The following is a 100963-nucleotide window of genomic DNA, read 5'->3' on the forward strand; positions in this document are numbered from 1 at the left end:
AAACTATTAGGCTGTTATCATTTCTGGCCTCAGTCAGAAACCATTAATAAGTTGCATACAATTAGACTGTATAGATGTTTGCATTGTGTATTATATTGCACAAGCTGAAAGGAACAGAAAAGCTGGTTAGAGATTAACTGGTTAGCTGGTTAATTTAAAGTAAACAAAATAGCTACAAAGGGAGAGCCAAGAGTTTCACTGTTTAATTTTGAATAATATCCTATTGAAGGATAGAGTTGTCTACCTAACAGTGCAGACTCCTGATACAAAAATTGGTGTTTGTGTACCTGTGGAAGTTGTTGTTTTTTAATTAGGAAGACTAAGATCATTAGAAGGAATTTTCTTGATGCAACCTTAGCATAAAGAAATGAATTGTTGCTGTGGATTCTACAGCTTTGTCTATCATATGTGTGATATTTCTAACTGTTCTGATTTTTTTAATATTTTATGGACAATTACTAAAATTAGCCTGCTTTGATTAGTGGGTTAAATGAACTAAAAGACAACACAATGCTCCTCATCTAAGGATGTGGTGAGGCTATAAAAAAGGCACTGAAATATTCCATCTCCTCAACACAATCGCCGCACTCTAGGCAAAGGATCTCAGTCACCTCTTAGAGCTGCATGGGCCGTGGGAGAGTGGGCATCACCAGGATCAATGGAGATGTGTTTCAGCAGTGACTGTTGATGACAATGAAGGTTCTCTGCATGCAATAAAATACTGGGATATAACTCTAAGCCTGTAGGCACGCAAAAGATGTGTCACATTTGGGAAGAAGAGATTTTCCAGCTCTTGTATAACTTATGAATGATGAGGAAGAAAAAAAAACAGTATCTTGAAATAAAGCATGAAAATTGGTCTCCTGATCAAACAGAAACTGCCTGATGATACTATCAATTTTGATGTCAAGCTCCTATACTAATCAAATTCCATTGATTTCATTAAACTTTCAGTCACATGCCTGTGGTGTTTTAGAATATAAAAATATCCTCCATGCTCATGTGGACTATGACACAAATGGTTTCTTTGTGATGATAGACACAGCAAACTGCTGAACCAAATCTGAGATGCTGTTCTGAAACCAGTGTAAAGCCTTGCCTTTGAAAGGTACTCTTACTCTTACTTCAATTGGCTGCCCCTATAGTTTAGCAGGTAGTTTCTCAAATGTTTAAATGGAACCAGCCATTTTCTGCTGCCAGAGAAAACATCGCATGCCTGAAACTGTGGATTTCTTACAAGGGCCAAGAAGCTGGTAACACAGGTTCTGAAGTCTCCTGCAGGGCCATCAGCACAGGTCTGTCAAAGACAAGGACCCACACAGAAAGGGTGATTTGGAGACACTCAAGGGAAGGAGGGTTTAAATAATTTCTATAATCTTGACTTTTTTTTTCCTCTACATCACTTCCAGATACTTCAGGAGTACTTCAACTGCAGCTGACCTTAAAATTAATAATTCAGAAGTTTGATCATATATGTATCAATTTATGTTTCTGTCATGTGTTATGTTATAATTATAATGTATATTGTGTTATATTGTGTTAATTATAATGATATTGTGTTATAATATATATGCATTGTAAATAGTAAAAGCATGGCATAGAATCACTGAAAAAGTCTGCCTGTGAATGTTTTATTCCATTTCTATGGAAAAAGAGTTTATACAGCTCCTGTAGGAACAGAGAGAAGGTTATTTTCAGACATTCCTGAAACCAAAATAACTCCAGTCTTTGTACAAACAGTATGAAACAAATGCATAGAGTCTTCTCCCCGCAGATGTGTTTGGGTTCTTTTCTCATTAATTCTCCTAGTGTAATTATAGTAGCTTGCAAAACATTGGCAACAAGTGTGAGCCAGTTGTCAGCATATTTTTTGTGTTACATTATGAAGCTGGAATATGTGCTAGGAAGATAGAATTTGGTTGAGTGTGGGAGCTGTGGTTCTAGAATCTGCTACATCTTCATAGTGGAATGACTTCTACTTTCAGTCAAAACCCAAGGAAAAGAAAGGCAATTAATGGTACTTCTTCTTGAGGTGGTGAACTTCCTAACTTCATTACTATTTTTTTTTTTCAGTTATTCTGAAATACCTGTTTGTATGGTCATTAGTTAAGTCCATAAGAAAAATGCAAGTGGAAATCATTATACAAAAAAATTGTAAAGAGTGAATTCACTCAAAGCAAGATATTTCCTAAAATATCCCATAACCTGTCATTTGTGGAATCTATGATGATGTTAGGAATGCTCACTAATGCAGGGAGCAGCTCATCATTCAATTCACCACACACTGAAAAAAATCTATGCATTGTTATTTATTATTCTTCTTGATGTGTACTGATTGCTTCAGAGATGACATGGGAAAATGTGCCACTTATTAATGGGCTTTCCAGTGTCTGCTTCAGCTGCACCACAGTAATAGTGACAAAATAGAGGCTGCAGTGGATATATCCCAGAGTAAACAAGGACACGTGTGATTCTTCATGGTGGTATTGAGGAATTCTGTCAGCCCCTTCATGCTGGAGTTTCTGATCAAAAACACATTTTATCTCCAAACCACCAGTTGCATAATCCTTGATAGTATCTTTTGGATTCACATAATGTGTATGCGACACCAATGTGGAGACAGATGTTGGTTCATGCTAGATAACCATTAATGTATTGACAATTTTGTTTCCATTTTGCATTATCTGTGGGTGCAAATGTGTGTTTGGATTTTGTGCCAAGCCAGATTTGCAGGAATGGAAAGGCCACAGTTGTGTTTCAGACAGATTTGATGAGGTTATACTGTGTGCGGCACATGCAGAGATCGGATCCTCCATGCAGAGGTGAACCTGGTTGATGTGCACGTGCCAAATTTACTCACAGTATTTTGTGTCACTTCTTTAAGGTCTTCAATAGGTACATTTCATCTTAAGATAAAATGTGATCCTGAGTAATGTCCACTGAAATTGTGGAAATAAAACAAGGGTTTATGTCAAGACAGAGATGGAGCAGCTGAGCAGTGTTTGCCCATTGGATCTTTTAATACCTGATGGCATACCAAGGTTATGGCAAGGTTGCTCAGTTTCCCATCCACAGGTCCTAGGCTCCATTCTGTTGGAGTAACCAGTATGGGAGCTTTTTAAAGATACCCACTACTGAGATACCTCTGTAGCAGCTGATCATATTCTAAGAGTTGATCAGCAAGCAGTTTTCCTTCCTACTTCATGATTAACATTTACACTATGTCAGTTATCTCAAATTTTTAATAAGACTTCAACGCATCTAGGTCTGGAGAGTGCATCAAGGAAGTATATAAATATTTTAAAGACTGGCATGTATAAAGCATTATGTGCCCTTGGAGAATATAATGAAAGTTTATCAATTCTGGTAATGTTCTGAGTTGAACATTCTAAGATCAGCAACCTGCAGTATGAAATTCTTTGGTTCATGGAATTTAAGTACAGTAAATTCACGAATACAAGCCGCACTGAGTATAAGCCGCATCTCTGGGTGTTGGCAAATATTTCGGTTTTTGTCCATAGATAAGCCGCACACGAATATAAGCCGCTCTGTCGTTCGCAGCGAGGACCCGCGTGCAATTAGTAACAGAACCGCGGGAGGGCGGAGTTTACTGGCTGAGCTAAGGCTGTGCAGGCTCGGCCCGCTAGGGGCCGCTGACGGGGCCAGGTGGCCCAGCCCGGTGCTGCCACTCGGGGCCACCCGCCGCTGCCACTGGGCTCGGTCACCCCGGGTTGGCGCTGCCCCGCGGTGGCAGGCAGGGACGGAGCTTCCCCCGCTCCTACGGCAGCGGCGGCGGGCGGGGACGGAGCTTTCCCGCGCCCGTGGCGCTGGCGGCGGGCGCGGACAAAGCACCCCGCCTCCTCCCCGAGCCGCGGCAATGGCGGCGCGCACTTCCCGCCCCCCCCGGGCTGCGGCAATGGCTGCGCGGGGCTCCCGTCGGCTCCCGGAGCCGCGGCAATGGCGGCGCCCCCCCCCCCCGTCGGCTCTCCGGGCCGCGGCAATGGCGGCGCGGCCCCCCCGAGCCGCGGTAATGGCGGCCACCCCCCCCCCGTCGGCTCCCCGGGCCGCGGCAATGGCGGCGCGGCCCCCCCGCGTCCTCCCCGAGCCGCGGCAATGGCGGCGCTTCCCCCCCGTCGGCTCCCCGGGCCGCGGCAATGGCGGCGCGGCCCCCCCGCGTCCTCCCCGGGCCGCGGCAATGGCGGCGCCCCCCCCCCCCCCCCCCCTCCCCTGGGCTGCAGCAGAGGAGGAAAGAGAGCTCTCCCGCCTCTCTCCCCGCCCCCCGTGCTGCCTGCAGGGAACCAGGGCAACACGGTAACACTGTAACAATTGCGAAATGCCGGCTTTTACTGGCAGGTGCTTGGCTCGGCACTCTGGCTGGCACGTCTGGGGTTGTAAATGTCAGAAAATTATTAATATATTAGCCGCACCCGACTATTAGCCGCACTTCCGGGTTTCCACCAAAATTTTTGTCAAATTGCTGCGGCTTGTATTCGTGAAATTACTGTACTGAAACCCATCAAAACATTTTAAATTTCTGGTTTTTAACTCCTAGCCAAGTCAGATGCAAGTACATGCAAATATATTAATATGGTTTATATGGATGCAGGCAACTGCCAAAACCCATTGTAAAATCAAAACCTTCTTTAGAAAATAAATGAAAAAATAGCTTTTGCATTGATATCCTCACACTTTTTTTGCTAAACCTACTCTAAAAAACAAGTCATTTGTGGAGAAGTATGGAATGTAGTGATATCATAGAAACAGAGAAAGGTCAGGAAACATACAATGAAATTGAGACTTTCAGTCTTATCTTTCTGTTTTTGCTGAAGCTACACCAATATCATGTAAGTCTAAACTTACATGTTCACATGTATACTTTCATTGACCAAGCAGGACGACTTTTTAATCCGATTTAAGTAGGCATATGGGAACAACACTGTTAATGTTTTACATCAGTAGAGAATGATGTCTGTACTATGCAGCAGCCATGCTAAGAGAAAAAAAGCCAGGGTTTTCTTCAACTCACTACCTTCCTTGCCCCAGCAGGAAGCAGAAATGTGGAGTACATCTGCTTTAACACAGTCATAGCTGGAAGTGTGGTGTGCAAGGAAATACTTGAAACAGATGTGGTTGGGGCCTTTCAATATCCAATATTTGTAAGGGTTCATTGGCACCTGCTCTTCACCTATCAAGTATTATCATGGTTCCATGATGGAATTAAGCTGACAGCATTCTAGCAGCACTCCCAGGGGCTTGTGTTTTTACTTTACACAGTAATAAATGAAAAACAAGCACAGCTAACTGTTGGTGTAGTTACCCAAAGTTCATTTTCTCTCTCTCTTTATTGTCCTGCAATAATTTCTTCATCTCTTTCTATTGATCTAGAGAGGGAAAGCTTAGTACTGTGCCACCTGTTCCTTGGGGAAAGAATAAACAATCCCAGAAAAAGAAGGGGGGGGGGGGGGGGGGGGGTGGGGGGCGGGAAAGCCCTGAAGATTGACTGGGGGCCCTGGTGTATTCCTTCTTACACCAGAGCATCATTTAAGTGTATGTTCCTCCATCTACCTTGTTTGCAGTAAATAGCTGCCCATTATGTCGGGTCAGGCGAGCGCTGTGGCGTCACAGCCCAGCAGCTGTGCTCAGCTTGCCGAGCTGCAGGACAGCCCCCGGGGAGTAGCTGCATGTGTCAGGCTCTTGAGCTGTCAAGGCTCAAAGCGACAGTTTATCTCGAGCCTTTAAAACATCCTCGCAAAGTTTCCCCTCCTTCTTGTCCCCCCGCCCCTCGCTGACAATCTGCTTGAAAGAAGACAGATGCTGGAGGAGTTTTCTTTAGACTTGTGTAATTCCACAAGGCCCAGTGCACCAAATACAATTCCACCCATCTTTTAAGAGGCCAGGTTGAGGAGGCAGGCATGTCGTTGTGGGAGGATAAGGGGTCCTTTACGCTAACACAAATATTTCCAGATGAATTTGATGCCGTCAGTGTGCCTTCCTTATGTTCTTTGCCCACAAAAAACAGACTACTTTACAGGTTCCTAGAGAAACCAAGGAAGTGTGTCTGGGGTCACATTTTTCAAGGCACTTTTCAACTGTATTTAGCTGAATATTTCATAGTCTTTTAAAAGAGCACAGACTTACCAATATGACACATATTTTCCCCTTGCATCACTTCAGCCTTACAACACAATAGGGTTCTCTGTAGATTTGTTTGCATGAAAATAAGATTTATCTTGTAAACAGAACTCAATGACTTATGAGAACGTATCTTAAAATGCCAGTTTTATGTCACTGCCACCTTTGCAGGCTGATTCTATTCATGGTGCAAATCCAGAGCCATTTGTCATAGATATTATGTCCAATAGAGTACATTTTAAAAATATAGCCTCTAAAAAACCCATAAATTGTGATGTACTCTCCATGTACTTTATCATCCTGTAATCACAAGGAAGCACATTTTCACTCAGGGCCAACCTTTTTTTGATCCTGACTACCTTTTGTCACAAATGACAGATAATTTCTGTATTTGCTTCCCAAATTGCACCTGTACCAGGAGAAAGGAAGCATACCCTTTAAAGATATCTTCTCTCTTCCTGCTGTTCTTACTTTCTGTCTTTTACAAACATAGCCCAGGCACTCAATATTAGAAAATCTTCCTTTGAGATTATCCTACCCTTGTCCCTTTCCATAGTAAACAAAAAAGGTGATAAAAGCAGTGAAGAAACACTGAAACCTTCCTCCCTCACCACCACTTTTGCCATGGTCGATCTCCTCAAATAGTTGCTTTTCTTCAACAGAAGTTACAGAATTTAGATTGGGGAGAGGCACATTTAAAACCACTGAGTTGACAGGAGAGGGAATCTAATTTATTCTTATGCTTTCTTCATTTTTCAGACCAGTCAGGGAGGGTCTTGAGCTGTCTGCACATACAAGTAATCAAACGCTTTGGGATTCACATGTATATCCTCAAGCTGGCCTGTTTGTTACCGCCAGTAGGCTACACTGAATCTTACCCAGTTACATCACAGAATGATTTACAGGAACACTAAACACACATGTGACCTGCACCCCACTGAACTCAGCATGCACAGCTAGGAATGAAGAAAAGGAAACTCTGTCACTGTGGTACAAGTGATTTTTCTTTTCCCATGCTATCAGCAAACTGTTAAAGTTATTTTTGACCTTAAAATTGTCATGGCTTATTTACTTATTTATTGCTCTTCAAATCAAATCGTTCTGAGTCCCTCTACTTTGCCTGGCTGCATACCATCCAGTGGATGAACACTATGGGATCTTTCAGATCTGTAAACCAAGCCCGGATATTATGATACAGAGATACCACAATATAAGGTCACCGAGTTAATTTCCACAATTTAAAAAAGAGTGAGCTTCCCCATCAGTAAAATGTTATTAGCAGTACAAATACATACTGTAACTTTTAGACTCCTCAAGCCTATGCTTAGCACAGCACAGGCTCAGGGGAGTACCAAGTCACGAAGTGAAGATTCAAAATTAGATGTGGGTGTGGGATATCCAGATTGTGCTGCTTGGGCAAACTAATTCCTCTGAGGGACTACTTCACAAGAACAACACAAGCTGGCTTTCCAGAACTAAGCCTACACTATTTTCAGCCCCAACCACAGCCTCTCTTATCTGTGCTGCTGCATAAGGAAGTGTCAATGGTTGGTGTTCTTCCTGTTGGTTGAATCCAGCATCCTTAATATTTTCTTCGGCTGAGTGACTGCACACTGTGTGACGAAGGCTGAAGTAAATGGAATAAATACAAGTTAGAGTTTCTTCACAACCTTTGCATAAGCTGGTAAATGACACACAAATGTTCATGAGGCAATTAACAGCTTGTAATGCAATAGAGGGTGTAAGAAATGTATCCTAGGCACAGGGCTATGCTCTGAATAAGAAAAAGAAATATTGAACATGCTTTGTTTCTCTGCACTGAACAATAAAATGAACCTATGAAAAATATGTGATCATAATGTATATGAATGGTTGCACAACCTTGCAGTTGGTGTAACTAGACTTTTGAAAGCATGGTGCATGAAAACAAATGTGTAACTTCAACAAAGTTGAAAGTCTGTGAATTCTTCAATACAGAAACTGACCAGATGGTTAATAGAGATTATATTTTTTCCTCAAATGGCTTTCACATATGTCTCCATGGGAAGCAAAATTTGTTCATACCATTCAGGAAAGCATAAATTAGATTATAAAAAAGTACTACAGTGGTTTATGAATGTATATTTTAAAATTATTTTTCCTATTACATTGAAATCAATAGTCACAATATATCAGGACTAATATGATTCCAAAATCACAGTTTTTCTGTCTCTTCTATGTCCTTCAATGAACTGAAAAAGTAATGAGTTTAACTATTTTATGTGGCATTTGGATTTGGTTTTGACAGTGGACTACAAACACTGACCTTGTTGACAGCAGCCCCTATCATGCCTTTTGAAAGAACTCTTCTATGCTGCTTTGTGACCACTTTGAAAAATATAATACCATCAACAAAAAGCCTTCCTGAACTTTGAAGAATATTTTTTAAAGATGTACTTGAGCTTAAGTATCAGAACTTATGAGTTTGACTTTTTCCACTAAAATTCAAGATTTCAGAGATGGTAAGAGAATCCAGGATACCACTGTTAGGATTCTGCTAGTGTTCTGCTGATTATACAGTGCAGTGGAAACTTGCTAAGCTATCCTTTAGGAAACCAAGTCTCTATCCACTTCAGGAATGCTCAGAATTATAAAAAAGGAATGCTTCAGTTCATAAAAATCTGCTGGATTGCTCAGAATGAAGTCTTTCAGTGCTTTTTTCTCCTGCTAAAATGCATCAAACTGAATAACTGAGCTGTATTATTGCTATTCAAAGAAAAATCTACCTAGTGATTAGAAAATGTCATTAAAAGCAAAATGATTGTCTGTAAAAGTCTTTCCCTGATAAAATGTGTTGACCTAAATGATATTCCTCAAAGGTAAGTCAGAGTGTTATGTGATGTTCTCTTATCGATTGTTGATTCTATGTGTACCTCTGGGAATATAAACCACAAAGAAATGTTTTGAAAGGAAAAAGAGTGACCTTTTATATGTAGGCATTTTAATACTGTGTGATGCTGAAATAAGTATAACAAAGGGAGGGAAAAATCTTTGTGAAAAAGTGGGCATTTTTGTTTATTCAGGATGAAATCAGAGTTGCAATACAGCACCTGACATCTACACTGAAAGCTATAACTTCAAGCCAGCCCTTTATATTCATGCAATTAATATTGGAGAGGAAAAGTAGCAATTTTTTGCACAGAAAGCATAGGAGTCCCATCTGGGATGATAAATAGTGTTGTGCCATTGTTAAGAAATATAATTTCTACAGTGAATTTTTTTGCAATCCTTCCATATATATATTTAAAAAGGAAAAAATTCTAGGTATTTTTTTTGTGTAATAAAACAGTGGTATTGTTTATTAGTCAAATCAACTCTCACATTCTTACAAGAGGAGGTTTTGTAGATGCTGTAACAGTAGAAGGAAATTGAATTACTTTTATGCAACTGAAATAACTTGAAGATCATGATTACTTTAAGTGCAATATTTGAGTCATGTTACTGGAAAGCTTATTTCTAGCCATCTGTCAGACTGACTTATATAATGCTCAATTATATACAAGCCTTACAGGGAGCACCATGTGACTTATTCCTCATCAGTTTCTTTATGGTCTAAAGAGAACTAAACAATCCATCCTAAGACTAATGTATTCCAAATCCCAAGAGGAGGAAGGAGGGTAAGTGTGGATCTATAGAGGGTTATGACCTTTAAGAGAACTTCAATTACAGGTATGGTAGGTAATTTCTCTTGGATCTTTACAGTCCTCAAGACTAAGTGGTCACTGTTCCTGTGTTCAAGATATGGCTATATAAACTAACATATATCATGAAAGTGTACCTAAATATTTTAGATGGAATATATTTTGAACATGGTATTAATGAATCATAGAAACAATTTAACACTGAAAAATCAAACACAGCAAAGTGGAAATAACAAGGCATTTATATTAGAAGGACTTTTTGTAACATAGTACAAATATCAATATATTTTGTTTAGACAGAATATTCCATCTGTGTTTTGTATCTTGTTACGGCTAAATTATAATAGTCATAAAACTGAATAAACTGAGATGAGTAACTAGTGTTAAATCTAATGACTGGATACAAAGTCTTGACAAGGGTATTGAGTAGAGACTTAAATCTTCACCTTTCCTTTCAACAAAAAATAACTTTTTCCTTAGGAATAAAAATACTTGGTTCTTTCCAAGTAGCTAAGTTTTTCTGCATTTTTAAAATCCTAGCTGGAATTAGCATGAAAGCACAGAAAAAATACAGCACACAATATTGCCCCTTAACAGCACTAGCAGGCAGGGGAAATATGCCACTCTATGACCTGGAACAATGTCTTTTTTTGTTTGGGGCAAAGTATTTCCAAACTCAGAAGCTACATGTTGATATTTTATGTGATTCTGTTTAGTGACAAAATATAATTATTTCCCTGTGACTGAAGATTTGAATGTGTAGAGGTTGGAACTAAGTAAATACTGCACAACAGTATGTTGCAGCCCAGCAGCAGAAGAGGAGGGAAGGCCAAGAATGCCCAGGGCAGAAGCTGGGGTGTGTCTTCAGTCTGTCTGTCTGTCCAGAAGATCTTTTTGGCCCACAAGTTGAGAGCAAACTAAAACTCAGCAAAGCAGGTGCTTCAACAGAGAAAGAGGTGGGGCAAGAGATGTTCTCCTGGTCTGTTGGAGAAGATGTCTGGAAGGAAGGAGGAATTAAAAAATGGCCAGCATGGGAGAGCGCTGCAGAGAAAAGCAGTGTTTTGATAATAGTCAAAAATTCTCTCAGCATCTCCAGGGTGTTATTTTATTGAATAGATGGATCATGTCAGCAATATGACACATAGCCAGCTTTCCTCCTTCTATCTCACCAGCTGTATGCTGCTCTGTTGCAAGTGTCCCCTCCAGATGGCTAATCCAGGCTGATTTTTCATTTAGGCACTCACTTAGCTCCAGCATCTGCCTGTTCTGTGCAGAGCAGGAACACCTGCATGTCTCCCACCCTTTGTCACATCCCAGTAGCCAGAGCTTCCTGAGCGAGAAGTCATTTGAGGCTGTCTCTCTGTCTGCTGTGGAGGCTGCAGTACAACCAGCCTGCCTTCCAGGTGAGAGGAAAAAGGACTGGGATAGCACTAAGATATCCAGAGAGCTTTTTGACTTCCATACACAGTGACATTGAAAGAGAGAAGGTGGAGGAGCGAAAAATGGCTAAAGAATAAGAGCAAATGGGAGATGGTTCTGTGGGAAACACTGACAGAAAGAAAGATCTACAAACTTAGAAAACAGGAGATGCCAAACATTTCATGTTCCATACAAAACAGCGATTTAGAATTTTGTTGTTCTCATAAGTAGCAAAAAAAGAAAAATTTATCCTATCATTCCCCTTTGAGTGGATAATCCCACCTCCATTTGTAAAAAATAGCAAAAAAATTCTTTCCTTGACTGAGTCAGCAATTGAATGTAATCCAAAAATGTTTCTGTCCTTCCTTTTACTTGTTTTGTACATGCAAATAATTGTGTAGATGGTGAAGGGTTTGGAGGGAGAAGCCATTCAAGGAGTGTCTGAGGTCACTTGGTCTGTTCAGCCTGGAGAAGGGAAGACTGAAGGGAGACCTCACTGCAATTACAACTTCCTTCTTGTTGAGGGGAAGAGGAGGGGCAGGCACTGAGCTCTGATCTGTGGTGACTAAGTGATAGGATCTGATAGAACAGCCTGAAGTAACATCAGGAGAGGTTTATGTTGGGGATCAGGATTCTTCACCCAGAGCGTGTTTGGACACTGAACAGGCTCCCCAGGGAAGTGGTCACAGCTGCAGCCTTATAGAGATCAAGAAGTTTCTGGACAATGCTCTCACGCACATGGTGTGATTTTCAGGACTATTCTGTGTAGGGCTAGGAGTTGGACTTTGATGATTCTTGTGGGATCCTTCTAACTCTAAATATTCTGTGATTCTATGACTTTATTTTGTTTTGCAATTATTGTAATTGCCCCTTTCCTCTTCTCTCCTATTCTGTCCTATTACAGTTGTTTATCTCAACTGATGAGTTTTACCTTTTCTCAGCTCTCTCCCCCATCCCTACAGAACTGCTCTGTAGCACTAACCTAAATTACATAGACACACAGCACCTCTCGTGGCTGGAGCCCAGTGCAGCCCACAGGAGAGCAGACAGAAATTAACATCCAATCGCTACCTCTGGTGCTTTCTGTAGAGAGCATGCATGCAGGATTCCTTGCTTTGGTACCTGCATCACATCAAGCCTGTGAATTTCATACAAGCAATGCATTCTCGCAGGTTACTGTGAGGACTGATGACCTTGCTACTCCAAACAGGTCGGGAGGAAAGCTGGAGCTGTCAGAAGCAGTTGACAAAAGACTAGGACAGCTTGTTTTTCCTTGCAGGTAAGGGAAGGGTGTATTCACTCACTGGTGCAATAGACAAAGGCCAAGCTCAGAAGAAAGCCCAGGGAATACTGTCTCTCTGCCTGTAAACACGAACACATTTTCATGATCCTCTCCACTTTGTTGCCTGCTGAAGGTGGTGATGCTTGCAATTCACTGGCAGCAGCGTTGTGAGCAGAATACAAATACAGACTGAGAAAAAAAATGATCAAATAACTCCCTAGAGAGCAAATAGGCTCCAAGCATGCCAGAGTAGACGGCTGTGAGCAAGGGGCTACATCAACCAGATGCTTTCTTGGGGAATGTTCAACAATGGCTCAAAAACTACAATGTACTTCTTCTAATTTCACAGAACCACAGAATGGTTTGGATGGAAGGTAGCTCTAGAGATCATCTTGTCCAATTCTCTTGCTGAAGCAGGTTCACCTAGAGCAGGTTTCTGTGTCCAGGTGGCTTCTGAAAATCTCCAGAGAAGGAGACTCCATCACCTTTCCTCACAGCCTGTTCCAGTGCTCTCCCACCCCCACTAAGTAAAGTTTAACCTCATATTCAGATGAAACTTCCTTTATTCTGGTTTGTTCATGTTGACCCTTGTGCTGTCACTGGGCACCAGAGAGAAAAATCTTGCTCTATCCTCTTGAAATCCTCCTTTAAACTATCTGTAATAAATATTTAGGTAATGTTAATTATGTGTTTACAGTAGGTAACACAAACTAATAATTTAGAGGGAGTAAATATCTTCCAATGGGCTAAGAATTCTGTCAAGTAATAATCAAGACTTGGCAACTTTGTGTGACTGCTGTACAGTATGTGCATTCACACAAGATACTGCCACTGGAGCAATTTGATGACTTTTTACAAACCAGTACAATAGGTTTGTGCTCAGACTTAGCTAGAAAGCCACAGTGAACTAAGTTGCTGTGTTCAGAATTTGTACATAAAGAATTCAAAAATCTCTTGGTAAACATGATTCCATCCAACGTTTTTCCCAAGTTCACCTTTTGCTTTTTCTAAGTTCCCTGCATTTGTATAACTCAATTTTTAAACTAAAATAAAATTGTTAGCATGGGTTAAAAGCTAATTTACCCATTCTTGATCTCTAAGTAATAACATTCCAAAGGTAATGGACTAAAATATTACACTTACCAGATATACTGAGCCATAGGATAGTTTCTAGATAAAGCGACTATTTAAAAAAATATTTTACAAGTATACTGGTCGTCTTTTTTCTTTCACATTGTGTAGCCTGGATATTTTGAAAATTCTTTCTTCACTTATCTACTGGAATTTCATACATTTTAAAATTTAGTATTTTCCTATGAGGCTGTTGAGCATTTCTAACAATAGATGATCCATTAGGCTCCCCTTTTGACCTTTGTGCTAATGTAAGAAGCAAGTTTCAGAGTTACCTTACACTAAATTAAGCTGAGTCTCTATACTGAAGTGAGTGGAGTTACAGAGATATTTAATCCAAAGGAATCTGGCTGCAGGTGGCTGTAATTTTTTTTTTAAGTTAATATATTAATTAGATTGTTTTCACACCAAAAAAAACCTAAAGTAGGGGGAGAGCAGGCCAGTGGAAACCTACTTGTGTACCAAATTTTTCAGTCACATCAGAGAACACAATCTCAGGTTGGGTAATATTCTTTAAGCCTATAAGCCAGGCAATGGTCTAGAGTCCATGCCTTGAAGAAGATAAACACAGTTTAGTGTTGTCATACAGATCTCTCATGCTCTCCCCCCTCTACCTTTTGATTGTAACTAATGTTTGGATACATTCTGATAACATCTCTTCTATGTAAGTTCTAGATTGCACAAGATCAGGGTATTTTTCAGAGTCACATTTTTGCCTTACAGCAAAATGTTGATACAATCAAGACCGGCTAGATTACAAGCAATCACAATTTTTTAAAGTCATGTTTCGTATTAACACAATAAATCTATCACCTGAGCAGATAAAATTATACAACGGATAAAATCTTATAGTTTATTTGTTTACAAAACTGCCAGGATGATTTTTAGGATCTTATTTCATGGTGTCCATGTAGACACAGCTGATATAAGCACTGGATAAGATTACGGTTTTGTTCTGCCTCCAAGAAAACATGAAGTATTCCTCCTTTGTTGGAGAAAGTTGCCATGCCTTAGCTTTTCTGTTGAGGTCTCCAGACTGGTGACTGGACACTCTTTTAGGGCACTGGAAGCAGTGTTTAAATGTTGTGCCCCTTCTTTTCAAAGTGTAGGTACCCAGCCCATGGGTACAGAGGTGTGTGGGTGGTGGGTGGGTGACAATTTTACCTGTGGACAGCCAAAACTGTGGTATGAACTAGGCAGTATGTACAAACACATCCCAGGCTGTGTTTGCTTTCACAGTGGCCGACAGTGGCTGGATAAGTAGGGTTTCTAGTTGCATTGCCACTCAGGGAGGGAAGTCCAGGTCCTACTCTCCAGTTACAGCAGCCCCAGGCAGCTCCACAGGCCAGGGCAGAGGGTCTGTAAAGCTGCCCAGAGGAAAAACACTCAGGGAATTACAGAGGCTGAATATGAGCCAGCTGTGCCCAGGTGGCCAAGAAGGCCAATGGCATCAGCAACAGCGTGGCCAGCAGGACAAGGGCAGAGATCCTTCTGAGATCCTTCTGAGATCCTTCTGTTGTTCTTGTAAATAGATATTTATTTACCATTTGCTTTCATTGTAGATCTACATGAAATACGTCTTTGGGATTTTTAATTGAAAGTGCTACCAGGTGATCTGTTTTGCAGTTGTTCATTACAATACTGAAAAGAAAAGACTTCGTGATTGGATTTGTACTCTTCTGTCCTTAGTGTGTTTACATTCCTATTGATTCAGTTAATGCATCCATCAGGGAAATAAAAATGTTAGGCCTCATTTAATTAAACTAAATTACTTCTGTGGCTTTTACATAGTTTTGTTTTTTTTTTTTTTTTTCTCCTATGGGAGCCCCATTAACATGTGTTGAGCTTTGCATTTTGTTTATAACCAAAAAATAAGTGCAGGACATAATTTCTGTGAGTTAGAGTTCTACGAAACTTATCAGACAATACAAATCGAAGAGCACTTAGTGAACATCCTTTCCAGTAATATTTAACTTTAGAAAAGAATCAGAAAGATGGAGGAGCTAAAATTACTTGGATTAAATATCTGCTACTGTATTTCTTTTTGTACCAACCTCTTTGTACATTTAGAAATTCATCTGACTGCAAAGTAAGTTCCAGGTATAAGAAGGAACATATAGGAATTGTAGACATGGGCCAGATAAATATCTATAGGTAAATATCTACACAATATAGCTATCAGTAGTAGAATAATCTCACATTATATACAATGTGCAGGGTAGAAGAAGGTTTTCTGGAACATGGATTCCAGAAGTCCCACGCTTGCCCTTTGTAAAAGTACAGTAATTTCACGAATACAAGCCGCAGTAATTAGACAAAAATTTTGGTGGAAACCCGGAAGTGCGGCTAATATTTGGGTGCGGCTAATCTATGAACAAAAATGTGATATCTGCCCTTACCTAGTATCATACCAGTCCAGTCCCGAGCCGAAACAGTTTGAAATCCATGGTTTCCCATTGTTCCGACGATGAACCAACCAGAGAACAGCTTATTGCCTGCCTGTGGATGGCGGCGTTACTGAGGGGCGGGGGTTGTTATCGGGGTGAGTTACCTCGGCAGTTCGATAAAAGTGTGTGATATTTCTCTGTACTTTTTAAAGTGTTTTCAGTCTTGTGCGGCTACGGGGCTGGCTGGGCTCACAGGGAGAGGGCTGGGGGAGCCTCTCTCCCCGCAGGGAGAGGGATGAAGTGGGCGATCGGCTCGCAGGGAGAGGGCTAGGGGAGCCGCTCAGCCCGCAGGGAGGGGGGTAGAACAGCCACTCGGCTCGCAGGGAGAGGGCTACAACGACCACTCGCCCCGCGGGGCCGCGAGGGCTACAGCGGCCGCTCGGCCACGGGCTGCGAGGGCCAGAGCGGCCGCTCGCCCCGCGGGGCTGCGAGGGCTAAAACGGCTGCTCGCCCCGCGGGCCGCGAGGGCTACAACGGCCGCTCGCCCCGCGGGGCTGCGAGGGCTACAACGGGGCCGCTTGCCCCGCGGGCCACGAGGGCTACAACAGCCGCCCGCCCCACGGGCTGCGAGGGCCAGAGCGGCTCTCGCCTCGCGGGGCCGTGAGGGCTACAACGACCGCTCGCCCCGCAGGGCCGCGAGGGCTAAAACGGCCACTCCCCCTGCGGGGCTGCGAGGGCTAAAACGACCACTCGCCCCGCGGGGCTGCGAGGGCCAGAGCGGCCGCTCCTGTGCCAGCACGGAGATGTGGCCCGCTCGGAGCTCAGCTGCCTGCCCACGTGGCTGAGCGGCTGTTTAAAGGCAACGCGGATCCATTGGGAATGCTCGCAAAATGACCACGCTATTGTTCCTGTCTTTTTCGGCTTGTAAATAAAGGGTGTGTCTTTTTTCACTTGGAAACAATGTTTCCGAGGTCGGCAGTAAGCCAGTAAGCCCCGGAGATCCCGCGATTGTGTTACTAAATGACGACTTTGTGAAAGTTCGCGGCGAACTAAAGTGTGGCTAATATTCCAGGTGCGGCTTATTTATTGACAAAGACATCAATGTTGCCAGCACACCGGATATGCGGCTTATACTCCGTGCGGCTTGTATTCGTGAATTTACTGTAATCTTAGTTCATAAAATTATGTAAGTTCCTTGTGCATCCTTGACCTAGAGTTTTTGCAAATCCATTAAAGATTTTGTGAAAAGCATTTCCTTTAATATGCACTTCTGTATGTACCTCTATGTTTATAAAATAGATGAAAGTAAGCAGCAAACCTTCATATTTCTTGGTTATTCCCATTCTACCATAGTCTCAGCATTTCTGTGCGCTAGACTTGCCCAGAATTGTCACAAACCATTTTAGAACCCTCTCTAAATGAACATTCATGTTAAAGAAAATAAGTTCTTCACTATATTGAATAGTTTTTATCATGGCAATGGATTCTCAGCTAAGATTAACTTTCACAATTCCAGTATAAATTAGAGCTTTCTTTCTTCTAGAAATCTTCCAAACTATGCAAAAGGAGCAGCCTGCTTTTCCTGAGAATCTATCCTGAAACACAGTTTTCCAAAGGGAAAAAAATTAAAAGGGATTCTGAAATATACAAGAAGTGAAAAATTTGTAGTAGTGGGCAACCCTCTAATTTCTTCTTGTTTTTATTTTCATAGCAATTTACAATGGAAATGTCAGTAACTCAGCACTAGTAACCTCAAAGCACCAATTTGTTTTCAGTAAGAAGGTATCTGTAAGTAGTTAGATGAGTACAGAGTGAAAATTTTACCAGGAGTCATTATGCAGCAACTTCCTGAGTATCCTGGGAACACTGTAGTCTCTTTCTGGTTATAGAGGGCTTTTGTTTTCTTACTTGTAAATTTAGTATCACACAGAATTTCTGAACTAAGTAGAGAGATTTTTACACTCTTAGCTGCATGATATAACACTGGAAAACAAGCTGGATCCCTGGACCTAAAAAGACAGGATCATTCACCCAATTGTCTTTTTTCCCCCCATATGCAATATGTATGCAGTCAAAATACTTGTTCACGGGCATTACTATGTTTAACTAACTAAGCTAAGTGAACAAAAAGTAGTACAGTAATTTCACAAATACAAGCCGCACGGACTATAAGCCGCATCTCTGGGTGTTGGTAAACATTTCGTTTTTTGTCCATAAATAAGCCGCACCCGAGTATAAGCCGCTCTGTCGTTTGCAGCAAGGACCCGCTTGCAACAAAGTTGCCAAATAGTAACAGAACCGCGGCAGGGCGGGGTTTACTGGCTCGGCTTAGGCTGTGCAGGCTCGGCCCGCTCGGGGCTGCCGACAGGGCCAGGTGGCCCAGCTCGGTGGGGCCGCTCGGGGCTGCCGATGGGGCCAGGTGGCCCAGCACGGCGCTGCCGCTCGACGGGGCCGCTCGGGGCTGGCCGCCACTGCCACTGGGCTCGGTCACCCTGGCCTGGCGCTGCCCTGCGGTGGCAGGCAGGGACGGAGCCCCCCCCCACCTCCCACGGCAGTGGCGGCGGGCGGGCCAGGACAGAACCTACCTGCTCCTGCCACGGCAGGCGGGGACAGGAGCCCCCCGCTTACCCCACGGGCCATGGGGATGGCAGCACGTAGCCCCTGCCTTCCCCCCAGGCCGCAGGGATGGCAGCACGGGCCCCCCCATCTCTCCCTCGGGCTGTGGCAGAGGAGGGAAGGAGAGAGCTCTCACTCCTCTCTCCCCATCCCCCATGCTGCCTCCAGGGAGCCAGGCTCCACCCGCGGCACAACAGAGTAACAATTTGTAACAATCGCGAAATGCCGGCTTTTACTGGCAAGTTGCTCGACTCGGCACCTCGGTTTCCACTTCTGGGGGTGGAAATGTCAGAAAATTATTCACATATTAGCCGCTCCTGAGTATTAGCCACATTTCTGGTTTGGGAGCACAATTTTAGTCAAAATGATGCAGCTTGTATTCGTGAAACTACTGTAATAGAGGCTTTAACAACTGAAGTATATTCTGAGAAACTGTCCACTATTGACATTATAAGAACAGGAATTCTGTCCCCATAGAGGATAAAAACAGTAGATCTATCTCTGACCATTGGAGAGAAACCTGTGTTTCCTGTAATGATTAATGCTCCTCATGAGTGAGAAAGCTCTTTCTTTCTGCCCAAATACCTGTTAAGATTTTCTCAACCCTTAGCACTTTTAGAGTATCAAGAGCTGTAAGCAAACAGGATAGACTGAGACACCCATGCAAGTCACAGGAGAGCGTGACAGAAAAAGAAAAGTGGTTCAGCCACCTCTCTTAGGAGTGTGCCAGGTCCACAGCTAACCCAAAGAGATTGCAGCCCCGATTAGGCTTAGTGCAGTGATGGAAAACCATCAGATTCATTCAGTATTCAAGGTAAGCAGCTGTATAACAATTTGTTTCACAACAAAAAGTTGACAGAACAAATCCAAAACAACTCTGTGTGCATGTTTACATGGGAAGCTATTGGCATCAGCAGTGCATTTGAAGGTGTGCTTCAAGTCCCTTATGCTTTTTGTAACATTTTCAAATTCATTGCTGTCTTCAAGATGACAGGAAATCCAGGTCTGCCTTCCTCCAGGGAGATCTTTATTCACAGACAAGTCAAAAACCCCTGACAAAAGGCAACCAAGGGAACTTGCTGACCTTTTAGCTGCCTGTCTAACATCAGTGCAAGTATTGCTTCCTGATAAAATGAGAAATTCAATTTAAGGGGAAACATAGCAGGTATTTGAGTAGGCTCTCATTTTATTTTATTTCTTGGGCTGTCTCTCAAGCAGAAAACAAATGTAAATAAACAGGATTTCGTTCTTCATTCCTGTGCAGTTACCAGAGCTAACAATCCTACACACCAGGGTAACATCATTCTTGCACCATGGTGCACCCTTCTGTCTGCTCTCTTGTTCACTAATTGATGTTTAATCTCCCCAAAATAAAACTGTCATTTAGGAGTCCTAGCTTTGTAGAATCCCATTATTTTTGTCCTTTCATTGAAAACTGATGATAATACTACAGCTCTTTGGAATTGGAGCTGATTCCTCCATCATGGTTAACCATAGTAAATTCCATTGTTTGGATGTCAGATAAAATGCCAGCATTCATGAAGCTTGCAGAGTCATTGAAGGTAACCTAGTTTAGTTCCCAACAGAGCAAGTACCTTTCCAGTATGAATCTCTTTTTATCTTCCATACTTGTCCCAACAGAACCATTTGCTTCTCACATCAAGTCTGAAAGTCTTGAGCCTTCACGTTGAAAGCCTGGATTGAAGAATGCACCAAGGACTGGAGCACCTCTCCTATGAGGAGGGGCTGAGAGACTGTTCAACCTGGAGAAAGGAAGGCAGCTCTGGGGAGTTTTATTAATGTATATAAGCATTTGAAGGGAGAGAGCAAAGATGATGGAGCTAGGTTCTTTCTGGTGGTACCCAGTGACAAACCGTGACTATGGGCACAAACTGAAACACAGGAAATTTCCTCTGACAGTGAGAAAACTTACTGCTGGGGATGACCAAGTGCTAGCACAGATTTCATGGGGAGGAGATATTCCAAACCTGGTTAACTGGCTCTGAGTGGCCCTACTTGAGCAAGCAAGCTGGAGCAGATGACCTCTGGAGGTCTCTTCTAACTTCAGTTCTGTGATTATGTAATGCATGAAGGTCATTTGGAGCCAGTAGATAGCCTGGCTTCCTCCAAGGAGAAGAGGTGTCATTTTATATGCAGGAAGAAAGTTGTTAGAGAATGGATCTCCAGTTTTGAGAAAGACTGAGAATAACATTAAAGATGCTTGGATTCACAGACAGTAATTTAGAAATATCTCCCTGCTGTGTTCTGCTGGGTTTTGGGGTTTTTTGGGTTTTTTTTGGTTGCTTGGTTCAGTTTGTTTGTCTTTTTGGGTTTTTTTTTTGGTTTTATGGGGTTTCTTTGGCTTTAGTGTACTAAAAATTAAAACCATTCCAGAAAAGTTACCTTGTCTGCTTTGGTGTGTACATAAGAATGTACCATTTTATGTATATGTGGGACACAAACTACACAGAAGTTTCAAAACTAAATTCTCAGGTGATTGTAGAGAATAACATATGGATATAATTTAATCATGGTCTGCTTTGAAAACACCAAAATGGGGAAATGTTCAAGTACAAAAGTTAGAGATTTACATATCAGACTTGATTTGTACATATTTATTGCATATCTAACAATTTAGTACTGTTTTTTCAAGCTTTTTTAAAAGGGACTGTTTCAGTATACTGCAGACACCCTAAGGACATGAACCATTCAGATCTTACCAGGTATTTCATAATCAGGCCACACATCCTACAAGGAATGAAACCTGCCCTCTCAGAAAGGCTTAGCTTCTGTGTGAACTAAGAAAAGGCAAAAAATTGTCCTAAAAGACAAAAATGAGCCAACCGCCTTTCCAAGGAAAGTTACCTCTTCCATCTACATTTGTTTAAATGGTCCACTCTGCACACTGCTGGACATCCTCCTTCACTCACTCATATATTCTGGTACCACCCACAACTCTGCTTAAACTCTACTGCAGTTCTGTGTGCAGGGACTTTGCCAGTGAGAGGCTGGAATGATATGCAGATAGGTTATTTATTCAGATGCGCATATAATCTTTCGGTAAATTCATATGTGCAGGTTAATGTCTTAAGTACTCAGTACCAAGATTACTGCATGACTTTGCTTTGGCTGCCTGTGCTTATGCTGTTTATCTGAATCTGAATCATCTGAAGGAATTTTTGTCTTTCCCAAGTATGAACTGAAGGAATTCTCCTCAAAGTTGGAATGGTTGCTGTCACTGCAGAGTTCTTGATTTCTGAATCAATGGCATGGGGACAGTTCAGTGGCCATTGAAAGGAAAGCATTTTGTACTCTCTGGGGTTGCAACAGGTCATAGCAGTGCCTGTGGGTCCATGAAAAGCATAATTATTGCTCTATACCTAAGGAACATAGACATTTCCATGTGAAGTAAAGATGTACTCTATAGCAAAGTTCCCTAGATGCTGCAAATCTTAATCTTGCCATGTCTCATTCTGCAAAAATTTCAAATTCTGAGGTACGGTAACAGTGTCATTGCAAAATCTAAATTAAATCAATAAACTGTTTTCTAAACCTGACTATGGTATTCACCATCTGTGAGTTCAGAGGTAAAATGTGGCCTCAGAAAAAAGATGTCATGATGTCACACAGCAGTTTCTTCATTACGCTAACCTCCAAGGGTTCTAAAGCATGGATGCATGACATGACCTGGAAAGCCATATAGGACAGTATAGTAAGGACTGAGAAAAAAGGGAAGAACTAGGGGCTGCACAACACATTCTGAATTTACAGGAGTGGGCAAGACACACTTAATCGTAGTGAATGGTGGCAAGCTGACGTTCACCTATATGTTGCACCTTTGTTGCTGGACACAGAAGATGCTACCTTATTCTGCATTTTAAAACAAGGCTTATTTTGGGCTCCTTTGTCTTTCCTCTTGACTACAGGTGCCACAATGCCACTTTGGTCCTAGCTGACTGCCAGGTGTCCAACCAATACAATCACCCCAAAGACAGGTTCTCTTTTTTTCATATTTGTTCACCTTGAGGGAATTGCAAAGACACTGATGAGAGTAGAGCAAGTTACACTAGGAGGAGACTTGGAGTAAAACTGCAAAACGAGATTTTCAGCACAATCTATCTGAAGTGAGTTGCCAGATCCATCAGAGGTGTCACCTTTGTTTAGAAGTTGACCTCTATAAGGTATGAAATACATAAGCATGGCAATGTATTTCTTAGGTGAGAAGGAACATAAGCAAATGTGCCTGTTTGTTATGGCTTTAGAAAAGAAACTTTGCTTGTGTCTTGCTACTACCACCAAGGGATGAGTAGTAATAGGTCAGGAGAGATGTAGGGCCTTTTAAGCAAAGACCACTGTTCTGTAGCATCAGAAGAAAAATAAAATGTAATTCCCAGTTTCCTGTCCCACACAGTTCCCATGTCCTGCTAGTGTTTGTACCAAGGGGCAGGACCTGCTTCCATGCTGCTACAAGGAATGCCTGACTTTGTGGAGAAAAAAAGTTATTTTCAGTAGATTCATGCCAGCAGATGCAATGCATCTGACAACTCTCCTGCTGTAAAGGGTGTGTTGGGTTGGGTTTAGGATTGAAATGAAAGTATGTTCAGGTAGCTTTCAGCTGGCACCTGATCCAGAAACCACTTTGTTTTCAGTCTGGGGCAATGCTGATTGTACTGTGTCTTGAGACCAGGGAGGCAAAGCAGATCACCCAGGCTTCAGTTCTTTCCCCAGCCCTGCCTTTCTCTGCTCTTTAAGGGAAATAATAAGGGAATACTCTGGAGGCAATTTACAGTCCAGTCGTCTATGCAACCCTACAGGATTCAAACTAAATTTAGAGATAAATCAAGGGTAATCCAGTTGGTTTTTCAGTTTATCCCTGCAAAGCTTGTCATTTCCTCAGTATATTTATTGCTCCTGAGTCTGCTTCTGACAATGGATATCAATAAAATGGACAGATTTATTATTTAAGTTTAATTCACATTTGATAGAATGCAGTGGTTAATATTTTATTTTGTACTAACAGTTCATCTAGAAACACTACTTTTTCCTAATTTTTCCTTATGCTTTAAAAATCTCTGCATCCAGCATGGAGAAAATGAACTATCTGTGTGCCTGCATGAAACTCTCTCTCTGGCAGTTTCCCTGGCTAAAGAGAAGGTTCTCTGTGGAGGAGACCCAGACAGCTAGAGAGTATTGATCAGAGATGAACAGTCTACAGTAACAAATCCTAGGGATAGCTCACCATTTTTTTCCTGAAGACCTTTTCAAACCTTTCTCTAATCACTGGATAGAAAGCTGTAAATTAAATCAGCCAGTTCAGGCTTTGGAAATGCTTAGCAGGCAGGGTGCAGCAGGAGAACATATATGAGTTTGAATTATTGCATGCTGCAACCATCCACATTTACATTCAAGTCATCATTTCTGGAAGTAAGCATAAATAAGAATTAAATATCTGCTAAGTCTTTTTTCTTCTGTCCTTTGATTACAGTTCTATTTTATTTATGACTCCCAAAAGAGAGACAAACTTCTATTATGTGGCATTCCTTCTGTAAATTGTTAAAGAATCACAGAAATGAAATACTTCACAGCAGGTTTTTCCTCTATTGCTACCTGCCTGTGGCATTAGCTTGGTCCCTTTCCCAAACCACTCTTTAGTAGGTGATTTTTTTTTCTGGTAGGGAAGCATCTTATTATAGTTTGTCTGTCTCTTTCTGTGATTTTCTCTGAAGACAGGTGATTTAGCTGTACTCGATATTTGATGCTTCTGCCACTTTCTATGTTGCAACAGTTTCATTGTTACTACGTGAAATATATTAAAAGAAACTAAACTATTTATTAAAAAAACACACCCAAACTTTGCATGAGCATATGGCAAGTTGCGTATTGAATAGTGTTAAAGGCTACATAGGATTTTGTGTTATTGGTCAAAGCATCATTTTCTTACCCCCATTATACATCTGAACCTTTTTTCCAGACCTCTCAGCTCTGACAGAAATGTTTCTCTGAATTCCAGTCTCTGTTTATTTTTTGTCAGGTCATATTTATTTTTCCTTGTAACAACACTCTGCTTAGATAGCTGGTCTCACTCAGAAGGTGTTTATACCTTGCTGTATTTACAGAAGAGTCTTTTGTAACCTTGGCTTTAGTTTTGGTAAACAATCCTAAATATATAAGAAATTGTAAGAAATGGTGCCATGGAGGGCATAAATCTGAGAGTATGATATCTAAAACTTTATAGGCCACTTACAGAGTCTTATCCAGTCTTTATAATTATTTATTTAATTCTTCCCCAAGATGAGCACCCCTTTAAATGCTGCAAGCTTGACTACACGTCCAGCCTATTTTCCTTCTTTCTGTTATTTTGCCTCTTGCACTAGTAATGGTTGTTCTTGCAGCATGTTATGTAAGTGTCTTGCACAGGTATAAAAACATTTAAGTAATTTCTCTTCAGACACATTCAAATTATTCAATGAATTATATCCATCACTTTAGTTGGTGTTTTATCTGCAAGACTTTTGCTACTATCCATGGAATTCTTAAATTTCCTTATCATTCTTCTTTCTCTTCTTTTTCATCTGCTGTTCTGTGCTTTTATTCCTGGGGGCTTTTTTCATAAAAAATAGGGTTGGAGAATATAGTACTGTTTCACATTCTTTTAAAGGTCCTATCAGTCATGGTAGCATCCATTCTGAAAAGACTTAGGGCCTAAGGACAGCCTATCTGCCAAATAAGGGCACTTCCCTAGAAAGCAATTGTGCAGTTGACTTCCTTCCTCATCTTGTCATTTTTTCCTTGAGAAAATGTAATCTTGAGTACAGTAATTTCACGATTACAAGCCGCACTGATTATAAGCTGCACTTCCGGGTTGTCAGCAACGTTTCGTTTTTACTCCATAAATAAGTTGCACCGGATTGTAAGCCGCATTTCCGTTCGCAGCGAGGATCCGCATGCAACTTTCACAAAGTTACCAAATAGTAACAGAATCGCGGGATCATGGAGTTTACTGGCTCAGCCCTGCTCGGGGCAGTCGCCAGGGAGCGACCCCGGTCCCGTTCGCCGCTGCCGATGGGAGGCAGGGGAGCAGCGTGCCCGGTCGGTGTAGTCGGGAAGAGGGAGAGGGGCGTGCCCAGCCATTGCTGCCAGGAGGAGGGAGACGGGCGTGCCTGGCCAGTGCTGCCGCCATGCCCCCCGGAGCCAGGCAGCACTGCCACTGCGCCGCCACTGCCCCGCCACCCGGGGCCGGGCGGGCTCCGGCTCGGGGCTGCTGCAGGCTCGGACTTCTGGGTTGGGAAATTTCCGAAATTTGTTCATATATAAGCCACTCCTGAATGTAAGCCGCACTTCCAGCTTGGCAGCAAAATTTTAGTCATAATGGTGTGGCTTATAATCGTGAAATTACCGTATCTTTTCTTTCCATCCTGGATCTCTTTGTGAGGAATCTTGTGCTGTCATTGGTGGGAAAGCTAACATTAGATCAGGATTATCTCCTGGTTTTATCTGTGCTCCTACATCCCATCCATGCTCCTGGTGGTCAGTGACTCTTCCCTGGCACTTTTCAGGTGCCAGTCCAACCCTTCCAAGGAGACAGTGCCAGCTGGTGCCAGGTTGGCATTTCTATTCCATCCTGGCAAAGCTTGTCACAGCCCAGAGACCAAAGCTCCTCACTGTCGCCGTGTCCAACCCTTTGGCCATCGCTGTTGTCCCGCATCCCCCAGGTACAACAAAGGGTTGCTGCAGTTCAGAGCTGGCTGCCCCAGGGTATGAACCGGGCACTTGTCAGACATTTCCTGCAAAGGCAGAAAGAGCATAGCAAAATCTGTACGGGAGCACTGTGTGTTTCACCCCCAGAACAAGCCTCAGATTTACAGCAGAGCGACTGGGCTGGGTTTTATTTTTTAAGAATTCCTTAAAAAATGTCTCTGCTCAAAACACTATTCACTCTTCTCACAGCTATGACTCTGGTGAACATCTGAGGAGAAACATCAAACTTTTTGCAATTCTATCTGGTTAGTTCAGAGAGATAAAAATAGCGACTCAATGACCAGCTTTAGTAATTTTTTTTTTTATTTTTTAATAGCTCACATAAAAATTTAATTTTATCGTTTGCATATTTATTGTTTCCATATTATTTTGAGAAGAAATGTATCCAATAATTAGAGAAAAAACATTCCTAGGCAATATTCCCAAAACCCAAATAAAAAGTAACTTTTTTAAATCTTGAAAACACAAAACACCAACCAACCACTGAACTATACAAAAAAACCCCTAACAAACAAACAAACAAAACACCAAACAAAAACCCACCAGAAAGGAATTTAATAAAGCTTCTATTTTACTATTTCCTACTTCTTGCCTATTCCTGACATAATTTCATTCTTACCTGTGTTATAACTGTCATAAGTCTGTTATAACAAACTATTAATAACCAGGATGAGATTAACTTTTGCACTGGCTTATTTTGAAGATCTGGCCAGGCTGCAATGTCATAAGGCAAATTTCTGCCTGAGCTTTTAATTGCATCTATTAATTCCTCTTTTTTTTGTGGTAAATCTTGTATATACTGTTGCATACAAAACACTATTTAGTAATGGACACCTATGTAGACAATACATTTTGCTAAGCAATGCTGTCCTCAGTGTATGGCACTGGCAGGAGATGGCAGAGAAGGTAAGCTGCCCTCCAACACCTTATATCCTTACTCAGAGTCCATTACTCCAAATGCTGGAAAAGTCCAAACTGAGACCTCTTTGCCGCATGGCTGTGTTTCAATGCTTTCTCCTACAAAACCTATTTCCGTTCTATTTACGGATTGAAGGGCATGTATGGAGCTTGCTCATCACTCCACAAACCTTTCTTGTATCTGTGGAAATAGCAGCCTATGATCATAGACTCTGTGTCATTGCAACAAAAGTAACCCTAGCAATACACTTAATATATATTTGCAAAGAAAAGTGAAATCCAGAGAGATTCCCTTCAATCTAGGGTGCTAGATTGTTGTTCACATATTCAGAAAAGTATCTGCAGCAGAAAATAATTCAAGGATGAGACCAAACAGTAAAGACAAAAAATATGCTAGTGATTAGACACTGATCAACCTAAACTGCATACAACAGAGTTATTTCTACTTTTATTTTCCATTAGTAGTATGCCTTCAATAAATCCACAAATAAAAGTATACCAGATTGTCTTCAGCCTTTTCTTAACTCACTTTGAAAACATTCATCATCTAAATCTGTTTCTTGCTCAAGCCCAGCTCTGGAAGTGATTCAAAAAGATTAGAAAGAGTTCTCCCAGCTCAGGCATTATCACAGCAGACTGGCAGTGACACTCCCTGTTCTTCCTGTCTCTTGCTCTTAAATGTTTTCATAAATGAATTTACTGTTTTAAGTTCTCATTAGCCCTGCCAATTTGGGGAAGCACATTGCGTCTAATAAGGTGCAGGCTGCACACATGTTCCTTTTGGGGACTGGTGTAACAGCTTTTCATAAGGATTGTATCAGCAAAAGGAAAAGAGTATTAACATTACTCTTTTTTAGCCAAGAGATTTCCTCAAGATTTCTTCAGTGTTCTGTTTGCAAAAAATGGCTCTAATGCAGCTGTTGCATCAGCCAAACATTGTCTTCTTCCAACTCTGTGTCTAGATATTCTGTGCTTCTATCTTGAACCAGTCTAATCCCACATCACACAAATCCCACCCAGTCTTCCAAGTGTCTAAAGTCTACAGGTTTTCTCTGTTTGTCTTCTTTGTGCAGTTTCAGTGCTGAAGCACTGAACTGCTGCATAAAACTCCTTCATGTTGCCTGCATAACATATTGCTTTGCCTCTATTTTACAGAATAAAGCAGTGTGTTAGGGTCAAAACCTATCACCTTCAAATTACTAACACTTTTTTGCTTTCAACCACTTCCCGTCTTCTTCTCAGAAAGATAACTTTTGAACAATTTTACTTTACAGTGGTTTTTACCATTCTCAACATCTGTGTTTTCTGGCATTGTGTCATGTAAACTTCCCAGTATTACTGCAAAACACTGTCCTCTGACAGAATCCTAGTTCTTTCTGTCACTCGTAAAGTAAGCTGATAATCCAAAGCCGCACTTTTCCTTTACAGAGTTTTTCTATTTTTTTTAAAAATTGTTTCATATGCAGCATTCAGAAATTACAGTAATTTCATGATTATAAGCCGCACTGAGTATAGGCCGCACTTCTGGGTGCCAGCAACTTTTCTTTCTTTGTCCATACATAAGCTGCACCTGATTATAAGCTGCACATTACAATACAGAATGTGATAAAAGGTATCTATTCTATCACCATCTGTTGAGGGTGGGGGCAGTGATCCTTATCTCTGCGGGAGATATTCTGCTAATGGGCCATCCATTGAAACCAGGCGGGGCATTGTTCTTTGTCTTTTCACAACCCATCCTTCCTCCAGCCAGTCATTTTCTGCTAATGGCCCATTGAGTCCTACTGTGTGATTGATAAAATTACTACATCCCATTGGAAGTTGCTCCAGCCAGGGGGAAGAGTCCAGCATTTCTTACCAACATAAAAAACAGAGGTTTTGGGACACTAAGGGAGCCCCTTTCTCCACTGGAATCCAGAGGAAAACCGGATTTCTCCACATCACCACAGGACCTCTGGAGGGAAACTGCACCTTCTGCAGGAGCACTGCTTCAACTGAATCACATCTGTCACTGCAGGAGGATGCAGCCACCACTTAATGGGACTGCTACCAACACCCTACCTGACGGGGTGTCAGGTTTGGAGTTTGTCAGAGTTTGGAGTTTGTTTCTTTATAGTACTGTATTTCTATTTTAATTTCCTAGTAAAGAACTGTTATTCCTAATTCCCATATCTTTACCTGAGAGCCATTTGATTTCAAAATTATTATAATTTGGAGGGAGGGGGTTTACATTCTCCATTTCAAAGAGAAGTTCCTGCCTTTCTCAGCAGACACCTGTCCTCCAAACTAAAACAGCAACTTTTTGTTCTTTGTCCATATATAAGCCGCACCTGATTATAAGCCGCACTTTGGGTTCGGACCAAAATTTTAGTCAAAATGATGTGGCTTATAATCGTAAAATTACTGTAATTCAGTTTCTTAAATTGAAGGAAGTTCTAACACAAAGCCATCATTTGCAAATTAAAGTTTTCTTATTTTATTGGATAAGTGGGTCATTAAATACCAAAAAAAAAAGGAAAAGAAAAAAGAAAAAGAAAAAGAAAAAGAAAAAGAAAAAGAAAAAGAAAAAGAAAAAGAAAAAGAAAAAGAAAAAGAAAAAGAAAAAGAAAAAGAAAAAGAAAAAGAAAAAGAAAAAGAAAAAGAAAAAGAAAAAGAAAATTTCATCTCTTCAAAGGAATATTCTAAACCAGGACTTTAAAAAATCATCTGAGGTGAATGAATCCTATTGGGAAAATAAAGGGATTTTCAAAGTACTTTTTTAAAGGCATGTGAGATACTTTTAGCAATAATTGGACACAATTATATGACAAGAAAAATTATTATTACTTTACTCCTTTTTAGTGTTTAAACTAGGCAATGTTTTACATTAGAAGTTCTTTGCTTTACTCACAGCAGAGAGCACATAATTCTGGATAAACATTCAATCCTTGCAAACAAGAAAATTCGGTCTTGGGATGGGAACCAAAGCAGCTTCCCTCTGGTCCCTGTATTGGCACTGGCCAATTTTCCACAGACTCTCCAACATCAGTGAATGGCTGGGTTACAGACAGGAGTGGGTTGGACCCCTTTGGCACGGAAGTGAGAGGCAGCTGGTGTAGCCCGGATACAAAGAGGTCACCACAATTCACTCAGGAGATTAAGGCAGGTAGAGGCAAGCCTGTATGTCCTGTGAATGGCAAACAAACAGATTGGAGGGCAAACCAGCAGCATCCAGTGCTACCTGTTTATAAATGCAGAAGATGTATTTTCTTGCTCATGGAGTCGGGGACCTCCCAAATCCCCTGTTACAACATTGGCATTTCCTAGTGAAACAAACTGGTAATGAATGTGATCAGCTAGCACTTTTGGGAAAGTCTCATCACTGTGATTTAATTCCTTGTATGTACAATGCTAGTACCATCTTTTGACCTCAAAAATGTTTTTTTCAGGACTGTGTTTCAAAAAGCTCTGATTTAAGTAGTTTCAGTTTTCCTTACCAACCAAATCAGGAATCCCATAGGGGCATCTATGAAAAGAATGAGCTTCTATGCTGAAAATGAAAGCAAATTATCAATTATTATAATGTTATTACTTATATTACTTTTACTTATATTACTTATATTACTTATACTACTTATATAATATTGTATTATATTATATTACATATTACAATTTGGCAGCCATGAAAAATTGGGCTAATCCCTCTCCATTTCACTTATGAAATTTCACCAGCACTCTCAAAATATAAAATGCTACCTGACTTTTTTTCACAGTACACAGGTAAAGACTAACCCATTGAAAACCAAGTGACTTTTATGCTGTGTATGCCCACTTGAGAACTGACACTCAACTTCCCTTGCAGTCACACCCGGCTGCTGAAATACCTCACTGCCAGTCATGGGGAGTAAAAGCATTTCTTTTCCATTTTACACTGTTTTGTAATTACCCCTGACTTTTGTTTCAGCTGTCCTTCCCTTTCCCTTTTCCTTGTCTGGAAATCAAAAAAGATATTTAGTTACCAAACCATCTTCCTGCTTTCATGCGATCTAAGAGCTGCCCCTCTAAGGATTTAGACCATACTCATAGTTCCTGACTCAAGCAGACAGTACCAAGTTGAATCTGAAATCTGAAAAGTCCCTTCTCAGGTTTTCTTGCTGTTTGAGCAGTATCAAGAACTTTTCATTTTTTTCTCTCTGTTGAGTAGTGTGAATGCCTGGGGAGCAAATTACTCCATCTTCAGTGCTTCAATAAAACTCGCTTGAAGAGACAGATACTGTAATATCAGCTCATGGAGGCAATGAGAAGGCTGGCACATCCTCAGTGCTTTTAGCATCCCTGCTCTGACACCAGGCAAGGCAAGCTCTTGGCTGCTGGGGGGAAATGTGCAGATGTCCTGAGAGATTAGATATGTCCATCTGAGCCTCAAAGAAATGGAAACTAAATGTGATTGAAACATGTCAAAATCCTCAGCTTCTGTCCCTTTCCAGGGGACCCAGTCCTATCATTTCAGCCAGCTCAGGACACAGGGCTGGGAGCAGAGGGAGCAGCCCCCAGTTCTCCTTCTCCTTCCGACCTGGAGCATGGGCAGGGTGGGAGGCAGTGCTGGGCCCACGGGGAGATAAGGGCTGATGGATGGCATGGATGGCCTGGGGATGAGATAAAGCTGGGACCTACCCAACAAGTATGCAGTGGGAGGAGATGTTCCCTGCTACTACCACAGCCCTGTCTCCTGCTGCTGCTTGGGAAGAGGTGACTGCCTGACCCTGTGGTTTTTAGGTTTTTACAATAAAGTTTCCACCCTCTTGAAAAGAAAATCTTACCTGGGAAAGAGTTGGAAGGTGAGTTCATGCCTTCAAAGACCTTCCTGACCCACACACATACACCTTTGTAACACTCCTCCAATTCCTTTTCTTTCCGCTTGCTCAAGCACAAGGTCCCCAGTGACCATGAGTGTTTGGTAGGTTATTTCCCTGCCTCAGTGCCCCTTCACACACCTCTAATTTTATCTTTACTTGGCAATATGAAAATCTGCCATCCCTGGACTGATGTTCTGACATCTTCAAGAGAAGACATAGGCTCTCAGTATTTTGTAGTCACTGCTGCAACTGTGAAATTCGGTATAATCCAGCAGAGGACAAGATGCTCTGTACTTTTGTGAAAAAAACCCAAAGCCAAAACCAACCAAACAAAAAAAAACCAAACAAAAGGAGATTTTCAAAGTTGTATTTTCACCCTTTCTCCTCTGGTGAGTAATCCTTTGGATCTTACTAACGTAGCATTGATAGTGCTGCTGTCACAAACATATCTGCCAAGATGAGTGTCTTTGGGGTTTTTTTTTTACATGAAGTCAAAAAAGAAAGCATTTTTTAAAAATATGAGGGCATGGAATGTGAGAAACAACAGCAGACAAAATTTATTGTCCTTTAAAAAATTTTGTAACATCATCAAGTAAAGCTTGTTGGTGATGTCTTTTTGGGAGTGAAGTCTCTTCAGCAAATGAGTGTTTAATAATCCCCATGCTCTCATTTTTGTAATAATTTCAGTCTGATATTAAATATTACTTGTTCAGATGTTTCTCTGATACAAGGTAGGTATGTCAGTGTTTAGACAGAGAAAAATTGGATTCATATCTCTGTTATGCTTTCAAATTGCTAGGTCAGATTTGGGTCTCTGGCTATAAATTTTTCAATTCTATTCTAAGTCAAAGGAATGTGACAGATTTAATACCTAGTATAAGTTATTAACTGCAATGAAGCATAAACCAGTGGCACTTTCCAAAAAAGTAGTCTATACTGCTTCTGTTTTCTAAAGAAAAATTATAATATAATCCTGTTTCCTTGTTTCTTACAGTTCTTGCAAAAATTTTCTTGATTAATCCATCAAGAACTTGAAACTGATGTGCCCATAAATATAATCCTCTGAGTTTTTTTATTGCAGTAATATTTCTGTAGGGATTAGTTACCCTTTCAAAATTCAAAAAGCAAGGGGAATTCATACATGCACAAAGCATTGAAGAATCACTAGCTATAAACAGAAAGTGCCTGTATCTGCCACAAACTGTTTATAGAAGACTAGTATAGAATTACGGGCTGCGTGGAAAGGAATCAAGAAAGATTGGGCGAGTAGGGAACTTTGCCAACCTGGGCATGTGCTCAGCTGAAAAACAGATAGAGTGACCTGTTGACTTTATGAGACTGAAAACACTTGGATTTGCTTCTCCTGCAGACCATTAAATTATGGTGGGCTCCATGCATTCCACATCACTCTGGTCTACCCCTGCTGTTGTGGGGACACTTGTGTGGATCATCAAGGCAGAAGCCACAGTTCCTACACACAGTTTTGCACTTGAGGGATATATTTTTTAAATTCTTCTAACTAACTGGCGCTGTTCACCAGGAGATGCTATTACATTTCCCTCTTTAGGTATTGAATCATGATTTTTGGTAATTACTAAGGACTTTGAGAAGGCAACCTTCTACGCTTGTCAATACTTAAGTTTTGCTTTTAAGGTATTAGAGAATTTGTCCCTGGGCAACAGTCTAAAGAATCACTGGACTACTGTGAACGCCTGTACTTGGAGAAAGGTCTGTGGGAAAAACATATTGCTTTTTATTACAAAAGCTGAACTAATAAGTGGAAAAAAACCCCAACAAAACAAAAAAAACCCAACAAAAAACCCCCAACCCAACCATATAGGGTAGAATTCCAGCACACAGACCAGATTTGGGAATTCTGGTATGTGAAATGGAGCCATATCTCTCCACACTTGGTATTAGCCTAATGTAAGCTAAAAGACAACTGCCATACATCCTCACATTTTACTTCCTGGTATCCTCAGTAATTGGCTAGAGCATTGTGCATATTACTGCAGTTATTTGCATGAGTAACAGGAAAAGAGCATGGTTTTAACTTTTTAATGAATAATAAATTTTTTCAACTATTACATTACTTTCATTTGTTGTTAAAAGGGTAGAACTGTGCTCCTAAGTTACTGCAAGAGAAATACAGTAATTTCACGACTATAAGGTGCACCCTTTTGACTAAAATTTTCCCCCAAACCCAGAAGTGCGCCTTATAGTCCGATGCGCCTTATCTGATGGACAAAGTTGCGAAATTTGCCAAACTGGAAACGGCCGTCAGGAGCCACGAGGGGAGGGAGGGAGCTGCTGCTGGCCCCAGCCTGGGCACAGGCGGAACAAGAAGCCAGGGGACGCCACCCCGGGCGTGGGGGTGGAGGGAATGAGAAGCCGGGTTGTGCCAGCCCCGGCCCGGGCGCTGGGGAAACGAGAACCTGGGCGGCCCTGGCCTGGGTGCAGGGGGAACGAGAAGTGTGAGCCCGCAACAGCCCTGAGCAAAGCCCGCCCGGCGACGGCATCGGAGCAGCGGTGGCGCAGCCCCTGTGGCCACGGCAAAGCGGCAACAAGTGACACAGCCACGGGGAAGCGGGGACAAGCAGAGCGGCTGCCGCCACCACTACGGGAAATCGGCGAGAAGCGGCGACGCCACCACCAGCCATGTGGAAGAGGCGACAAGCACCGCCGGTGCCGGCCAGGGGGAAGCCACGACGCAGCGTGGCCGCGCGGTGGGAGCCTGGAGCCGTGAGCCGTGCCAGCTGGCGCCGGGGGCGGGAGGGAGTGCCGAGGCCCGCTGCATAGGGAGGGTGCCTGAGGCTGCGTTTAAAAGCTACACCAATCTTTGAAAAATGTTTACAAATTGATCACCTGTCAGTAATTCCTTACTTTGTTGCTTGCCGCGCAGCTCCTCGCTGCAAAAAAAATGTGCGCCTTATAGTCCGGTGCGCCTTATAGTCGTGAAATTACTGTAAATCAGTGTGGACTTGAACTGAGGACTCCTATGTCCAGAAAAGACACAGAGTTTCAGAGTTTTATCTCTCAGTTTGGTTGTAAGATTTATCCTAAGTCTGAAAAAGAAATCATGTTTTTGTTAAAAGGCTGCATCTCAGTATTTACTCGCAGAAAAAAACTTACACTGAAAAGTTGTCGTTTAGCCCTAAGTAGATACAGGTTGTGGTATATAGCATTGAGCAATCTGACAAGAAATTAACAAGTGTTATATCCTTTCTGCTACATCTGTGGTGTTTTGGGAAAACTACCTGTCCTAGTTTGGAGGACAGATACCTGCAAAGAAAGGCAGGAGCGTCTCTTTGAAATGGTGAATGTAAACCCCCTCCCTCCAAATTATAATAATTTTGAAATCAAACAGCTCTCAGGCAAAGATATGGGAATTAGGAATAACAGTTCTTTTCTAGGGAAATTAAAATAGAAATACAGTACTACAAAGAAATAAGCTACAAACCCTGACAAAGTCAGAGTACAACCTGACACCCTGTCAGGCAGGGTGTTGGTAGCAGTTTGATTAAATGGTGGCTGCATCCTCCTGCAGTGACAGATGTGATTCAGTTGAAGCAGTGCTCCTGTAGAAGGTGCAGTTTCCCTCCAGAGGTCCTGTGGTGATGTGGAGAAATTCCAGTTTCCCTCTGGAGTCCAGTGGAGAAAGGGCTGCCTTAGTGTCCCAAAACCTCTGTTTTGTCTTGGTGAGAAATGTTGGGCCCTTCCCCCTGGCTGGAGCAACTTCCAATGGGATGCAGTAATTTTATCAGTCACACAGTGGGACTCAATGGGCCATTAGCAGAAGATACCTCCTTGGAGGTAGGATGCATTGTGAAAAGATAAAGAGCAATGCCCTGCCTGGTTTCAATGGCCCATTAGCAGAATATCACTCACGGGGATAAGGATCACTGCCCCCACCCTCAACAGATGCTGATAGACCTTTTATCACACCCTGTACTGTAACCCAAGACATTACCTAATAGACCAGAGCCAAGAGAGTTTAAAAAGCTCTCATGAAAACCTATGAGAATGAGCCTGGCTTACCTGCAAGGGACAATTTTGGGTTTTAAGCAGAAGAATAATCACAGGACAGGGTTTTAATGCATTGTCCTCTTAAGAGTCCTCTCATGATAATCTTCACTGTGCCCATTCAGAAGCCATGTTTAGTAAGCACTAAATATGTACCCTGAGCTAGTACTGTAAAATCTGACAGGTCTTAGCTGCTACTAAGTGGTAGTGATGAAGGCAAATGATTGAAAGATACTACTTTAATATTTTGATTATCATCTTAATAAATTTATGACATTTTAAACTTCTTGCTTTATGGGGTTTTTTTTCAATATTATGCAAAGAATTTATATCTATATATATGTATATAACTAGATCACAGCTAAGTGCTTGGGCCACAGTGATAAATTATAGGAAATGTAGGAAATGTTGAAACTGAGACTGCTGTGCTACCTTTAATTCACCATGTTGTGTCTAGTAGGAGCTGGGATCCCAAATCGGTGGGGAGCATTCTGTACCATAAATCACTCCCAGTCATGTGCACATTTACGTCATCACTCTTATTCTGTTATGAGAATAATTTTCTGTTTTCTTAGGTACCCTTGGCATTTCTGATATTTTATGAATAGTTACTCTTATACTGAATTATATGTTGTGCTGTGACAGAGGGATCAGGCACATTTTGTCTTTCACACTTTATACCATTGTACAGGGCAACTCTTATTACTGGTGTTAACAGCAGCCAGCACAAAAGTAGGAAATACACAGGGTGATGGAAATAATTGCAAAGGTGTTTATAAGAACTGCTTAAATGTTTTGCACAACCAGAAACTGTAACTGCTGTAGGGTGGACTGAGATTTGCAGGGTGTGATGTAGATCTATCAGGGAGTTGATTTAGATGTAAAAGTCTACAGAATCCAAGAGTGAAAATCACCATCCTGCTCATGGCACTTGGGTTGGAACTAGATCATCTTCCAGATGCCTTTGAGCCCGCGCCATTCTGTGATTATATGCTGTAAAAGGGAGTGCACAGTTCAGAAAACTGCTGCTCAGATCCTTCAACTGCTATTTCACACTGTGTACAAAGCTACTGTGATAAACTTGATCATTTGAAAGCTGTGGTTAGTATTTTAAAGAGTAGGGAGAAATCTAATTATTTGGGAAGTAGGGCCAACTGAATTGCAATCAATTCTGTAAATGCTGAGGTTCCAAATTCTGTTTTTTAGACAAAATGCAGCATAACACGTATCTTTGAAAAAAAATCGGCTTTAATTTAATACTTTTTTTGATGTATTGAAGGTACTTTTCATGATGTCATCCAGATAGTTTAAATAAACAGTTTGCATATAAGGTTAACAAGCTGCAGTGGTAGCAAGGTCTGTGTGGGATTATATTAGAATTAATTTGATCAATTACTTTTAGTTCCAGAGGTCTCCAGATGAGCCAGAAGCCAGCATTTGCAGTTTGGCAGATGAAGAATCAGTGCAGTCAACACATGCCGTGAAGGTAATGAACATTCTTTCAAACTTCATTTTTCATCCTGAGCAGAGAAGACAAGTAAGCCAAGACACTGCTGCTCAGAGCAGCCAAAATGATAACCATAAATAATCATAATAGAAAACCCATGGTTTAAATGAAATAGGGTAGGATAAAATAAGTATTTTGCCATTAAAATGATGTTTCTAAACCTCAAATTTTCATTATGATTTGCCCTGGAGTACATGAAGTTTCCTCAACCTTGAGATGCAGCTTTTGAATTAAAAGATTGCTGAACATTTTCTTTTGATAAACTGCTCACAAGAAGAGGCTGGTATAAACAACATTTAGTCAAATCAGGGGAAATCTTTATAATAATGTATTTCATTTCCACTGCTGATCTGAAACTCAGGAGGACTAATCCTGTTGGCCACCTTTCACCGAAGAGAGTGGGAGGCACACCTGTGAAAGGATTCCATGGGCTCAGTGCAGCCTGAATTCATATTCCCATATACACAAAACTTCTGATGACTTATTAGACACTTTCAACCAGGCTAGGGACATAAAATAGGACCACAGATTTGAAACATCCAACAAGAGCAAGCTCCTTGCAGTACATGTCCCTAATCTGTTTCTTGCTGCTGAGAGAAATTTGATATTGGCTTGAAATTTGCTGTTATCCAAGCATAATTAAAATGACACTTCAGTGGAAATTGAAAAATTTGACAAGTGCAAAAAGAGTAATCTGTCATGCATTTCATTCTGTGTATACACTCTTCTTTCTATCAGCTATGTTTTCTTTCTTTTCCTGTCTCTTACTAATAGCTTCTGTGTATGAGCAAACTTGATGTACTTAAAACAAATTATCAATAGGCCCATGGATACTAACATTTTTATTTTTTATTTACAAATATAATAATTTTGCTCTTTTAAAAGAAGAGTGTTTTATATTTAAATGTCTAAGTGTGGATTTAGAATGTTATGTTTTATCAATACGGTAACCTGCTATAAATTTTCATTTAACTGTAGGTGCACAGTTTCATGTTAAGTTGAAATTGTGAGGTGGTTTGTATGTATTAAAAATATAAGTGTTAGGATTTATGTTTCATATTCTGCAAGATTAAGACAGAAGCTAATACAGTTTAAAAAAACTGTCCTCGTTACAAATCTGACACATCTGTTGGAAAGAATAATTTTTTTTTACTATTTCCATGCAACTTTTTAAAATGACAACTTTTAAAAGTAAAGTGATGCCAAAATGAAGCAGATTACTTCTGCTTAATAATATTTTAATCAGGATTGCTTGTACCTTCAACTTCTTCTTTCAAAAAATCTGTGATAGCAGTGTTTGCAACTCAGTAATTTAACAGTACTTTGATAACTTTTCCTCTTATCGAAATAACAAACATAGTTAAATTCACTGCAAGTCATCCTGTTTTAATATTTAAATTTTGAGATTCACAGTGTTACCACATTTTCAATTGGTATGTGTGAAAGCAAATTTCAATCAACCAAGTCCTGATGGCCAGACATCTGGTTTCTCTCACTTCTCAGAACAGTCTGTTATCCATATGCAGCTACTGCCAAGTGATTTGCTTCAGGTTCCTACCTTGGCATTTCTCAGTCATGCAACCATTGTGCTTCATTACCTCTGAGCAGAAATTCTGGGCTGAAGTCCTGTAGTTCACTTGGCACGTGAGTTGTTGTCATGTAGGTTTTAATCTGCGCTGTAAGAGTAAAGATGGCACCTATTAGAGACTGCATTGCCCCTGTCTTCTTTCTTCACGTCTCCCACTGCTTTTCAGTAGCTCAGATAAATGCTCTTTCAGACTTTTCCATTTGCAGCTCCTGAAAGAAGCAAGCTGTACATAGTGCAGACACAGCCAGCAGCGGGTGGCCGTCAGGGCTACAGCAAACCAGGTCATTAAGACCTGCAGTTTGCAGGGAAAGAAGGAAATTTGGCATGTGCAATCAACACCCACGGTTCATTAAATACCTCTCTGTTGTCATAGGTGATGTTGCCTGACCGGGGAGCAACCTACTGCAGTCAATTCTGATAACATTATTTCACTACCAAAAATTTGGCTACCAGAGCTATAAAGAAATGTTGACAGTAAGTGATTTTAAGTGTTCTTAGCGTTCAGGTACTGGATCATACTGCTCACAAGACACAGTTGCTTTCACCATAGTTTCTGCTAGATAGGAAACTCTACCTTCACCTCGTGTCTGTAGCATTATTGGCTGTCAGGGCATGTTCCTTCAGGCTGTCTTGCTTGCTCTGTTCTATCTGGATACGTAACAATGCACATCTGAAGAAATGTTTATTGACTTCACTGAGATTTAGAGTTTATATGTCTGGGAACACTCAAGAAAACTAATACAAATTACCTAAAGGTGTGAATTTAAAGTTGTGATTACTTTAACTGCATTATGTGCACATTCTCATTCAAAATTAAAGTGGCCCTAATTCAATCTAACTACATTTACTTCCAAAGTAAATTAATACATTCTAAATGAGAGTTGGCTACCCAGAAACTTAAAGTGGTTTAGCCAATCTATTTTAAAAGTTAATTCAGATTGATTTTTCTGCATGCTCTAGACAAAAACATCAAGTCTCAAATGGAATGTGAAATCCTATTTCATTTAGGTGTGTAGTATAAACTGCTACTTGCTAGTTCCTCTAAGAAATATTCTGCATGTCTGCAGCCTGTGTCTTAGAGATATTTTTTAAAGATCAAAATACTGCTTTTGTCATTATTTTCTACATTACTATTCCTTTGCAAGAGAGGCTTCCTACAGGTATGTCAACCTCTCTGGACCTTAGATCAGCAGTATTGGAGTGTTTTTAAAATAAATGGTTTTATGTCAGGGTTTGAAAGCTATTGCAAGTCTTCTGACGGAAGAGAAATTAACATACTATTATTATATCTTGAACCAGCACAAAACAGAACTCAGGGCCATAAAGAATATGTAAGTAAAAGAAGGCATGCAGGGCTGGTTTAGAGAAGTTATTATGAGATTAATATAATATACATGCATACATACAGACCCAAGCTCCCCTTAGATTAAAAAATAACAGCTATGGACTATAATGTGTAAGAGATTCACACTAACTGCTAGACTGCTGTTGATGCCACACACTTATTTACTGGCTCTTACAGCAGCAGAATAAAATGCAACAAGAAAAATGATTGCAGATGATTCCTGTTAATAACCACCCCTATCAATACAGAAGTAGTTAATGTTATTTTCTTGCAGCATGATATCATGTAGTATGTTTTACCTACTTATCACATTCAAAGCAAGAGAGGAGCAATTATTGTTACTAAGCTGAAGCATGCTGCATCCTTCCAGAGAGAACCATTAGTATATCATTAGCTCACCATTAGCTCAAACAACCTCATTTGCTGATTGATTGATAGATGGACGGAGGAATAATATTTATGATACGTATAACTGTGAAGATAAGTTAGAAGAAGACTTATGAAGTACCTCAATGAGTTAGTATAACAAATTTTACTAGTGGTCAATAAAGATTTGTGCTCCTAACCTTCTTGGTTTTGATGAGAAAGGAAAGATATGACTGCCTATTAAAGTGCCGCTGTACCATATCCTACTATACCGCTTTTAATTTAACTAAGGGTCCCTGGAGAGCTTCTTTTCTGATAGCACACACTAAGACTAGCCTGATGCCATGACTGTTACTGTTATCAGTGCTTGTTCTTTGAGGTTGGTGTAGAAAAACTACCACATATTTTAGTTATACCTTCATTTCATTATGTAGTTGTACCTGAATAGAACAGAGTCTTTGAGAAATAGATTACTATTTAAATCACAGTAAAAAACCATTTTGGGTTGTGAAAGACAGGGGTAGGAAGAACTTTAGGATTTTTAAAATTTGAGTTATTAATGATGAGATAAGAATTCCTGGATTAACTTGCAATTGGAATAATTTAAATGCCTAAATTCAGAGTAAAGGTATGAATTTATTCATCCTTAATATGTCAAAATTTCAATATCTGGCCTTAAAATCTTGTAATTTTCTTTTGGATCAGTTGATATTTCAAAGAGCTCAATGTACTAAACCTTACAAAATTAAATACAGAATACCAAGCAAAGTGTCACATGTTTAGATCTAAAGCAAGCTAAATCTTATCTTTCAACACAAGCCTGTCTAGAAGCTACAAAAATTTAAGCTCTCAGTGCCTTCAAGCTACATTTTGAATCCAAAGCCAGTTCTTGTAGCACCTTCAGAACTGCTTTTTTTAATGCTTATTTGTCGCTATTTATGGAAAGGATATTCAATATTTAAGGAACTTCCTAGAACCTTTTTCAAAGTTTTGTGAGAGTAAAAAAAAAAGGAAATGATTTTTGGAAAAATATACAGACAACAAACCTGTTATTCACATTCATGTCCTGTTGTGAGCTAGCCCAGAGCACTTCATGTTATATGTGCTAACTCAGAATTTATATTTATTTTGATGAGGATAATTTGATACACAATAAAACACACTGAAAAAATTCAATCAACGATGGAGTGAATTGATTCCACTTTCTGTTTGGTGAAGTCTGCATCTCCCTGAATGTAAAAAGATTTCTCTGGGACTGCTGAATTGAAATAGTAATAAGAAGGGCATATTCACTGAAAATTTTAAATAGCAGTACCATGACATAGGGAGTTTATTTAAAGTAATGTTGGTTACTTAATCTGCTAAGGCTACAACTGATCCAAAAAACATGGTCTGGTATTTAACATAAAATGCATGCGTGCAAGCTGTAGTTAAGCTGTAATAAAGCTGTCCAAAAAGAGGCTAAGATCAGAGCTGTTTGTGAAACCGAGCCTACAGCTCTGACTGTGAGAGTGCAAACAGGTTGGGGCTGCAGCTCCAGCAGGTTGCAATCCTTTGCACAGGCACCCAGCAGCTCAGCAGTGGCAGAAAGGCCTCCCCAGCTCCCCCTGAACAGTGCCTTACTGTCTTAGTGTCAGGACCCTTCTCCAGTGCAAGGGTCTCAGTTTAAACCACCACCAAATACAGTGATTTATCAGCTCAGCATATCTCAGGGGACTGTGCTTGAGCCTGTGGTGCAGCTGCACAGCTGGTGCTGTCCTTGGGGGACAGGAATGAATGCTACCTCCACTGCATAAAGCAGCATTATATGATGCCACATGTGAAGTCCAGCAGAGCAAGTCACTAAAATCAGCAAAATTATGAATGAGGAACACCTTCTGATGAGGACCAATGGAAAACCAGTAAAGCGACTGAACTCTGAAATTCTAGATTTTGGTTTTCCTGCTATAGGAAGGGAAAAAAAGATTGTTTTAAAGGAAACAAGATATTTTAATTCTTCCTATCTCTGTTATCTATGAATAAAACTTAGGCCTAATTGCTATTCTTCTATTACAAGAATTAGTGACATAGCAATTCCTTACATCAATAGTATCTGAGGAATCACTTGCTCCATTTGTGGCATCTTTAACACTGAATTTCCTACTTGAGTGAGTTTTGTTATTTTTCAATCATAAACAGACTTGGTGAGAACTCCTTGGAACAAACAATTCTTTTAAGGTCACTCAGTCGTCTGGGAGGCATGCATGTGCATTGCACCACCAAGGAGTGTGTCCTTGTTTTGGCTGGGATTGACTTAATTTTCTTCCTAGCAGTTGGTACAGTGCTATGCCTTGGATTTAGTATGAGAATAGTGTCAATGATGTTTTAGTCATTAGTAAGTGGTGTCTACCCTAAATTAACGAGTTTTTAATGTCGCCTGTTTTGAGCATAAGAACTGATTTGAGCTGGCCAGAAGGATATTCCATACCATAGAATGTTTTGTCCAGTGTTTAAACTGGTGGGAGTTGACCAGGAGCTCCTGATCTTCAGCTCAGCAGTATATTATCTTCCATATGGGTCACAGCAAATCTTCCATATAGGTATCTTTGCACTTTGGGTGCCCAGTCACAGGGAAAAACTCACAGCTCTTTTGGCCCTTGATGACTGCAACACAGAAGGACACCCACTGCCTTTAGACATTTACAGTTCAGGACAAGAAGAAGCAGGCAAGATAAACAAATTGAAGAGGTCAACCAAATGGTATAGTAGGCCTGGTAGGCATGAAAAATTAAAACAGTAATGGAAACATTAAAAATCTGTTTTTCCAAAGGATTTTGTGACATCAAAGAACAACTGCATGGTGTCAAGGGGCCAGTGCTGCAGTATACAGAATTCCTGGCCAAAAAAAGCATAAAGGCAGAAAGGTTAAGGGAGAAAGGTAAAGGGAGAAAAAACAGACTTTATTAAAATTGCATCTTTGTTTCAGGTATTGTAGCACCACTCTCCATCTTCCATTCTGCTAAATATCCTGATTTATACTTTACATCCCTTCATTCATTCAAACACAAGTAAGAATCTGTGAAAAAGCAAGAACACATTGACAAGCAAAACTTCCCTGTATTGATTTTAATGATTCAAAACTCATTCAATGTATCTATACAAACAAGCACCACTAGGAAAACAGAATTAATAATAGTCTCTAGTAGCTGTGTTTCACATATACACAGAATTGTTTAATGTGATAACCTTATTGATCAAAATAGAACCTCATCTGAGCATTAAAAACTATTACTGGAATTTCAATTCCTAATCCAGATATACATTTTCTGCATTTTTTCAGTATTAAAGATGGTAAGCAAGAACACTCCAGTGTTTTTCTTTTTAATTTAGCAGCAGACATACAATTTTATTTTATTCTCCTTTAAAAGTTTAAATACCTTGATTTTGTTCCAATTTTAAAGAAAAACTGACTTCTCCTGAAAGGACAGCATATTCCAGCCTAAAAGGTAAGAATTTGATATTGTTGCAGGGAAAACACCTCTCAAATTAATGGCTGATAATTTGTTTGACCTAGAAGAATTCCTGCTTCAAGATGTTCGCAGGCAAGGGAATAGAAATTTGCATCTGCTATGCACAGAACAGCCTTGGAAGGTTATCCATATTATTTCAAGGACTAGATATTCAGTTCTAAATCCTCAGCTCTGTCTGAAGAACACCTTTCTGCTTCAAAGAAACTGGGTAGTCTCATTTTGGAGTTTTGGATCAGGCACTTAACTGTCTTCCCTTCTGATATCTTTTGAGGCTGACTCAGCTTTTAGCATATCTAAGGGATGGAGATGTCAGCCAAAGATTGTGGGCACAAACAGTGTGCATCCTTGTGTGCATCAGCTGCTGCCAGATGCTTCTTATACCGGGACACTCTGTCTGTGCCTTTAGGAAGCTGCCTGCATGGGGGTGAAGCAGTAAAGACTGTATAGGACACATGTTCTCTCAGGCCTAGTCTTGCTCACTTGATCTTTTAGATGGATCCATAACAAATGGTGTTTACACATGACCTAACCCAGTGGGCTCCCAGTGGATGACACAGGCTCGTATTTTCTATTGCGTTACAAAATATTAAGAAGTTGTTGCGCTATGTCATTATTATTCAGTGCATGCCAGAAAATGCAAATTGTGTTTTTGAAAAGCCTCCAGTAAAAGTTAATCTAGCTCTGTAGTTTTGCAGTGTAATGAATAGTCACTTTCCAGCCAGTCAGAATTCTAATTACAGCTCACTGCAAAGAGACAAATGGATTTATCTGCAGTCTCAGTTTGCAGTGCAGGCACACACATGCACAATGAAGTGCATGATGAATGATGATGAATCCATGACCCCTTCTATATTCCTTTCTCAAAGCATGGGATTTGATATCTCTTCAAAGCACAAAAGAAAGGATAAACAATCATCAGTCATTTTTAACAAGGGAAATTTAGTAAAGGGAAGCAAACAAAATCTGTCTTCAGTTTATACTACCCATAAAAGAAACAAATTCAAGTATTGAGCTTTTGAGGGAATGCAATGAGAAAAATCAACCCTTAGGTACAAAAAACCTAAACCAAAACAGAACAAAAAATCATCCCCCTATGAAAGAAAAAAGCAAACCCAAAATCAGAAAAAAAGAGAAAATGAAAACAAATGAAAAGAAACCCCTCCACACCTGGATGGAGTCATTTTGAAATGGGAAAAATGGAAAAATAAATAAAGGAGACAATCACTTGGCTGTATTCTCCATAAACCAGAGACCTAGACAAAATAATCTGTTAGTTCCTAAACCACCACTCTCTGTGTTTGAGAAGGAGGTCCTAAAGATATCAGAATGACCCCTGTGAGTATGGGTGGAAGCAACCTCTCTGCCCAGCCACATCACCACTGTGAGTATTCTAGCAGTGTCTGCCTTACACCAGGCTTACCCCTCACTTAGTAGCAGTCCGTGAGTTCAGACTGAAGTATTTTGACAGGTAGGAGGATACCATGGCACAAAGCCATAGTACCAGTGCTGAAGAGAGAGGGGAGAGGCTTTGCCAAAATATACTCCCTCAAAGGTAGCTGCTTACTGTAATCACACATCATTTATTGAGTATGAAAGACAGTCTGATACAGGCAGGGTGCAATGACCTTGCAATTCATTTCACTTTTCTTTGTCACAGACAAGACACAGCTGGGTCAGACTGAGGTTCTCACCCACTATCTGACCAATATGTGCTTTTTTCCCCCGTGCCTAGCATTAGTTTTCTTCATAGAGACCAATTAGGAGAAATTCCTCTTCAAAAGTTAGAAGGTCAGATAGAGTGCAGGTGTTTACACTGACCCAACTAACTGCTCCCTATTGAATCTGTCCAGAGCACTACCCAGCATGTCGGTGGTCTCCAGACATCATAAGGACCTTGCTGACCTTTCCTGTGCTTGCCAGAGTGGAAAGGGAGACCACCAGAACATCTCCCAGAGCTGCTCCAAACACTGTTTGTCCTTGAGTGATGCATAATGGCATTTATCAGCCTGGTCTGGCCGAAAAATAGTTTTGAGGTTTTTTTTCAGATGACATTTTGGGAACATCTTAGTCCATCAGAGTTTCTTATTACTGGAATGTACAGGCTTTATTAAATATGTCTGTGCAGTTTCATGTATCACATGGTTTTCCTGAGATTTAACAGGTTCATTAGTTTTGTGACAAACAATATTACGATATTAAGATGTTTATACGAAGTAAGACAGAGAACATATAAAAAATATTAACCTTGTTAGGCAGCTCCATGTTTTAGATGCTACCCAGTGTCTGAGTTCTTCTCTTATCTGCTGTTCCTTTTGTTTAAGCAATTAGGGTATTTTGTTGACATTAAAAGTCTGAAGGCTTGAATGTCCTAGAAAGTTGTGAAGTATACATTCACCTCCTTTCACTGCACCCAAATTCCCTTTCAGTCGTCTCATAGCATACAAACTGTGCTGTAGTCCCTAGAAACTTGACTGATTTCGTTGAACTCTGGGCAACTGGGATAAGTGTATTGTTGACGCATAAGCAGATAAGAGGATGTGGGCAAATTTTGGCAGGTGACCATCTAGTGACATGACAAATGTGCTGCTTTCAAGCCATGTGCCATAAACCATTATGTATGCACTGCCTTTCTTTTTAATCCATAGCACACATTGCATAGATGGGACAGTTAAGAGATCTTCTTATGAAATAGATAGGCTATAGGTAGTAAACATGGATTTATTTTGTTAATGGGTTTACTTGCAGAAAGTCACTAACTCCTAATGCACATAGTTACTGAGGATCAGAATGTGTATTCATTCAGTAGGCTCTAAGTACTCCTGTCGCAAATATCCCTTTGTTCCAGCTATACTGTATTTTTTTTCTTTTATTTCTTCTAATTAATATACAGAGAGTGCTCACTATTATTTTCCCAGAAAAACCAGGCATTATTTCATTTTGGCTAATCAGATCTTCTCCATTTGCTACATTTTCTCTTGGTCTTTTAAACAGCATCAATATATTTTACATGTGCTTGCCTGATCTCTTCCTTTGAGGTCAAAAAATTTCACAGTGCAAAATGCAGACCAAGAATTTTTCCTCGTAAATGAAATGAAAGCAAAACATTCACCTCTGTAGTACTTTTATAAATCAAAAGGTAGGAGAAGGATTTAGGATTCTCTCTGATGAAAGAAAGAAAAAAGACTATAAAGACTACTAAAAGTCCTGGACACAGTCATAGAAGGCAAAGGCATACAAGGTAAGAAAAATGTTGTGTATGCCCCCACTCTTTGCAACATTTACTCCCAGGCACTTGGGATGCTGTTAAACAATAACACGTTATGGTGGTTTTACAAGAGCAAAAGGAGACAATCTTCAGTACCAGTAGAACCATGCAAGCACTTCTGAATTCCCCACTGAGCTTGGATCCAGCCACTTTAAGAAAGGGTTCTCACAGGCACCACATGGTAGATGTGGCAGAACTCAGCCTATAGGTTTCTGCTGAGTCCCTTCTGTATATCATAACACTTAAAGTCATTCAAAGAGATACCCTCCTTAAGGAGTTGGAAAAGTAAATTCAGATTGGTGTAATATGACTGGGGAAACTCAGTTCATGAAACCCAAATTTTAGGTTTTGGATTTCCTATTATTCTAGGATTTATAATGTAAGAGTTTTCTTCATAGCTTTTAGGCCATCATTTAAGGAAGTCTTTGAGATTTTTACTATTTGCACAACATAAAATGTATCAAGTTCATCTGCTTTCCCATGGCGGCAAATGAGAAAATGATGGAGCTGATCTCCAAACTGAACTTGATTATGAACAAACTAAATTCACAGGTACTGCTGTAAGTGTTCTCAAGTACATTCCATGTCAACTATTAGAATGCTTCTTAGAGAAAAATTCACTAAAAATTAAATTTGTAGCTGGTTTCTGGTGACCGCCTTATAGGTTTCATCAGTGAAGCCTTAGATTCCAGTACTTCTCTTCATCTCTGTTTCAGCTCATTCATAGTAGACCTTCTGGAATGTATTCTGGAATGTATATAAAGACATATAAAGCTGGTAAAAACTCTTTTCCAGCATGAAAGCTGGCTAACAGCTCAGAAACAAATGGAAGCCCTGCATATAAATGGAATTCCTGTGAATTTTTACATCATGAAAATACTTTTTTTTTTTTTTTTTTAAATTTGTCATCTTCAAGGATCGATGTACTTCCTTGCTGGTACCAGTGGAGTCTCCTGTTAGAGCAGCTAATTTTTCTTGCCACAGGAAAGAAATTTATATTGCATAAGTCCCAATATTTTGTGGGTGTTTCCCAGATTCCACACTGAAATGACAGTCTCAAAGCAAAAACTACTCTGTCAACACCAACAACTGCAAATCAACATGGCTCTTCCATTTATACAAGAAAATGCCATATTACAAGACACTGAACTTGCATTAAGGTCTCTTTTCTTCCCTATTTTCAGGGTAAAGAGTCTTTGCTATCAGGCATTCAGAAATTCAACAGACTTTTCAAAATTCTGAATTCTTTTTTGTATGCATTCCAGAGCAGCTCTTGAATGGACAGCAGTCTAGCTGTAGCAGAGGATGTTACTAGTTTTTCCAGATGGTCTCAAACCTGACAGTGGCACTGTCTGCAAAACAATGCAGATATAGCAACAGTTACTAAAAGAAAGGAAGGAGGAAAAAGAATCACAAAAACTCTGCAAAAATTATTGAATTACAAATTTAGTATAACTAAACAGTTCTGATACATCATGGGTAGCCCATAATGCCTCATCACGGAATGTAGAATGGTGTGATTCTTTTCTCCAGGCGTTTTTCAAACTATTCTGTTTTGCAGAGTTATTTCCTACCTTCAAGTTTACATTGTGTATAAGAACCTTCCAGGAAACCAGCTGGATTTTTCCCTAGAATTTTTTTTCAACACATTAGATTCCTGTAAGTACATGGGTGGGAGGTCAGCCATCACTTTTGGCCTGGTTTTCAGTCATGCTGCTGGCATCACATTCATCCCAAAAGAGTAGAGAAAGGAATCTGATGTCCAGAGGAAGCCACAAGCAGCTGCCAAAGAAATGCAGGAGGGAATGAGCTGCTTGGACGCAACACTGGATAATCATTGTGCACTTACTTACACAGCATGTCCAGACCACAACATAAATTCTATCAGAGTAGGGGAAAATGGACTGGGAATGTCTCAAGATGATTATAAACAATTATCAGCATCATTTCTGTGCCTATTGCATTTCCATTTTCTTCAGTAAAAAGATACTGTACTTCTGATGGCTCTCCTATAGCAAGTCATTTCACCAAGTTCTCCTTGCACCACCATCTGTGAAAATAACAGAAAATAAGGGCAAAGGAAAGATAGGAGCTAGAAAACAACAATTCTAGAAAAATAATCTGTAAAATAGCATAAGGAGTAAAAGGAAAGCAAAATATGCATTCAACAGAGAGAAATGTTGGAAGGCAGACAGGGAAGATCACCATATTGTCCCTGGTGCTGTTAGGGACTCTTCCCTCTACCTTTTAATTTTCATATCATTCTTCTTTAATAATCAGAATGAAAAACAGAAATTGTAAATTTTAAAAATTGATCTGTGCATATTTTCAAATAGGAGACAGATGAATATAAGGCAGTGTGATGAACCAGAAATATTTTGAGGTCCATTCCAGCTCCATATTCTACAATCCCATGATAAGGCAGAATGTTATCAGAGACAGATACCTAACTGACAAAAGTAACTGATCATGTTGAACAAATGTGAGAGACAAGATCATTCTTTAAAGAATTCTTAAGAAAATACTGTGCAGGATTTATATTGTGACAGAATGATCTAAGTGATTTTGGTTTATGTTTCAGGATTACTACTTGCTTCACGTGAACTGGAACACTTGTTTCTGTTGGATGCTTCCCCTTTAAAAAAATCCCCTGTGGCTTCTTTTTCAGATATAAATAAAATTGAAAAAAATATGTGGAGTGTGGATGAAGAAGGAAAAACAACAGATCCAGACTGCCTGGTACCATTCAGTGGCAGCACATGCCAAACACAACAAATAAGTTTTACAACAAGCATTACCAAATAGTCACCTTTCTCATGAAAACTCTGAGGCAAGAAAAATTGACAGTTTAATTCTGTGTCTCTTGATAAGCACTTTTCAACAATCCATAAAATGTGGGTATCTCCAATGTAATGAGAGAAATCAGTGCTTGCTCCTGCATTTAGAGCTACATACTAAAAGTGAGCATACCCTGCAGAAGTTGTGTAGGTTTAGCATTAAGACATGGCACCTTTCCACCTAGAGTGAGGTGCCCCAATCTGCTCCCTATTCTAAGGCCACACATATACATAGATCACTCATGAAAAACATGTCCAAAATACTACACAGTGTCTCTTGAAGGAGTTGGTTCACACTGCACATATTAGGAAGTATTCTTATTATCTTATTCTTATTATCTTATTCTTATTATCTGCCCAAAACTTTCTGATAAAACTTTCTAATAAAACTTTACTTATTGTGACATTGTGAGGGAAATGCGTTCATCACTTTTCTTTACACCATTCTTTAAAACTTGTGTATTAGATTAGTATCACATATTTCATTGCTAACTCAGTTTTTCCTCGGACATTCTGTAATTTAATTTTTTATCCTTTTTGTTGCCGTTCCTTGAAGCACTTTTAGTTAGTGTACATCTTTTTTGCTGTCCTCTGCAGACACACAGTATTCTTGGCCTGGGGCCTAAACATTAAGTAACAGAAACAGAAATCTGTTTCTCATGCTTTATGAAAAATGCTGCTGTTAATAAACCCATAATGAAAGTGCAGATGATACTTTAGTTAGTTCTTGATTTCCATTTGTGTGTTTCATATGTTTTTTCTGACTGATACTTTTTTAAAAATTCTAGCAGAAAATTTTCAAGCTCTTTAATTTAAGAATTTAATCCTTTCTCAGTTTTTTGCTCATCTATAGAGTAAATGCAAAATTATTAAACCTGACCCTGTTTCAGCAACTAAATCACATTTGAAGGACTGGCCAAGATCTGTGTTGTCAACTTTATATCATCTTGGTTTTTTGGCTATGAATTGTTAACTAGTCCGTTTTGATATGACTTGTTGACTCTCTACTGTGGTAGATGGATGGGACAACAACTTCCCACCAGTTTCCAACAGCTTTTCTGGAAGCAGTTGTGTCTTCGAAAATCCATATTATGGTAACTACCCAAAGCTATCAAGGGAAATGGCTTTTCTAAAGATGAAAACTATTCTGAGTTTTGGTTAAGTAATGTGCAATGGTTTTGATTCAACAGATTCTATATTTTCAATATTGCAAGTTATTTTTACTCCTTTTTTCTTTAGTATATTCCTCATCATATTAGATAGACAATTTGAGAAGTACTTTTTACCTCTCTAAGCAGTGCACAGATTTTGTTATGTTTTCTGTAGTACACTTTTGTGACTTTTGTTACCCACTTTGTAAAGAAGGACAAAGACAGGCTCCAGTCATGTTACTTTCACAGTAAGTTTTAGTGACATTGTTCTCTGCCAGTACAGCTACTTGATCAATATAGAGAAATGGTAATCCTTGTACAGTTGAGGTTGGAATTTACCACCAGAGGGAGTCTACCGAATGCCACACGTAGGACAAAATTTGCTCTGAATTCACAATTTCAGACCATAGATTTCACATAAAAGTCTGAGAATACAAAATATAATAGCATGAGGGGAACCTTGAAATATGTTCTGAATACAGACTCTGTTAACAAGAGTGATGTAAACACCTCTATTAGAAAAGGAAGTTGATGTATCTTAAATTACTGAATTAATGAAGTAACGTTCTGCTTATGCCAGCTTTGACATAAATGTCTGATATAAATGAAAGCCAACACCTTTTTTTGGACAAAGAATAATATAGAATCCTTTGACAGAGACCAATGAATTTTTCCAGAAAACATTCTCATCTAAAATAATTGGTTCCATGTCAACATAGAGACTTAGCAAAAAGAAATATATCATTGGCAACAGCTTAGAACTGTTATAAGAGAACAAAAAGGTCACTAGTCCAAAATAGCATTTTCGTCATTTTTTATACTCTGTTAAAACATAGTGCAGGAATTTCCTAATGCTGATGCTTTATGTCCAGGATGGATCTCTTAAGTCAGATGACCTTGAAACAACATTTACTCTCTAAAACAGAAAACCCATAATGCATTCTCATCATTCTGAAGTCATAATTACAAATCCACTAGTACTTTTCCTTTTATTTTATTTGAATATTCTGATACTTGTATCTAGTAAGTAGCACAATGTCAGCATTAAAGTATTCTATATATCAGAACATCAGAGATGACTACAATTTCCTCTGTTAAAAAGACTTAAGTAAAAATGTATAAGCCTCTAAAATAAATTGAAGGAATTTATCCCATGAAATATTCAAACAGGTTATACTGAAAATGACCTTAGCTCAGCATGCATAGCTTGTTTACATCATATAGAAAGATGTACTACATATTTTAAAATCCTACCCCGAATCCTGCACTGTATATGCAAAAACTAAGCAAATAATAATATCTTTATACACCTCCCTATGTTCTCATTGGCAGCTTTTAAGGCACCTCCTGAATGCTCCAGCTGTATCCTCAGTATGCCATAAATACAGGCTCAAGGATTCACAGCGCCTCAAGATACATCATTCTTCATCAATCCCCATCCATTCATCTGTGTCCAGTGGAGGATGGAAGGGGCCCTGCTGCAAGAGTTCTCGGTGCCTGGACAGGAGCGAGTGCTGAGCAGGGGCAGGATACTCAGCCTTCCTCATCTTTTCTGCATGAACAGTTAGTGCCTGGACCTGACAACCTGTATCAGGTTGCAGAGCACAGCAAACATCTCTCTTCACAGGCTCCTGTTGTCTGAACCCCTGTGCAAAGGCACTGGTGCCAGAAGTGCACTTGTATTTCTTCCAGTGCCTCCAGACAACACCATTTCTACAGTGTTGCCTCTGGACAAGCCCTGATACAGCAGCAGCCTGCTGCAAGAGAAGTACGTGCCAGCATTGCTTTTTCAGCCCTTCCCTGATGAACAGACACACAGAAGTCAGCCTGGCACATGGACTGGATGGATGACAGTAAATGCTGGGGCACATACCAGTATCACAAAATGAAGAAATAGTACTCACCAGATGTATACCCCTGTTAATGTGCTGTCAGGAACAGCAGTGATGGTTAGGACCACGCAGACTGTCCTGGAGTCTCTTCCTGGATGACCAACCCACAGGAACAAACACCCTCTCCTGAGGGGGCAGACCATGTCCTGTGGCAGCATGGACTGTGCTTCATCCTCTTCTCCCCCATGTAATCAGCCCTCTTTTCTGGGCAGGACATGGGACATCTCTTCTCCAGACACCATAGAGAAGGCACAGCTTAATCTGGTTGTGGCTCCTGCTGCACTGAGAGCACCAAGTGGAATTTTACATTGATGGAGGTGGATGATGCCCCTCCCCAGCAGGTGCCAGCTGCCAGTATACACTTTTACGATGTCTCTGGAGTGTTTAAGTAAAAGACAAAGAAACTAAATCTTAATCCACATAGGTATGCACATCCAATCCTTTGATGTCAGTAGAAAGCAGGTACCTGGAGGACCTTGGGTAAGTGAAGTAAATTTTTAGATAAAAAAGCATGAAATCAATGTCACTGCAGGGTTGTGCAAATCAGAGTGGTATGCATTGCCTTTCTGTATGCTACTGACATATGCTACTGACAAAACTTAGCCAAATGTAGGATCTGAGCAACAGCCACAACAAACAAAGTTATGGTCTTATCCCAACCACTACAAAAATTGTTCTCCAAAATGAATATAGGGTAAATCTTCTAAATTTCTGCAACCAGATCATTTATATTTTAAAACTTGAAGACTATTAACCTTATAAATATTTAAGGTGGTTTTGCTGAGGGTGACACTACACCAAATGAAGACTTCCTGAAAATTTCAACTGCTATGTCTAGATCCAGATTTGATTACTGAGCCATATCTATTTAATTTTTAAAGATCTAAAGGTACTGCAACTCAAGAATAGTTCAATCATTAGACACGACATAATAAATATTCTCTAAACACGAACCTTGATTCTTAACAATTGCTTCAAAACCATCGTATTTTCTTCACCTCTACTCACAGGTGCTATTCATTACTTATGTGCTATACTACAGGAGCTATATGATACTTTTAGTCCTGTGTCTCAGTCACCAAGTGCAAGTGCAAGTTGTTTTCAGATCACCTGAGACAAAATCAGTAAGGCTTTTTGGAGTACAAACCCAGCTGGATCCTGCCTGGTGTGCCAAAATAATTTCTAACTATGCCTCTCAGCTGTCTGGTTCAGTCAGCAATAACACAGCAAAAGCACATACTCTGCTAACACAAAAGAAACTGGGCCAAACTTAAGCTGAGCCAGGTGACATATTTTCCCAGAGCAGGAACTGCTTCCAACCCATGCCTTGAACAGCTGGTTGCCACCAAGTGATTTCCAGTGTGTGCATCTTATTTGTTTGATCCTCATCTGATGGGTTCCAGCAGCACGTCCACTGAGGCAGAGACAGCTCCCAGGTGAGCAGCTGGGGAAACAGCTTTGTGACACTACAGATCTCTTGAAAAAAAAAGGCTTCAAAGAAGCATATATTTTGTAGAAGCTCAGTTGATCTGTGAAGAGGAAGGTGCATACGTTTCTTGGAAGAAAGTATTCCAAATCTTGAAGGATTTCAAACGTATTAATTAGTTCCCTGGACTGGTTATGTTTGTTGTTCTGGAGAAATCAGCATGTCAGCTCTTTCTGATCTCTATTTCTAGAATCAGACAGGAAGTGGGAGGTTGCTCTTCCTTTTTCCATTTTAATCTTGGAATTGCAAAAAAAAGGAGGAACTAAGACACCAGTCCACTATCTTTGTACTATTGTGCCAGTACATTAGCAATGACAGGAAGAGAACTTAGTAATCTCCAGGACAAGCTTTTTTTTGTCTGAATTAAGTATTTTTATTTTTCTCAGATATTTATGGTTGTTTCTCTTTTGACAGATATATATATATAAAACACAGTGATAGGCATACATGGATAGACATAATTCTATTCTGTATACCATAAAGTATATATCAATATTTAGATAGTGTGTACATACATAATACCCCAATGATAATATATATATATAGTCTCTATACACCACAAATATAGACTATACACTATATATAAGTACTTTATCTATATGCAGTGATATATATTTATCTCCACATCCTTTTGCTCCTGTGCATTGATTTATAGTGGCTTTTTCCATGTGGATATGCACATTCTTTAAAATATTTAAGTCAAAGCTAAAAAAGCTAAAATATGGCTTGTGTCAAAGCAGACATCTGCCTCAGTTACCCAAGGAAAGGACCAAAGGTAAAGTAAGCCTTTCTATAAGTTTCCTATATGGTCATTTAAAAGAGGTACAAGAGATGGGGGAGGGTAATCTAGAGTAAACTGGAATTCATCTTAGAAGGTGTGTATCTCCTAACTAAATGGGGAACACAAAAATGAGCATACTTACATTAAAGAAAATTCAATATCATGCTTTAAAATAGGTAATCTTTACTATCTGTCTTTATCTGAAAGGGAAAATAAGAGATGGAATAAGCTTCCTTACAGTGGTCCTGGGTTTTTTTAAGAGTTGAAGTTAAAACAATCCTACTATGTGCTACCTAGGAATGCTCATGCTGAATTTTATTAGTATCACCTTCAGTTTGCACAAAAATTATTCCTAAGCAGATTCAGTGATTTCATTAATAATCTTACTGTCACATCATATTTGAAACCTCTATTATTTAAATGAGATGGTTGATGCTCTACTTTTTGATATATGCAACACTTAATTCATCAAGGCAAATAAAATATATTCTAGGATGCAATGTAAAATGAATAAATACATTATTAGAAAGCCACATACCCTATCTGTAGCTAAATTTGTAGTTTACACAGGTCAAGCATTTTAAAAAATCCCTTCTAAGATTTAATTTCAATTGTTTGTTACTTAAGTTCCCATCTCTTCGTCAATGGATTCCTCCCATCTTGTGACTTCACTGAGTTCTGAAGCTGTTTATTTATGAAGAAATTTGAAAAGGTGTTTATTAACTTATTTAGAAACTATCTTGATCACTTTCTCAACTCTTTCTCACTCTCAACTCTTGAGAGGTTATTTTTTCTTTGTCTGTCTTGAGCATCTGTTGTCACTTAAATTACAAGCTTGAAGGAAATAGATTTTTCAAAGCCCAAATTTATGCCTCCACAGGATAAAATTAGCCAGAGCATAGTGAAATAAAATTTGTCAAAGGAAAATTATGTTGCAAAGACAGATTCTGCTTAACATGTCTGAAAATATCTTAAAGAAAAGTAAATATATATATTAGATATTGTATCAGCTGTAGTGGCAAGAGTGCCAGATTCTTTTGCCTTGTTGTTTTGCAAGCTTTCCTATTCCTCAATAGGAAAGCCATAATCAACATTAAATTGATAAACTAATTGTAATAACAGCCAGAGACAGTGCTTTTTGGTGGAAATCAATTATGTTAGAAGTTTTCCATTTTTCCTACTTATCTTTTGCCTGGTTTGGCTATAATGTAGACAGATGCCCCAAGTCAGTTTACAGCAAAATTGTAAATGATGCAAATTACAGCTGCATTTAGACTGTGTAACTTGAAATAAAGCAAATTCTGGTCCATGCATATCCATTGTGCGATTTTCAATGAAAAATTGCTTTCAGAAGCCTTTATCTTGTATGTCCACAATGACCAAAAAAAAAAAAAAAAAAAAAAAAACCTCTGTGGATTGGAGGCTACACTGAAAAAAATGACTGGAGATATTTGAAACAAATCATTCTGGTGCCTAGCTCTCATAACCCAGGCAAATGCAAACATTTTGAGAGATATTTGTAAGTTGAAGTGTGGTTTTTGTTTTCTTTTATTTTAGGGCTCTGGTTCTTTTAAAGCAGTAGCAGACATGCACAAGTGTGTCTGGAGGGAGCAAAGAAATTTTTTCTCAGGCCAGTTTTGGACTCAGTATTATTAATAGTACTTAGTCTCAGGTTAATTCTGCAGTCACTTTATAATTTTTATTATGATAAATACTATAATCAGCCAGAAAGCTACATTTAAGATTGAGGCTCATTAACTTACAGAGTTTATAATTTAGGATATGTGAATATGTTTTGCAGTATGATATTTTCTCACCTAACAGCAGTTGGTCTAAAGTCAAGCATCTACCTGAGTATAAAATTTCTCCCTTGTCAATGGAAATAGGTACTCATCATTAATTTGCTCCTAGTGTAAGAGTTGAAGATGGATAGGATGCCCAAGAAATCATCTATTAATTTTTCTTATCTCCTGCCACGGCCCAAATTGTAATAGCTTTCATTAGATTACTGCCTTTTAGCTAGCTAAAATTATTGGTTGTGAACTGTACCCAAAATATATATGAAAAACCTAAGAGAAAACTGAAGTGCAGGATTTTGGAAGGAAGTGGATACACATGTTCTTAAAATTTCAACCCTGCTTTCAGAGAGCAGATTTCCATTCTCTTACTTTCTGCTTTAAAATCTAGATGAATTACCTCAAATCAACTGCACTCAGCTAGCTGAGAGGGACAAACTATTTAAAAGCACTAAACACCTATATAAGACCAGATGCAACAACTCCCTCATTTTGTTACAAGGGAACAGCTGGAAGCCAAAACGCTGACTTTCCACAATCTCTTCGGAGGTCCTCTTGGCAACTCCCTATCAATGACTTCAAAGTCATGAGAACATACAAAATACACTGTGTCCAGTGTCTGGAATACAAATAACAAATACTGTTTCTTATATATCCCAAAGACTTAGTTGCAATGTCACCCTTGCCTTCTACAATCATTTTATGAATGAATTAATTAATTAACCAGCCCTACGGTTTAAAGTTTTGAGAATGTTTTTAGAAAAATACTGTGATCAATAAAACATCCACATATTCCGATGCAACATCTGAAAACTCTCAGTAACCTTGTGATGGATCAAGGCCCCCCATTACTGTGATCTCAGAGCACAGGAGTAGACTGGTGCATATGATTATCACAGCTTCTGCTCTTTGCCAAGCAAGCAGGGAAATAAGCTTCCTTCCCACAGGCTGCAGACTTGTTGGAACAACACAGTTGGTTTATAGTGGTGAGATGGAGTGGTTATTATGCTGTTTTTTGCTGCATATCACTTTCATTTTCTTCCATGCTGCCACTTCTCTACCCTTAAACTTCTTCCATGATTGTCCAATGAAGAAAAAACATGCAAAAAGCTTCCACTTCATTCACATTTTACCCTGCTCCTTCCTCAAATTTTCTAAACTAAGATCAGCTCAGGAATTGTAACACTTTGAAAGAGAAAGACAGTATAGATTTTCTTCATCTATCAAGTGGTAACACATTAATTTTAAACTCTCATCTTAGTAAATCTACCGTAGAGATAATACTGTTGGCTGATAGAGGATAGAGATATAATGAGATGCAGACCTGGTTATAGGAATTTTTTTATAAAGCACATGCTTTCAGCAGGTGCTTTTTATAAAAATTTTTCTACAAATAGGCATATGGAAATTAATTGTTGGTTTGTTTGTTGGTGGTGGTTTCAGTTTGATTTAGTTTTTTTTTTGCCTTGAAACTGTTTTCATTATGGTTCTGAACTCAAAGTTCTTACTAGATTGAAATTTCCCTGGAAAAATTAGATGAAATTGAATGGCAATGTTACATTCATCACTGGTGAAGCAGTGATAAAGAGTTAGGAGGCATTGAGCATTTCCTAAAGTAGTATCAGAAACTAGCTGCAGAAAAAAGGATCACCTCTGACCCTGTCTCCCATCTGAGGAAAAGAAAATGTTCCACACTTTAAGAAATATGGAATCCATTAAAGAAAAATTCCAAAGATCAAGAAAAATTGCTCAAGGCCTCCATTACACAAAACCTCTATTCTAACTGGAGGAACTTTCCAGCGGTAATTTTTGATGTGCCACCCAGGGATAGTACCAACTGATACTGTGCACTGACTTGTCTCTGACAATTTAAAGAAAGTCCAGCCTCCTTTCCTCACTGATCTTTTTTTGTGTCATCCAGTTTTGGATGAAAGAATTAAGGCAACTCATAACATAAATATGAACCGATAGCGCTAAAAAAGGTTGTCAAAGAATATCCACGGGAATTAATTGATACAAATATCATTTGGACAACAGTTAAGATTGGACATGAAACTTTGAAGAGATTGATTGCTTCTAATGTTCTTATATCTAACTTAAAGTCCTAGCAATCAGAGAATGGTAAGAAATGTAAGTTGACTTCAGTGATTTGACATTAAAAAAAACTTGCAACAATTTATGCCTGATAAAATTAGTTAAAACTGATAAAATGCGGCAGATGATCATGCCTTACAAGCTGCATATTTTACATGATTTTGCTACATTCTCTGAAAGCTGGAAACAGGTCAAGACAGTTATAGACAGTTTGTAGTTATAGAAAAGTATGAAATTGATTTAGTCACACACCACATATTTGAAATTACATGGTACAAAAATTTAACTGTGCTATAACTGAAAAAACTAGGTCAGGGAGATGAGATTAAGAGCTGGTCAGAGCATGGCACTAATAACACCAAGTTGGGGGCTCAATACCCATACAGGTCATTTACTTAGGAGTTGTACTTGGTGATCCTTGTGGTTCTCTTCCCACAGAATATGCCAGAATTACAGTAATTTCACGATTACAAGCCGCACTGACTATAAGCCGCATCTACGGGTGTCAGCAACATTTCATTCTTTGTCCATACAAGAGCCACACCCAATTATAAGCCACTCTGTCGTTCGCAGTGAGGACCCATGTGCAACAAAGTTGCCAAATAGTAACAGAATCGCGGGATGGTGGGCTTTACTGGCTCGGCTCGGCCGTGAGGGCTCGGGGCTGCCGATGGGGCCAGGTGGCCCAGTTTGGCGCTGCCACTTGGCGGGGTCGCTCGGGGCTGGCTGCTGCTGCCGTTGAGCTGGCTCACCCCAGCCTGGCACTGCGCCATGGTGGCAGGCGGGCACAGAGCCCCCTGCTCCCGCGGGGGCGGCGGGCGGGAACGGGAGCCCCCCTGCCTCCCCCCGAGTCGCAAAACCAGCAGGAGGGAGCCCCCCACCTCTCCCCGGGGCTGCGCTGCCCAAAGGAGGGAGTCCCCCGCCTTCCCCCACTCCCCGCACTGCCTGCATGGAGCCGGCTCCACCCGCTGTGAAACAGAGTAACCAATTTGTAACAATCACGCAGTCCCGGGTTTTGCTGGCAGGCGCTCGGCTCAGCACCTCGGTTTGCACTTCCGGGGTTGGAAATGTCAGAAAATTATTTACATATTAGCCGCCCCTGAGTGTAAGCCGCATTTCCAGGGTGGGAGCAAAATTTTAGTCAAAATGGTGCGGCTTGTGTTCGTGAAATTACTGTACTTGGCACTTAGGAGCCCTTAGTTCCCTTTAATGTGATTAAGACAATGCTTCTCTCTGTGGACAAAAGCAGATGACTGAAGAAGTGTTAACTTCTTCAAGTGCATATGATGCTTTTTCCAAGTACTGTCCCACCTCTACCCATTCTGGGTATTTTCAAAAACATCTACTTTGGAATAGGATGTCTCATGTTTGTCACCTGCTAACAACATCCTGATAGTTGTTTCCAGCATGACTCCTGTATCAGAAGACAACCCATGAGCTTTGACTGACAGTTGTCAGGGAGAAAATGTCTGAACCCCAAAGCAAATCAGGATCTCAGAGGCTACTGTGTCTTCTTTTATCAAGTTGCAATGGTCTGGATTATCTAAGATTAGCAGTAAAATCAAATCAAAGATTTGCTGGAAGACATTTCTCTCTCATGTGAATCATAAACCGTGGGTGAAAATCTAGATAGCATGTCAGTGTACATCACAGTAACCAAAATTTTTTGCTTAGTTGTCAGTTGCTCTTAGTGCTTATGAATCTGCAAAAAAAGGTATTTCTACATCCATTTACTATTTTAACATGCTAAACATACTCAGCTAATGCTAGCAGAGCTCTATATTTAAGTGTCGTGGAACATTAGAAAAACTAGGGAACAGAAATTATCATTATATGTTAGAAGGTAGGACCTGCCACTACTCCAAATGAAGGAAAATGAAACATCTACCTGATAAAAGAACTGATTTCTTTCACATATATTAAAAATATTTTTCTGTAATATATGAGAACACTGACCACTCACTGGAAAAAGAAAAGGTGACAGAAAAAGTTCAATTTTTATAAGATATGCAATTAAATACTCAGATGGAAAGACAGAACAAAAGAACAGATATCATGATCTGAAGTGTAAAGTTTATTTGTCTGAAAGGGTGAATGGAAACAAATGGACAGATTTGATAAATGTTTGTGCTTCGTAATTTTTCTTAGGAAGGCCAACTCACTAAAATTCTTTACTGCTCTGAGCAAGGCCAGTCACTATACAAGAGCATAATATTCCTTTTTACATATTTTATAAATAGAAAAAGAAAATCTCAAAAAATTTATTTTGTCTAATTCTAAGCACTTTGGTGGTTATTGCTCCCCCACCATATTTAGCCATTTTCTTGAAATATCTCTTAGTGAGGAAATATTCTTTCGGTATTTCTTGAACAATTTTTTTCATGACTGTTTCATAAGATAGCTAATGAAACAATATATGTTTATCTATCATTGAGTAGGTATAAAACCAGTGTAGAAAACAAAGTCAAAAGCTATTTTTCAGTGATTACAATCTTTATGGAAGGATTAATTGAATAAAAGATGAATGAAGTGATCTACGATAGCCTGACACAATTTAATATTCTCACCAGAAATGAAGAATGCATACTGTACTTACAAGTGACACTGAACAGCTGTAGCTTAGTTAAAGAATTCAAAATAATAAAAAAAACTGGAGTAAATGTTGGTAAAAAGAAAAACAAAATTCAACAGGGAGAGATTTTATCCAGTCTGAATAATGCCTTCCTAGATACAAAATGAGGCCAATATCTGTCCTGAATATGGTCACAAACTGAATAAGGCCAGTGTCATGCTGCTGCAAAATCAAACTTCATATGAGGATGTCTGACTGGCAGGATAGTGATGGAATTTCTTTTCTGATCCTAGAGAGAAAATCATTAAAGCAGTTTGTCTGCAGAAGTTTTGGGGTCTTTTTCACTGGAGTTGTTGAAGAAAAGGTTTAACAAACATTTTCCAGCAAACAGAATAGGTAATCTCCTGTGCTCCCTCTAGATCCAAAACATGCAGGCTGACCTTGAACTTGTATAATCCACTAGCACTCTCTCTTCCAAAACAGCTACTTCTAAGTCATGAGTCATGATTTTCTTTCAGTTTCATTGATATTTCAGTAACTAAAATAACACAATATTACAGTGGCTATTGCACTAGTACAATCCTAAAATAGAGTCAGTGAAGTAAGACTCTCTGAAAATCTGACGTATTTGATCGTAAACCTTGATTCACATTGCTTAGAGTATATCCATCTTTATTTATATGCATATAACTTAATAGTTTTTTGACAATGGACAAAAGGTAGTAAATGGTATAGTGCCTAAATTCAGATAACTTCTTGTAACTATTTCAAGGCATCAGCACCTCTGTGACCTGAACCAGGGAAATGACATGGAGCCATAATACTATTGTACTGTTCATTTTAAAAGCAATTTAAAATCAAGGAGATTATACTCCTGAGCAAAACCTGATTCTGCAGGAAAAAAAAGGAAGCTTTTTATTGCGCAAAATATCCCAAGAGTGTTTATGAAGAATACATTTTTGATTTCTATATATCCCCTTAGGTGCTGGAGGGTTCTCAGTGGCTCCCAAGGCTAATCAAGACAGTTTGGGATCTGAAAATGGCCAACAAAGGGAAAGAAAGCGACACAATAGAGAAGGAAATAAATAAAAGCCTACTCCTAAAAAAGGGCGAGGGTAAGGACTTGATACTGTGGCTTCCTGCCTAGGGGACAGAAAAAACTGTTGGAATATTAGGTATTCTAGGAAAAAACAAACAAACAAACAAACAAACAAATCCTAGTGATCTCAATTAGAACTTAAATTTTTCCATCTCTTCTCAGTTCCTGTGTAATGGGCATCACACCCTGAAGATGAAGTTCATGAGTGCCTGTGAAACAGGCAGTGACAGACCTCAGAAAAATGGATGTGAGAAGACAAATCTTTGTGTCTTCGGTGTAGATTTGAGACTGCATATAATAAATGAAGTAGAGAGTTGTTAGGAAACAAGGAAAAACTGTAACTGTGTAGCAAATGCTCCTTGGGAAGAGGGCTCCTGTAGAACCTTATCACCTAACCAGATAATTAAAGAATTAAAGCAGGCACATATACACAAGTTCCATACGTAAACTTAGCTTCAGTATTTCTACTTCTACTGTTTAGCAACTTTGCAGCTTAATTCATATCCATCTCACACAGCATTACAGAGGATTTATTGGCTGCCAAGGAAGGGGTGGCTGCAGTTTCCATTAGGATACTGTGTAGTTTCCTCTTCTCTTAGATTTTCACTTAGTAGTGTGAGGTAGAGTTGACAGCCCTTATGTATCTGTCAAATTACATTACATACCCACACTGACAGGGATGAGGCTTGGCTTTAAATTGGGGTTTTGCTTTTTGCAGTAACACATCACAATCTTATATGTGATTGGCTTTTTGCGGTCATTCTAAATTTTCCTGCAACATTGTTTTCCAATTTGTTTCCTTGATTGCTTTTCTCTAATTTGGGTTCTTTTTCCACACAGATTTACTAATCCAGTTTTTCAACCATGAACCTCAATGAGTTAAAAATCCAGGTCCTATAGCTATCTTTGGGTTATTTCTTGACCCTTTGAAACAAAAGAACCCTATAATAGATTTCTGTGGCCACAGATCCCTTAGCATGACTATAATTACAATACTACTTTGAATCAAATATGCTAAACTTCTGCAATACGTTTCTTAATGAGTGACAAAAAAAAATCCCAAGCTAACTTAGGGAATTCTGCTCTTTACCTCTTCTTGGGAAGGGTAGTGGGTTGGGGATGGAGTTGGGGAAGCGGCTGTGGATGTGGCAAGGCAAGGGCGGGAAGGGTTTGAGGAAGGCTGTGGATGAGGAAGGGGCTGTGGATGTGGAAAACATTTGCGAAGGGCTGTGGATGTGGCAGAGGCTGTGGCAGGGGCTTGGGAAGGGCTGTGGATGAGGCAAGGCAAGAGCAGGAAGGATTTGAGAACGGCTGTGGAAATGGTAGGGACTGTGGGCAGGGCCTGTGGCAGGGGTTTCAGAAGGGGCTGTGGATGTGGCAGGGATTTGGGAAGGGCTATGGATGTGGCAGGGCCTGTGACAGGGGTTTCAGAAGGAGCCGTGAATGAGGCCGAGGTTTGCGAAGGGCGGCGGACGAAGCACGGCAAGAGCAGGAGGGGATTTGAGAAGGGCTGTGGATGTGGCAGGGGCTGTGTCAGGGGTTTCAGACGGGACTGTCAACGAGGCCGGGGTTTGGAAGAGCTGCGGATGAGGCACGGCAAGGGCGGGAAGCGGACACTGACACGGACACCGACACCGTCACTGACACCGTCACTGACACCGACACGGACACGGACACCGACACCGTCACTGACACGGACACTGACACCGACACTGTCACTGTCACTGCCACTGTCACTGTCACTGTCACCGGCGCTGCCCCCGCCCCAGCCCGGCCCGGCCCGGCCGCTGCGGTCACGTGCCGGCGGGGCGGCGGGCGGTCACGTGAGCGCGGGGGCCGGGCCGGAGGGGAAGATGGCGGCGGAGCGGGAGCCGCCGCCGCTGGGAGAGACGCGGCCGGCCGACCTCGAGGAGCTGGAGGACGGCGAGGACCTCTTCACCAGCACCGTGTCCACCCTGGAGGTGAGGAGAGCTCGCCCTCCGCTGCACGCCCGGCTCGCCTGGCCGGCCTGGCGCCCTCCGGGCCTCTCGTAGCCTCCTCTCCTGTACCCTCCCCTCCCCGTCAGGCCGCCGGTACTTCACTCCTTCCCTGGCCCCCTCGCTCCTGCCCGGGCCCCCGCCCCACCCCGCCGCTGCCGACCCGGCCTCCGGCCGCGGCCCCACCGCCCACCTCCGCTTCGGCTCCTCGGTGCTTCCCTGACGGAGGGCAGGGGGTTTCTGCTGCCAAGAGAAGCTCAAAACTCTTTTCTCCAAGTGCCACCGTTTTCCCTTCTCTTATCCTCTTCTTGTGCTGCCAGGAAAATATTCTCAGTTTACATCTTTCCAGTTTTGCGGGGTCTGTGTGGGTGTGTGTGGGTGTGTGTCTCCGCCTTAGACTTCGAGTGGATTAGTAACGACCCATTTTCTTTGTCTGGCCTCTTTCCGAGGCTTCACTCCATTTCAGTTTGCAAATCTTGCAAAAACTTGTTTGTGTCTGAGGTTTCCTTCAAGGGAGCCGACGCAATGCTGGGCTGCGGCGGCTGCTGGGACCCGCTGGGAAAGAGGCACGAGGAGACAGGAGAAATGATTATGTGTTCATTCCTTACAGTGGGAGCCTTTTTGGCACGTTTTTGTGGTCACGTCCCACCTACGTGTCTTGCCAGTATATTCTGGAAGAACTTTATTCTTCCTGTACACAGATGCCCATTTAAAAAGAAAATTATTCTGTTCCTCTTTTCCTGAAGAGTTTTCTGTCCCTGACCTTTACGGAAATAGGATTGGTGCGTGTTTCTTTGATTTTGCTCTGGTTGTCTGTCCTTAGCAAAAAACCCTGCAGTATACAAAAGGCTTTAAAATGTATTTTAACGTCACTTGCCTTTTCTCAAGCTACTGTCTTCTTTTCTTTCTTTTTATAGATACATAATCTGTACATTGGTAGAAAAAGATATGTGGAAAGAAAGTGAACTGAAGGAATAAGAAATTATGTGAATCTGCAATTGACAAGAATTGCATGAGTAGACTTCTGTGCATCTCTGTGTGACACAGTGTGTATTACTGGAGTCTTTTTCAGTGCACTGAGAAAGACTGCAGTGTAACACAAACAATGTTTTTATTGATGTAGTCTGGAGCTAAAGCTGCAGGAGATAAGATAGATTTAGTGTCCAAATCACAGTTACCATGAGATAAAAAAGTTACTGAAACTCCTCTAACTACAAACACTAGCAAAGAGATGGGCTTTGTATCAGTTGCTTTGGCTGACAATTCCGCTGTGCTGCTTTGTTTATGTACACAATCTGTTGGGGATAGTGTCTCTAAGTAGAAAGAGGAAGCCTCTTTGCTCAAAGAGAAGCTTCTAAAAGCTGTGTCAGTAGGTTTTTTCAGACATCAGCATTTAGGGCAGTGCCTTAGTCTTGTGATTTTCCTGCAAATTTGGAAGGAAGAGGTCATGAAAATTGACTTTGGACTTCTTACTAGCTTGAACATAAATGGATAGGTTCAGTGTATAGAGTACCATAGTGTAGAGAACAATGATTGCCTCATGACCTAGTTAAACTTTTGTCTTGAATGTTACTTTAATCTGGTAAATATTCATGGGTGAACTGATTGTAAATGGCAGTGGGAGTTGTATAGTAACAACAGAATGGTGTCATGCTTTTTGTAGTTAATAATGTATTAGTCTGCTGATACCAGAAGTGAGAGTGTGGCAAGAGACACTGAGGTCCAAACCCAACTTACGTGAGGGCTTTGGTACTTTGAAAGCATTCCCGACTGGTTTATCTTGGAGCTGTCAATTTGCTTTTAGCATGATTAATTTCAGTCCCTTCCTATTTTGTCTTGCTTTCATTCTCTTTGCAGTTCACAAAATCTGTGCTGCACCTTTCCTGCCTATAATGTGATTGTGCAGTGGAAAAGCTATGTGGTTTTTAATACATCTTTCAAGTAGCTTCCATATTAACGAAGTCTCCATTTGGAAAACACAATCTAAGTGGCTTTTGACAAAATATACATTCAGTGTATATTATGAATGACAATTATGTAGCATTTAAATACAGAGAGGCTGAGTTACTTCAGTGGCTTCAAATGGAGAATATTGTTTATTCCAAGTTGAATTCTCTGATGTGAAGAAAAAAAAAAGATGGTGTTTTGGCTTTTTCTGTGCATGTTGTAAAAAAGTTAACGTCTTGAGTTGAGCTTTCTCAATTGCAGAAAATAAAATATTAGAAAGATCTCACTGAGCTGTAACACCTTGGATTTCTGGGCTGCAGTGGAAACACATTTTAGGAGTTGAAAATTTGCTATGTGACAGAGAATGAGAAATTTCCTGTGATCTTAGGGCAACAGTGAACTGGGAACCAGGTTGGGCAGCAACTTTTCCGAGCTGATGAGATACTGATTTTATTGTCAGGTATCCACAGAGCCTGTGAGTAGTAGAATGAGAAGGATTATTTTGTTTTCATTTGCCAACTGTATTGTGGAGTCTGGACAACTGCCTCTCCTACGTTCAAGGTTACTGAGAGGTTTCCCTTTAGCTGCCAGAGTAGCTTTCATTAGTGAGAACAGCCAAGATGAATTATGTAAATAAATTGCATTTGCAGTGATAATCAGTGGTGAGTTCCATCTGAATAATGTTGCTGGTTATTATATGTATGTGCTGGTTGGCATCTGCTGTGCTCCCCTAGGCATCAGGTTTTTGCAGCTCAAAGCTGAGGCCTGGGTAGACTAATCTACTTGCAAAAATTTCAATGCATGGATTTTGGTGGGGTTTTGGTTTTGCTTGGTTTTTTTGGTGTTGCTTGGTTTTGGGTTTTTGTTTGGTTACTGTGTTTTTTTTTTTTTAAAAAGTGTCCATGATGATTTGCACAGCGAGAAGTTCTGGAATTCAGCTGTGCCTTATGAGAAGAATCACTCCCTATTATAAGTTTAATGAACAAACTGCTAATTTGCTGTCTATGTCCTCTGCTCCCATTAGACAGATCCACAAACAACTGGACAAAATTCAAATTTGGTGACATACATGTCAAATATGTTAGTTTTTCTGAAAAAATGGAATGTTCACTATTGCTCTCTTTTCACCATTTCTGCCTTCTTTTTCCTCCATGCACCAGTCTGTGTCTCTGTCACCTTCCTTTTTTATATGTTGCCCCATTTCTCATTTCATTTTTCCTAAACTTCTAACTTAGCTCTGTATTGCCAGTCTATCTTTTGTTGAGGGTACCATGTGAACACAGGAACCTAGGCTGTCACCTACTCATTCAAACAGAATTTATATGCCCATACTCCTGTTGGTGGGAGTTTTTTTAATGGAAAAATACATGGAGGAACTTGAAAATAATCAGTAAGCAGTAGATGTGGTAATTTATCAAGGACTGTCATTTAGGGCAGGGTGTGTAATAATCTCATTGCCAGTTGATCAGTTTATGTCAAAGATCTGCAATAACCATTTGGTTTTTGCACATGAGGCAAAACACTAGATAGCCACAGAAGTCCAGATGACTTTAATGATATCCATTCAGTTTAACAGTGGCCATTACTGAGGAAGCAGTAAAGCTCCCATTGGAATATCAGAGAGGAAAGCACTAAGTCCTCCAATACTATACTGTACCTTTGCAGAAAGCTAAGTGTCCAAGATTAATTGGTGTCATTCTACTGAAAATGTGTGTCTCATTGCTTGATGTTGAATCCAGCCTGTAATGGAAGTATGTGGAAATTCATTCCGATGTGGTTGCTTTCTTTCTGCAAATGACTCTGTTGTGCCATTGAGTTTGTTCTCTCTGTCCATGCTGTGATTTGTGAGCTCCTTTAACCCCCCTTTGACAGTGAGCTAACCTGAATAACTAGAATATTGTGATGGCCGCCTTCTGTCAGTCTTCTGTGTTTTGACTGAAGGAAGCTAGGAGGGGCTCATGCAACCAGAGCTAGTTTAGGGAGTACCCTGCTATTAAGGGAAAGGAGGATGTCCAAATGTCTAGAGGTATAACTTCAGCCAGCAGAAAATGCGAGATCTTGTTCTTGTTTATTCATAAGTCAGAGCTGTAAAATGCTTGGTTATTGCCTCCAAATGTAATGAACAATGAAAGAACAGAAAATTGAGGTTGTTGTTGACATTGTAAATTGGAATGGGCCCATGGGCTTCTTACCAGAAACTTATTTTGAAGAAAGATGAGGCAGGACCCTGACTGTCCTGCTGACATGGATGTCCTGGCCATTGAGTATCTTGGTTATTGGAGACTTCACTAAACGTTCAGCTCAGGACTTGTTCAGAAATTTCATAGCTGTGTACATTTCAGGAAATTGATGTGTTTGTGACATTTTGTGAACCTTTGGCAGTAAATAAGTTTTAGGTTTCTAAACAGCAAGGCTATTTGTCTGGGCCATGAGGTTTTTATTGGTCTCATCTCCATTTCTTGTCTGATACAGAGATTTTCAATGCACTAACTACTAACTCCTTTGACAACCATTTTTGTCGGCCATTTTAGCTGTATTTTGTAGAGATAAAAAAGCAAGTTTGAGGTCCTGTCTTTTAGCTCTCATCCATAGAAGACTGCAATTCAAACAGCTTAATTTATTGTTTGCATGCACAGGTGCTTTTTGGTTTTTGAGAGGCTGGCTAGCACTTTCTGACCCAGTGACTGTGTGAAATAGTCAGGTTATTACAAATTATTGACCCAGTTTTTTATACATAACGGTTGGGCCTTGCTGGGTTCTTTCAGTTCCCTGAGGACCATGTCCATTTTGAAGAGAAGAAACTATGCTTCATTGCAGAACTCTTAAACAAGATGATACAGTGTTCAGATAATGAATAATTTTTAAGATGCTTCTACATATTGTCTTTTTCTTGTAAAGTCACAACTCCTAGTAAATATATTTAATCCCATAATTAATACATTGTGTTTGGGAATACAGCTGTTTAAAAGGACCAAAGAGACAGAAAGACTAATAGGCCGGTAGGGACCTTATTCACCTGTCAACTTGTTGAATTCTATTTCCATCTGGCATTGATGATTTCCCCTGGCATGGGAGAGAAGAGTTGGAAGGATAAAAATGAGAAGACCAGTGGACAGAGGTGAAGAGGATTTAATGGGTAGAGTAAAAGTTGCATAAGCAAGCAATATAATGAATTTATTCACCTCTTCTGTGGGCTGGCCTATACTTAGCTATCTCCAGGAAGAGAGGAGTGAACTTAGGCAAGTGTTGTAACTCCAGATATCCTCTCTGTCCTCCTTCTTTGCCATAGCTTTGCTGAGCATGGTTTTATAAGGGATATCCCTCTGATCAGCTTTGACATTCAGCTTTCTGAGGTGCCTATGAGGTCTGTTTGAGTCCTCAGTTTGCAAATATTCTCATACAGAGTTTGGAGAAAGCTGCCTGTAACTGCCCTACTAACTGCAGCTATGAGCCTTGGTATCCAGTGCAGAAATATTGGCCTTCTTTAACAGTGCCATTGGACAGGATCTTTCCCAGCTCAGTAGCATGTATTTATAGCCATTCTTAGAGGAATCTTTATCTTTCTTTAAAGTGGAAATAGCTCTGTATTGATCTTTGGTTAAGTTGTAACTTTAGGCATACAGACATTTGCCATAGGTTGATCAGATTTAGGTGTTCAAAGTGAATTTTGTGTCTAATAGAATACTTCTGTGATTAGAAGCAAGGTATAGTCAAAAATCACCTCTGGTAGCCAAAATAGCTACTTCTGATAAAACTGAGAAGGTAGGCTGAGGTGTAAGCATTCTCCAAGGGGTCTTTTCCACCATTCTTTAAGGAAGAGCATAATTAAGTGTATCACTCTTAGAAAGCTCTTGCTGATGTGCTACAAGGGTTCAGGAAGACTTTTCTTACCTGAGAATGTCTGTCTTAGAGTTGTTTTTCATGGCAGTGGCTTGACAAGCACAAACCTACATGCTTTCTGCATCTCTAGCAGTGTCGGACTCCCTGTGTCCTAAAACTCCAGTCTATCAAAATGTAAATGGATTGCTGTTCAAAGCTGAATAGCAGCAAAACTGGTTTGGAGTGAGTAGCTATGATGTTTCAATGAAGAACTGCTTTTGCTGATAAAAGTTGAAACTTCTTGAACCACAAGTATTGAGAAATCAAGCATTTCCATGCTCTTCTGTTCTAGTTGGAATACAAGGTTTTGAATTTGCATGTTGGCATAACATTGCGTGGAGAGACAGACCATTTCTTCTGAAATATGCTACTTCTGAGTTGTGAAATTACTTAAAACCTTCGGCTATTCTGTGTAACACATGTATACTATCAGTTGTAAAATACTGAATCATGTCAAGTGCTGTGGTTTTCTTGCGTTTCCTAGCTCATTTAATCTAAATTATTGCAAGTCTTGTAATACAATTTAAAATAGTTTTGTCTCCTTATGATACTTCACAGAGTGAACAAAATGCACCTTTATTACACCAGAGCACTCTGTTTCTTGTGGGGTCATTTTGGCATTTCATTTCACAGGAGATGAGAAGTGTTCATTTGACAAGTGGATTGGTTCCTCACAAGGTTATGAACTCTACTGCCTACATACAGTTTTTCTTCTTTGATGTTCTTTGCAGGTTCTAGGGCAATATACAGTCAAGAGTTTGAGAGACTACTCCTTTTGCTAGTCATCACTTTGGTTTGTTTCTGGCTTCCCCATGTTGTATGTGGGCTTTTCAGAGAGTGGCTGCTTTTGTCAAAAGGAAGGAGATGTGATCTCTTCTGTCATTTCAATGGATCAGCTTGTTGTTGCAACTGAAGTGTGGTTCTGCTGATTTTGACTGGGGTAGAGTTCATTTTCTTTGCACTGGTTAGCATGAGACTGTGTTTTGGATTTGTGCTGAACACAGGGTTGATAATACAGAGATGTTTTTGTTATTGCTGAGCAGGGCTTACACAGAGGCAAGGCCTTTGCTGCTGTTCATGCTGCCACGCTGGTGAGGAAGTTGGGGGTGCCTGGGAGGTTGGGAGGAGACACAGCTGGGACAGGTAACTCCAACTGACCCAAGAGATATTCCAGACCATCTGGCATCCTGCTCTGTACATAAAGTTGGGGGAAAAAGCCCCATAAAGTAATAAAGAAGGCCTCTCTGCTAGTACTCTTGCCTCTGCCTCATTTATGAATGTGAAAATACAATCTGGACGGACCTTTTCAGTGACTTTTCAGAATTCTTCAGTCTTTTTAGAAAAATCCTTTCTAATTTACAGTGTTTTTTGAAGAGTAGCCTTAAACATCTAGTGTCTTTAATACATGCATGCATCCGTGAATAAATATGCTGTTGTTGAAAACTCCTTAGCTAGCTATCCTGGATGAAGTTGCGAGAAGTGAGTTTTGCAAATTTTCTGGTGGTACAACAGTGAACACAGTTGATAATTCTTCAAGAAAGACTTTTTCCTAACTGGAGCACTGATCTTCAGTTATGTGTATATTTATTTTGTAAGCCAGCTGTTCATTTGGTGGCCCAGTTTCAATATTGCTTTGGTTTTCCTGAGTGTCTTCAACAGGGCAAGTTCTAGTCTTCAGTTTAAAAAATTGTATCTGTGGCAAGCCCAGCTTCCATGTACAGTACAATGTGATTCTCTGATCCTCTGTGGCAGTAATCCTGTTGCAAAGCTGCCGAAATTTCTTACAGCTCCAAGCAGCCTTGAATTATTTGGATGGCAAGATCTTTTCAATCCTAGAACAAAAGAATATCTTGGAGATTTCTTTATTGATTTTTTGCTGTGTACAAATCCAGATTTAAAGCCAAGCATTTCCAGGAGGAACCTAATGATCAAATTACATTTGGCATTGCCAAAAAAATTATTCTAGCTAATTCTGTAGCAACTTTTGTTTCACATTAATTAAACCTGAAGAAATTGTTGATTGTTTTTTCTCTCAAAGGAAGAAATTAAAAGAACTGTTGACTAGTCATATCTTTTATTCATTGTTGCTGTGCTAGTAATGGGAAATGGAAATAGCTGACAGGGTTTCCTTTCTGTACATCTTCTTTTGCTTCTTTGAAATGAAAGAATGTTGCAATAATTCTTATATACTGACACATGGCAACTGGTTCTCTCATAATTATTTAACTTTTTTTTTTTTTAAACAGTCAAGTCCTTCATCTCCAGAGCCAGCAAGTCTTCCTGCAGAAGACCTCAGCACAAACTCCAATGGTCCAAAGCCAGCAGAAATCATGCTGGATGGTGACAGAGAAGACCTCTTTGCTGGTAATGACCATTTTCTTCTAGCATGCCTGCACAAACCCTTTTTTCTTGTGAAAAGTGTTGTTAGTTAAGTTTGTTTATAAGTTTCTCAGTGGTGTGTACTGTCTGTGTCTAGCGTGGGAAGGTTGAGCTGATCACTAACATGTTCTGCTGACAGTAAGAATAGTCTTTATCATTTTGTGATCCAAGATGTTCAAATCTGTTCGTGTGGAAATGCATGACTTAAGTTACTTTCTTGTTTTCTACTTAATAATCAAGCATAATCAAATATTTTCTCCAGTTATAAAGGGAAAGAGAATTCAGACTGTATTGCAAATGTTTCTTCCTTGTTTTAGTTGAAAGGTAGCAAACTGGCACAGGGGGCCAGTCCTATAATTTCACTGGTGCATGGTTGTGTCTCTGATAGTTGACAGTATTGCACACTTTAGAAAGAGATGTGAAAGCTCTGATAAGTGAGCTGTTAAGAGACAGAATGCTTCTAAAGCTTCATAAATCAGTTGCTATTTGGGTTATTGTTGCTGTCAATTACAATTGTAGGAGCGTGAACTATTCAAGAAAGGAGGTGTAATATTTGGAATGTAGTATGTGCATAAGATGGTTCTGAATGTTACATCTCAATACTATCATTTTCCCTATTACTTCATACTGAGTAAGCTGACACCGTGCTTTGAATACAGTCATCTCATCTTCATTGATTACCTGATGTAATCATTCCAAAGCAAACTTTATAACCTTTAGTTCTGGGTTATTTTGTGTAAGTGCATATATACTCATGCCCATTACATTTGTTCTAAACTTCCTTAATTTGTATTTCCATGTATTTGAACTTGTTTGTTCATGACATTGTTAAAATGTATTGCTTAGTTTAGTACCTCACTGAAAGTGTTTCAAGAGAAAAAAAGGAATAAAGGATAGAGATGAAATCTTACTTTTTTTTGCTTTTTTTTTTTTGCTTTATAACTTACAAAGACCATAAGTGCTTTAGCAATGAAGTTTTCCAGTACTAATCAGTAATTTGGTTATTTAGCTTCAGTATATAAAGTCAGCTTTTTGTAACCATAGAGCCATCTGGAGTAGATGTTTTAAGAAAGCCAATTCTCCTTTGGATAATATTAAGAAAAAAGGAGGCTGGAGTAAATATTGAGGGGAGTCAGAAGGAACAAGTGTTGGCAGCCAGATTGTTTCAGCTGAAATGAATGCTGTGAGAATAACACATGGAATTGATTTAATGAGTTTGGGCTTTGCCATGTAGGACATTCTCTTAAACGCTTGCAGCACTGAACTGAAGGCATCTGCCTCAGCTGAGACTGGTCTTTTAAAGTTCAATTTATAGTACAGAGTGAGTCTAATACTCTCAAATAGAGGAAAAAACAAATGTGATTTGTGGAGCATGAGATAAAATATGATGTTTTTCACAGTTTCCTGTTCTAAGCAAGAAGTCTGTATGCAGTTGAACCCAAGTCAGGAACTTCTGTGTTTGTGTCACTGTCATTTTCAAAAGATATTCTAAAAAACTGTTGAATTTATGTTCCAGTGTTGTGCACTCACAAGTATAACTGTTTTTTTCTTTCTTAGGACTGTTTTGCTAGATAGTATAGAAAGAGCCTGAGAAAGGCAAGATGAGATTCCTAATTTCTTGCTTCCAGCATGATTGCATAAGTTGGGCTTTCTAGGAAAGCAGAATTTAATTTAAAAGTGAATGTTAGAGGGTTTTCTTTGACGTGTTGAAATTCCAAAGAGTCTTAACTTGGCACAGCTTATAGGAACACTTAAGTGGAGAGGAAAAGCAATGAAGCTCCAGAGCTTTGTAACTTCTATTGTTGCTTCATATTTAATTACTAGACACTTTAAAATCCAGGTAAAGGAAATCCTGTTTGTGGCTCCTGGAAGGAGAGATTGCCATTTTTTAGGGTCAGAAATAATTATAGCTTTTCAGACTTGTAAAAAATGTGATGATGGTATTCCTCTCTAGCTATTGTAGACTTAGAAAAACTTTTCGGTTGTTTCATCTCATATTGCAACATAATGGAAAAGGAGATGAAGCAGTACAGATTTTCTCTACTGCTTTAATGCAGGACAGAACCAGGGAAATGGTTTGGGCTTCTTTCATTATGCTTAAAACCTCTTTGCTATTATGTTTCTGTGGCAGCTACAGAATAATATGTACAATATAGATATTCATTACTTTGTCTCTGGCAACTCATAACTGAACTATTAAAACAGGGTTTCAGAAATGTGAGAAATAAGTTTTCTTTCTGTCATTGGAGATCAGTGAATTTTGCTGCTTTGTTGTGGTTCTTGGTTCTATGACAAAGCAAACTGACCCACTTAAAATCTTTCACCCCTAGAATAAAGGTCATGATGTTGATTATTTGGCCAGAAGAATTACTTTATCTTACCTCACAGAGCTCTTACATGCAGAGACCATAATGGTCAGCACTTCAAATGAGGCAGGATTAGGTATATCTTGAGGAATTTGGATCTTAAAGCTTAGTTGTCAATAACTTGCTATTGAGGAGTAAAGAGCTAGATATTGAACTAGTCTTCCAAAATGTTGACCCAAAGTTCAGTGTATAACTACACAAATATGCCATGGAGTGCCCTGGAAGGGCATAGCTGTCTGTGCCTTCTGTCTCTAGTGCTCATGGAAGTAAGTGCAAGACCTTCTTCGAAAAAGTGGGAAACTATAATTTTTCATCTCCTCTGTTGGATAAAAGATTACTGTTATTTTGTTTTTTCAGCCGTGAAATGTGTTTGGGAATGGATCATGTTATGGAAGTGTCTAGCTATTGTGTCCTGAGAAAAAGTCACTGTGTTTGCAGGCTGGAGTGATGCTTGTTTTCATTGGGTTGCTTTTTTTTTGTTTGATGGGGTTTTGTGTTGTTTGGTTTTGTAGGGCTTTTGTTTCCCGTCTAGGCTTTTTTCTTGGGATTTGAGATGGAAAAGGAGACGATAATCCTCTGATCAAAACAAGATATGTTTTTCAGGCCCATCCAAATAGAAAAGCTTCTAGCTGATGGTGTCTGTCAGGCTGTTGTCATGTAATGTGTCTGATTGTACAGAGTTTGTGCAAATGCCTTGCTGTTTTTAGAATCTGCTGGTTCAGTTATTTTGCAAGAAATAACTGCATGAAAGCGTATGAATCTACAGTTTTGAAGTCAGAAGGTGGTCATATTAGTGTCTGTTGTGTTAAAACTGTTTCTGTTCTCATTGAGATTATGCTTAGTGCTTCTGATCTAACAATAAGGGTCATGGACTATGACTTGGGTGTAGTAGTTCTTACAGTCAGTTCAGTTAAGTCTCTGAAATATTGCTGTGCCCAGAGAGGCCTTTATTAATAGCTTGTCCTCTGTTCTGCATAACAGCTTCTGCTTAAGTTTACTTCCAAATTTATATGTTCACATGGGCTAACTTTCAAAGATAATAAACCAATTTAATCATTCAAGCTATGTCAGAATGTTAAAGGTCAGACATTTGGAAGTGTGACTAGTAAAAATAACTGAAGGGAGCTGCCAGTGAGGAGTTGAAAACTTGCATTTTCTAAGATGATATTTTGCAAAAACTGCTGGTGAAAAATAAAGACACAAGATCTGTGTAATGCTGAGATTAAGGCCCATGCTTGACTGTTGATAGAAACTTGTTGTGGCTGGCTGTCGAATATTAATTATGCATATGTAGTTGTGTCCTACAGCAGAATGACATATCTTCACATTCTTTTGGAGCTAAGCAACTTGACAGCTATCCCTAACAAAGACTGTTTGTGGATTGTAAAGTATATACTTATGTATGGCAGTATGCACTGTTAGATTGGTGGGAGTTTTAATATGTTCTGGTAACTCCCATAGCTGATATTAAGTATTGGGTCTCAATATTTTCCTCCCAAAAGTTGTACAGAGCAGTTACCTTGCCTCTTTAGGTGAGAACTTAAGCTCTTGAGAACTAACCTGGAAAAGAAGACATGTAGATTTCAATTTTCACGCTAATAATGATACTTAATATTTTAAAAAGCCAACAAAACCCACACAAGCACACAAAACCTCTCAAACCCAAAGCCAACAATCAGCTATACCACAAAACCACAACTTAATGCTAAGTTTTCAGGTGAAGATCTAAAATTAATAGATTAAGCAAATGTTTCTGAAAGTGCCATAATTTGTACTGTGAAGCCTACCAAATGAATGTTTACATGGGGAAAAAAACCCATACCTGTAAAACAAGCAGAAGAATTATCAATAAAACCTTTTAATCAGACCCTGAAAATCTGATTCCTCAAAGTAAATGGATATATGTATGAAGCATAATTGCCAGAGTTCATCAGAAGAAACCTATTTCATGAGAAATAGATCTTCAGCTCATAAACTACTTGAAGGCTGCTTTTTCTGAGCGGGAAAAATAGCTAGACTTAAGAGCCTGCTGTTTTATATAAAGCTAAGGCTTCTTTTTCCTTTCAGAATCCTTGAATATTTTTGTTTTAAACAGAAAGTGTGGTAACTTTCTCCCTGTCCCATCATCAGACTCCCAACTCAGTCCCATCATCCCCTTCATATCTTTTCCATGTCATGCTTACAGATTTGCATAATGTCTGGAGGCATGCCAAACCTCCAGTGAGAGTTAACAAGAGGGAGAATGGCATAAATTCTCATTTCTTCCTAAAATAACTGGCCTATTGCTATCAAACAAACATCTATTTTCTCTGAGTAAGTTTCTTCAGGAAAATAAAAACATGCCAAGCAGTAGCTTTAAAAATTTGCCAATGCTGCTTGGAATTAATTTGATACACAACCTAGACCACTTTATGGTACAAATGGGTATGTGGATACAAGTCTGAAAAAGAGGAGTCCTGGAGAAGTGTGCTTCTGTTTCATCTGATAGCCACGCTACTTTCTTATGTTAAATTCACAGTTTTTTCATGAAGTTATACTTTACAAATAAGAGGGTTGTGTTCTCAGCTAATGAAAGTGAGACGTTTGTGTATAGCATACTGTGTTACACATGTATGTGCATATTTTTGAGAAATGTTTCTGTGACATATTCGTTTGTATAACATATGTTGAATGCTGCTAGCCACCAAAGAATTGCCTCTTGTTGAAATACTACTGTTCTGCCAATCTAAAAGCTCTTTTGCAACTGCCTCAGCATGATTTTCCACCTGATCTCAGGTTTTGAGTTAAAATTCCTTAGTGATTTGAGATGCAGTGTCCTTCTTGTGGCATTTGAGGAAAGGCAGCATTAGCAGATGTTTATGTTCTTTAAGATTTAGCAGTCAGAATAAAGCAATGCTGTGAAAAGAATTACTTTTCAAATAAAGGCTTTAGATTCTTTTTTCATATTAAAAATGGAGAATATAATGAGGTGCTTGTTTTTAACTTTAGTTTGAAAATACTATGAAAATCTGTAATATGAAATTAGGAAAACCAATGCCAGTAGGCTGGGTGAATTAATCATTCCCTTTGGCTCAGCCCCACTGAAGCCACACCTGGAGTGCTGAGTCCAGGTCTGAGCTATCTGATACAAGGGACACATGGACAGATGGGAGTGATTCCAGTGCAGGGCTGTGAAGATTACTGAGGCCATAAAGGGTATAGCATAAAAGATTGAGAAGGCTAGTGCTGTTCATCCTGGAGTAGGGGCTGGGAGTGAGGAGGATCCTGTAGTGTGTATAAATAGTGGATCGTCGGGAATGGAGAAAAGGGAGCCTGATTTCTCAGTAGTGCCTGCTGACGGAACAGGAGGCAATGCCTACATGCTGAAAACCAGACAATACATAAGACAAATCTTACATTTTTGATTGTTTGTCTTTGGTGAGTTGAGGGGGTGATGCTGGCTTAGGGGTTTTTTTTCTTGCTGGTGAGGGTGGTCAAGCACTTGCACAGGTTATCCAAGGAAGAGGTGGGTTTTCTTCATTGGAAATGTTGAAAATTCGTCTGGGTGTGGTCCATTTTAGCTGGTTCTAGCTAGAGCTCTGCTTGAACAGAGAGGTTAGATTAGATTATTTCAAAAGTCCTTTCCAAATTCAACAATTCTGTGATATGCTCCAAAATAAAATTATGACAGTAAACTTTAACCTCAAACCAGAATGAGTATCTGCTGTGGTTTAATGCCTTTTTACCTCTTTGGTAAGTACTACCCACAAAAGTCTAGCTTATGAAAGGTTTTGAGGTCTATTGGAAGCTCAATTTTTGTGTCAAATTACTGTTCTGTGGTCCATGTTATCTTTTAAGAGACTGGAATTCTTGAAAATGCATGTCTCGTGAGAATGCTGCATTGTTCATACACTTTAACTGGAAAAGGAACTTCTGTATACCCAGGAAATGTGTAGTTTGCCTGTGGTCAAAACCATTTAGTGAGATTTTTAGAGCAGCCTATATGACTAAATCAGCTGTTGTTCACAGTGCAAAACAGGTGATGAAAAAGAGCTGCTTCTGTGGTTAAAAAAAAAGTAATTAATGTTCACAATATGTCATTCAGAAATAAATGATTTGTGGCTTGTGACTACTTCAAAGGACTCTTTACTTAACAGTATACAAGAAAACGGCAATGTTGATCTTAATTTAACCCATTCTGCACTACAAGCCCAAATGTCATATCAGGTTTTAGCTAGGTATTGAAAAAATTTATCCTAGACAAATGGGCCCTATTTATTTTATCATCATTCTTTATCATGCATGTTTGTTGTCTTTGTGATGCATATACATCTGTGTTGCTAGGAAATTTGTTGCTAACTCAAAATGTTTATCTAGAAGCAACAGAAGAAGTTTCATTGGACAGTCCAGAGAGGGACCCAATACTTTCACCAGAACCTACTCCTGCAGTCACTCCTGTAACACCTACTGCATTAATAGCTCCCAGAATGGAGTCGAAAAGCGTAACAGCCCCAGTGATTTTTGATAGATCCAGAGAAGAGGTATGCTGTAAACCTCTAAACTATAGAAATGTTTCATTTGCATTTTTAAGTTTTATCTTGTTTTAAAATGCCAGTTTCTAAATGTTGATGCATGGCATTATACCTTGCTGTTTGTTTTGCAAAGGAGGTTTAATGTGAATTTGGCTCATGAAATACTGTAAGAATTCACTACTGGTGTGATTGTGTTTGAAGTAGATAGTGTTAGGAGTAAGATGTTCTATTCCTTCAGAATAGATACTTTAACAGTGTGTGTAGAAGTAAGCTTTGAACTTGATATATGAGAAATGTTATTAAAGTAAAATAATTCTAACTAGTATGTTACAGTTTCTGCTTGTATTTCTGAAGCTGTTCCTAAGGGGGAAATTGAACAAGCAGTTTTTAGTATTATCCTGTGTGCTAACAAAGAGCTGAGAGCAACTGTAGTCTTAACATTGCTGTTTACATTTGGTGCTCCAGTCAAAGTGTGGACATTGCTGAATGCCATTCAATCTAGGGAGCTCTCTTACTAGACAGTGACTTTGCAAACAACCTGTGACTCAATGGTGCCTACTTCCCCAGGTACCAGGTGATGGTATTTGATTCTGATTTTGCTCCCTTCAGCCCTGGTACTGTGCCTTTTGCCATGGTATTTCTTAAGCTCTCTCTTTTTATCAAACTTAGGTATAGTACATAAAAGATTATGAAATTCTGGAAGAACAAGTATCAGAAATTTTTTTATCTGTTGCTTTTTCCTTCCAAAACTCTTCTGCTACAGATACTGTTAATGAAAAGGAATATCTGTCCTTTGATTAGAGGCGCATAGAAGCGTTGCAAATGAAAGTGGTTATGAATCACAGTGTGTGTTGGCATTGTAGGTGATACAAGGAAGAGACTCCTAAGTCTGCTCTACTGAAAGCTTTAGCAGTAGGGCTTAAAACTGAAACCATTGGACCATTTAGTTTGGAAAAGACCTTTAGGATTGTTGAGTCCAACTGTAAACTTAGCATTACCAAGTTCGCCACGAGAGCTTTGGTTGCAGCCACAGTCATTGTTAGAAGGTATATTAACATTGGAGACTGGAAATGTTTCATAATTACATAAACATACTGACTCTTTTCCTTCCTCTTTGTCTTGATCCTTGTACCCATACATAATATGGATGTCCGTTACTGTGTTAAATGTGTATCTTTTTCCTAGATTGAAGAGGAAGCAAATGGAGATATGTTTGATATAGAAATCAATGTATCAGACCCAGAGAAAGTTGGTAAGTTCCTTGACCCTAGAAATTCAGATGGTAGACTGTCTTATTCCTTGAAGACTATTCTTAGATTTTAGCATGATTTCCTCTTCAGTTTTCCTTTGCCAATTTTTAGTATCTAAATGGAAATCTATTTAATGTATATTTTGGACTAAAAAGTCTATGGCAGGATTACACTACCTTGCCCTGGGATAAGGATTTCAATTTTCTTACAGGAGATGGCATGAATGCTTATATGGCATACAGAGTAACAACAAAGGTAGGAAGTGCAACAAAATTTTCTGACTACTTTGTATTATAATGATTAGTATATTATTAGTATTATTGTATTATAGGATCAGTAATTCACAACGATTTTTTTTTTTTAAGACATCACTTTCAATATTCCACAAAAATGAATTCTCTGTTAAAAGAAGATTCAGTGATTTTCTTGGCCTGCACAGCAAACTAGCAACAAAATACATGCATATTGGTTATATTGTGCCTCCAGCTCCAGAAAAAAGTATTGTAGGTAAGTGCAGTTCCAATTAGGTGACATTTAAATAGTGAATACAAATTACTCTTCTGCATAAATACTGCTTGCTTCTTCTCAGGTGGTAGAAATATTCTTTGTGTTCTGTATTTTCAAAAAGTTCCTATTAAATTGGAAAGATATGTAATGGCCTCTTCCTAACTCAGACTGGTGTTGATAATGAGAGGGATATCTCTTAATGCATTGCCTTGTGTTTCTTATCTATGATTCTTTGCTCTTGCCCTTCAAGGGCTGATTAGTCAGCCAAAACAAGGATGCTAAAGTTTATTTTTAAGTTGAGCTGTTATCAATTGCCTGCAATATATAGACTTCATACATACTCCAGATATTTGATACTTCTGTTTGTTTCTTTTTATTATGGGGAATGCAAACCCTCTTGTAAGTTTTGCAAGGTTTTAATGCAAAAAACAACTTTTGACTTGAATGCCTGGTGCATTAAAACAACTTCAGTTTTGTGATCTCTAAGTAGGAAAGATTTTTTTCAAAATAGGTGAATATTTAAAGCAGTAAAGCCTGTTAAAGACTTTTGTGTTAATGATTTAAGTGATTTGAATCTAGAATGTTGTTTGATATGTGGGCAATGGAAGTCCTTCAGCAGTTTCATCTGTAAAGATAATCAGAGCAGCAGTTTTTCATTTAAGTAGGAGTAGATATAGACTGAGTAGATGTAGGCAGCAGGAGGCTTGGAAAATTCATGATTTTACTTTGTGAAAAACTGTTTTTAAGCCTGTGATACTGAAAATTTGACCTGAATTTTTGGTAGTTCTTGAAAGTTATGGGAAATTCTGTAATAATAATTTTTTCCTATAACAAAAATAAGTTTCCTTCCAAATGCTAACAGGGTTTATGGAAATGGAATGAGGCTTCTGATCATATCCTTTGGATGATACATTTAAGGCTTTTATGACAGTGTGCAGTGTGCATTTACATGAAAATGTAATGCTTGCATTGCAGTCAAGTTCAGCTGGATTTCAGCTGCCACTTGAACAAAACCAGCATAAAAACTGATACACCTGGAAGACAATAAAACAGTGGGAGTGCAGTGCAAGCAAGCACTGGTTGGTGCGTCAAAGCCTTGTGTAGAGACTTTAAGCTATGGGTAGGTTGAGAAAACTCCGACTCTAGAATATTTTCAAAAGAGCATGAAATTCCCTCTTTAAAGTTGAACTTTACAGGTGTTAGTTCTGGTCAAGAGCGTGTAGTCAGTATGTTTCCAGTTCTGGAGGAAAGAAGGAATTGTTTATAATCTGTTTTGAAATAATGCATCTTAAAGCAGAGAGCTGACAAAACAGCTGAAAGTAAGATGACATATTCTTTACATTATGCATATTTGTGTTTAAAGTCACAATACGTAATGTGATAAATTTTATGTTATGCAATGTGTGTTGTAAAAAAGTCCCTGGTCTGTTCATTCTGTTACACTGCTGGTAACACCTGGAGTTTTAAGCTCGAACTTCATTGTGGTGATGAGAGGGGCTGGAATTTTAAATCTTAGCTACAATTCAAGTCCATCAATTACTGACTGTAGAAAAAGAGAATAAGAATGAGTCAATTGTGAGCTGGAATTGGACATTCATTGAGGTACCTCACTACTTATATAAGTGTGTGTAAAAATCACGTTTTCATTTTTAAAGGAAATAATCTGTTATATATAGATCTTTTCCTGTGAAGGGTTAGGAAAGTGCTTGGTCTATAGAAACAGTCTTAGTACTTGCATTTAAATAGGCTTATATTAGCAGAGAAAGAAATCTGGCAAGATATTTAGCAATAACTCACATTATTACAGGGTAGGAATTCCTCATATGGGTAATTTGTTTGTGTATTTAGTTTTTCCATGTGAACTTCTGTTCAAAGTTCAGCTATGAAGGCTCTTTTGTATTAAGCCACAGGATTTCCTTCTTTCTGCAGTAAAATATCATTGTATAGTAATACTGTAATTTAAAAAGAAGCATATGAATTACCTCAACTTCCCTTGAATACTTTAATTCTTGTATTTGAAGACTTACTAGATTTTACTGACAAATTTATGTATTTAGTTACGTTATGCTGTGTAGAATACTTCTGGAAAAAAAATCTGCATCAAATTTATTTTCATCATATTGTAGAGGAGGGAAAAATTAAGGCTTCACTGAGAGCTTAAGAGTTCTATCTTCTTGTGAGACTTTGCTGCTTGTCTCCTCCAGGTGTTTCTGTGTGAGACTTCTAAGTCCGGAAGGGAGAATGGGTGGGGAACTTAGGGAACTGTTGACCTGACAGATCAGTGAGTACAGAGTCAGAATCTCAAAACTTTTAGCTGAAGAAACACAAAAGTAACAGATAAGAAATATACTAGAGCTAGAAATCAGACGTCAGGACCGTATAATAAAATACCTTTTTTGGTTTTTTAGGAAACAAGAATAATTATTGATGTCCAATATTTCGTGGTGTTTTTCATGGGACTCAAGTTGCTTATGTCTGAGTTTAGATCTTCAGCATGAGAAATAGTGGCTTCAGTCTCACTGTTACAGAGTTCCTCTGTTGCTGAGGTTGAATCTATTTCCTGTGCCATGACACATCAATAACTGGCTGTCACTCTTGTCTTGGTCAGAGGAACTACTGCAAAACTGCATACATTCTACTTTGCTGATTTTATTCTCTGTGCAGTTCAGTTCAGAATTTTCAGTACTTGTTAGTTTTCATTAGGTAATTTAAAAATTATTAATTTTAGAACTTAAAAGAAAAAATAGTAGAATGAAAATAATGGTAATAAGCATACCAGTGAATAGGCTTATAAACTGAGTAGTTTTTTTGCATTCTGCTTTATATGGCTGACTGTTTTCTTTTTCTGGACATGAGTTGCCACTAAGACTCTGACCACCATTTAGATTCTTTTCATAAATGCAAATTAACCTAGTTTTACTTACCTATTAGTCATAATTAATATGTTAGAGGAGATTGAGTTTTTCACAGAGCTACATTCACAAAGCCACGCAGCATGCAGTTGATTTTTTTAATGTTCCTATGTAGTGTTTTTCGCTATAATTTGATTTAAATATGCAAAATTAGGTGAGCCTTATATTCTAATCACATCAGTTATGTTAATGATTTATCTGTGATAAAATCAATATGATGCTGTTTCCTTCAAGGCATGACCAAGGTTAAAGTAGGCAAAGAAGATTCTTCATCTACTGAATTTGTAGAGAAAAGAAGAGCAGCTCTAGAAAGGTAATGTGGGCATCTAACTAAAAATTATTTAGGCTCAGAATTACTTGTAGTATTCTGTATAGGTTCTGTAATTACAACGCTGGTGACCTGTACTTAAATGAGTAGAATACTTCTGGAGAAGTATACAGCTGGCTTTTGTGTAGAAAATTAATAATTCCCATTAATAAGAGGAAGAGTAGCCCTATTCATAAAAATTACTGTAGCTAACTTGTTTCACGCTTAAAATTGAGATTGCATAGGTTCACTCAGTAAAGCTACTGTTACCCGCTTCTGTAGACATTTTGGGTTGAAGGAATTAAGACACTTTCAGCAATGTATTTGTTCCATAGCAAATCAGCTGTTGGGCAGGAAGGTGGGTGAAGAGACCTTGAATCACTGGAAAGTAAAATGGGCTTCTGATGATGTGCATTGATGACATTGATGTGACTTGCTGAATTTTGGCATAAGAGATATTGGATCTCTGTCACCCAGCACTGATAGACAGCTGATAACTGTTCAAGTGTCTTTGTCAGGGAAGGGTCCTATTCCTGGTATACTGCCATGTTAACCTTAACTTGTACTTCATACGGAGTATGGAACAAGGAAAAAGAGTTGAGCAATCCAATGCGTAAAATAGTTTTGCTGCAATCGTTACCTTCTTCAGGAAAAAAAAGATGAGGATCTGGTTGTCATACCTAATGGAGGGTGGATAAAAAATTGCACTTGAGGTCTAAGCAGAAGTGCATAAAAAAAAAAGGGAGAAGTTGCATTGAATTTTACTTGTGCGTGTATGAGTCTTTTAGAAGTAAATGGAGATTGAAGGCTGTAGTATATCAAGCATATAAATAGCTTATACCTAGACTAAAATCAACTCACTCATCCAAGATTTCCTGTAATTCTAAATAAGTCAACCAGAATGACCAAGTACCTGTCTACTGCACTGTGCAAAAAAAAAAAAAGAAAAAAAAGCTCATTTTTTTCTGGCATAAACTGGTTAAAAAAAGGAGTATATTTAAAATAAGAAGTATATTATTTTACCACTGTGCAACATGCAGATATGGCAGGCCCTACCTTAAGAAGTTTCTGGTGTAAATAAACTGTGTTGTAAAACCTTTATTATGTTATGTTATGCTATGGAGTGTATGGCCCTGCATTATGTTCAGTCAGTTTGCACATTAAATCTGTTCTGTTACCTGGTATTTTAATTTTTAAAATCATAGGTATCTGCAACGAACAGTAAAGCACCCAACTTTGCTACAGGATCCAGATTTGAGACAATTCTTGGAAAGTTCTGAGGTATTTATGTTCCTTTAACTTCTCTTATTTATTTCTAGATATGGTAACCTACCAAGCAATATATTCAAATATATTTATATTGAGACCAAATCTTCTTAATTAATATGAAATCAAGTTGGGCCATACCTTTCATGGACTTGAATGGCAAAGGCTACTTAGGTAATGGTGTGCCTCAGGCTCTGGTAAAACTTACAGTGGTAGTGACAAAAAGCTATTTGCTGTATAGTGTCTTCTCAAGCAAGTTGGTTTTTTCAGTTTTGATGTTACTGGTTGTTAAGTAAGATCTAAAATTAAACTGGCTTGGAAGCAGCTCTCTTGCCTCTAGGAGTTCAGCTTGAAGTGTATCGGTACGATAAAGTGAGAATGCTGGCAGTGCTGCTGGCCTGACTATGTATTTTGTCAATAAGGATTTCAGTTGCCTGTAGTATTAATCCAGTACCTTTCACAGTATTAAATATATTGTTAAAGATACATAGTATCTCTTTATAAATGTGCATAATGCTTTCACTCCAATGCTGAACTGTGTTTTGGCTTATGTCAGTATCTTAGTTACACTAATAAGTCAGAGGCCTCCCTACTGACAAAAGCATCAATAGATAACTTACAGTGGGTTTGTCAATGCTGCTGACAGACAAAACGTCATATGAAGGGTAAATGGTCTGACATAGGGGCCACCTTGTATACCATATTCAATCTAGCCTGAATAATGGTACCAAATAAATTTAAAGTTTGTTAATTTAACTCTGAGGATTTCTCAGTACCTAAGCAGATAACATGTTCTCTTGATACTCGAGGTACCTTTATGGTCTTGTATTGAAAAGCAAAAAGTCATCAACCTTTTATTATTAGCATGCAGTGCATGTCTTGTATTACAATTAAACGTGTAACAGAATTTTCTTTGTCTAATTTATTATAAATGTAAGCTTTTCTGTTCCTGTAGTGGCTGTTTGTTCATTGTAGCATATAGGTGGCCATTTAGGACATTTGGCTAGTTCGTAACAGCTTTGGACAAGTGGTTGGTTTGTTCCATTTAAATGTAAAGATGTAGAAGAAAAGTAAATAGTCTATATTTTTAAGTTTTCCTCTTGAGAATGTAGAAGTAGTAAATTTGAGAAATTAGATTCCACTATATTGAAACACATAGGACTAAAGAAAACACTATATCCTTTTCTTTCCCCCTTGTGCCCAGTTAAACCTCCATCCTTTTAACCAGTCTCTTTGCCCTTATTTGTCATTCAATTCTAGCTGCCGAGAGCAGTTAACACCCAGGCTCTGAGTGGAGCAGGAATATTGAGGATGGTGAACAAGGCTGCCGACGCTGTCAACAAAATGACAATCAAGATGAATGAATCGGATGCAGTAAGAGCTGATTTTTCGGCTTGAATAATGAGATGAATTAATGAGCCTCAACAATTGCATTTTAAAGCTGTAGAAGTAGAAAATGGGTTATTAATTTCCTTATTGGCTTGAATTCTTAGCTGTATCAGTTGACCACCCTGGAAGTACCTGGATAATTTGCTTCCTTAGAACCAGAAATGTTGTTGGTAATCTAATTTGTAATGCTTGACTCTTTCATCTTTTGTCAGTGGTTTGAAGAAAAACAGCAGCAATTTGAGAATCTGGATCAGCAACTTAGGAAGCTTCATTCCAGTGTTGAAGCTTTAGTCTGCCACAGAAAAGGTAACGTTACTTTTACATGAACCTTAGGAAATGGTGACAAAACAAGAGCTCAGCATGTCAGTACTCTTAACTAAAATAATTACCCAATGTATTTTAGTGCAAAAATTTTCTAGTTGTATCTTTTATTTTAAACTACTCTAGTATTTTTGTATATATTTAATTTTAAATTCAACCAGAGTATCTGTCATTCCTAGAGTCACTGTAATGATCTGATATATTTTTTTCCCTTGCACAGATTCATTGTCACTCCTAGCAAGTGACTCTACTACAGTAGATGTCCATAAATTTATCTTTAGGTTTCATGGCAAGAGTAATTTCTTTCTGAGCAAAAAGTGACTGCATTTAAACATTTTTTGGTTCATTATTGCTCTGTTAACTAAGTTAAGTGCTTACACAGGAATTTCTTATTCTTAATTTAGTCTGCATAATAACATACCCTCAAGCTAATGTTAAGGTAAACTTTTCTGGAAGATAAGTAGTCATAGATATAAGCAAAACCTGTAAGTTTATATTGTAATAACATGTGCTGCTTTTTGTCAGAGATGGATTTTCATCAGATTATTTAAAATAACCAAATACAATAAAAACAAGAAGCTAGACAAAACCCCAGACAAACCACAATTTTGAATTTGTAGCTGAATAAGACCATAGGTGTGGCTTTCTGATAATATTGTATTATGTTAAAATATGATGTCACCTTTGAGCATTTCTGAAAGTCCACGAAAATGTTGTAAATTGCTTTCTCAAAATTCTGATCAAGAATTACTCTCTGCAGTTTAAATATCTTTAGCCACCTCTCCTTAAGGCAAAGGAGTATTTAAGAAGTAATGGAAAATGGAAATCTTTATTTACGGTTGATTTGACGCCTTATAGATTTGAAGAAGTGTTGGTTCATTGAATTTTTTTTCGAAGAGTTTTGTTTAGATTGTAAAGACTTAAAATACCTGAAGACAGCTTCCTTCTGCAATCACTTCTGGTGTTCTGATGGTTCTGCAGGAGTAGCAAAGTTGCATACTAACCTGAAGTAATTTGGACCAAACATTTGTTCAAAGGTCCTTCATGGAATTAAACTTTGTACAGGATTACTTACATGGGATTTGAGACAATTGCACCAGTATTTGTTAATAAATAAGCTCAAAACTTCACTTTCTCAGATGCTGATATGTGAGATTTGATTGGTTTTTTTTTTTTTATTTTAAGGCCTATCGGAATGTGACAATTACAGTATGCACTCATAAAAGCTACTTAAAGTCAATAAAACATCCCACAGAAATAAATTCCATTCATGGGAGAGGTGATTTTGTGAAAGGGTTGGGTTTTTTCCACACTCAAGTAAATGGAAAAAATCTGTTGTAAACCTGTTAAAATTGTAGTTAAAATTTGCTGTGTAGTGACTTGGCTTTTGTTCTGTGGGTTTGCATTTTCTCTGAAGTAGGTAGCTGGATAATACTGAAGTGACTTTTTTTTTCATTTTTTTTGCTGGACAGAGTACAGTAATTTCATGAATACAAGCCGCACCAATTTGACTAAGATTTTGCTCCTAAACCGGAAATGCGGCTAATAATCAGGAGCGGCTAATACAACCTCAGAAATGCCTGCCAGAGTGCTGAGCCGAGCAGCTGCAAAGTTGGCATTTTGCGATTGTTACAAATCGCTACTTTGTTGCACCGCGGGTGGAGCCTGGCTCCCTGTAGGCAGCACGGGGGGCGGGGAGAGAGGCGGGAGAGCTCTCTTTCCTCCTCTGCCACAGCCCAAGGGAGAGACGGGGGGGGCCCGGCGCCGCCATTGCCGCGGCCCGGGGAGGAGAGGGGGGACCCGGGCCGCCCCTACCGCGGCCCGGGGAGGGGGGGGGAAGCGCGCGCCGCCATTGCTGCGGCCCGGGGAGAGGGGGGAAGCCGGCGCCGCCATTGCTGCGGCCCGGGGAGGGGGGGGGAAGCCGGCGCCGCCATTGCTCTGGCCCGGGGAGGGGGGGGGAAGCGCGCGCCGCCATTGCTGTGGCCCGGGGAGGGGGGGGGAAGCCGGCGCCGCCATTGCTGTGGCCCGGGGAGCCGACGGGAGCCCCGCGCAGCCATTGCCGCGGCTCGGGGAGCCGACGGGGTGCTTTGTCCCCGCCCGCCGCCGCCGCGGCAGGAGCGGGGAAACTCCGTCCCTGCCCGCCGCCGGCGCCACGGGCGCGGGAAAGCTCCGTCCCCGCCCGCCGCCGCTGCCGTAGGAGCGGGGGAAGCTCCGTCCCTGCCTGCCACCGCGGGGCAGCGCCGACCCGGGGTGACCGAGCCCAGGGGCAGCGGTGGATGGCCCCGAGCGGCAGCACCGGGCTGGGCCACCTGGCCCCGTCAGCGGCCCCTAGCGGGCCGAGCCTGCACAACCTTAGCTCAGCCAGTAAACCCCGCCCTGCCGCCGTTCTGTTACTAATTGCACGCGGGTCCTCGCTGCGAACGACAAAGCGGCTTATATTCGGGTGCGGCTTATCTATGGACAAAAACCGAAATATTTGCCAACACCCAGAGATGCGGCTTATAGTCAGTGCGGCTTGTATTCGTGAATTTACTGTAATCATGACATTAACAGACTTGGCAAAGCGTTTTTACTGATTAAGAGTTTCTTTGCACAGGGGTCTTTCTCCTAGATGTGGTTTCGTTGTGATGTCCTTGTGTATCTTACTATGATCTGTAGCTTTCTTTTCGGTTGGTGAAGTTAAACCTCTGCTCCACTGATTTATGCTGCAGAGTAATTTAACAAATTAACTCAATCTTGCTGAACATACTCCTGTGTTTCAGAGCTTTCAGCCAACACTGCTGCCTTTGCTAAAAGTGCTGCCATGTTAGGTAACTCGGAGGACCACACTGCTCTATCTAGAGCTTTGTCTCAGCTTGCAGAGGTTGAGGAGAAGATAGATCAGTTGCATCAAGAACAAGCTTTTGCTGATTTCTATGTGTTCTCAGAACTGCTTGGTGATTACATTCGTCTGATTGCTGCAGTGAAAGTGAGTACTACTAGGAAAAGTACTGATTTAGTGTTTAAAGTCATATTCCTCAGCTTAAAGGTTTAGGGTAAATGAATGTGTGCATTTGCTAACGTAACATGATTAAGTTTTTGCCTGATGTTCTAGCAAGGTAAAGTGAAAGCATTCGTGAGTAATTCCAATGTTAACAACAACTGTGAAAATGGAAATGGAGTGGTAAGATTCAGAGAAAAAACTACAGCAAAACTACTTTGAGCAATACTGATTGTGTACAGTATTTGGGGTTACTGTACTCTACTGTGTCTAAGCATACTGCACCTGTTTATTTCAGATTACTTACTGTTACAGTAAGCATACATAAATGTGGAAGAAAATAATTTGGTGTTCCATATATAGGCAGTAATGTCTTTAAATAAGGAAAAAAGCACAATTTGTGGATCTGCATCTCATTAAAGAAGATATTCAATTTAAGTGTAAGCTATGCTGCGCAACATGATTAGGATTAGACATGAGAACAGGTGTCTGTGAATTCTCTCCAGAAATGCCTTTGAACTCTCCGGGTTGTTGGAAGTATATATAGTTTTTTTTACTTTGTTTATCTTTTCTTTTTCCCTTTTTTTTTTTTTTTTTTTGACATGTGTACTTTACTTCTGCTGCCTTAGTCCATTGGTAACATAAACATGTTGCTGAAATTGTGTGTTATCCATATGCATGAACAGTTTGCTACTATCTGCATTTAGGGAATTATCTGCATAATAGAGCATTTCATACTGGTTGTTTTAGTAGAGTTTTGATAAAATGAGGGACATAAAGTGATTTGGAGCACTGAAGTGTCTGCTCTGAAAAGGGTTCTTGAATAGCCTGTTATTTGTGGAAGGTATTGAACTGTGCAAGCATGATGTCAAGTGAAATGCAGTATGTGGTAGACACACTAAGGTTTCTTTGAATATACTACTTGTTCCAGCTTTAGCCTAGAATTATTTTTTCCTACTGGGAATTTAGATAGCTCTAACAATTCCAGTTGTTTAATAAGTTTGTCTATTCTCATAGGGTGTGTTTGACCATCGAATGAAATGCTGGCAGAAGTGGCAAGATGCTCAAGTCACTTTGCAAAAAAAACGTGAAGCTGAAGCAAAGCTCCAGCTTGCCAACAAACCTGATAAATTACAGCAAGCTAAAGATGAAATAAAAGAGGTAATGTTATTGAACATTATTTTGGAGGTCAGACTTTCTGCATTGGCTCACTCATTCTGCATTAATGCTGCTTTATATCATTTTTGTTTACAAATCACTTACTTGCCATTTCCTGTATCACTTACTTGCCATTTCCTGTATATACTGAAATTTTTAAAGGAATTTACTAAAACCACTAAATGTGTGCAATTTTTACTCATTGTAAGATCTGTGAGACAGTTAATACTGTCTCTACAGAGTCTGGGAGATGGGAGGGAGGGAACATGGACAAGTTAATGCTTTTAACTGTTAACAACTCACTTGGATAAGCAGAGGAGCATCTCTTGGTTTTTAAAGCTAAGATAACTTGGGTAAATCCAGCAAAGACAGCTAATAGAGAACTATTCCCATGTTTTGCTTAAATACGCAGTTTTTCTACCCATATATATGTGCATGTATATATGGTGTAATTTCAGTAAAAGTAAATCTAACATGTTGAAGTATCATAATTTATACACTTTTTCTATCATGCTTCACTAAGGAAATTGAAGAGGTAGGACAACTTAATTATTTAACACTAATGCTTTCTAAGTATGCTCTAGTGCTCTCCCATTAAATGGGAGAACGTTATTGCAGATTACACAGTTGCTTTGTTTTGCTTCCTCATTGGTCACTAACCACATGCTCCTTTGTTCTTTTTGCTCTTTGATATATTTCACATACAGTATTGAAATTACTCATTAACTTGATTTTCTTTTCCTTAAAAAAAGTCCTTTGTTTACTGAGAAAACCTACAATTATTCTTGTGTGACCACGTTTTTGTTGATTGTCTCTCCTGATGTCACCATCCACGCACAATAAATTTCCTGATTACTGGTAGTAGTGGGGAATAGTGATCCTTTCCCAGTCCCAATGTTATAGTAACTGCTTTTTTCTGAAGGAATTACTTTTCCTGCGTTGTTGGATAATTAGAGAACATTTTTAGTAAACCCACAGTTTAAATGTGTCAATTGAAAGTTCTTACTGCCACTGAAATGTGTTCAGAGTTGCTGAATTCTGTAATAATGGACTCTCTGGCCAGAGGAATTGCAAAGTGGAAGCCTAAGCAGCTTCAGTGTCATCCATGACTTGGTTGTTTTTTGTGAATAAAGGGAGGAAGGGCAGTCCTAGAGATACCTTATTGAATGAGAAGTTTCTTGTGTCAGATACTATAAAATGGCAGCTCTTACCCAGTGATAATTTGCATAGGACCTGGGATTTGGGCATGATGAAACTGAAATGTTGAATTTATTAGGCCTGTAGAAGCTTTCACAGAAATCTCAGGCTCCTCTGTTTGATGTGGTAGGAAGCTACCATAATCTACTTTTCCTTAGACATGTTTTGTGCTATTCCAGTTATTAGCTAACTCTTCAGGCTCATCTTCCATGAAGAAGATACTATTATGACTTACTAAATAGCTTCATAATGTATATCTAAAAGGGCAGTCAGAGGACTGCGAATAAATTATACTAAAATATAAATATGGACATGTTTATTGGAACATAGATTATGTTTATCTCTTACCGCAGTAGAAACTTGACACTGCATCACAAAATGTTTTTTTTTAATCAGTAGCAGGACTGGATTGCTAACAGGAAGATGCTACATTGAAGCTTGTTGCTTCCCTGCTGCTTTTTTCTGATGAAGATAAATGTTACTGAATGTATTTTTTCTAGTTAATATATTGAGATGAACAGATACAGTTGCATTTCAAAGAATTGCTAGCCTGCTGTGGGGCTCTCAGTTTATCTATACAACTAGATTAAATTTACAATGTCATAGGAGTATGAAAGCAGTTGCCGGGCAATGTAGATGCTGATGATCCCTTTCTGTCTAGCTGGATGTCTTTTCACAGAAACTAAGGAGAAATGACTCGGTGTCATATATTGTTACATGAATGCTGCAATGCTTCCAATATGGCAAAACCCCCTAAGAAACGTTTCCTCTGAATTTTCCTCTAGTGATCTTCTTACTTGCAGTAAGGTTTCTACTCCAGCTTTCTGTGAGAACAGTTGCCACTGAAAAAGGCTCGTGCTTTAGAAAGCAGATAAACACATCCTCAGCAGCTTGTCATTTGCAACAGAAAATTGATAGTGATGATCAAATACTTGAAAAGAGGCAGAGATGAAGATTTGCTCATCTCTTCTGGAGTTAGAAAGTACGGGGAACTAACTTGAGGCTCTTCCAAACTGGATTGGACAGGTTTAGGTTCCTAAGTTTGTGAAAGGAATAGTTAGAAAATGTTGAGATACATTTTGTTTTCTAAAGAATATTTTGTAAATGTTGTTAAATGTTCTTAATAGCAGTATTAAGATATTTTTACATTTTATGTACAGCTAGCATTACCTTAAAGATACCCTTTGTTGTAACTGATCTGATAGCATCCTACAACACAAATTTGAAATTTTTATTTCAAGATTTTCTTTCAAATAGGCCAAAACAACCAAATTGGTCCTTTTAGCTCTTATATGACTATCAATGTGCTAAAAAAGTTCAGATGTGGATGGCCTGAATGGACAGCACAAAATCTTATCTCTTTATGTCTTTCCTTTGCCAGTGGGAGACAAAAGTTCAGCAAGGGGAAAAAGATTTTGAACAGATCTCCAAAACCATTCGCAAGGAAGTGGGAAGATTTGAGGCATGTATAATTTTGTCCAAGTAAATGACAGTTCTACTGTAGATAACATTGATATTACAAGTAAAATTTGTTAAGAAGTTAATACGCTATAATTTATTTATTAACAGAAGGAACGAGTGAAAGACTTTAAAACTGTTATTATCGAGTACTTAGAGTCATTAGTGCAAACACAACAGCAGGTAAGATAAATTTTACACTTTGTACAAGTTACAAAATAATACATTCCATATTAGGTTAGTTAGAAAAAGATGGGCTTTAAGAAAACCAGTTTCTAGAGCATTAAGAGCTACTAGTCTGTACTGTATTGGCAAATGACATGATGATTGGAGTTTCCCAGCCTTTGCAGCACTGTAATTCAGGGAAGCAATGGAGAAGCTCCCTTAGGGATATGGGCAAGCAGAGGGTCTTGTCACCTTCTCAAACTAAACTAGTACTTTCACTTAGAGATTGGAGTAAATTGTAATCAGTATGTACTTACACTTACTGAAGAGACTTGGATTCTTAAATGTTTATTGCTGGTTTTTAAAATATTGAATACTGGAAAGCATGAAAACAGTTTTCAGTGTCTGAGAAGTAGGCCTACTTGAAAAACAAGGGTTGGTTCTTCCGTTCATGGTAAGAATAGAACCCTCCAGCTTTGTTTAATTTAAAACCACCCAAAACCCAGGATCTTTAGTGGTAATAATAAGTGATTGATCTTTAAAAAAATCTGTATAATTGTATTCTATAACATTGTGTTCAACGTGTAGAAACATATCTATAGCTATGAGCAGATTTGTGTATTATTACTTGTGGGGGTTTTTTGCAAAATAGTAATGAATAAGTACCTACATTCTTACTTTGTCTTGTGGAGGCAAGTTGACTGCAAGACAAGGCAGGTGCGTATTGTGTTTTCCAGCATCTAATACTTAATGAGTGATTTTTCCTTCTTTTCAAGCTAATAAAATACTGGGAGGCATTCCTACCTGAAGCCAAAGCCATTGCCTAAAAGAAGAATATTCCAAATGACAAGACACTCTGGATGTTTGTCCTGGATAAAACTTAATTCCACAGTGAAATCACTTTAAATCATCCAAATAAACCACTGTATATTTTATGAATTAACATCTGGCTTTTTTATATATACCACAGCATTTTATTAACAAGCTGCATGTCCTGACCCTCTTCAAAGTGGACTGTGGCATGATGTTCTGCAATACATTGCTGAATTGAACACAATTGTGTCTTAATACTTGCACTAAAATGTGCACTGCAAGGCCAGAAAGCTGATATTTTCGTTCTCTACAACACAATGTTCTGTAGTATGTTTACCTGATCTTTATGAAACAAATTTAATTGCATTGATTAATGTTCACTTAAACATTCCTGTACAAAATCATGTTTTTGTGATTACAGTAATAAAGGGATGTACCTTGTGAAACATTAAACACTCTGGGCTTGTGTCTGTAGATACTTACTGGTGTTCTTAGAACAAATTAAGATGTGTCCAGGGCAAACCCAACATTTAGCAAAGAGTGCTGGAGAAGGTATTAAAGATCCACAAACAATTATCCATGATAAACTGTTCTATTTCTTAATTCTGAATCTCTCCATTACAGGTGTTCTTTCCACTTGAAGTTACCACTGTCTTGGAAAAGCCTACTGTGTTAATACTCATAGGGTCAAAATACTTGGGCAACAGACAGATGTAAACTGAAATCTCCTTCAAGTGTTTACAAAGCTTCTGCAGAGTTAAAATCACCTGCATGGTCAAATACTGATGTCCTACTGGACTGATACATTGCATCAATTGTATTCAGTGGTCTCAGGATACAAAAATGAAAAAAAAATCTTGCAGTAGTTCTGGTAATACTTGAGGAAGAAAAGCGGGTAATTCAGCTGACTGCCTGTTAGTTGTAAGAGCTAGCATTCTGTCTGGATTTTCATAGAAGAAAATACATTTGAAGGGACTGGTTATACCTTTTGCAAGAAATCAGAGCACAATATTAACATAATATGTGCTGTCCTGTCATTTTAATGATATACTGAGCCTGTTGATTTTAATATAAATAATAATATAGTATTAATATAAGGTATTACTGTTAACAAATTTTAGGCAAATACTAATCACATAAAAAACCAAGAGAATCTGTTGCTTTCAGCTAATAAGACTGCAGGATAAACCCATTAATCTGTATTATTTGGGGTCAAATGTGAAGAAGGACATAATAACATTTCTGAATAGAATGGCAACCTCCATTCAACAGGAATAACATACTCTATTTTTACAACAAAGTTAGTGTAAACTTGAGAGATTAGTGTCTGCTATTGTTTCTCTACAGACCTCTTTGACTCAGTATTTCCAGGAGTTTTCAAGGAAACTAGAACAGAAAAACCCCCACCAAAATTTATCGAGCCTAAATCAAGTTTCTTTTTAAATGGTCAGATGCTAAAACCTTAAGCTAATAATACCTTATGTTTCTTCTGTTATTGGTCTTAAAACTGCCTTTTGAAGAGCTCAAATATGCAAGGGGTTTATGATGAAGAAACTGATTTAACACTTTATTACATGTTACAACATACTTAAATGCTGGCTTGCTTGCTGCTAATGAAAATTTCCCAACTGCTCAGTATTAAAATTAAGATATATAGCACTCACACTGAAAATTATATTTCCAGAACTAAAAGACTCAGTTTGGGCATGCAGAGGTCAAAATGGATGAACATATCCTTTCATGATCTTTCTTCTGTAAGTGGTTTTTTCAGCTTTCTTAGCTCTCGATCTCTTTTTGCCTCTATCAGGGTTGCAGTTCATTTGAATGATGGATCAGTTTTCTTCTCTTTGTGACAAGAGAATGAGAAAGTCTGCTAGTAAGGATTAGTGTGGCTGTCTATACCAGTCAGCTGAAAACAAGAATGAGTTATGCAAGTTTTTTCTTAAGACCAGAAGCCTTTTGGGGAACAAAAGGATAATGGCATTTCTGGAGATCACTCACACAGGGTTGGCTACTAATACAAAAGATTCTACAAGTTTTTTTGCATCATAAGTTATCTTGAATAGAATATCCACATCAGCAGTCACATTTGGCTAGCATAAAACTCCTGTTGTTTCAGGAAGCCATTAATGATCCTGAGACTGGCTTAGTTGGCTGATATGCCAAAGCTCTGGGTTCAGCTACCAGATGGGTGATTCATTGAAGTTGGACTTGATGATCTTTGTGTGTCCCTTTCAACTCGGAATATCCTGTGATCTGAAAGTTTATTTTGTTTATTTTCCCCTGCATTGTGAATATTAGAGGTTTGATTGCTGTCTTTCTTTGTGTGATTAACATCCATATTAGCAGATGTTTCACAACCCAAGTAAATGGAGATATTACTGAACTCTTTCCTCTGTGGACTTCGCCATTAGATATTGTACAAAATATAGGTGTGTATTTCATGAAAACTACAAGCCAATGTACCACTGAAGAATCACTAGCATAAGGAAAAAGTAAATGCATGCAAAATTATGAACTGCGTTTGGAATACTGTACAAAAGACGAGATGCTACTGAATTTTAGTTTACCTTTTAGGTTAAAATAGAATGCAGATATTTGCAACAAGTTCTTCTATTCATCAGGTCCATGGTCCTTTTAAAATTAAATATACATGACATGTAGTGGCTCAAATTGAAGACACTGGTATTTCTTTCTTAAACTGATATTCAGTGTACGGTAAGTCTGTAATTCTTTCACGACTGTCCCTTCTAAAACAGAATATTCTGCTTCTCCGTCCATTATTCTTTCTTCTATGTCTCCCTCTGAAAGCTGCCTATGGGAGTTGGTTTCTGTGGAGTTCGTGCCCCAAATATGTCAGTTTCTTTCAAATTGTGGAAATGAGCTGCTGGCTGGTAGATCTCGTACGTTAAAGTGAACAGCCAACACCCACTAAAATTATGTGTGCAGTGAAATGATTGTCAGGAAAAAGCACATAGGGAAAAAACCCCTTTAGTGTTACTTTTTTTTCCTCCCCTTCTACTCTAGAGTAGAACAGGCTATGTAACAATCTTAATTTGTGGCAAAATATAAATCCATCACAAACGTCAGAAAAAAAGGGCAATGTATTAACAGGTTATTAAGCTGAATTTTCAGGTTCAAAATGTTACTTATTACCTGCTAAGATGATTCTTCCTATTTTAAAATACTTGTCTTCCATAGTTGAATCAATGGTAGTAGCTGCAATGGTAGTTACTTGCTAGTAATCTTTTTACTTCAGGAATGAAGTAACTCCTTCCTTTCCCCTCCCCCACCCTAGATCAATGAGGAAGTGATTAACAAAGGGAAGGGGTATAAAATAATCCAATTTTTTTTTCTGTCACTAAGAAAGAAGAGTCCGCAAAGTAACGTAGGCAGACCTGTCCTAACAGGATATTCATATACAAAAGTTAAAGAAATATAGAATGGAAATGGAAGGGCAAGAAAAGACTAGAAATAAATCATGTGTTTGTGGTTCAATTTTGAGATTTAAAATGAGTTTTGTAGCAATTGAAAAATTGACAAACTTAGGTTGTGATCTAATTAAGGACTGTCTTTTTTTGATCTGACCTCTTATTTTACTTATCACTTAGATTAAAAATTTTGTGTAGGTTACTTTCCCTATTTCTATTCTGGAAATTAGCCATTCAGAAAATCTTGAATCATGAGAATTAGTAGAAAGTAGAAAGATTTGCCTGTAATTATTCCTTTTTCTCCACTGTGAATCATTCTAACATGATGAATGCTAAGAGGAATTGCACAGTGATTATTTTGGGAAAAAAGAAACAGAAGTAACCAGCAAAGGGAGGGATTGATGATTCCTAATTTCTGTAATTATGGAAGGTTAGGTAGATCTGACGACAGGGAACAGTTACAGTTGGAGAGAGTATGTTAATTTATTTCACATTCTGGATCAAGATAATTTAAGAATATAACCCAAGATATTGATACCTGCAACAACACCCAGCACTGAAGACCAACACTTCTAGAGTGCTTCTGAGAGACTGTTCAACAGATGAATTTGAAGACAGTCTGTGTCTCTTACCAGTAGAGTTCAACCATTGTACAGTTTTGCTTTTAAGGATTACTAACATAATTGTAATACATGTAATGCCAGTTCTAGTCAAGCTACATTTGAGGTTTATTCACCTTGCTTTGTTTTTTGTGGGGAGCATTGTAACATTTCTGCAGTTAGCTTTCCAAGACTTGGATGGTTTTGAACACACTTTGATAGCGTTCTATAGACTAATGTTTCTTAAATTTTTGACCCTCAGTGTATTAGACAGAAAGACAATCCTTGACCAGCCAGCCATGGGGAGAAATCCTTTTTTTTTCTTCAGATGTAACTTCAAAGATTAGCCAACTAATGATGATATATTGTGTAAATTAAGTATTTAACATTCCAAAACATATTGATGTATTTGAATTCAGCTCACCATGTAATCTTCCTTGTTCTTCTTGGCTGATGCACAGTCAAAAGTTCCATTATATTCTATTGAATTTGAAACCAGATCAATGTCTAAAACTTTTCTTTGTTAATAAGTTATATGATATTAAAGAGAAAAGTAGCTTTTCGAAATTACTGCTTATTAGGTTGCAAACAACCACAAACAGTGCTCCTATGAAATTCTTCTACTGACTTCTCAGCATAAATGCATTATTGCAAAAGTGGTGTCCTAAGAGTTATCCCTCTGG

General features: G+C 39.2%; 1 protein-coding gene and 1 long non-coding RNA gene across 4 annotated transcripts; one reads left to right on the plus strand and one right to left on the minus strand.

Moving 5' to 3' along the window:
• Positions 1-37492: 37492 nt before the first annotated feature.
• LOC117010349 lies at positions 37493-65931 on the minus strand. 2 transcript variants are annotated; one of them, XR_004420643.1, is made up of 4 exons: positions 65639-65931; positions 43455-43630; positions 39287-39364; positions 37493-37701 (listed from the first exon to the last, which is right to left on the minus strand). It is a non-coding gene; the product is annotated as an uncharacterized LOC117010349 (long non-coding RNA). The 2 variants fall into 2 exon arrangements; XR_004420642.1 differs by lacking the exon at positions 37493-37701 and having other exon boundaries at positions 39253-39364.
• On the plus strand, positions 65289-96703 carry SNX2 (sorting nexin 2). Of its 2 annotated transcripts, XM_033084726.2 has the most exons (16): positions 65289-65430; positions 73518-73635; positions 80373-80536; positions 81713-81779; positions 81989-82032; positions 82143-82284; positions 85431-85509; positions 86709-86784; positions 88030-88143; positions 88371-88464; positions 91242-91447; positions 92477-92620; positions 93141-93152; positions 95196-95276; positions 95384-95455; positions 96214-96703. In XM_033084726.2, exons 1-16 carry the CDS (start codon positions 65323-65325, stop codon positions 96262-96264), a joined length of 1572 nt encoding a protein of 523 aa, XP_032940617.1. In that variant the 5' UTR covers positions 65289-65322; the 3' UTR covers positions 96265-96703. The 2 variants fall into 2 exon arrangements, with proteins under 2 accessions (XP_032940617.1, XP_032940618.1); XM_033084727.2 differs by lacking the exon at positions 93141-93152.
• Positions 96704-100963: the final 4260 nt, after the last annotated feature.

The sequence above is a fragment of the Catharus ustulatus genome, chromosome Z, assembly GCF_009819885.2.
Source record: "Catharus ustulatus isolate bCatUst1 chromosome Z, bCatUst1.pri.v2, whole genome shotgun sequence".
Classification (NCBI taxonomy): Eukaryota; Metazoa; Chordata; class Aves; order Passeriformes; family Turdidae; genus Catharus; species Catharus ustulatus.

Excerpts from the sequence above, each read along its gene's own strand:
- SNX2 (XM_033084726.2), top strand. The coding sequence starts at position 65,323 with ATGGCGGCGGAGCGGGAGCCGCCGCCGCTGGGAGAGACGCGGCCGGCC. Across the intron at positions 80,537-81,712 it reads TTGATAGATCCAGAGAAGAG|ATTGAAGAGGAAGCAAATGG; the intron begins GTATGCTGTAAA and ends TCTTTTTCCTAG. Across the intron at positions 91,448-92,476 it reads GTCTGATTGCTGCAGTGAAA|GGTGTGTTTGACCATCGAAT; the intron begins GTGAGTACTACT and ends CTATTCTCATAG.